The 144,179-nt window shown below is 51.9% G+C and overlaps 3 protein-coding genes across 4 annotated transcripts; 2 read left to right on the forward strand and 1 right to left on the reverse strand.

Moving 5' to 3' along the window:
• The first annotated feature begins 25,441 nt into the window (after positions 1-25,441).
• Positions 25,442-59,600, forward strand: LOC144728550 (A disintegrin and metalloproteinase with thrombospondin motifs 4-like). Its single transcript, XM_078608056.1, has 8 exons — positions 25,442-27,571; positions 32,728-32,860; positions 45,342-45,521; positions 48,870-49,192; positions 49,673-49,865; positions 50,173-50,390; positions 52,015-52,190; positions 52,505-59,600. Exons 1-8 carry the CDS (start codon positions 26,258-26,260, stop codon positions 52,932-52,934), a joined length of 2,967 nt encoding a protein of 988 aa, XP_078464182.1. The 5' UTR covers positions 25,442-26,257; the 3' UTR covers positions 52,935-59,600.
• A 5,753-nt stretch (positions 59,601-65,353) lies between these two features.
• LOC144728551 (palmitoyltransferase ZDHHC3-like) lies at positions 65,354-114,627 on the reverse strand. Of its 2 annotated transcripts, none has more exons than XM_078608058.1 (9): positions 114,267-114,627; positions 104,795-104,886; positions 102,184-102,260; positions 101,194-101,306; positions 97,763-97,824; positions 96,384-96,483; positions 86,713-86,785; positions 73,897-74,017; positions 65,354-66,270 (listed from the first exon to the last, which is right to left on the reverse strand). In XM_078608058.1, exons 1-9 carry the CDS (start codon positions 114,392-114,394, stop codon positions 66,188-66,190), a joined length of 849 nt encoding a protein of 282 aa, XP_078464184.1. In that variant the 5' UTR covers positions 114,395-114,627; the 3' UTR covers positions 65,354-66,187. The 2 variants fall into 2 exon arrangements, with proteins under 2 accessions (XP_078464184.1, XP_078464183.1); XM_078608057.1 differs by having other exon boundaries at positions 101,194-101,309.
• Positions 114,628-118,623: 3,996 nt separating this feature from the next.
• UPK1A (uroplakin 1A) lies at positions 118,624-136,309 on the forward strand. Its single transcript, XM_078608066.1, has 8 exons — positions 118,624-118,729; positions 119,731-119,804; positions 125,967-126,167; positions 128,829-128,903; positions 129,612-129,713; positions 131,768-131,953; positions 133,123-133,206; positions 133,589-136,309. The coding sequence occupies exons 2-8, from the start codon at positions 119,739-119,741 to the stop codon at positions 133,631-133,633; spliced, it is 759 nt and encodes a 252-aa protein (XP_078464192.1). The 5' UTR covers positions 118,624-118,729; positions 119,731-119,738; the 3' UTR covers positions 133,634-136,309.
• Positions 136,310-144,179: the final 7,870 nt, after the last annotated feature.

A 144,179-nucleotide genomic window follows, 5' to 3' on the forward strand; every position in this document is an offset into this window, starting at 1 on the left:
AGATGAGGAGAGAACAGATGAGACGAGGTGAGATGAGGAGAGACCAGATGAGATGCACACTGTACTCGTTAAGGCCCTGCTGTATGTAAACACCATTGATCACGAACTGAGCTCATTTACCATTCATGTTTATTAAATGTTTAATGTGCTGGCTTGTCAGGGAACAGCGACAGTGCGTGTGGCTGCATGTGTGTGTGGGGTGGTGTGGCCGCGTGTGTGTGTGAGGTGGTGTGGCGTCTGTGACCACCACAGTGGCTAAACGGGGGCTCTGGACGGGTGCGAGGGGCTGGTAACCCCTCCACATTCAATTAATTACCACTAAACCACGAATTAAATATGTAACTAATAAGCTTGTGCCAGAGGCCGCGAGGGGACAGGCGTCTATGACGTCTCCTGGCCAAACCCCAATTGGTGGAGCCAGGAGATTGAATCTTAACCCTCGGGGCTCCTCCAGAAACAACGAAAAACCACTTCGTGTGGCCACGTGGAATGTTCGAACACTCACTGCGGAGGAGATGCTGCCACTCCTCTGTCGGGAGCTGGACCGGTACCGCCTGGATCTCTGTCGCATTCAGGAGGCTCCTGCCACCATGAGGGGGGGACAGTCCTCTTCTCGGGGCAGGAGACTGTCAAAGAACAGGGTGTGGCTCTTCTGAACAAAAGAATGAAGGGGGCGTGGGAGCGTGGAGGTGAGGTGTGGGAAGCTGTAAGCCCCAGGCTACTTTGGGCTCGCCTTCCCATCAACCGGAGGCGAGGAGTGGTGGTCGTGATTACTTATGCCCCCATCGAAGACGAACATCCGTGGTGGGATGCAGGCAAAGCCGATGAGTCAGATGCCTTCTATGACCTCCTGTCACATGTTCTGGCTAAAGTGGCCACTCGGGATAGTCATCTTGATGGGTGACTTCAATGCCCGAGTTGGTCATGATGCTGGCACCTGGTCTGGAGTGATTGGAGGGCATGAGCCAGATCAGCTCAATAACAACAGTTAGGAGGCTGCTAGATTGTTGTGCAGCCCATGGGCTTGTAATTACCAACACACTCTTCCGGCATCGACGCATCCACACAACATCATGGATGCATGCCGGGTCCAAGCAAGAACATCTGCTGGACTACATAGTGACGGACCAGCGGATGCGAGCCCATGTCCTTGACACCAGGACCTTCCGTGGAGCTGATCTGCCCTCTGACCATCGACTAGTCATCTGTAAGATGCGCCTGCCATTCTTCCACTCCGGTGGTGGGTGTACACCCAGGACCCCATTCCAACCTAAAGTGGCCTGATCTCAGTTAGCTGATGAAAGTTATAAGCGAGAATTTCATCATCGCTTGCGGCTGGGGTTGGCATCATCCCCCACTCCTCCTTACATCGAGGGTAAATGGGCGAGATTTAGGACTCTTACTCATGCAGCTGCAATGGCTGCTTTGGGTACGCGGTCCAGACCTCCCCAGAGATCCTGGCTGACAGAGGAGGTGTTCAGGATAGTTGAGAAAAAGCGACAGGCCCACTATCATCGGCTACAGCATCCCACGTCAAAGAATGAGGAGGCTTACCGCAGCCTTCGCTCGGAGGTTCGGAGAGCAGTAAGGCGCTGCATGGATGGGTGGTGGTCGCAGGTTGCTGAGGAGATGGAGTCTGCCTCAGTGGCCCGCGATCACAAATCACTATTTATCTCCATCAAAAAATGTACCTGCAGCGCCACACCTATTACCATCATTAGAGGAAAAAACGGTGATCCAAACTCCGACCCTCAGGAACAGGTTTGCAGATTTGCTGAGCATTTCTGTGAGGTCCTGGGGAGGGGAAATCCCTCAGCCAGGAAAACAAAATGGCACAAAGTGGGGATGGCCATGCTGAGGCTGCGGTGCCTCAAATATTGGAAGAAGTCACCCCCTGTGAGTGGCTAGCTGAGGTGCCATCTGTTGAGGAAGTACTAAAGGTGATCCGGAGTCTGAGACCAGGAAAGGCACCGGGCAGAGATGATCTCTCAAGCGAAATGCTGAGGGAGGGTGGCGTTTGTGCACAGACCACCCTATATGACATCATAACAACAGTCTGGACAACTGGACGGGTTCCGCAGGATTGGAAGGATGCCCTGATGGTCCCCCTCTTTAAGAAGGGGGATCGGACAGACTGAAACAACTACAGGGGCATCTCACTCTTCAGTGTGCCGGGAAAGGTCCTGGCAAGGATTATTCAACATCGCCTTGCTAGGCACGCTGAGGAGAGGCTTGCGGAGCCCCAATGCGGTTTCAGGAAAGGGCGGTCCTGCACAGATGCCATATTTTTTGTCCGTCTGCTACAGCAGAGGTGTAGGGAATTTCAACAAGACCTACATCTCTGCTTTATTGACCTGGTCAAGGCCTATGATACCATCAGTAGGCCTGGGCTCTGGGTTGTTCTTCATGCTTTCGGAGTCCCTGATCCTCTGCTCACGATCATTAAGGACCTTCATGATAGTGAGCGGGCCCGGGTAAAACTACGTGGTCGTGAGTCAGAGCAATTCCCTGTACACCTTGAGGTGCGACAGGGATGTCCTTTGGCTCCCACATTATTTAACATCTATTTTGACCACGTAGTTCGTGAAGCCTTCAATAGCTGTACCGGGGGAATTTCCATTTGGTACAGATATAATGGGAGGCTGATCGATGCCCGGGTGCGATCAAGGGATGGCTCCCTATTGGTCAACCACGTTATGTATGCCGATTATTTGGTATAGCTGCTCATTCAGAGGAGGAGTTAAAGACACTGCTGCTGAGACTGGAGCGTGCCACTAAGAGGTGGGGCCTTACCATCAGCCCCACCAAAACTAAGCACCTGCCTGGGTATTTTGTACCATCGGACACTCCACCCACACAACTCCCAATCGGAGATGGGGCAGTTGTGGAGAGAGTGGAGAGTTTCCCATACCTGGGCAGTGTGCTTATGGCCGGCTCCAGTTTATCAGCAGAGGTCTCACTCCGAATCAGTCGAGCGGCAATATATTTTCGTCGGTTGCATAACGCTGTGTGGAAGCTACCAGGTCTGTCGCTCCGCACGAAGCTTCAGGTCTTCTCGGCCACAGGCATTCCCTCCCTTCTCTACACTTGCGAAACGTGGACCCCCCTAATGGAGCATCTTCGCCGGTTAGAAACATTTAGGCTGGCCTGCCTACGATCCATCCTGGGTTTAACCAGGCTGGATTGTGTGAGGAGCTCACAAATCCTTGAAATATCTGGGCAAGGACCCATCGGTGAGCTCCTCCGGCAGGCAAGGCTGTGTTGGCTGGAACATGTAGCCCGATGCCCAGCCACCGCATGTCTAAACAGCTTTTGTTCGCCCGGATCGAGGGGGCTAAACGGGCGCGGCACGGGCTAGAGAAGAGATGGAGTGATTTGGTACAGGAGGACGTGGAGCTGAGTGGACTTGCCGATGATCGGCCTCTGTGGAGGAAGCTCATGAAGGACGCTACTGGGCAGTTGGAGGCTGTCGCCCTCCAACAACAACGGAGGGCGGAGGAGCGACGCTCATAACAACGAGCGGTGCGCCGGGTGGCTAAAGCACAGCAAGTTGGCACAGTAGGGGGCACAGGTGGTGCATCAGCCAGTCATCTCGGTCATCTCAGTCAGTCGACCCGTGGCACCTGCTGGGTCTGCCCCGTGACCTCCTGCCAGCGGGCGTTCGACACTTCACGTGGCCTCAAGGTGCACTTGGCCTGGCACAAGCGTCGTGGTGACGTCACCGCCACTTAGTGGCGAATGGCGATTGTTGTTGTTGTGGCTGTGTGTGTGAGGTGGTGGTGTGGCTGTGTGTGGGGTGGTGTGACTGTGTGTGTGTGGGGTGGTGTGACTGTGTGTGTGTGGAGACCATAGGTGCTCGCTAACAGCACTTGCCCCAACAGTCTGCAATGTCTTTGCGGGAGACGGTTGTCTTTGCGTGGAGCGGCAGTGGTAGTGGTTAGCGCACTGCGCTACAAACCCCGCTCGTAACAAAAAATAGCGGCGAATATTTGAACCGGTCCTGGACCTCCCCCTCGGTCGACTCAGCCTGAAATGCGAGCCACACCGGCCTCTCCATGTGCTGTGTTGACCTTAATAGTTGCTCACTTGGCCAAACGGAGATCCAATTCTCTAATTCGTGTCGCGCTGTCTTCTGTTGCTCTCTTCAACTGTGCCCACGTCCTTCCTCGTCAGACATCGTCCAGCATCGTCCTTCTTTTCATTCATTCTCCGTCTTGTCCCAAACAATCCTCACCTCGTTTAGCTCATTCCCTATCACGACCACCATCTTGCCCAATCAACTCGTTCAACTCATTCCCTCCCACTACCACCACCTGCCCGTTCAGATCCTTCAACTCAATTACTCTCACTACTGCCACCTGCCCAATCTACAGCAAAAACAGCTTGGGTAGGCCTTAAACCAGCGGTGGATTAACCATGGCTGATGATAATGATGATAATTACAGAGAGTCTGTAACCTTCTCTCACTCGGAGCCATCTGTTCAACAACTCAGCACGTGCCCATGTGTTGTATGCTGGTGTGCACTGATCACTCGGAGCCATCTGTTCAACAACTCAGCACGTGCCCCATGTGTTGTATGCCGGTGTGCAGTGACTCCATGGTGCCATGGAATCAGCTGTTGGACTAATGCTCAGGGCACACTCGCCATCTGAACTCTCGCTCATGTACAAATGTTTATCTCTCCTCCTTCATCTTCTTTTTGCAACTCCTGGCGTCTTTTGTACGCCGTCCAACTGAAGTGAAATCTCTGCCCGCCCGTCTGCCTGTATATCTGTTGTAACATAAAAAAAAAACCCTCAACACAGTTGGCAATAACACCGTAGCCTTAAAAGACAACGTATTATAGGAGACGTTTCGGACGATGGTCCTCATTCATAGCGCACAAATGCCCATTGTTCATAGCATGGAATGAAATGTATGTATCTGTTATGTATAAGGGTCATTGCCATTCGTTATCTCCTTCTTCGTGTGGCTGATGTAAATGAAACACAACAAAACTCAGATTGTCATTGAGGTGGTTGAGCCAGAGAATGGCATTAAGACGAACGGAGGGCATCGCTGTGATGATGCCTCCGTATTTGTGGAGTGAGAAGTGAGTAAGTCAAGGTTCCGTGGTCTGTTCTGGGTGACAACGGGCGTACATTGCTGGAGAGTTTATTATTTATTTTACATGTCTTATGAAAAAGGCCCATTAACCGAAACGCCACCGGTTATATATTGCCATCTTTTGAGGCCACGGTGTTATTGACGAGTGTGTTGAGTTTTGTGTTTGTATAATTGTCCTTGTGTACCACTGCCACCAAAGCAGCAGGGAGTAGGGAAGGTGGGGAGGGAGGGGGGGTGGAGCGGCGTCTGTTTCACAGCAGGTGGCGGGGAGAGGGGGAGGGGCTCGTGGAGGGGCGTGGCCACACACAAGCCATGAAGGTATATTGATATGCATTTTATGAGCACTCACAAAATAATTGCACAATGTGTAAATAAGTTATGTTTGACCTTCATGGAAATAACGATGTTCAGTTGAGTAAACAGCAATGCATACATATATAGCAATACTCGTCACCTTACTCTTGAATTAAGCCGACATTTCTAGGAAACCGCATTCAAATCTGTAAATTACAATAACAACCCATCAGAAAGAAAGGGCCGCTACGCCCTTCTTCCTGAACTGCTGATGGATGTTTGCACAATGCACAGAGGCTGAGTGCGTTTTACACCACTGCTTTTGTGTGTGTGTGTCGATTGAGGCTTGAGGTCACTTGGTTAGCACACCCCCTGGATTGTCCTTAGTATCTATGTACGTTGAACTTCTTTAGCACCGTACGTGGGGAGAATGACGGCAAACTAAACACACGAAAAGCAATTTTAAAGAAATGCGTTTTCAATATGGACGACAAACGAGTTTTTGAATCTCGATGTGATGTCCTTCAGAGCACTCTTAACTGGCGGGTCTCAATCCGTGTGTCATGTCTTTGTTTCTGCTCCACAGTTGCCGGTGCGGTTTTGTTGTTTCCAGCAAAGGGTCCGATGCCTTCCGGTGGAAGGCGACATCGCTGGCGCTCCACCGTTCGTTTTGTGGTCAAATTCAGGAGTCCGCTGCCCACGACCACTCTGTTCGCGTCTGCATCGTTTGGGGAGGGCGGGGAAGGCAATTACCCAGTAAACGTTGGGGGAACATTGGGCGTGTGGTTGGAACCGAGAGATAAGAGGTTCGGAAAACGTCCATGGTTACTGAGTATAAACACTTTAAAGAGATCACCAACAAACACCCGATCGGCAAGCCCACCACTACCATCACCCTGCCCGGCTTCCATCTTCCACGGAAACCACGGGCCGCTCTTCACCGGTGCGTCACGCACACGTGGACAGTCAGAGACTCCGTCTCCTGTGCGCGACTGCGGCTGTGTCAGTGTGTGGCTGGGGGGATGGGTGGGTGGGTGGTTGGGTGAGTTAATGAATGAGTGGCTGGGTGAATGAGTTGGGTGAGTGAGTTAGGAGCGGTAGCGCAGCGGTTAACGCGCTGCGCTACGAACCCGGCGATCCGGGTTCGATTCCCGCTCGCCGCCAACACCCAGTGACGATTATCTGAGCCGGTCCTGGGTGTCCCCTAGGTCTACTCAGCCTCAAATGAGTGCCTGGTGCGATGTGTAAACGTCGCCACTCGGGAGACAAAGGCGGCCGGGCGTGGCACTGGCCACCCACCGCTTCGTGTGCCGTGCCGGCCTTCATAGGTGATGCTACTCGCTAACGGCGCTGGGCCCTGCACGGCGGTCTGTGAAGGCTATTGGGGGGATCTTTGTCTACGCACCTGCAATGCGCGAATTCTCGGGTTCAGCAACCGAACGGCCAAATCACTCAGAAGTGAAACTCTTCAAGAGTTGCCCTCCATTCGGCCGCGCACGTGAAGGGGACTATGCGCTCCTTTGTCTGTGTGGGGTTTTTTTTTTGCAAGAGGATTTTCAGTCTATTGCACAAATACCCGCATGTACGAGGGGCGTTCACCACTGAGAGGGGGGGGAGGGGTGGGGGATATTAGGGGTCGGCAAGGGACCGTTTTAATGTATCCGCCGGATCGAGCCTCCCAAGATGACGGGGGTAGAAGCTGAAGAATAAAAAAAACCCAAACCTCGGTCACAGCCGCCGCCGCTCCTTCCCGTTCCGTCTCTCCCCTCCGCTCCACTCTGCCCTCCAGGGAAGAAGTCTAAAGCAGCCCTGCCACGTGCATCCGTCTCGTGCGCCGGCTGGCGTTCTTAATTCTTGAAAACCAAATTAAATCCGCACGTGCGACCGCCATTTTTCTTGATGTTGTTGATGTTGTTGTTGTTGCGAAAGGTCGCGGAGACGCGGGGGCTTGGAAGATGTCCAACCCTCCCCCCGTCGTCGTCGTATCCCATGCGGTTACAAACGGCGAGCAAACTTTGCACCCGCCGCGGTGGGCGGAGGAAACTTTGTTGTTGTTCTTCTTGATTCTTTCGGTAAAGTCACGTAGAATGGAAATAATACAATAATTAAAATTAAACATAATAAAATAATATTTTCACGACGTTTCGGCCACAACGCAAGCAGCCGTCCTCAGGTGAAGAACAGGGTTGTTGGAAAGACAGCGTCCGAATGACAGCCCTGTTCTTCACCTGAGGACGGCTGCTTGTGTTGTGACCGAAACGTCGTGAGAATTTAATTGTATTATGTTTTATTTTTATTATTTTATTATTTCCCTTCTACGTGACTTTACCGAAAGAACCAAGAAGATGAATCCCTGCAGTCACGAAAGCTTTAAATCGAAATGTGTTGTTGTTGTTCTTGTGTTGTTCTGTTGAACCGGGTTGTTGTTCTGTGGCCGCGATAATTTTGCGATGACTGCGATACGCCGTGCGGTGTTGGAGGATTGCGATCGAAAGAGGTTGAGCATGCGTAATGATAACTACCGTCCACTTTGCAAAATGCCACGACGTGTTATCATTGCTGAAGGTCACGCAATAAACCTGCCACTTACCCAAAGCAATTACGCTGAATCGCCATGTCTTCGTCATTATTATCCGCGTGCGATATATTTTTCGTTCGTCGATTCTTACATCGCTGTTTATTTACTGAGAGGCGTACGTCGACGAGATGCTACGCCCTCACAACATCGCCTGTCCGACTGTCGACCAGGACCAAACGACACACACGTGCGCACGCATCCAGCGCACCACCCAGGGCGCGCCATCCTCTTGTTTCTCGTGGACGCTCCACGCGTCCGCGAGTGTCACGTAGCGATCTCTCGCGCCGCGCGTCGCCTCGCCCGGGCTCCGTTCGGCTCTTGCGAGCGAGACGACGAAGTGCAGGGTGCAGCCGCGACCTCGCGGCGTCGTTAGTCAGGCGGTGGACGTTGAGGCGGCGCTGCTACACGAGGTGCAGCAGCAGAGCGAGAAACACGACGAGCGCGTCCAACAGCAGCATCATCAGCAGCAGCATCAGCAGTATTAGCAGCATCAGCACCATCAGCAGCAGCATAGGCAGCAGCATCAGCAGCAGCATCAGCAGTATTAGCAGCATCAGCATCAGCATAGGCAGCAGCATCAGCAGTATTAGCAGCATCAGCACCATCAACAGCAGCATAGGCAGCAGCATCAGCAGCAGCATCAGCAGTATTAGCAGCATCAGCACCATCAGCATCAGCATAGGCAGCAGCATCACCAGCATCAGCAGCAGCATCAGCAGTATTAGCAGCATCATCACCATCAGCAGCATCAGCAGTATTAGCAGCATCAGCACCATCAGCAGCATCAGCAGCATCAGCAGCAGCATCAGCAGCATCGCCTTCTCGCGCGCCATTAGGAAGATGTTGTCCACATGAACGTTGTTTCGCGCACACATTCGCCTACCAATAATATATCCGGTTGAGCATCTCACTATGTGTTAAAACACATGTTTTGCTTCTTTGAATAGAGCTTGTTATTATCTCTAACACATGTATGGTAGTATTGTATAATTTGTACTGTAACCGGTGAAATATGTAGACGTAAGAATGAGGTTCGATAGCGGTGCTTTCCCTAACCCCAACCATTTCCGTCATTTCTCGGGGAAAATGACGTTTCATTTTAGACGATTAATCATCGACTCGCCGTTTTTTTCAAGAACGCAACCCCCCGCGTAAAACGAGAGGTAAGCCGTACATGAATCTCAGCTTTGATTTCCGTGAGACCAAAACTCGTTTTGTTGTTGTTGTTGCTGCTGTTGCGAGGCGTCACACGAAGCGGCCGCTCGCTTGAAGTTCACTTGACAAGTGATTTCAAACTTCAGAAGTCTTTGACGCACCGTTCCGGTGGGGGGCGGGGGGCTGCGGGGTGTCGTTTCCTCGACGTCACGCCGCCTGCCGCGAGACTTGCAACGTCTCCGAGTGTAGCGGCAAACAATTAGCACAATTGCAATTCCGAAGCCAAAAAAAGTATTTTAAAAATGTTTTTTTAATGTTCAAAAAAAATAATGAAATAAAATTAGGCGACCTGAGGATGCTGGGAAGGAGGAAGACAGCTGCATCCGTGCTCATGACGATTGGGTCGCGATGACCATGGGACAATGGGGTGGGGGTGCTGGTGCTGGTGGTGGTGGTGGGAGCAAAGACCCCACCCCTCTGCTTCCCTCTGCTCCTTCATCTGAGCCATATCGGATCCATCTGCGGCGACGCTTAATTGGCCACTTGCCTCTGCTCAAATTGCCGCGATTACGAGTCGTTGTCGCGGCCCCTTCTCTCCTCCAGCCGCCCTCCCCACAACCTCCTTCCCCGGGCTGCTGCCAGCGGTGGCTGTCTTTAGTAAAAGTGCCGCCACTGTGCAGAACATGTAAAAAATGTGGCCACGGGTTCTACAGTTAGAAATCACAGTGGGTGGTTCATCCACTTGTACCCGTGTACATCATTTCCCAATCGGCATCGTCGTCGGTATGCACGTGGGTCAGCCCTTTTGTCGATCCACTACTGGATGAAGGTCGCCCCAGGCCCATCCCTCGGCAGTCCTGCAATGCAGCACCCCAAGCACCACGCTGTACGTGCTCTGAAGAAGGTCCGTTGTCCAAAACGTCGACTATCGTATCACATGTTTATCTTTATTGGCGAATGTGAGTGTTTATGTTCTCCACGCTGTGTGGGTTGTGGCAAGTCATGTTACCATACTTCACCGTGGGAACATAGAAGTACAACTACGTCACCTGTATTTTTCTGCGGAGCTCATAACACCTGTTATGCATGGTGGATGAATTTCAAAGCCCTTTACAGTCCCGACGCTGGTTAACGTTATGAGATCTGACGAGTTCTGATGCATTGTGTGTGATTTGGCCAACGACGATGCATGTGCGGTGTATAGAAACATGCGTCTTAGTCATCGTCATTGTGATCGTCGTCGTCATCATCATCAATCACCGTTCTGATCACCATACATACTTAAATAATAATTAATTCCTTCATCCATTAATTCATCTGCGCTCCGTCTATCAATCGTGCATCATCCATCCATGAAATATCTATACATTATTTATCAATTATCCATCCAACGATCATTATCATTGGCCATGGTCTATCCACTTCTGAATGAATGCTTCCCCACGCCGTTATCATTCCGCATCATAAAGTAATTCCGCATCATCTTGTGCTTTTATTCTCAACTACCTGGACATGTCACTATGAATCTGGCAACCTGAGTTTGATTCCCAGCCATGGTTTATATCAGTGGTGAGTTGAAACCAGCACCCCCCACCCCTCTGCCATCCTCTTTCATGATAATGTAGGTCAAACATTCTCATTGACCGATTGTTGTGGGGAGGCCTTCGTCCAGCAGTGGATTGTTCGTTTAATTTGACCAGGGTGGCTGAATAATTGGCTGGTTGAACGTCTTTTGGTGGCCTTGTCGGCGGTGTGGCTGGCTTGGCTGGTGTTTAGTCCCTGGGTGGCTGGGAAGTTGTGTGGCTGATCTGCTTGGCTCGCTATGGTGGCTTGCGTGTCTGACTGGCTATGCGACCAGGTGGTTGCCTTTCTTGCTAGTAGGTGGCTTTATCGGGAGAGGCTGCTTGTAGTAACTGACTTGGGTGACTTCCTGTGTGACTACGGCCAGCTGCGTGGCCGGACAGCTGGCTGGCTGACTGACTGGCCGTGTGGTGAGCGGCTGGCTGACTCAACGGGTGGCCAGGCGGGCCGGGTGAGCGATTCGGTGTGGCGTGCGTTTTGGGTGGGCGGAGGGACCACAGGAACTGGGGCATGGGCCAGGAAATCCTCGTCTCCCCACTGATCTCTCATCCACGACCCCAATTGCCTTCCGACAACACAGCCCCTGCCAATAGCTCACGGCGTGGAGGTTCGCGCAGAGCCTCACGTGGTACAAACGCACACACTTAATTGATTATTTATGACGGCCTTGCGGGGTTTTTTTGGGCAAAGAGAGCCTTATGGGCATGACGAAGGAATGGGCCGCGGGGTTCCAAAATGCCCTTTATTCAATCGCTGACCGTTTGCCCTCTATCACTTAGCCTCTCTGGACCATTTGGGATGCATACTTAAATAAAAATTAGGCAGACTTAAAAAGAATAAGAAGGGATCCATTTCTTAGCCCTATTTGGCTGAGCACAGTGCGAAAGAAGTTATATACACATATCCATCCTGAGCGTGCCTGGCAAGGCGATGTTGACTAATCCTTGCCAGGACCTTTCCCGGCACACTCAGGAGGGAGATGCCATGGTAGTTGTTGCAATCAGTGTGATACCCCTTCTTAAACATGGGGACCACCAAGTCATTATTCCAATCCTGCGGAACCCATCCAGTGGACTGAACGGGTTGTAATGTCACATTGAGAAGCCTGCACGCAGATATGAGCCCGCCGCAGCAGTTCGCTTGAGAGAGGGCATCTCTGCTCGACGCTGGACGTGGTCTCAGGTGCTGGGTTTCCCTGCACACTTCTTCCCCAAATTTCACATCAATCATCGATTCACTGCGGGTCGCATCTTACTGCAAAATTTGGGGCACCACAGCCCCAGCAAGGTCAACCCCACAATGCCCCATAATGTTGACTGAGTTGAGAGGTTTCTCTTTCCCCAAGAACTCACGAAATTGCTTAGAAAACCTGTTCCTGGGAGTCGGAGATCAGATCACCATTCACTAAAGGATGGTAATTGGCGTGGTGGTGCAGGTTACTTTTATGTATAATTAATGAGAGATTTGTGATCGCGTATTACTGAAGCTATTACATCTCTTGAGCAACTAACGAATACCACTCATCTTTGCAACATCTCACAGCTCTCAGAATTTCCGAGCGAAGGATGCGGTAAAGCCTTCTCATTCTCGGATGTGGGTTGGTTGTAGACGGTGGGGGTGGTCCAGCCGGTGTCTCCCCACACACGAACAGATGCTTCATCCTTTGCAAAAACAAAACAAAATCCCCATATATAACCTTAAATACTGTTGGGGCAAGTGCTGTTAGCGAGCACCTATGAAGGCCGGAACGGTACACGAGGGGGTGGGTGGCCAGCACCACGCCCGACCGCCTTTGTCTCCCTAGTGGCGATGTTTACACACCGCACCGAGTACTCATTTGAGGCTGAGTCGACCTAGGGGAGGAGGCTCAGGACCGGTTCAGATAATCGTCACTGGCGTTGGCCGTGAGTGGGAATCGAACTCTGGCCGCCGGGTTCGTAGCGCAGCGTAGTGCTAACCGTTGCACTACCGCTCCCTCCCCCCCCCGCAAACACACACACACACAACACGTGTGCACATTCATAAGAGAATCTCTGCTCGAGCTGGTTAATAAGTTGGCCCGGTGATTGCCAAAACCGCTGATGGCATTGGTGGAGCGACACACACTCGGGTGGAGAAGCGCCCGTGTGCTTTTCTTGCCGAAGGAGGAGGAGGAGGGAACGTCTGGCAGTTGGAATCCGTTTTGCTCAGTGGGTAAATATCCACCGCTGCGCCATTGACGCACGCTAAGTTAATGGCGATGATGATGATGGCGATGATGACGATGATGACGATGCCTGTTCCCGGCAAGTTGCAGCGCGGAACTGGCGAGAAGCGGGGCTCAAGCAGCAGCTGTGCCAAGAGAGTGGCTACCCTAAGGACCCGGTGATTACGAGCGTTCTGGAGGACGCAAAGCGCGCTCTTCCCCAGTGGATCGCTCACACAAAGGGTCTTGGTAATTCGGCTTCTGCTGCTGCTGCTGCTGCTGTGTTGGCAGCGGTGCACAAGGACGAACAATAACAAACAACACGTAATGAACAACACACAACAATAGCAAACAACACATTCAAAACCATTGTCCGCATTTATTCTCTCCGCGTGCCCTGTCACGTCTCAAAGACGTCAATGATCATGGCCTTCTTCCATTTAGCGCCGTCCATTGCATTACTCAACAACATTGGCAAATTGATTCTCCCAGTTGCATAGAATTACTCAAATTGTTTGCCGTGGCTGCTTGTGCTTATAATTTTGCCAGTCAAAACGCGATACTCAGTGTTGTCAGTATCAGCTGGATGGTGCTTGTTTGTGGATGCTCCTTGCCCTCCACACTCCCATCCTCCCCACAATATTCTCCACGAGAAGAGAGGATTGTTTACATTAGATGTGTTTAAATGGTCATCGTAATTTTTTTTATTTCTTACAGTTACCCCCCCTCGCCCCCCCCCCCCAAAAAGGAAATTAACCACCCTACTATATATGTTAAATCTATTTAGGAGCGATCTGCGTTTTTATTGCAGTTTTTCTCGTCTTAAACCATCGCTGCCGAAATCACGCACTCCCAGAAGGCCGTGCGACGGCCGATGAGTTGTGCAATAAATAATTTTATTATTTTCGTGGAGAGACGGATGAGTGGAGATGTCCGCTCATTTATTTTGATGCGATTCATATCGCTTAACGACATGCTTGCCAAATGTGAGTTTGAGCCATTCTAGAAGGTCAATGAGAATTGACCTCAGCCACTGTGTCCCGATGGCCTGTGACATGTAGCGGAGTCGCCGGATCACCTGCGGGTTTCTTCGCTGGCCGGAACAATGATGTTTTTATTTAGCGTCGGCTTTTACACGTCCGGTAACTGATATTGGCCCAAAAAAAAAATCCCCATACCAATGCTTAACAAAGTCAGGATTAAATTATTGAATTGGGAATACACAGAGCAGCAACATCGCTCCCGACTGCGACCACAGGATCCTACTGGGAAATTGCGTCGAGACTCAGTGATAATTCCGTGGCTAAGCAAGTGCAACAATGTACATATTTATGTAGTACTTCTTTCGCACCGTACGTAGCCAGCCCGCGCTAATCGGAGGTGCAGGGGGAGAACAACAAACTAAACGCACAAAAGCAGTCTTAAAGAAATGATTTTTCTGTCGAGAAGTAGCTCCAGTGGCTTCCTAATATATCGGAAGGAAGAGCGTTCCAGACGGCCGCAGAAGCGCATCTGAAAGTGCACGATGCAGTGAAAAAAAACATAATAATTAAAATATTTTTCAAGAATTGCGTCAATGCGTCTGACACTGAGGCACTGCACACACCTGATTAGGGTATCCGTGGGGAAGCGTGGCTCGGCGTGTCGAGTGGGAGCCGTGTGATAATGATTGGCTAACAAGCCAAGCGGAACAAAGTGACCAACAGTGACTTTGGGGTCGTGGTGGTGGTGGTGTCGGCGGTGGCTGCCGGTCAAAGCCGGTTTTTACTTTGCGAGATGCCAAGTTTGAGCCCCTCACCCGTTTTGTTTGGTGTCCCGTGACCTTCACAGAAACGTTGTTCACGTATCAGCACTATGCTGTAATCTACTCATCCTTATCTATGTTTGTCTACCGTGGAGAATTACAAGATGTACACTCACGGCATCCGAGACACATACTGGCGAATAGTTGATAATTTAAATACATTGAGAATTTTTGAAGAAAAAATTTCAGATTTTCAATTTCATACATCGTAGATTTGTTTTTACATTGCCCTGCAATAAACTTCGTGGTTGGACGGATGACGCAACGCTGCGGTGGCACGGCATTGTGGGGGCACTGCGTTACGCAGGCATGGAGCTGCGGTGTCACATCGTTGCGGTGTCACAACACTGCCCTAACCGCACCGTGAGCACCACACATTGAGAGCGACTGGCATTGAAAATCAGAGACAATTCTGCAATGGCGACGAGCAATGTGGAGTTGAGGGGATGGGCCAGACTAACACGAGTCCTATCCTGCAACCCTAACTGACCAGCCGCGAACACCAGCCCTACCGATAATCATAACCCTGCTCAAATAGCCAATCAGACCTTGGTAAAAGCCATTTCAACTTACTCTAACCATAGCCAACGAGCTAACTAATCACTAGCACAGTTTCATCAACTCTAACCAACTAAACAAGCAGTCACTACGCCTAAGCCTAATCATCCAGCCTAGCCCTCTCAATAACCCTCACCACCCAGCCACCACCACTCACCTTCACCTCACCAGCTAGAGCCAGAGGCACTCTCTCTCTCACTAACCCTCACCACCCAGCCACCACCACTCACCTTCACCTCACCAGCTAGAGCCAGAGGCACTCTCTCTCTCACTAACCCTCACCACCCAGCCACCACCACTCACCTTCACCTCACCAGCTAGAGCCAGAGGCACTGTCTCTCTCACTAACCCTCACCACCCAGCCACCACCACTCACCTTCACCTCACCAGCTAGAGCCAGAGGCACTGTCTCTCTCACTAACCCTCACCACCCAGCCACCACCACTCACCTTCACCTCACCAGCTAGAGCCAGAGGCACTGTCTCTCTCACTAACCCTCACCACCCAGCCACCACCACTCACCTTCACCTCACCAGCTAGAGCCAGAGGCACTGTCTCTCTCACTAACCCTCACCACCCAGCCACCACCACTCACCTTCACCTCACCAGCTAGAGCCAGAGGCACTGTCTCTCTCACTAACCCTCACCACCCAGCCACCACCACTCACCTTCACCTCACCAGCTAGAGTCAGGGGCACTGTCTCTCTCACTAACCCTCACCACCCAGCCACCACCACTCACCTTCACCTCACCAGCTAGAGTCAGGGGCACTGTCTCTCTCACTAACCCTCACCACCCAGCCACCACCACTCACCTTCACCTCACCAGCTAGAGCCAGAGGCACTGTCTCTCTCACTAACCCTCACCACCCAGCCACTAGCACTCACCTTCACCTTCACCAGCTAGAGCCAGAGGCACTGTGTCTCTCACTAACCCTCACCACCCAGCCACCACCACTCACCTTCACCTCACCAGCTAGAGCCAGAGGCACTGTCTCTCTCACTAACCCTCACCACCCAGTCACCACCACTCACCTTCACCTTCACCAGCTAGAGTCAGGGGCACTGTCTCTCTCACTAACCCTCACCACCCAGCCACTAGCACTCACCTTCACCTCACCAGCTAGAGCCAGAGGCACTGTCTGTCTCAATAACCCTCACCACCCAGCCACTAGCACTCACCTTCACCTTCACCAGCTAGAGCCAGAGGCACTGTCTCTCTCACTAACCCTCACCACCCAGCCACTAGCACTCACCTTCACCTTCACCAGCTAGAGCCAGAGGCACTGTCTCTCTCACTAACCCTCACCACCCAGCCACTAGCACTCACCTTCACCTCACCAGCTAGAGCCAGAGGCACTGTCTGTCTCAATAACCCTCACCACCCAGCCACTAGCACTCACCTTCACCTCACCAGCTAGAGCCAGAGGCACTGTCTCTCTCACTAACCCTCACCACCCAGCCACTAGCACTCACCTTCACCTCACCAGCTAGAGCCAGAGGCACTGTCTCTCTCACTAACCCTCACCACCCAGTCACCACCACTCACCTTCACCTCACCAGCTAGAGCCAGAGGCACTGTCTCTCTCACTAACCCTCACCACCCAGCCACTAGCACTCACCTTCACCTCACCAGCTAGAGCCAGAGGCACTGTCTGTCTCAATAACCCTCACCACCCAGCCACTAGCACTCACCTTCACCTCACCAGCTAGAGCCAGAGGCACTGTCTCTCTCACTAACCCTCACCACCCAGCCACTAGCACTCACCTTCACCTCACCAGCTAGAGCCAGAGGCACTGTCTCTCTCACTAACCCTCACCACCCAGCCACCACCACTCACCTTCACCTCACCAGCTAGAGCCAGAGGCACTGTCTCTCTCACTAACCCTCACCACCCAGCCACTAGCACTCACCTTCACCTCACCAGCTAGAGCCAGAGGCACTGTCTCTCTCACTAACCCTCACCACCCAGCCACTAGCACTCACCTTCACCTTCACCAGCTAGAGCCAGAGGCACTGTCTGTCTCAATAACCCTCACCACCCAGCCACTAGCACTCACCTTCACCTCACCAGCTAGAGCCAGAGGCACTGTCTCTCTCACTAACCCTCACCACCCAGCCACTAGCATTCACCTTCACCTCACCAGCTAGAGCCAGAGGCACTATCTTTCTCAAGAACCCTGAATGACCCCTAAATCCGCCTGCGACACTTTGCCAGTTGACCCCCCCCCCCCCATCAGTTATCGGTGCTCGCTCCAACGCCCAGGCCAAGCCGTGGGAATCCGGGAGGCATTTTGGAATTCCGCCGTGCGTGGTGGAGGGGTGAAGAGACGGAGCGTGGAAGTTTGGAATGACTCCGAGAAAAACGTGGTGACGTCGTCACCTGATCGCGGTGTTCTTGTTTGGGCCGCTCCCACACCCCGTTGGTGTTTCTTTCCCCCCGAGTTTCCCCTCCCCAGAGGCGATTACACATTGTCGTTGCAAAACCGTACTTCTTCTTCCTGTGAGCGAATCGCTCATATTAAATCTAAAAAAAAACAATTGTAACCGTTCTGGGAAATGCGCACTCACTCGCTCGCTCGCTCACTCACTCGCTTCCGTTGAAAGGTGACCGCAGCTGAATGAAGTCACTTCATTTCGTCACCATGCATTCGTTAATGATTTCATTCACCTGTGCCGTGTCGTGTATGTAAGGGTTTGCCGCCTGTACGGTTTTGATCCCAGACAGCCCGGGTGGCCTGGATCGATGAGATCTGGTACCTATATTTGTGTTGAACTTCAACGGAGTAAACTGCACTGAGGAGTGTGCGCGTCGCCTTTCTCCTCCAGAATGTGCGTTCGTTGAGTTTGCGAGGACAAAGCAGCGCCGCCTTTCACCCAGGCAACCAGAGAGCACAGACTTGGACAATTCTTGCCCTATCGCTACGACGACAACAACAACGGCAACAACATCCACGTGTCTTTAAGGAACCCACACGTGAAAAATAAAAGGTGGCAGACCTGCAGGCACGTCACGTGTCAAAGCTGCCGACCCCCGAGACCGCTCCACCAGGTCCAGTGAGCCAGGGGTCATCCGAGAACTCGCACGTGGCGCGTGTATGAATGGGGATCGACGTCTTGAGAGGGACGTGACATGAACTCTGACCCCGCAGCTTGGCTTATCGGCTCTAGCGTCGCTCGCCCCGCTCGATCATTGCAAATCACGCCTCAACGGGCTTCCCGTTGTTGTATAGCCCGCTGAGTAGCGATGATCAGGTGAAGATGCGGTGAGTGGTAAGTGGCGAGGAATGGTGATGACCTGGTGAGTGGTGAGGATGCTGTGAGTGGCAAGTTGTGATGATTGGAGAGGACCTGGTGAGTGATGATGGCCTGGTGAGTGGTGAGGATGCGGTGAGTGGCAAGTGGAGATGACTGGTGAAGACTGGTGAGTGATGATGACCTGGTGAGTGGCAAGTGGTGATGATTGGAGAGGACCTGGTGAGTGATGATAATCTGGTGAGTGATGATGACCTGGTGAGTGGTGATGACTGGTGAGGACTGGCGAGTGGTGATGGCCTGGTGAGTGGTGAGGATGCGGTGAGTGGCAAGTGGTGATGATTGGAGAGGTCCTGGTGAGTGATGATGACCTGGTGAGTGAAGATGGCCTGGTGAGTGGTGAGGATGCGGTGAGTGGCAAGTGGTGATGATTGGAGAGGTCCTGGTGAGTGATGATGATCTGGTGAGTGATGATGGCCTGGTGAGTGGTGAGGATGCGGTGAGTGGCAAGTGGTGATGACTGGTGAGTGATGATGGCCTAGTGAGTGGTGGATGTGTCGAGAGGGATGTGTTGGAGCGGTGAGTGTCACCAGAACGCGCCCATGGGAAGGGCTGCCCACAAGTCGTGTCGATCGCACCGCAGCGCAAGGAAGCGCTGCGATGCCGGCCACACCGACCGATCTCAGCGGTAGTCCCAACGATTTGTGAACTTCGTCTGTCCGCGCACAGCTTTCAGCTTGGGGTTCGGGCTAGAGTTCACTCGAGCACCGTTAAGGCACAACGTAATCACTAACGTCGTTCAATCATTGTGTTCTGCACAGCGATACATGTTCAGTGGTCTGTGTTGTGTGTTATCCAGGTTCGCGCTCTAACTAGAACACCCTTATCTAACAGAGCGGGGGTCTTTGCCTAAAAACATCTGTCAGTTCGCCAGCATTGCTGCCAGGTCAGTTCGCCAGCATTGCTGCCAGCGAGGCTGATTGCCGATGAGCACACTGAATGTCGAAACCAATCCAGAGTTTGAGATTTCGTTGAACCGTGTGATCTCTGGATCGATGAGGTGCAGGGCTGGCCATCGGCTTGCTACCTGCGGCGTTCGAAGATATATTTTTAAGTTGACCGAAGAAACAAATGCAAACTATTTCAAACTCATTTTTTTATTTCACCAGCTAAGGCCCGCTGAGTCATACAGCTCTTTTTCAGAAGCGAACTGGCCACAAATGATACCTCAACGAAGTGGCTTATCACGTGAAAATGTATAGCAGCCAAATACTCGAAACGCGTGACGTTGATTCTAAACGTGGAGGGAAAATCGGAAGACCCCGATAAAAAATAATCCACGTCACCACTGTGAGAGAGACACACAACCCCCAAATACACAGGTGCCAGGGTTGGGATCGAATCCACACGCTTCTGCATACCAGGCGAGGGTAATTAACATCGTGGCATGCTGGTCTTCACAAGTGCTCGCGAACAGCACTTGCCCCAACAGTCTCTAATGGCTATACCGGGGTGGATCTTTATCTTCGTGGTTGTGATTTTGCTGGGGGAGAGGTGAGAGGGGGTGGTCAGGATGTGTGAACTCAATCTTGATTTGAAGCTTTCGTGACTGCAGGAATCCATACTCGTTGGGTTCTTTCGGTAAAGTCACGTAGGTATAAAATAAGAGAAAATAATCACGACGTTTCGGGCGTCCGTCATCACAGATCACCTGATGACGACGCGTGTGTTGCGCCCGAAACGTCGTGATTTTTTATCTTTTACACCATTGGAACCTCATTTGCCAGTAAAAATATGATAATTTATTTCCAATGGTGTAAATGCTTACCCCGAGCTCTCATACTCTGATGGTGAATTGTCTTTGAGCTGTGCGCCTTTTGGCGTCATCTGGTCCAACCCATGTGAGACTAGGCTCTAAGGAAAGCTGTCTCGGGTGTGGGACCAATCAACTTCAAGGACAGTGCATACATTATCAGAGTTGTGTTTTTTGTTTGCATTATGACTACAGGTATTGTGGTCTATGCAAACATGACTCCTCGTAAAAAAAGGTGTCAGTTTTGTGCCATATAGGCACGGTAAAAAAAAACTATTATCTTATTTTATCTTATTTTATACCTGCGTGACTTTACCGAAAGAACCAAAGAGTATGTGTGGACTCGTAGCGCCCCCCTGGTGCCGCGCCTGTTCCACGGTTCACACGCGCGGATCGTGGCGCACGATGCGTGGACCAACATCGCCACCTGCTGCACGCGCAAGGAATCGTCGGTTCACGGGCAGTGGCACAGGGCGAGACACGCGCTGTGCGTGCTGTGCGTGCTGTGCGTGCTGTGCGTGCTGTGCGTGCTGTGCGTGCTGTGCGTGCTGTGCGTGCTGTGCGTGCTGTGCGTGCTGTGCGTGCTGTGCTGTGCTGTGGTGCTGTGCGTGCTGTGCGTGCTTGTGCGTGCTGTGTGTGCTGTGCGTGCTGTGTGTGCTGTGCGTGCTGTGCGTGCTGTGGTGTGCTGTGGCGTGCTGTGCGTGCTGTGCGTGCTGTGCGTGCTGTGCGTGCTGTGCGTGCTGTGCGTGCTGTGCGTGCTGTGCGTGCTGTGCGTGCTGTGCGTGCTGTGCGTGCTGTGCGTGCTGTGCGTGCTGTTGTGCTGTGCGTGCTGTGCGTGCTGTGCGTGCGTGTGTGTGCTGTGGCGTGCTGTGCGTGCTGTGCGTGCTGTGCGTGCTGTGCGTGCTGTGCGTGCTGTGCGTGCTGTGCGTGCTGTGCGTGCTGTGCGTGCTGTGCGTGCTGTGTGTGCTGTGCGTGCTGTGCGTGCTGTGCGTGCTGTGCGTGCTGTGCGTGCTGTGCGTGCTGTGCGTGCTGTGTCGTGCTGTGCGTGGCTGTGCGTGCTGTGCGTGCTGTGTGCTGCTGTGCGGGCGTGCTGTGCGTGCTGTGTGTGCTGTGCGTGCTGTGCTGCTGTGCGTGCTGTGCGTGCTGTGCGTGCTGTGCGTGCTGTGCGTGCTGTGCGTGCCTGTGGCTGCTGTGCGTGCTGTGTGTGCTGTGCGTGCTGTGCGTGCGTGCGTGCTGTGCGTGCTGTGTGTGCTGTGCGTGCTGTGCGTGCTGTGCGTGCTGTGTGTGCTGTGCGCGCTGTGCGTGCTGTGCGTGCTGTGTGTGCTGTGCGTGCTGTGCGTGCTGTGCGTGCTGTGTGTGCTGTGTGTGCTGTGCGTGCTGTGCGTGCTGTGCGTGCTGTGTGTGCTGTGCGTGCTGTGTGTGCTGTGCGTGCTGTGCGTGCTGTGCGTGCTGTGTGTGCTGTGCGTGCTGTGTGTGCTGTGCGTGCTGTGTGTGCTGTGCGTGCTGTGCGTGCTGGTGTGCTGTGTGTGCTGTGCGTGCTGTGCGTGCTGTGCGTGCTGTGTGTGCTGTGCGTGCTGTGTGTGCTGTGCGTGCTGTGCGTGCTGTGCGTGCTGTGTGTGCTGTGCGTGCTGTGTGTGCTGTGCGTGCTGTGTGTGCTGTGCGTGCTGTGCGTGCTGTGTGTGCTGTGTGTGCTGTGTGTGCTGCTGCGTGCTGTGTGTGCTGTGCGTGCTGTGCGTGCTGTGTGTGCTGTGCGTGCTGTGTGTGCTGTGCGTGCTGTGTGTGCTGTGCGTGCTGTGTGTGCTGTGTGTGACATTGCGAGGTCGATCTTTTAGACTCATCCCACACTGCAGCGATGGTTGAGCAAGCACGGGTTGGTGGACCACGCAGTGATGGCAAATCGTAATTTTGTGGTGAGAGGATGTCAGTTGCAATACGTCGATGGGTGGGTAAGTGAATTGTTTGAGTGATGTGAAGTCCCCTGTGGTGGTGGTGTTGATGGGTTTTCTCTGATGTAAGTCCTACACACGTTCAACAAAAACAACACAAACTCAGTTCTTCAAGGGAATTGGCCAATGATCCCGACGTCGCAGGACCGTCATGAAAATGCGTCTCGACACTCATTCGGGGCCCTTTCTGGACCCACGACGGCATCGCTGCCCCTCCATCAAGGCGACGTCTCAGCGACAACACGACCAGACGTGGACATTCGCCTGCCCTCCTTCAAGCGTCCATCGCCGTGCCGTGTGGCCGTGAAAATGGCAATCAATCAATGAATGTGGGATCTAACAATGCCATCGCCTCCTTTGTACACTACGCATGATAATCATAATAACGAGCGATTTCTCGTCAACCCCCCTCATCAACATCATCATCGTCTGCGTGGGTTCTTTTCAAAATTTTGCAGCTGACACTATCTTCCTGTTCTGCTGCTGATGATGATAGTGGTGGTGGTGATGGTGCTGTTGGTGGTTGTTATCGTACTTTAAATATTTGATTAAGTAACAGTTTCCTCGACCAGCCGTGGCTTTCTCGTCACCATCAATCATTGACCGGTGTCCACATGCACAGGGGATCACTGACCGGTGTCCACATGCACAGGGGATCATTGGCCGGTGTCCACATGCACAGGGGATGAAACACGGAGTGGACTGTGCTCGCTGCATAGTTTCGAAAAAGTGCAACACACAGAGAAGCGAACGGTCAAACCACAAATGCATAATCCACGTCCTTATGAATAAGGGCCACTGCTCGAAACGTCGCCTATTTTACGTACACATATTTGTCCCCCCCGCCCCCCGAAACTTTTTTTAAGACCGCGAGTGTTAGTGACGAATGTTTTATGGTTCCGTTCAAAATGTTGATGTCGCAACTCGCTGCGTTCAGCCGTCTACGCAAAGTGACAGTCAGCGTAGCGCAAACAATTGCCCTGTCTATCGCCTGGCCGATATCTTTAAAACAACATGAACATAAAGTGTGTCTCTGTATGCAACCGCATCCCAATATGTTGCTCAGAATCAGTAGGACACGCGCTTAACTGTAGAGGAGAGAAACGTGAATGTGTTTATTTTCTAGAGGAGAAAGAGGAAGGCCCAGGTCCAGAGAGTGCGGACTTTGACAATGAGTCGACAGCACGGATAAGTGGTAAGGTGTGGGGGTGGTGGTGGTGGCAGGGAGAGAATTACACGTCAGGTTCAGCAGAGGCGACGCACACACATCCCACGCACGTGTCCAGAGCATCACAATCACGCGCGCGACTCCGATGCTGCGTTTTTCCACTGCCACGTCAGAATGCAGAGCCGAGCCGTGCCGATCATCACACCGATCGCCTCCTCTGGTTTTCATCCAGCTCTACCGGCCATGTAAATATCTTCAGAGACTTCTAGTCGCTCAGCTGCTCGTAAAGGTGAAGGGAATCTGTTTGATATCAGTGACGTCCACTGGCCGACCTGAGTGAGAGTGAGGCAAGCTTTGTTCCGGCGGATTTGTGTGCGAGTGTGCGAGTGGGTGGGTGAGTTGACGTCTGTGTGGCTCTGGATAAGGAACATTGTTGATTCGGGACAAGACGTCAGGGACTCTCTCTTATCGCTCTCATTGCCGTCACTGGAGACCCCCGGGGTCACGCAGAGAAGCGTTCCTGAGATTGCTGAACGCCTTCACCTGATCGCTGGGATCACGGCCCGTTGTGGATCGTGGCCTCCTCTCGGTATGAGCGCTACATCTACAGTATATATACTGTATATACATACTGTATATATACTCTATTTGTGGTTGTCAGTCGGTCAACTTCGCGCGTCGTCGTTCTTTCGTTCGTTCCGCGAGTGACGCAATTGGCAATGCCCGTGGCACTTCGCAGACGTGACCCTAAACCCCCTCGTCTAATCCCCCGAGTAGCCTCGAACCCTCCCGGCTGATCCCCACCCCACCGCCTCCCCCGCTCTGCCAGCTCCCTCGACTTTCAATCAATCATCCACCACCCACCCACCCATCCACCTCCTCCTCCTCCTGCTCCCACTCACCCGCTCACCAGACGGGCCCAGCACGCTGTCTCCGCGTGTCGCGCGCGTGCGTCTCGCCAACTTCAGCTGAACCCCCCCCCCCAACGTGGCTTCCTTGTGAATGTTTGCGGCGGCGGCGGTGGTGGTGGCGGTGGTGGTTGTGGTGGAAGTTGAGTTGTGAGTTGGTTTAAGGACGAGATTGGAAGAGGCTTGCCGAGTCTGTCTGGTGAAAGCGCCTCCACACTGGGTGGTCTCAGGCCCATTGTTGCTGCTGTTTCTCTTTTCAGAGGCGCAGCTAAAACTCCACGATAGTCAAGTCCACGCAATTCTACTAACACGAGAGACGTCAATGACTAAACTCACCACCGCACGGGCTCACCAACACTGGTGCTAAACTCACCGCACGGCTCACCAATAAAGGACAACTTTGCATGCGGAGCGTTCATCGTTCTACCAGCTCGCGTGTTTATTTGTGTGTGTGACATTTACGAAAACCGCTATGCGACGACTTGAGGCAAAAGGGGAAGAGCAATCATGTGGAGTGAGCGAATTACTCAGAGCCCTGGGCCCCGGTGATCACGGGGCGGGTGTTGTTGGAAGGCTGGAAGGTGTGCGTGCGTAAGCGCCGGTGTAGAGAGACAGAGCGAGGGGGGAGCGGGAGAGGGTGTCAGAGTTTCTGGACGAAGCCATGCCCCGTCTGTGTGAGCGGGAGTTCTGTAATCTATCCAGCTGTAGCCCCCCCCCCCGTCTCTACCCGCGCCCAACTCTCCCTACCCCCCACCCCTCCTCTCTGCCGCAGTGCAGTCGGTGTAAGTATAACCTACCCACCCAACGTGTATACAGCGAGGGCGGCACACGCGCACACACGCACGCGTGCTCACGAACACACTCGCCCAAACTTCGTGACAAAAATCGCCCTCCCTCCTCCAACACCGCGACCACTCCCTCCCGTGCGCTTCCAGCCACCCACCCACCCAGCCACCCCCTCCCCGGCCTATTCCCACTCACCAAAAGCCCCCCCCCACTCACCACCACCCGCTCTCCCAACCCCGACTCCCCCCCCACCGCCACCACTCTCCTACCTCCCTTCCTCCCTCCCTCGCTGCTACCACCACCACCACCCCGTCGTGCCAAGAGGCTCAGCTCATATAAGGCGAGTTGCGCGGCGCACGGGCAAGCGGAGAGCGAGCTGCTGTGGAGAGAGAGAGGAGAGAGAGAGAGAGAGAGAGGAGAGAGCGGAGACGAGTTAACTTACTCGCTCAAACTCCACTCACTCAGAGAGTGCAGAGAGAGAGAGAGTTGTAAAGGATTGAGAAAGGACAGGAACGGGAACAGTTGCACTTGCGGATAGGGATATTTGCACACCACGTTCGTGCCATCCGATGGCTTTTTAATGCAACGTGACTTTACGCCGTTGTAACTTTCACGGGCTGATAGAAGAGTCTGCGCGTAGTTTGATTTGGCGAACGCTGGTGTACTCCAGTTGTGCGCGTGTGTTATTGTCTGTGAGCAGATGTGGCGTTTGAAGAGGTGTATTTATGAGTGAAGGAGTGTATCTATAGCCTGCTCTCTGCAGTAACACACGGGGTGACCGCTTTTAGAGTGAACTTTTGAGAACTTTCTTTGTTTTTCCCACCAGCGGGTCGCGTAACCTTAAAGCACGGAACTCAGAACACGCGGCAAGAAAGATTGATCAAGCAAAGCCAATCGGCAGGCAAAGACAAGAGATTTTGTTTTGATATTTAACTTATTCATTTAATTTATTTTTTGACACGGCACAAATTCGTGCTTCATTTCGTCGCAGTAGCAGCAGTCTTAGCGCCTTCGCTCGTTTTTTTGTTGTTTTTGCAACTTTTACACGGGCAGCGACGACGAAGCGTCGTCCCTGACGCTGAAGATCCACGCATCAACGTTTGCCTTTGAATCGTAAAGATGCTCGCGACCGGCGTCTGCGTGTTGCTTCTGGTCTCTGCCACGAGCGCCACTGCCCTTCGTAGCGACGTGACGCTGCCCAGACGCGCGAGCCCAGACGGGCAGCACTTGGGTCCCGGACAGCGCCACTTCGAGCCGGTCTCGGGCTCCATGTCGACCTCGTCCTCTCCTTCCCTGCCCGCCCCTCCGCTCCTCTACGCGCTCTCCGCCTTCGGCCGCCGCTTCCAAATCTCGCTGCTGCGGCCCGAGGCGTCGTTGCTGGGACCCGCGCTCAACGCCCATCACCGCGGCGGCGGTGCTCGCTGCTTCTACTCGGGCACCGTTCGGGATGTAAGCGGCCGCGGCGAGGAGGAGGAGGAGGAAATGGATCGTCGTGGTCTCGGTGTGGATCTGGATCTAGACGGGAGCGGAGAGGCCGTTCTCAGCGTGTGCGGGGGACTGAGCGGCTCGTTCCAACACGGCGGGCGCGTGTACGCGATCAGGCCCTTGGTAGGGAACCGCCGCGACAACGGCGACGGCGAGGAGGGGCAGGAGGATGAGGGTACGGGAGTGGGGCCACACTTGATCACGCGAAGCGAGGTGGCGGGTGGTGGTGATCGGGAACACAACCGCCAGCACCGCCACCACTACGACGACGCTGCTGATGATGACGATGCTGCTGCTGAAGCCGTGGCTGATGTTAACGACCCATCTGAAGCTGACGCTGATGATGGTGATAACAAAAATAATAACAATGCTGACGATAATGCCGCCGCTAAGGAAGACGACCACCTGATCGGCGATAGAGACAGCATTGCCGGAGAACTCGGTAAGGGTAACCATGACGACGTTGATGAAGACGACGATGATGACGACGACTACAACGATGAGTCAGAAGACGGTGACATCGCGGGAGTGCGCTCCCCTTCGTCATTCTCCTCGGCGGCTGCTCCGGCGCGAGCTCCGGTGCGCACCCGTCGCTTCGTGTCGACGCTGCGCTATCTCTCGGTGCTGCTCGTGGCGGACGAGGGCATGGCGCTGGCTCACGGCGCACGCCACGTGGAGCGGTACCTCTTGGACGTGGCGGCCCGCGCCGCGCGCCTCTTCTCGCACGCCAGCCTCGACAACGCCGTGCGACTCAGCGTGGCCGGTGTCGTGGTGCTACAGCAGCAGCAGCAGCAACAGCGTCGCCACGGCTCCAGGGGAGGACCTCCGGCCGTCTCGAGCAGCGGAGGACTCACCCTGCGCAACTTCTGCGAGTGGCAGAAATCGCTGCGGAGGGCGGGAGGCGCTGGGGCGGAGCATTTCGACACGGCTGTACTCTTCACCAGAGTGGTGAGTGGTGGTGGGTGCGGGGGGTTGGCTTGTGTGTGATGTGGTGGTTGGTGGTGGTGTGATGTGGGGTGAAAGAGAGAGAGAGGGATGGAAGGCAGTGGGAGATTGCAAAGCGAGCGCGCGCGTGTGGACATTCGTACCCCGTGTTCCCACACTCGTGCGCGTGCGTGCATTCACGAGTGTGTACACGCTCGTGAAAATACAAAGACAAAGATTCCCCCCCCCTCCCCCGGTATAGCCTTAAACAGAGTGACGGGGCAAGTGCTGAAAGCGAGTATCTATTACGCACGAGGGCGCGTGGTGGCCAGCACGACGCATGGCCGCCTCTGCATCCCCAGTGGCGATGTTTACACACCGCGCCAGCTACTCATCTGAGGCTGAGGCTCGAATAATCGTCACCGGTGCTGGCCGTGAGCGGGAATCGAATTTGGTTCGCAGGTTTCAGTAGCGCAGCGCGCTGACCGCTGCACTGCCGCTCCCCACAGTAACACACACACACACAAACATACACACACACAGACATACACACAGACACTCACACGCACTCGTGTTAAAAAAGTGAGACGTGCAAAAGCTCACGTCCCCGTGGGGGAGGAACTTTCTTCAACGCCAGCCGCACGCACTTGCGAACTCACAAAGATAATGATCACCCGTATAGCCTACGATAGGATGTTGGGGCAAGTGCTGTTAGTGAGTTGTACCTTACACGCACACACGCACGCACACACGCACACACGCACGCACACGCGCACGCACACGCGCACGCACACACGCACGCACACACGCACGCAAACACGCACGCACACGCGCAGGCACACACGCACGCACACACGCACGCACACGCGCACGCACACGCGCACTCGCATATACAAGACGCACATCGCCCGTATGGCCTTTAACAGTGCCGTTAGCGAGCGCCTCTGACGGCCTGTATGTTGAACTTTCTTCGCCCCGTACGTAGCCAAACTTGCTCATCGGAGGGGGTGAGTGGCCAGCACCACGCCCGGCCGCCTTTGTCTACCTAGTGGCAATGTTTACACACCGCGCCAGTACTCATTTGAGGCTGAGTCGACCTAGGGGAAGCCCAGAACCCGTTCAGATTATCGTCACTGGCGTTGGCCGTGAGCGGGCATCGAACTCGGGTCTCCCGGTGCGTAGCGCAGCGTAGGCGCTAACCGCTACCTCTCTCTGCTCTCCTTCGGCTGCCCAGTCTCTTCTCGCGAAGATGTGTCCTGCCCAATCAATGTAGCGTGGGTCCTGGTTTGCGTTTGTTACCTGACGCATGCGCGCGCGTTTGTTACTGTGTGTGTGTGACTGTGTGTGTGTGACTGTGTGTGTGTGTGACTGTGTGTGTGTGACTGTGTGTGTGTGTGTGACTCGGTCAGTCGACCCGTGACACCTGCTGGGTCTGCCCCGTGACCCCCTGCCAGCGGGCGTTCGACACTTCACGTGGCCTCAAGGTGCACTTGGCCTGGCACAAGCGTCGTGGTGACGTCACCGCCACTTAGTGGCGAATGGCGGTTGTTGTTGTGTGACTGTGTGTGTGTGACTGTGTGTGTGTGTGCATGTGTGTGTGGGGAGCGGTAGTGTAGCGGTTAGCGCGCTGCGCTATGAACCCGGCGACCCGAGTTCGATTCCCGCTCACGGCCAACACCAGTAACGATTATATCTAAACTGGTCCTGGGCCTCCCCTATGTCGACTCAGCCTCAAATGAGTACCTGGTGTGGTGTGTAAACATCGCTACTGGGGAGACAAAGGCGGTCGGGTGTGGTGCTGGCCACCCACCCCTCGTGTGCCGTGCCGACCTTCGTAGGTGCTGCTCTCAAACAGCACTTGACCCAAAGTCCGTGACAGGCTACACGGGGGACCTTTGTATCCACCTTTGTATCCACCGTTGTCTCTTTGAGTAATCTCAGTGTCGTTTTCAAGCAGCGCGTCTCTCTCATTGCACGGATTGTATCTGATGATTATCTTCGCAGTGGGTGATGCCAAATGATTGCACGGTTTCCTCTCCACGCACATCGTTTGCTTTTCGGTTTATCCTCGGACGTTTGTTGCCAGTATCAAAGTATGAAAAAAAGTTTCAAGGACAATCCATCATATATTATCAGAGCATGTTTTGTTTGCATGCCCACCACAAGTACTCTGTGTGGTTAGCGCAGAATCGATTCCTTGGAGTTTGAAAGGGTAAAAACTTTTCTAGGTTTTTTTCCCGTAACATTTATCCTGCAAAGTAAGTAAGAGTAATTTAACCTGCTCTTCATCGCCTCTGTTTTCTAATGTTGATCTCCAATCCCTTCCAATCCATCCCTCCCATGTAGCCTGCACATACATGCTCTATAGCCTGTATATGTTCTATAGACTGTATATGCATAGTCTACAGCCTATGTGTGCTCTATAGCCTATACACGCATACTGTTGAGTTTACACATGCATACTATATGGCCTATCATGTACATGCGTACTATATAGCCAATGGATGCACGCTCCATAGCCTATAGGCGCGCACCCTCTAAGCATTCACAAGCCGGTCCATACTTCGTGACCCGCTGTGAATCCTCAAGCGCACAGCTGATCGGCGAGACGGAGTCTTCGTAGACACGTGGGACGTTGCCTGTTGGTGGGGGAGGGAGATTGAGGTCAATCGTGGGCACGGGTGGCAGTGCAGAGCGAGAAGACCCATAGACTTACATAGAGACCCATAGACTTACATAGAGACCCATAGACTTACATAGAGACCCATAGACGTCGAGACGTGTGGGCTTACGCAGAGACCCGTAGACGCACGCCGAGACTCATAGACTTATGGAGAGACCCAAAGATTTAAGTAGAAACCCATAAACCAGCACAGGGAATCATAGACTTACACAGAAACCCATGGATGTGTAGACCCATGGACACACAAATAGACCCAAACACTCCCATAGAAGCTCAAAGAGTTGCACAGCGACCCATCGTAGATTTGCAGACACCCACAATTGTAAAATGTATAAAACTGTTAAGGACGAGTGTGGCATTATTATCGTTGTTATTTTTAATTTAAAACGCCTCTTGGATCTGGGTGGCCCCGGGAACCCGCTGTTGACGATCACTCCGCGCGTGTCCCTGCACAGAGGGGCACTCAAAGCCACCCTACCCGAACTGGAGCCGCCGTGACCTTTAGCACAAGGCTGCTGCTGCTGCTGCCTCTCATCTCTAATCTGCCCGGGGCTTTCCTCATCCCACCCCATCCTCTCCCACCCACCACACCCACCTACGCGTCCCGTCCACGCATCCTTCTTTTCTTGTTGCAAACGGTCGAGGATTCATGATTTCCCAAACGCCAGTCCTCGCCATCGCCCACAACGCTCCGTCTTTCCGCGTTTACCAATGTACTCCCTCTCCCCCCACCCAACCCCCATTCAAATACGAAGTAACTCGTTCCACGCTGCACGCGTCCGATGATTGTTAAACACGTCCCACGTGACGCGCCAAGCAATTAACGCCACCTGCGCCACGCTGAACGAGTGTACACGCGCCACGCCGAGAGAGATAGCAGTCTTAATGTGAAGCGGCTCCATGAAGGCAGACAGTGTGAATAGAGCAGTGGGTTCATACCGGAGGTTGTCGATGTTCGCGTGTGCACGTAAGTGGCTTAGAGCACGCGCTCTGTGTGTGGGAGTCTCGACGGGGTAGTGAGTGCTGGGCTCATATCACGTCTAATCTCAAGCCCATGCTTAGGGTTTGGTTGTGAGTTCTGTTTACAATTTCCAACTGAGGTTGAACACGTGGGAGCATTAGCTCCGTCCGTAAGGCGGGGGCATGCTACCTAGCTGTGAACGATTATAATCCAACACGAACACAACTTGAGTTGTAGAGTCGTGTGTCGCTATACGGGTGATCGTCCTTTGTGAAAAGCGGTCACATTGATCGGAGGGGTTGCCCAAAAGTTTGAGACGACAACCGGAGAGAGAGAGCGAGAACAAACCAGTGACGGTTTGTATCATGTTGGAATGCGTCACATAATCCCTGCGGTGTGCATTTAACCAAACACATTGCGCCGCGTGATGAGCGCGCTTATTCGCGGGAGCGTTGATTGTCCGTGCTCGCCAGATTTCTCCGCACAGTCCAATCCGATCCACTGACTACATTGGAGGCTCCATAAAAGTGCCGGGCTAAGGGAGTTTGTGTTTTTTTTCTCTTTGTGTTTATACTCCGGTATGCGCGGGCAGAGGCAGCGGCGGCGTTTGGACCACGGGGGGATTAACCCCTGACCCCCAACTTTAACCTCAAGCACCGCAAAAAAAACCGCGCGCGGTATCCGAATCTTTTTTTCAGGACCCATAAAAGTTTTTTTTTTCCCCTCCCCGACGAATGCTTCCTCCGCTCTTTAACGATGTGTGCACCTCCTCCTCCACTTGGTGCCCGGATAAAATCGAAGAGGTTCCATTGTTCACGATGACTCCTGCGCGCCCCCACCACGCAAGATTAAATTGCTTCCAGAAAAGGTTCCCCCCGGCTCTACAATGGTAGTTCCATTAGCACAACAAAGACGGAGATCCCCCCCCCCCCCGGTTCGGTACGCGAGGGGGTGGGTGGCCAACGCGCACAGACACATTTGTCTCCCCAATGCTCGAGTTTACTCACTGCACCAAGTACTCATTTCATGACGAGTCTACCGTTGTTTGAGTCGAACTCTGGTCTCCGGGTTCGTAGCGCGGTGCGCTAACCACTACACTATCGCTCCCCCAAGCCCCAGACAAACGCCTTGCCCAGCCGCACACAGGCGTCTGATGAGTCGAGTTTGCGCGCAATATATTTCCCAAAAGCTACTACGCGGCTCTTGCTATCGTGCACGCTTATAATCTCGACACCGAATACTTCGAGAAAATCACCGGTAGCATTTGCCACCCTGACTGTTCTAGATTTGAAGCTTTCGTGACTCACTTGATACAGCAAATCTGGCTGTGACGGTCCCACCTGATGACGGATACTTGTGTTGCCTCCGAAACGTCGTGATTTTTATTTTATTTTTATTAATTGTAATTTCATTTTTTACCTACGTGACTTTACCGAAAGAACTAAGAGTATGAGCCCTGACTGTTACCGATGTGACCCCCCCCTCCCCACCGCTCCCATCCTACCTCGCTGCTCGCCACTCGCTTGCCCCACGCAGGATATCTGTGGCGCGTCGGACTGCAGCACGCTGGGGGTGGCCGACGTGGGCACCGTGTGCGACCCGGCCAGGAGCTGCGCCGTCATCGAGGACGACGGCGTGCAGACGGCCTTCACCCTGGCGCACGAGCTCGGTGAGGCCCCGCGAGCCACGTGCGCGCGCGCGCGCGAGCCCGAGGACACTCACTCACTCCACACTCGCTCCACACTTACTCCACGCTCGCTGACTCTACACTTACTCACTCTACACTCGCTCACTCCACACTCACTCACTCCACGCTCACTCCACACACTTTACACTCACTCACTCCACTCACTCCACGCTCACTCACTGCACACTCGCTCACTCCACACTCGCTCACTCCACACACTCCACACTCACTCACTCCACACACTCCACACTCACTCACTCCACACACTCCACACTCACTCACTCCACACACTCCACACTCACTCACTCCACACACTCCACACTCACTCACTCCACACTCGCTCACTCCACACTCACTCACTCCACACTCACTCACTCCACACACTCCACACTCACTCACTCACGCCACACTCACTCCACACTCGCTCACGCCACACTCACTCACTCACGCCACACTCACTCCACACTCGCTCACGCCACACTCACTCACTCACGCCACACTCACTCCACACTCGCTCACGCCACACTCACTCACTCACGCCACACTCACTCCACACTCGCTCACGCCACACTCACTCACTCACGCCACACTCACTCCACACTCGCTCACTCCACACACTCCACACTCACTCCACACTCGCTCACTCCACACTCGCTCACTCCACACTCACTCCACACTCGCTCGCTCGCTCCTCACTCACTCATCACCAGCACCCCGCCTGTACGCGCGCTTGCCCTGCACCCATTCCACCCTTGCACTCGTCACACGAGGCCACCCCTTGCAAAACTCGACTCGCAGCATGTTTTGTTTTGCGCGTTTTGCCACAAGTGCAGACGCGGTTGTTGCAGACGCGCGGCGACCTTTAAAAAAGGGTGGGAGTGCTGTTAGCGAGTAGCACCTATGAAGGCCGCCACGGCACACGAGGGGGTGGGTGGCCAGCACAACGCCCGGCCGCCTTTGTCTCCCTCGTGGCGATGTTGACACTCCGCACCAGAGGACTCATTTGAGGCTGAGTTAATCATTACACAAAAATACACTCACCATAAATACAATCGTGCGCATTTACTCAAATCAAACCCGACAGTTTAAACTCACCCGTTCCACCTGGACCGTGACTCACGCACCCACGCACACGCTCACATTCACACAGTCACCTCTTGACCTCTAGACAGCAGCAGAGGCCGAGACTCACGATGATGATGATGGTGGTGGTGGTAGTGGTGGTAACGATGACAACCACCATCACCACGACGGTGATGGTTATTCGAATGTTTGACTTCGGGTCATCCAGACGTTGTAAATAAACGAGAGGGGCTGCTGGCGATTCATTCGTTTGAACAAATGTACTCTTGGCTGCCCAATGCTCCTCGCACCTCGTGTGCGAATGTAGCGGTGACGTCGCTGGCGGAGAGCGCTTTGAAAGGCGCTTCATCTGTGTGCGTGCGCGCGTGTGTGTGTATGTGTGCGTGTGTGTGTGTGGTGTGTGTGTGTGTGTATGTGTGCGTGTGTGTGTGTGGTGTGTGTGTGGTGCATCTGCACGTGTGTGTTTGTGTGGTGTGTGTGTGTGTGTGTGATGCATCTACACGTGTGTGTGTGGGTGTGTGTGGTGCATCTGCACGTGCGTGCGTTTGTGTGGTGCATCTGCACGTGCGTGCGCGTGTGTGTGTGGTACATCTCGACGTGTGTGTGTGTGGTGCATCTGCACGTGTGTGTGCGTGTGTAGTGCATCTGCATGTGTGTGTGTGTGGTGCATCTGCCAGTCATCATCACAGTCAGCCCATCGAACCCGGGTCTGTCCCGCGACTTCCTGACAGCGAGCCTTAGACACTTCACGTGGTCTCTCAAAGTGCACCTAGCCTGGCACAAGAGCTGTGCAGTACGTCATCGCAACATAGCTGTGAATGGCGCCCGTTGTGACGGTGCTGGTCACACCACCCACTCGTTGCGGCCAGCTGCTCGCGAGGAGGACTTGCCGGTCCGATCTTCATGGATTTGCGGGCTGTCCCCCAGCACCTTTCAACTGCCGCTCGGTTCAATTGCCTCTGTGCCGAGCGTGCGTGGAGGTCGGGAATAGAACGTTGACGGAGAAAGCGATGTAGGTGTTACCTAGCAGCGGGGGGGGGGGGCTGGGGTAGGTTGTGATGATGGGTTGGACACGTGTGCAGGGTAGAAGGAGAATAGTCCACGGACGGAGGGGGGTAACACACACAACCAGATGGTGGTGGTGGTGATGAGACTACGAGCGATCCTTGAAAGCGCTGTTTACTTTGGTAGCAAGGAGACGATCTGGAGGCATGATGGTGATGAGCGTGTGAGATTGAGCTCTGCCTGAGGTTGGGCTGTCGATCGCGCAGCGGCTGTCGTGTTTAGCAGAAGGAAGGAAGCGATGGCGGTGGTGACATCGGCGCCTTCAGTTGTGGGTCGCCTTCTCGACCTTGACTGAATTAGCAAATCCTCACTGCGCCACTCCACTCCTCCCCCTCGCTCGTTGGCGCCTGCACCCCTCCCAACGTCACTTGCTCTCATCCAAGGCCAAACGCGCTCTCACTCTCCCAGACACACCGATGAACACACACACAGATTAACACACACACAGATTAACACACACACACAGATGAACACACACACACACATTAACACACACACAGATGAACACACACACAGTTTACCGTACGTAGCCAACCGTGCTACTCGGAGGTGTGGGGCAAGGACAACAAACCAAACACAAAAATCAACCAGACACACACACACACACGGACTTGTACTCACACACACACAATCACACACTTTATTTACGTGCATACATAGAGACTCGCACACATACAGACCCAGTCATGGGCCTCTTTACGCCAGTGTTGTTGTAAGCCGCACACGGAGGGGTAGGTGGCTGATTTTAGTCTGAGGCGACCTAGGGGAGACCCACGACCGGTTCAGAAAATCGCCACTGGTGTTGGGCGTGAGCAGAAATCGAACTCGGGACGCCGGGTTCGTAGCGCTAATCGCCACACTACCGCTCCCCACGATTACACACACACAGACCCACTTACACACCCACACAGACCCACTTACACACCCACACAGACCCACTTACACACCCACACAGACCCACTTACACACACACAGACCCACTTACACACACACAGATGCACGTACACAAACATGGGAACTTAAATCTACACAGACCCACTTATAGACACGCAGATCCACTTAAACACACACATGGACCCAATGACACACATACCCACACATGCGGAGGTCCACACACAGACCCACTTACACACCCACACAGACCCACTTACACACACACAGACCCACTTACACACACACACAGACCCACTTACACACACACAGACCCACTTACACACACACAGACCCACTTACACACACACAGACCCACTTACACACACACAGACCCACTTACACACACACAGACCCACTTACACACACACACAGACCCACTTACACACACACAGACCCACTTACACACACACAGACCCACTTACACACACACAGACCCACTTACACACACACAGACCCACTTACACACACACAGACCGACTTACACACACACAGACCCACATAAACACACACAGACCCACTTACACACACACAGACCCACTTACACACACACAGACCCACTTACACACACACAGACCCACTTACACACACACAGACCCACATAAACACACACAGACCCACTTACACACACACAGACCCACTTACACACACACACAGACCCACTTACACACACACAGACCCACTTACACACACACAGACCCACTTACACACACACACAGACCCACTTACACACACACAGACCCACTTACACACACACAGACCAACTTACACACACACAGACCCACTTACACACACAGACGTATTTACCCGAGCACCCACTTACTACACACACCCCCCACAAAGACAAACCCACACACATACCCACTTGCATCCACACAGACACACACACTGACACACACACAGACACACACACAGACACACACACACACACTGACACACACACTGACACACACACTGACACACACACTGACACACACACAGACACACACACAGACACACACACTGACACACACAGAGACATACACACAGACACACACACACAGACACACACACAGACACACACACAGACACACACACAGACACACACACACACACAGACACACACACAAACACACACACAGATACACACACACAGACACACACACAGACACACACACAGACACACACACAAACACACACACTGACACACTCTCCCTCCGCGCTGTGTGCTATGCACTCATTCCTGTTCGCGTCGCCTCCGCTATTTGTGCGACAGTGAGTTGAGCCGCGATGGTTTTTAAGCAGAGGTCCCCCGTTATTTATGTTCTTATGAACATATTAAGCATTCGCTCGATCTTGATAAAAGCGCGAATGATGGCCTTTTCACCCAACCTGACCCCGTGTCGCCCACGGGAACCCGTGCATGCGTTTACTTCCCCGCGGGAAAGTTCACGTGGGGGGTCATCGGCACCGAGTACCGACCGTGGGATGCGATGCCACTTTTATACGTCCAGCCAAAGCCTCCCCCGAGCCTCAAGGGCTCTTTCGTGCAGGAGGAGGAGGAGAATGAGGAGGGAAGGTCGCGTGCATTCGATTGTTCGACCGATGCCACGAGCCGATGGTCGTTGTTTGTCTTCACGTGGCGAGGGGGGGAAACTGCGGTGGCCGGAGGACAGCCCCCACCACGCACGAGGGAGCATCACCCCGCGCCTGGATGGCTCGCGGGCTCAGTAACTCGGTACAGCCACCGTCTGGTACTCGCCCGCAGTGCGCTGCGGCTATTGGAGTATCGAGGTTGGCTGTTTTTTTTTAGACCGAATTCGAGCAAAACGCCTCCGCTTGCTACGTTTGGCTTCCGACCCCCGACTGAGGGTGCAGTTCGGTGGCAAACAACAAGTTTGTGTCTCTGCAGTGGCCGATGCTGACCGTCGCCTGTTGCTGCTGCTGCTGCTGCTGGATCTATTTATGGCAACATTATTTATTCATGTATGACTGTTATTTACGCTCGTGCTTTATTTAAGCAGCAATGGGGGTTGGGGGGCAGAGGTCTAATCGGAGCTGTCTGAAACAGCGCGATGTTTTTATTTAGTTTGCGTCTCGGCGCAATGGGCATCTCGCGAACTTGTTACAATCCACCCCTCCCCACCTCCACACGTTTACATGATCATAATCGCATTAATTATACAAGATCTAACGGGTGTAGCTCATGTTTACCCGCTCCCCGAGCAGAAAATTTGATAAGTGTATGATGAGGGGTAATATGAATGATATCGATTAATATGTTGGTGGTAATAATGATGCCAACCAGGGGGTGATGATGTAATGAAGATGATTGACATTGACTGCGATGACGACGACTGTGATGATGATGATGATCGTGATGGTGGTGGTAGTAGTCGCAGTGACATACTGTTGGGGCAAGTGCTGTTAGCGAGCACCTATGAAGGCCGGCACGGCACACGAGGGGGTGGGTGACCAACAGCACGGCCAGCCGCCTTTGTCTCCCTCGTGGCGATGTTCACACATCGCACCAGATACTCATTCGAGGCTGAGTCGACCTAGGGGAGGCCCAGGACCTCCCCTAGGTTCGTAGCACAGCGCGCTAAGCGCTACACTACCTGCTACACTACCACTCCCCCAAGTTTGTTACAGGCTATACGGGGGATCTTTATCTTGTGGTTACAGTTGTGGTCGTGAGTTATCCTTCAGCTGTGTGGTGAGGATGTGCGTCTCTCTCTATCGTGTGTCTCTCTATCATGTGTCTCTCTACCGTGTGTGTCTCTCTATCCTGTGTCTCACTATCATGTCTCTCTACCATGTGTCTCTCTACCGTGTCTCTCTACCATGTGTCTCTCTATAATGTGTCTCTCTACCGTGTTTCTCTACCGTGTGTGTCTCTACCATGTGTCTCTCTATAATGTGTCTCTCTACCGTGTCTCTCTATCATGTGTCTCTCTATCATATGTCTCTCTACCGTGTCTCTCTCTGCCATGTGTCTCGACCATCACCTCTTATCGTGTACGGTGGACGTCAGCTGTGGCTCCTCGTAGTAGTAGTATCCTCATTAATAATCGTACTCGTAAATAGGAGGAGCGATGTAACTGCGATGAAACAATGGAAACTCCTTTCACACCGTACGTAGCCACCGTGCTGTGTGAACTTCTTTCACACCGTACGTAGCCACCGTGCTGTGTGAACTTCTTTCACACCGTACGTAGCCACCGTGCTGTGTGAACTTCTTTCACACCGTACGTAGCCACCGTGCTGTGTGAACTTCTTTCACACCGTACGTAGCCACCGTGCTGTGTGAACTTCTTTCACACCGTACGTAGCCACCGTGCTGTGTGAACTTCTTTCACACCGTACGTAGCCACCGTGCTGTGTGAACTTCTTTCACACCGTACGTAGCCACCGTGCTGTGTGAACTTCTTTCACACCGTACGTAGCCACCGTGCTAGAAGAGGGAGACCGTCTGCGCGATCTTCCCGTGATCCCCCCAATGTTTGTCGGTAGTTTCGACCGACAGCCACCAGCAGAGTGGTGCAGGGACCGTGTCGGTGTGTGTGTATGTATGTCGGTGTGTGTGTCTGTGTGTGTATGTCAGTGTGTCTGTGTGTGTCGGTGTCTGTGTGTCTGTGTGTGTGTCGGTGTCTGTGTGTGTCTGTCGGTGTCTGTGTCTGTGTGTCTGTATGTTTGTCTGTGTCTGTATGTGTGTCTGTCTGTCGGTGTCTGTATGTCTGTATGTGTGTCTGTATGTGTGTCGGTGTGTGTGTGTCGGTGAGGAGCGGTAGTGTAGTGGTTAACGTGCTGCGTTATGAACCCGACCGCTTCTGAAATGAGTTACGTTCCTCAGTCGGCCTTCACCTGCTACAATAATACTATATACGTGTGCTTTGTGCTCACGTGCGTGGATGGATGAGTGGAAATCTTCATTTATAACTAAAATGTCTTCTTTGGGAGGCAAGCTGTGAAAAAAATACGGGGCTCGAAGGAGAATGTGATGAGTGCCATTGAAAGGCTCGTTTATTAGCGAGCGTCGTGATATACAACCACTTCCTGTTTTAAAATCAACGACGATTATTATAGCAGCAATGCACATTTTTATTTCACTTTTACCGTGGAAGCCGCTACTGAGTCTCGGTACTCTTTGTCGGGAGGGTCCTGCATTGGCAAGTTCGAGTAAATGACTTCAAAAGAAACGCCAGGGGCACCCTCTGAATCCATCCTTCCATACTCACGAAAAGCCGCCTGGTGTTTTATGACCTTGCCTGGAACTTTCCAGCAACCCCAACGACTTTGGTTTTTAATCGGTCGCAGCTTCGCCGATGGGAGTCATAAAAGTAAAAAAAACGGCCCAGAATGTAGAGCGGTTTAAACGAATGCTCTCAGAGCACATTGCTTCATGCACATTATAGGCCGGTTGAGCCAAAGGTTGTTAACCATTCTGGCAATACGACGCAACTTTCCCTGTGTTTCGTGATGTAACTTTTTGTAATGTCACAACTTCCTGGCAACATATTTGAGTCTCGTTGAGGGTTGCCCAAATGGCGTAATGAATCGGTATTATCGGCGGCTGGTCTGCATGTATCTTTGTTATTATTGTGTAAGTTTGTCTGGAATTCCTCTTTAAAATGCTTAGAATTTTTCCCACTGATCAGGAGCTATTTGAAACCAATGCGATACGCGCGGTACAGTTTATGGCGGCCCCGTAAATCTTCCCTGGCGCTGCTTGTCCACTCTCGCAATTTCAAAATCGTACAACGGATACATGTACCATTGTTAGAACGCTACCACAGTTATCCCAGCGGTCTCAGTCGGTCAACCCGTGGCAACTTTGGGTATGTCCCGTGACCTCCAGCCAGCGGGCATTCGACACGTCACGTGGCCTCAAAGTGCACCTCGCCTGGCGGCTCAAGTGCCGCCGTGGTGACGTCCCCGCCACTAAGTGGTGAACGAGAGTCACGTGTCAGGGGGGGAGCGGTCGTGTCGTGCTTCCCGCACTGCGCTACGACCCCAGCGCACACCGGTTCGATTCCCGCTCATGGCCAACACCAGCAACGAATCTCTAAACCGGTTCTAGGCCTCCCCCTAGGTCGACTCGGCCGCAAATGAGTACCTGCTGTGGTGTGTAAACATAAGCGCTAAGCCGGCCTTGATGCACTTGCTCTGACAATCTTGGCGAAGTCGAGAACGGGGGGGGGGGGGGAATCTTTATCTGAGCAGGATGTCCCACGATTGTGTCATGGTGGCTGTGGCCATATCGGTCCAGAGTGCGGATCTCATCTGTGCCTGTATGGGACACTGCACATGGCAGCAGGGTTCGAGCCATGCTGCTATTATTAGTGTGGAGGCAGCAGCAGCAGCAACAACAAAACGCCTGTCAACACAAAGGCGATTTAAATGCCTTTGAGGTTGTGGGTGGTGGCTGCTGGGTTGTGGACAGGTGAAAGTGTTTATGTGTGTGTGTGTGTGACTGCATGTATATGTGTGTATGTGAAAGTATGAAGTGTGTGTGGGGGGGCGGAGCGGGAGCGCAGTTGATAGCGCACCGCGCTATGAATAATTGCAGTTAAGGGGATGAATGAATTTGCTCGGCTTGTTTGTACACCAACACTTTGCGGATGTTAGGAGGCAGTTCACGAAACGTGGAAGAACAGGGGCGCACACACACAAGTTTTCGTGGAGCATATCGGTCCCGCGGATAAACCCCATATCGATGACATGGGGTTAACAAAACTGCTTCACTTCTTGAAAACGCTCTCGAATGCAGACGGGTTATCGTGACTGCTGTGAATCCCGACAATATCCTAGCGGGGCTCGACAGCTGGAATTTGGCACGCAATTAGCACGAGTCTACGCTTGCGACTCGGGGAAAACATCCGAAAACTATAAGTTTCCAAATACGGTCGGTTCCAGTCAGAGGGCAAAAAAAAACAATAGAGGGGGCTTGGGAATCTTGAGGTTGGAGTGGCGAGGCGTTGAGACCACAGCCACATTCGTGGGTGATGGTCTGACCACGTGTCTCCTCCCCGCGCATCCATCACGCACTGCGATGCCTCGGAAACTCTGACACTTTGCTCCTTTCGACTTTCACTTGCGGCTGTTATGGAGTTTTTCCCCCCCTCTGCCATAGAAACGTAGGCTACATGTGCCGGGGGTGGTGTGTGTTGTGTGTTTGGGATGTCTGTTTGTTTTGTGTGCGCATGCCTGCGTGTGTGCGTGCGTGTGTGTGCGTGCACGCGTGGGTGTATGTGTGTGGGTACGATGTGGACTCATCCTCAGATGAGTACCTGGTGCGATGTGGAAATATCGCCACTAGGGAGACAAAGGTGGCCAGGCATAAATTCTGGCCAGCCCACCCCCTCGTGTGCCGTGCCGGCCTTTATCGGTGCTCGCGAACAGCGCCTATGAAGACCATACGGGGGATCTTTATCTTTGTGGGTACGGTGTGGAGTCAACGTCGGCACAGGGCTGGCAAATGTGGCCGGGCATGGTGCTGGCCACCCAGAACGACTGCTCAAGTCAGTGCTGTCGTGTTTAATTTGCCCTGCACAGAGTGGTTCATTGCCCCTCGATCATAATTATGTGTGGGGGTTGGGGGTTGCACGTAGATTGAACTTCATTCGCGCACCGTACGGAGCCAACTGTGCCACTCGGAGGAGGTGCGGAGGAAGGACGACACACTGTACTTCACAAAGAACCAAAGAATAATTCCTGCAGTCACGAAAGCTCCAAAATTAAGACTGTACTTCACATATATCGATTTTTTTTTTACCGAATTTGAGTGCAAAATTCAGCTTCTACGTGAATTTGGTTTCCTTGTCTTTGTCGTTGTTTTGGGTTTCCCCCCCTATTGTGGATACAATCACGAGCTACATCGAAAGCCACCACCTGCATTCACCCCCCTCCAGGTCGTTGAGCTTTCGTGGCCGGCTCAGCGTCCTGAGCAGCCCCCGAAGCCGCCTGCTGGCCACCTCCCTGCCACGACATGTGCGGTGCGTGTGTCGTGGGTGTCTCGCTCACAGAATCAGAATCCCTTAAAACGCGAAGACGCTTAAACCAGTGATTCTCAACCATTTTTTCTGGTTTTGGCTACGTTGAATTTAGTTTCAAACCCGAGCCATCCCGTTTGTCTGACCCCAACATGGTTCTGAGAAATAAATGAACGTGAAAACTGTAAGCAAATTAAGCGCAATGATACGTGACAGTCTCAGGCACATTGATAAAGCCCCTCGCGTTACCCCCCTGGGGCATCGCCACGTACCCCCAGGGGGGTCCCCGTGTATCCCCGGTTTGAGAACCACCGACTTTGTCCCATTTTATCATCATCATCAGCAGCAGCAGCCGCCTTCCTTCTGCAGTCCGGGTTTGATGATCCCACGACAGAGTAAGGAATTACACTCAAGGCTGGCCAATGTAAATAAAGAAATAAACCGTTTTGGTGAAATGTTTGGGCTAATGGGACCTTATCGGAGGACTTTGCTTAGGCACTTTGGTGTGAATGTTTTGGCGTGGCTTCAACTCTGTCTCTGTTACTGAGCAGTGTGGTGTAAATACCAAAGTCGCTTATCAAGCTGCTCCGAGCCTTCACACGATTACACCACAATATGACGGCTTTCTCAGCACGTGTTTGCATCTCCTGCTTCCTTTGTTTTTCTCCCGGGCCACAAGTCATCAACAACACAAATAATAATAAAAACCACAAATAATCATCAACAACACAAATAATCAACAACACAACACAAACCATCAACAACACAAATCATCAACAACACAAATAATCAACAACACAACACAAACCATCAACAACACAAATCATCAACAACACAAATCAACAACAACACAAAACATCAACAACACAAATCATCAACAACACAAATCATCAACAACACAAAACATCAACAACACAAATCATCAACAACACAAATCATCAACAACACAAATCACAACAACACAAATCGTCAACAACACAAATCATCAACAACACAAATAATCAACAACAACACAAAACATCAACAACACAAATCATCAACAACACAAATCATCAACAACACAAATCATCAACAACACAAATCATCAACAACACAAATCATCAACAACACAAATCATCAACAACACAAATCATCAACAACACAAATCACAACAACACAAATCATCAACAACACAAATCACAACAACACAAATCATCAACAACACAAATCATCAACAACACGCTCTGTGCACGGAGAGCTGTCACAGCGGCCTAACGGTTATCAGCGCGCCAGAGTTGCGATCCAGAGAAGCTCGCCGGTCCGATTCGATCTCCCGGCGTGGCTGTTCAAACGATAGGGAAAGTTTCTTTAAATCTCCCTCGCTGCCCCTGTCCACCCAGCAGTGTGCATTTGCGGTCCTCCACGGATTGTCGATTGGTAGGTCAGGTGTGGTGTGGTAAAGTGTGGGGGCTCCCACTTCTGCTGGCACGGTTGGCTACGTACGGTGCGAAAGAACTTCAACTTACGTGCATGGCCAATTTGAAAGAATAGCCCATCTTCCTCTAGTCTGTAAAAAGAGCTTTATAGCTCATCGGATTCCTCCAGCATTAATAAATAGATTCTCATTCTGGATGCCCTTCTTCTGCTGCCCATAAAAAAAAGTGGCGTGAGAGAAGCAAATTGCAGGACTGCTCCTTTGTCTAGAAACCAGCTCACCTCAGCCGCCAGAGCGCCGCTCGTTTCTGACCCGGCCTCTCGGCCGCTTGGGAACCTTTTCTCAACCTCACACGTGGTGCCTGGCGTGTCGGACGCACGTTGGAATGTTATTTTTTTTTTGGGGGGGGGAAACTCCGTTGGGTTTAGTTCCGCGCACTTTGCTCCGTGCACATGTCTTCGTGTCGCCATCTACCACAGCGTGTTTATATCAACAATAATACCATAACATACGCACAATAACATAACATATGCCCCCTTCCCTTAAGCATCGGTGTGCAAACCCACGGGATGTGTGGTCATCGGCGTCTCGTCACTCTCGACCACGTTGCTGTTGTTGAATGTTTAGTCAGCGTGGTATCAACGTTTAGTTACGGAGTAAAAGTGCGATTTACTTTTTCAGTTGTGAATCTTGTCACTGCTGGCATTTTCATCCCTATCATTGTCACCGTTACCATCGCCTAGGTTGACATTGTCATCCCTATCATTGTCACCGTTACCATCCCCGAGGTTGACATTGTCATCCCTATCATTGTCACCGTTACCATCGCCTAGGTTGGCATTTTCATCCCTATCATTGTCACCGTCACCATCGCCTAGGTTGGCATTGTCATCCCTATCATTGTCACCGTTCGCATCATCTCAATCACCATGATTCGAGTAGTCAATGTGAGCATTACCTCAATTGTCCCCCCCCCCCATCACCCCCCCCCCCTCCGCAGGCCACCTGCTCGGCCTCCCGCACGACGACAGCAAGCAGTGCGGCGGCAACGGCGGCGCCCCGCTGGGCTCCGTGGCCACGGCGCACATCATGGGTGAGACGCTCACGCGGGTCGAGCCCTCGCGGCCCTGGTCCACGTGCAGCGCTCGCCACCTCACCGACTTCCTGGACAACGGGCACGGTGAGCGCCGCGCCACGGACCCGGCCACGAGGGTTCGATTCCCGCTCGCGGCCCCGACAGCCAGTGACGAGTGTCTGAATCGGTTCAGGGCTTCCGCTAGGTCGACTCGGCAACAAATGAGCACCTGGCGCGGTGTGGAAACGTTGGCACTCGGGCGTGATGCTGGCCACCCCCCCCCAACCCCTCGTGTGACGTACACTCGCCGTCATAGGTGCTACTCGCTAACAGGACTTGCCCCAACAGACTGTTAAGGCTATACGGGGGATCTTTGGTTTTTTTACGCGTAAGCCGCTCACTCGCGACGACTCACTCCATGCCCCTCACCCCGGGAGCAGAGAGGCCCCGCCGACCCGCCTCGATCTGGCGCGGCCGGGTGTGACACAGGCCAGGTGTGACGCACACAGGTGTGACGCACACAGGTGTGATGAACCAGGTGTGATGCAGGCGGGTGTGATGAGGCTGTGATGAGGCTGGTTGGCTGATTTCTTCCAATCGCCGCTTGCTCTCGCTCCAAGCCTCGACTTGACACAGCTGCTGTCGTGAGGGTGGCCGCAATTCGTCTGGCAGCACAGCAAGTGGGATCATGTACACCGTATCGTGGCGCTCTGCAGTGTTTAATCTTCTCTGGGGAGTCTCTTTTTTTCCCTCCCACACGAAGCCAAACTCTCGTGAAGGGGAACCGACCAAGTATCCCCAACGTATCAGGGACCCCGCTTGGAAAATTGCTTCTCGAGACTTGGCATTGTTTCCCTGGATAAACGAATTGAATTATCGTGACATGAAGATAACCGTGGGGGGGGGGGGGTGTTGTGTGGGTGGGATCCCCCAAGACGACCACGCTGCTCCCAAACGCAACCACCGTCTGTCATCAAGAGGACAGGTTTTTCCCTCATATGTATGGATGCCAGGAATTAATTCCGTAAATATATTTTTCTTACTCCAGATCGTCTGAACATTTAGTTCCTCATGGTTTACCTCTCGCCTTGAGTGTCACGTGGGCTGCATCTGTCTCGTCCAGAGGGGGGGGGAAAAAATCCCAAAAAACTTTCCGTGACCCATTTCTCCAATGTCCGCCCCCTCACAAACGCCACCGCCACCTCTCCCTCAACCACCCCCCCCCTCGGGCCCCCTCCCCCTGTCCCACCACAACACCGCCCCTCCAACAACCGCTTACCGGTGAGTGATGTGAGTGACGTCATTTCTCATCTCCATCATCTCCACCCCCCCTCCCCCTATCGCCACCGCCCAACCGCCTGTCCCTTACAGACCTCTCGGCACTGATGTCATCTCGGGCCAAGTGAGGCGAGTGTTTGAGGATGGAAGCCAGGAGTCTTGCTGGAATGTGTTTTTTTTTAAACACATTTACATCATCATCATCATTGTTATCATCGTCATCTTCCTTGCGATTGTTGCGATTATATTCTACTTGGAGGCACCCCGGCTGTTCGACGAGGCCTGACAGATGTTGCGATGGGACGAGACATTTGAAGCGTGCTTACACTTTGCTACGCACACCGTCCTATAACTGCCGGCACATTGTATTATGCAGCTGCTGCCTCGCAATGAACAGAGAGCAGCCCCCCTCGTGTGCCGTGCCGGCCTTCATAGGTGCTGCTCGCTAATAGCACTTGCCCCAATAGTCTGTTACAGGCGATAAGTGGGAGGTGGATCTTTGTCTGTGTGTCTTAGTGGGGAGCGGTGGTGTAGCGGTTAGAGCGCTGTGCTGCGAACCAGACGGCCTGAGTTCGATTCCCGCTCACGGCCAACACCCAGTGACGATTATCTGAACCGGTCTTGGGCCTCTCCTAGGTCGACTCAGCCTCCAATGAGTACCTCGACAGGTGCGTAAAGACATCGCCACTAGCGAGAGAAAGGCGGCTGAGCGTGGTGTTGGCCTCCCACCCTCTCGTGTGCCGTTCTCGCCTTCATAGTAGCTCGCTAACAGCACTTGCCCCAACAGTCGGTTGAGGCTATACGGGGGATCTTTGTCTTGGACCTGTGTCTATGTATATTTGCTCCTATCTGGTTAAAAGAAAAAAATCATTGATGGAAAAACGAACACCGACGTCGCATTCAATTCAATCAGTGAAATCCACCTCCATCACTTGCGACTGGAAATCTGACAGAGTTTGTAGCCAACATGAAGCTGAAGCCAGGAACCAATCCTGGAGTCATCCTCCCTCTCTCTCTCTCTCGCCCTCCCTCTTGGTGGCTGGGTGGCTCAGAGGTCAGAATTCTGCACTGGCACTGTTGGGATGTTGGGATCCGAATTTTAGCCACTTGTGAATAAACCGGGTTCTCAAGTATGGCGAGTTGGTGGTCTTATCTTGGTCAGCAATGACCGTAAAATAAACACTCACATTGTTTTTTTCGGTAAAGTCATGTAGAAGGGAAATAATAAAATAATAAAAATAAAACATCATAAAATACAATTCTCACGACGTTTCGGCCACAACGCAAGCAGCCGTCCTCAGGTGAAGAACAGGGCTGTCGGAAAGACAGCATCTGAATGATGTCGGAAGACAGCATCTGAATTATGCTGTCTTTCCGACAGCCCTGTTCATCACCTGAGGATGGCTGCTTGCGTTGTGGCCGAAACGTCGTGAGAATTGTATTTTATGTTTTATTTTTATTATTTCCCTTCTACTTGACTTTACGGAAAGAACCAAGAAGATGAATCCCTGCAGTCACGAAAGCTTTAAATCGAGAGTCACATTGGTTTTTCACGATCTTGACTATATTCCTGCTCTGAGATTTAAAAAATAATCAGTCCGATCGCTATTTTTAATTCGGTCTGTAGCAGAGTCCTGCAGTGAGAGCCCAGCGCTCCCCTCGTGTGTGCATGAAAGGTCACTTGAAGGGATGGATCTCGAAGGTATCTCCTTCCACAGCCAACTCACTGCAAGAATTCCGAGAAGACGTTTCGATTCATGACATGAGGCTCTTTGGCCATACTTGACGATGCTGGTTCGTGTGAGTTGGTGGAGGGTGGGGCACAGGCCCGATTCAGATGCTGCTCGCACACACACACACATTCACGTGCGAGTTTGTTTTGCTTAACCGGCTGTGAACTCCAAGATACCAGGACGGGTCTCATGTGCAAGAGTGACCTGGGGAATTAGTCTGCCAGTATGAGGGCGATGGTTTGCCAGGTATAGTCGCAATTGAGTCAATTGTGCGGTGTATTTAAAAAATTTGGAAAATTCACGCGAACAAAATGAGTAGATTCCATGGGACAGGAACATTTGGATAGCATCGGGGGGCAGCGACAGTATCTAAAAAATCAAATATCTTCATCTTTCTCTCTCTGTGTGTCCCTCTCTCTCTTGCTCTCTCCGCAACACGCAGGCGACTGCCTCAAGGACAACCTGAAGCACAGCAAGTCGCTGCCGCTGCCAGCGCTGCCGCAGGGCACCTTGCTCTCGCACGACGCTCAGTGCCGGGCCGTGTTCGGCTCGGACTTCCGCCACTGCGCGCTGCCCGGCGAGGTCCCGTGCCTGGCGCTGTGGTGCCGCAACGTGTCGGCGGCCCTCGCCTCCGCTGCCGGCGCGGGCGCCAGCGAGTTCCTGGGCTGCCAGACGCGGCACTCGAACTGGGCCGAGGGCACGGCCTGCGGGCAGGACAGCGAGTGCTCCGATGGGCAGTGCGTCGCCTCGCTCAGCCTCGTGCAGGTCAGTTGAGCGGCAGCGCGGTGGTGGCGGGTGGTAGTAATGATTGATGGGTGGTGGTAATTGTTGGTGGATGGTGGTGGTGGTAATTACTGGATGGTGGTGGTGGAAATGACTGGGTGGTGGTGGTCATGGATGGGTGGTGGTGGTGATGAGGGTAGTGTTGATCATAATGAATGGGTGGTGGTGGTGGTGGCTGGATGGTGGTAGTTATAATAGGTGGTGAAATATGATGAATGTTGGTGGTTACAATTTGAATGGTGATGGAAGTCATGATAATTAAGATGGTGGTTGTGGTGATATTCATAATGGTGATGACAATAAGGGTGGCGATTAACATAACAACGGCATGACGAGACCTGCTTGCATCACTGGTCCATAGCCTTGCAAATATCCCTAACCAACTCCCCACGAGTACTACCTCTACCCCAGCTAGGCCCTAGTACTATCACCTGCCCTAACCCTGCCGCTGTGCCGTTGCAGGTGCCGGTGGACGGCCAGTGGGGCGAGTGGGGCGCGTGGAGCGAGTGCTCGCGCTCCTGCGGCGGCGGGGTGCAGCTCTCCTCCAGGGGCTGCGACGCGCCCCAGCCCCGGCACGGCGGCGCCTACTGCGTGGGGCAGCGCGTGCAGTACCGCTCCTGCAGCACCCTCGCCTGCGGGGACGCGCACTCCTCCGGTGAGCCGGGCTACGAGCGGGCGCGCGTGGGTCATCGAGTGCGCGTGGGAGTGTGCGAGTCGGTGTGTGCGAGTGCGAACGTGAGTGAGTGAGGTGCTGAAAACATCTTACGAATAAAAAGCCAATTTCGCAGCGGCAGGGGACACCCCCTGAAACAACCGGCTAACCGGCCACTTGCACCAGTGGACATTATACACGTCCGTCGCTCGTCCATTCGCTCTGCGCGCGATGCCACGCGCGTCACGTGCTCACGCGCGCGTGTTGTCTGTGCCCTTGCGTGTGCCCCCCCCTCCCCCGGGAACGGCAGACGGGAAGAGCTTTCGCGACGAGCAGTGCGAGGCCTTCAACGCGCCGGCGCAGAACGGCAGCGGCGGCCTCTTCCCCGTCGGCTTCCACCCCACGGGGGGCAGCAGCGGGGGCAGCACCCACTGGCGCTCCAAGTACGCCGGCGTGGCGAAGCGCGACCGCTGCAAGCTCGTGTGCCAGCTCGGAGGCAGCGACGTGTTCGCGATGCTGCGGCACAAGGTGACGTGTGTGTGTGCGCGCACGCGCGCATGTGTGTGCGTGTGTGCGTGCGTGTGTGTGCGTCCGGGTGCGTGTGTGTGTGTGTGCGCGTGTGTGCGTGTGTGCGTGTCTCCAGACGCGGTGCTGGCGACGACACACTCCTCGTGTGCCGTGCCGGCCTTCGTAGGCGATGCTCACGAACAGCACTTGAGGCTATAAGGGGGATCTTAGTCTTCGTGTATGGGCCTCCCCTAGGTAGACTCAGCCTCAAATGAGTAGTAGCAGCTGGTGCGGTGTGTAAGCATCGCCACTGGCTTGGTGCTGGCCACCCACTCCCTTTTGTGCCGTGTCGGCCTTTATAGGTTTTTCGCAAACAGCACTTGCCCCAATTCTCTGTTAAGGCTATACGGGGGAGCTTCGTCTTTTGTGTGCTTGTGTGTGTCTCGGCCAGGTGTTATGAGTCGACTGAGATGACTGGCAGAGACACACGCACGCGTGTGTGTGTGTGTGTGCGTGCGTGTGTGCGTGCGTGTGTGTGTGCGTGCGTGTGTGCGTGCGTGTGTGTGTGCGTGCGTGTGTGTGTGTGTGCGTGCGCCTGTTTTCCCTCTGCCAGTCATCTTAGCCGGTTAACCCATAACACCTGGGTCTGTCCCGCGACCTCCTGCCAGCGGGCCTTCCTTCGCTTCACGTGGCCTCGAAGTGCACCTAGCCTGGCACCAGTGCCGTGGTGATTTCACCACCACTTAGTGACGCGGCGGGTTGTCCGTCTGCACTCGTGTGCGAGGAGTTTGCGGCGCACGGGTTAACGCGCTGCACTACGAACCCAGGGACCCGAGTTCGCAGCCAGTGTGTGTGTGTGTACGCGTGTGATTTGGTTGCGGTGAACTTTGCGTAAAGCGCACCTAGCATGGCACACGTGTGCGTATCTACACGTGTGCCAGGCTAGGGGGCACGTGCTGTTAGCGAGCCACCCTCTCCCGCGCGCATACACACGCGGCGCGCACGCACGCGAATCTCGCGACCTGCGCATGCCTCTCCCGTGCCTCTCTCGTGCATTCCTCCAGCGCGCCGCCGTCCCCCAAACCCTTGAGTCACGGCCGATGATGGGCCACGCGCGTAACTTACGTGCGCGTGGCCGCTCAGTCCCCACAACACAATCTCAAAGTAAACAAAGCCGATGCATTTCCTGGCCGCAGCACAAACCTCTTCCTCCACCCCCTCGAGTTTCAGGGAGGGGGTCGGAGGGGGTTTTGGCTCGAATCGCCGTCATTCCTGGCGGCTCTCGTCATAAATAATTAAAGTAAACGGAGGCGGACTATAAAAATGTTCACATTCCCCCATGTGTGGGTGTGCGCGCGCTCGTGTGTGCGTGTGCGATGCGCGTGTACGTTACTTGCATGGGGGGGGGGGAGCGGTGGCGCAGCGGTTTGGCGCGCCGCGTTCACGGCCAACCCCCCTCGACGATTATCTGAACCGGCACTGGGCCTCCCCCTAGGTCGATTCGGCCTCAAATGAGTACCTGGCGCGGTGTGCCCAGCAGCACCGACCTGCTGATCCTTGGCGTAGCTCGTTAGTAGTTGGGAGCTCCACTCCCCCCCCAACCCAACCCCCTCTAACGATCCCGGCCCGGCCTGTGCGCGTGCAGGTGATGGACGGCACCCCGTGCTGGCCCGACAACTCCGGGGTGTGCGTCCAGGGCAAGTGCGTGCGCGCCGGCTGCGACCACGTGATCGGCTCCAGGAGCAAGGCGGACAAGTGCGGCGTGTGCGGTGGGAACGGCTCCACGTGCCGCAAGGTGTCCGGCTCCTTCAACCACGCCAGGTGAGCGGGGGGGGGGCCTAGGGAGCGTTAATGGACGGGATCGGTGAACATCCATTCGATGGCATCGATTGTTTGTCGGCGATCTTGCGAAGGATGTACCACCGGCACACTCGCGCCGGAGGATGGTCTGGTACTCGTGGCCGGTGGGATTGTTCGTTAGGGTCCGTGGCATGTCCGGTAGTCGTGGCTGGCTGGTCACAATGCTCGGCACCGGCGATGCAAGTCTGGTCGGGGGAGGAAACAACATTTAGAAACTTCAACGCAATTAATGCAACGTCTGTCTCCCCCCCCCTCCCCCCACCGCCCCCAATAAGCTACGGCTACAACACTGTGGTCACCATTCCGGCCGGCGCCACCAGCGTGGAGGTGAAGCAGCGCGGGCGGCGCGGCGGCGCGCCCAGCAGCACCTACCTGGCGGTGTGGGGGGCCGCGGGGGGCCCCTACCTGATGAACGAGCAGGACATCCCGCTGCCCGGCGGGGCGCTGCTCCTCTACAGCGGCTCGTCGGGCTCGCTGGAGAGGCTGCAGAGCTACGGCACGCTGCGCGAGCCCGTCACCGTCCAGGCGCTGTCGTTCGACCCCAGCGTGCCGATCGGCATCAAGTACTCGTTCTTCGTGCCCAAGGGGGCGGCCGCGGCGGCGGCGGCCGCGGCGGCCTCCTCCTCCTCCGGCGGGCGCAAGGCCAAGGAGGCCAAGGGCCCCGCGGGGCAGAAGGCCCCGAAGCGCGTCGGGAAGAACACATGAGCGCCGCGGGGTTCTCGCGGTCGCGCTCGGCGGGGGGCGGGGGGGGGGTGTGGGTAGGGTGGTGGTGGCGGGGAGAGGTGCGAGCGAGCGGGCGGGGGAACCGAACTCGATTACTCGAAGGAGCTCCCGGCGTGCGGAGCGTCGAAACGTCGGACGTCGTGCCAAACGACGCGCGGCGCGACCCCTGATATGCGGAGACGCGCGTGCCGCTCTGGAGCAGCGGGGAGGAGGGGGGGAAGGAGTTTGTGGCAGAGCGAAGATGGACGGACGCGGACACAAGTGCCTTCGCAGATGTTGTTGGGGCGGCGAAGGACGGGACGAGGTTTGGGGGGGGGGGGGATTCTGCAATATCCCTTCACCTACCTGCACTGGACGAGGCGGGCGCTCGCTACGGGACGCCGCCGCCGCCGCGTTGGGGGTGGACGAGGTTTGAAGACGAGGAGGGGGACGGTTCCTCGGAGTTCAGCCGACCAGGTTTTTCGCAGCCGCCGAGTGGACGGTCGCAGATCCCGGTGGACGCCACCGACGACGCGAAAGATGTACGCGTGTGTTGTTGTTGTTGTTGTTTTTACTATTTGGTGAACAACGTTTGACGGGACCTCAAAGGCTCGGCCCACGTTGGCCACGTGATCGGGTTGTACGTCAGTATTGTGTTTAAACCCGAGCAAACACAGACACACACACGCAGGCACACAAACACAAACAAACTTCAACACACACAGACATAAACACAAACACACGCTGCCGAATGCTCCCGAGCACATCCACCCACGCAAAGACAAAGACACACCCACCCACCCTCCCACGCACCCCCACAAAGACACTCGTTTGCGCACACACGCACGCACACAGACACACACACACAGACACCCACGCACGCACACACACACGCACACACTCACGCACACACACACGCAGCACACAGACACACACAGGTGATCTGATGATGGTTGGTAGCGGCTGCCTCGCGCGCGGCTCAGACCGCCGCCGGCACGGAGCGACCGACAGTTGTTGTTGTTGTGGTGGTGGTGGTGTCTTTAATGAGGTTCACGCGAGGCAGGGAGGGCTGGTGAGGAGGCGAGACGCTGCGAGATTCACTAACACGTCGACGCGACGGTCCCTGCAGTGGGAACGCGCCCAGGCTTAGATGTCGAACCTGAACGGCTCGCGAGGTGACGAGCTGGGAGGGGACCCCGGGTCCCCGCAGCGATACTAACACGTTTTGAGAAACAACGCAAACAGCTCTCGTCTTGTGTACGTTCGTGACGACGACGGCGACAACAAAAACATTAATAACAGCTGTTGTCAACACAAAATAACAGCGATATAACCGACAGTCAATTTCAAGTCCTTTACATTCTCAAAGTGGAATCTATCGGCTTGTTGTGCTGGGGCACATGGCTGGGCGCAGCTGCGAGTGCTATGAAGAAGGGCCATCGCTCGAAACGTCGCCTATTCATTTTGAGGCCACGCAGTGTTATTGGCGATTTATTTTGCTTGTCATTTGTGCTTGTGGCAGCACGGTTGATGCAGCAGCAGCAACGTCACGAAAATAATCCGTTGCATCTACAAGATGAGAACTGTTTGCGATTTTTTTTAAAAATATTTTTTTGTTGAGGTTGCGTTTTTTGTTTTAACCAAGACGAGCACGTGCACGCACTCGCGTGTCAAACACGAAACCGCGTTTACTAACAAACCCACGCCCCGCCTCGCCTCCCCTGCCCTGTCCTCCCCTGCCCCCCCCTTCCCTGCCCTACTCTACCCTCCCCTGCCCCTGCCCTGGCCTGCCCTCTGGGGGGCGGGGGGAGATCTGTGAGCGTCGCACCGGGGGCGATGACGGTCATGGCGAGCGTAGTCGCTTCTCGTCGTTGTCAAGGTCCCTGCGGCCGCTGGAGTCCATGCAGCCCCCCCCCCTTCCTGCGATACGCGCCAAGCGCTCGCGAGCCCTCCAATCGTTCCGTCTGCTGCCCCCTTGCCCGTCACAAATTGGATTTTCCCCACGAGGTGGCCGGGCGACTTTCAAAGTGAGGGGGTTCGCAGTTCCGGAGAAATCCCTCTGCGTTCGGATCCTGGGTTTTGAAATGGTCACGATTTTTTTTTTGCGAATATTTTCAACATCGCGAGTCTTAGCCCGGCCGCCAATTACTTAATCTGGCAAATTCCTGGTGTGTGTGTGTCCATTGCCTCGCAACAAACGCATCCCGAGCGGGGGTCGTGTGAGACGACGCAGAGCTGAATGTGGACCTCAAAGTGGTACCGTGTCGTCTATTCCACCACGTGTTCCTTGTGTGTGTGTGTGTACGTTGTGTGTGTGTACGTCTGTGTGTGTGTACGTTGTGTGTGTGTACGTGTGTGTGTGTGTACGTTGTGTGTGTGTACGTGTGTGTGTGTGTGTACGTGTGTGTGTGTACGTGTGTGTGTACGTGTGTGTGTGTACGTGTGTGTACGTTGTGTGTGTGTGTGTGTGTACGTGTGTGTGTGTACGTTGTGTGTGTGTGTGTGTACGTGTGTGTACGTGTGTGTGTGTACGTGTGTGTGTGTGTACGTGTGTGTGTGTACGTGTGTGTGTGTACGTGTGTGTGTGTACGTGTGTGTGTACGTGTGTGTGTGTGTACGTGTGTGTGTGTGTACGTGTGTGTGTGTGTGTACGTGTGTGTGTGTGTGTACGTGTGTGTGTGTGTACGTGTGTGTGTGTACGTGTGTGTGTGTGTACGTGTGTGTGTGTGTACGTGTGTGTGTGTACGTGTGTGTGTGTGTGTACGTGTGTGTGTGTACGTGTGTGTACGTGTGTGTGTGTGTACGTGTGTGTGTGTGTGTACGTGTGTGTGTGTGTGTACGTGTGTGTGTGTGTACGTGTGTGTGTGTGTGTACGTGTGTGTACGTGTGTGTGTGTACGTGTACGTGTGTGTGTGTACGTTGATCTTCTTTCGCGCACCGTACGTAGTCGGCCTTGCTAATCGGAGGTTGCGGGGGAAGGACAGCAAACTAAAAAGACAAAGCATCTTGTAGTCTCGTGACTGCACACGATGCTGATAGCACAATTGGCAATAAAGCAATAAGTAGAAATAAAACTACAAATATATATTTAGAGAGCTTTCGCTTGACTCTCACAGCTGCCCCCACGGGAGGCAGATCTACAGCAGCGAAAGACTTCGTAGCACAGAAGCCACCAGGTGTGTACGGCTTTTACCAAAACGCGCCAACCGCAACCAACCAAACATCACCAAACGCCGTCCCCTCTCCGGGGCGAATGGACCGCTCCTTGCCGAGGGCTTCTCGCATTCACCGACCAGCCACGGCACGTTCCATTGCGGTGGAGAGGGGGGAATGCTTTGCCGAGGGAGACGGAACTATTTATTGTGGGAGATGTATGCCCCCCCCCCTCACCGTGCCCCCCCCAACCCCATCCGCCTTCACCCGTAACAGGCAGCTAACAAACGCGCAGGACGCCTAAACACATCTTTTTTAAAAACCACACAGCCAGCAGTGTCTCTCCCATTGGGACGGTGCTCATCTCTGATGGCGACCCGGAGCCCCGTGGTGGACATTCCACATTGTGATGGCAGGGGGAAAGTCTACCCACAGGACAGCCGCTGTTAATTAACTTAATTTACCACAGAGTGCTACTCGATGATATCCCCCCCCTCCATCTCCATCCCCTCCGCCAGGGAGCCACGGTGACCGCCCGAGTCGCGTTCTCCCCAGCAAAGCGCAGTGCCGTGTTGGGGGGGGGGGTTTGGCTGTGATGAGAGCGAGCGGGCATCGCCCTTTGGCCGTGCCTTCCGTCGGAACGGCGAGCGAGGTTCGAGTTCAAATCCGAAATCGGGAGTCGCGAGCGCTCCGACGAGAGACGCGCACAGGGCTCGCGGCGGCTCAACGGGCCGAGCCACAACCGCGAGAGGGCGGTCGTTGGAAGAAGAAACAACAACAATCCATTTCCGACGGCCACCTCTCTTGCCCAAGCGATTTGCGCTGCGTGCGTTCTAGGAGGAACGCGCGCGGTTTCGCCCCCCCCTCGCTCTGCTGTCGCTTGCCCGTTCCTTAAGCTCGCCCCGGGGTCGGATCGACGGATGGGAAGAGAGAAAGGGGGGGGAGGTGTTTGTTTTTTTGACGGTTTAGTTATTTGTTGTTGTTTATCTTGTTGCTGCTGCAAAAGCACGAACGCCCGCTCTGCGGCTGGGGAAACGAACGTCGAATGGGAGAGACGGACCCCCCCCCCCCCCACGGGGCGTGCCGGGACTGTGGCCGCCAGCGAGACCACGGAAGTCCTCTCGGCATTGAGATCTCAAACAAACTCACACAAAGGTCACGTGCTAAACAAATAAACTCGCACTAAGGTCACGTGTTAAACAAACAAACTCGCACAAAGGTCACGTGTTAAACAAACAAACTCGCACAAAGGTCACGTGTTAAACAAACAAACTCACACAAAGGTCACGTGTTAAACAAATAAACTCCCACAAAGGTCACGTGTTAAACAAACTAACAAACTAGAACTCTCACGGATTCTGGACTCGAATCTCTGACCCTGACACAAATCGCCGACGAGTCGAATCCGTCGGCGGAGCGGGAGAAGGGGCGAATCGTTTTCACCTCCAGTTTGTAATGACGATTAGCACGGTTGGCTACATACGGTGCAAAAGAAGTTCAACACACATACATGAAATGAGGATTGAATGGTGGCTTTTGGAGTTCCATCTCCGCTTTTTAATGCGTTGAGTTTCTTCAGAGGGGTAGGGGGGGTTGAGCTTGGGTCTACGGAGGCACGAGATGCCTCTCCCGGTGTCAGCGAACACACAAGGTTTCCCGTGATGTCCGTGACTTCACATTGAGCCGTGCGCGTGCGTGCGTGCGTGTTTTTTAAACTTTTATCTCGAGATTTATGTTTTATTCCGTTTTTTTTTACATATTTATGAATTATTTTATTTTGTACTTTTTTATATAAACATAGTCGACTTTATCTTACGCGTAATTCATAACGAGACGACGAGCTACTCTGCGCGAGTGGTAATACATAATTTAACAATAATATATTACGTTATATATATTTTAATGAAAAGTTCTACTAAAAAAACAGTTTAATAATTTAACGAAAGGAAAAACCGACGTCTTTAGCTGTTGAGTAAAAAAAAATAACCTCTATTAACAAACGACGACAAAGTGAAACAAAACTAAATTATTGTTTTTGTTATATAACAAATTGTTGGACTACCTCACAAGTTTTAGTGTAACCTTTTTTGAGCTGTGCCTTGCATTAGCCCAGTAAACATGAAACCCTTGGGCTGACGTTGGGCTGACGGTTGGGCCAACGGTTCCAAACCACGCGGCACCAACGTTGGCTCGACGTCGTCATGTTTATCGGGAGAGGTGGGTAACGAGTGCTGCTGCTGCTGCTGCGGTAGAGGAGGAGGAGGTGTGGGTTGGTGTCTATCTGTGCCGTGTGTGTTCGCGTGCGCGCTCGGGGGGGGGGGGTCTACACGCTTGCGGCAACTTGCGACGCGACGCGGTTCCGAGTTTCCACGGCAGTCGCTGTCGAGCGAGCCGATTACCAAAAATAAAAACTCCAAAAAAGAAACTAAAAAAAATCGCACGGAATTTGAAGCTTCCAACATTTATGGCGGTGGCTTTTGTGAAGACCAGAATACCCGTTTCGATCAAATGAGAATGCGGGTTGGACTGGCGCAGGGAAACGAATCGGAGTTTTCACAATTCGACACTGGGTCACGATCGAGAGGGAAATTAAACGGCAAAAAGTCGGCGCACCATTTTCGATTCGTAAGTAAAATAATTTACCCCAAGCCTGGACAAATCTCAACGCATTCGTCAATAACACTGTGTGGCCTTAAAAAAAAATACGAACATGATTGCACGTGCTATGATGAATGGTCATTGCCTGCAATGTCACCTATTATTTGTTTTCTTTTAAGGCCACGGCGTTATTGATGAGAATGTGTTGGAGGTTTTTATTGTGTGAATTGTGTTTGTGCACCACTTCCAATGCGGCAGCATCACCAAAAATAATTTGACAAAGAACCACGGCTTTGAGTGGCCTGGTTGACTTTTAATGTCCCGGGCAAGGCTGATGACAGATTTCCCCAGGAGGGCATCTGCCTCCTCTACAAGAGGATTATTCTTGCAAAACCAGGAGAGGTGGGGCAACCCCCTCTCACTCACTAATTCACTCCCTCACCCTCACCCTCTCACCCACTAAGATCTACAGCTTATCCCAGGATAGCTACCTCGCCAAACGAGGGACGATCCTGGAAAAAAAAACCAGACCAGGTGGCAAGCCCTGAGCTTACTGTGCGACACCGGCCGTGTTAGTCGCTGCGAGTCGCTGCGTGTGGACCGGGCCCCGAAACGTCGCCCCCCCCTCCCTCTCCTCTTCTCCATCGCAGAGAGGAGGAGGAGGAGGGGGCGAGAGAGCACGCAGTAGGATGGTGCCGAGTCGGATGCCGGTCGGTTCGAGGGGGGCAATATGAGCGCCCGATTATCCTTCTGTGAAGGTCTAATATTATTATTGTTGTTGTTGTAATATAGGCAATACTATTGCTACTCTCGTTATTGTTATGTTACCCTATCTAGGAAGCCTATTTGTTTTTTTTTTTATAAAGCACTGCTTTTAAGTATGCCATACTATCATCATTATAAAGAACTGTTACACAAGCTGGTGTTGTCGTGTCTCTGCACGTGTGTGTGTCGTGTCGTGTGTGTCGTGTGTGTCACGGTCACGAACACCCAGCGCCCATTTTCTGAACCGGTCCAGGGTCCTGCTCTAAAACTGACTCGGCCTCAAACGAGCACCTGGCGCGGTGTGTAAACATCAACACGAGGGAGACAAAGGCGGCCGGGCGTGGTGTTGGCCACCCACCCCGTCGTGTGCCTTGCCAGCCTTCAGAGGTGCTCGCTAACAGCACTTGTCCCCTACAGTCAGTTAAATGCTATACGGGACATCTTTGGTGGTCGAAGATCTTTGTAGCCGGCTGGGAACAGATTTAACAGCTTTTTTTTGTGTACTCTAAATACCGTCGTGTTGCTAAATCTACGTGCGCTTAAGCCGAGTGTGTCAGCTACCTAATTGTGTATTTTTTTGCTTTCGCACCACGTGTGGGTCAGAGCGGGGTGGAATTGCCCCCCCCCCCCGCCACAGTGGACGTGAACTCCGTGAACTGATTTCAATGTCCTACACGGCTAACGTCGGCGGCGAGGGCGATATTTGAACTGCTTCTACATCTCCACTTCACGGACCACCAGCGCGTGGCGAAGTGTGGTGAAACAACCTCGCTGGCACAAAACGGCAGGGGGGGGGGGAGGAAAAGAAGAGGCCCTCATCCAGCAGTGGATTGAGCGAATGACTGTAGATTACACCGTCTGATACAAGACAGCCGGAGCGGTGATGCAGCGGTGAGCGCACCGCGCTGCGAGAACGTCTACCCGAGTTCGACTCCGGGCCAGGGCTAACATCGGCGGCGAGTGATGTCAGAACCAGATCGCTTTACCAACCCCGCCTACCGCCCCCCCAATGATTGACGAGCCACGGATTGACCATACTTCACGCAGGAATTGCTGCCAGTTTATTATTAGTATCGCGCAGGCATTCGTCAAACTCGCAACACGACATTTGAGAGTGCAGAGGATTAATTTATTGAAACAAAGCAAACGATCATTTCACCGCGGACACACGTTTCTCTCCCGATTGTAACAACCGCCGGTTTTTGTGTTTGTTTGTTTGTAAAATCGTCCGTCCCGTCACTTCAAACACCGACCGGTGACCAACATGTAACGTGCACACGAGCGCCGTGACGAGCGAGGAGGCGCAAGGAGCTATCGGGGGAGTTGACCATAATCGGAGTTGTTTCGGTGAACAAAACGCAATAAACACAACACCCACATTCCACGCACAGCAAGGGGCATTACTACTACTGCTGCTGCTGCTGGAACAAAAACAATAAATACCTTTAAAAACACACACACACACATATATGTAAAAGAGTTGAACAAGGAGGGATAGCATACGGGTGGCTGTGTCGTCGGGTCCCTGGGTTCGAATCCGGCCGGTGGCGCGGCCTCGCGGTGCCGTGTTGCTGGCGCAGAGGTTCACGGCTCAGTTAAAGCGGCGTGTGATGACCGGAATAACACTCCCGTCTGCGTCTGCTTCACGGTGGACTTCCAAGGATCCCCTGCCGTCAATCGCAATAGTCGGCCAATTGGGTGCCCGCGTCAGGGTCCTGATTTGAAACATTCTCACCGCAAATAGCGCCACTGGGATGATTACCCTATCGTGATCATAGCCGCCTACTGGCAGGCTGAAGCCCCAGGACAGCTTTGCAAATTGAGACTATACTGGTCCCTTGAGTTGCCACCTGCTTAAACAATGAAAACTTTAATTAAACTTGAATCCGCGTTTCGACCGCCTGTGGTTAAACCGCGTTCTCAAGTGTCGCAGGAGCTAATGGTCTTAGCCCAGCCACCGTTGCCTGAACACGCACACACACAAAAAACCTCCCAGCATTACATTCGGTCGTCCCCTTAACTGTTGCTCAAACTCCTCCATCTGTGAGGATCTGAACAAATTGGAACACGCCACGTGGATCGGAGGCAATTGGAAATAGCCGCAGCTGTAGTTCCGTGACGTCACCTCGTTCTCTGACACGGGGTAGTGCACTGCTCACCGAGATCCTTGCGAATGGAAACGTCTTCGTGACAAAGGTAAGGAGGTGGTGGTTTAGGGGTGGTGGTTTGGGGGTAATAACACAAAAACAAAACGATAACGGCAAACATGCATTACCACACCTCCCGGGTCCCAAATCATCCCAGCACCAAAAAAAACATTCCCCGTCAAATATAAATAGCGCGACTCAAATTCACACACGCAACGCACCTGCGATCATACAGAGATATGTCGGCTAGGGTTGGTGGACCGCGTACGGATCAGTGGAACCCCCCTCAAGTTCGCGAGGCGGGTCCGGAGAGGGCAGTGCAGCATGCGGGGTTCGGGGTGAAACCATCGGCGCAGAACATTTGTGAGCGGTGTCGTTTTGAACGTCGCCCCACGAATCGCGTGTTGCGAAGCGGCGTTTTCAAAAACAAACAGATCGGACGAACATCGGGCCAGTGCAGCGGGGACCGTCGTGGATGAGAGTCTGGGAGACGCGTCCAGTGGAGGATCTCCTCCATGGATTTGACAAAATTCACAGGGAGGTTCAAAACGATTCCAGGCATGTGTTGACAATGATGGCGAACAAGTGGAGACTGACTTGTTGAAGCTATTAACATTACATTTGTTATTATATTCTTGGTTCTTTCGGTAAAGTCACGTAGAAGGGAAATAATAAAATAATATAAAACAATAAAAAAAATCCTCACGACGTTTCGACTGCAACACAAGCAAGCATCATCAGGTGTGAAATACACAGAAAGAAATTTTGAAAAATTACATTTGTTGTGATGTTACAGTGTATTAGTATGCGTTCTTTTTCCATTAAAAACGATAGTCCCATGTAAGTGTTAAACATTTTTTAAACCACCCCTGTATTTGATGGCAGTTGTGCACAAGCACGGTTATGAACAACACTCGTGTAACACACACGCCAGTTACAACACTGTGCCCCTAAACGGTACAGTATGTAATCGGTGACGTTTCGGGTGACGTTTCGGGTAACGACCCTTCATGATTAACACGCAAGTGAAGAAGGGGAAATTGTCCGAAACGTCACCGATTAGCTTTTGTGTCCTTTTCAGGCCACGGTGGTGTTGACAACACGTGCCGGCAGTGTTGTCGACAACACGTGCCGGCAGTGGTGTTGACAACACGTGCCAGCAGTGTTGTCGACAACACGTGCCGGCAGTGGTGTTGACAACACGTGCCAGCAGTGTTGTCGACAACACGTGCCGGCAGTGGTGTTGACAACACGTGCCAGGTCGCTTATCCTCCACGGGGCTCTGTCCGCCGCATTAACCGCTCGTCAGCCCATAACCGGTCAGCCAGACACCGCGTCTGCAGGACATTGCGACGTGCGCATCGCGATTTATTGGGACGCAGCGGACGTGGACGATGATCTCCGAGCCGCACCAAGGCACCGTACACGAGACGAGGGAGGTGCCGTGAAAGAAGAAGTTCCTGTATGGAATGCTTCTCGATTGCTTGCATATTACTGCTGCCACATCTGTGGTGGGCTACCCCGTTCCTGGCTCCCTGCACTTGATGCAACGCAGAGGGAGCAGGCAGGTTGACCGATGAGCCAGCACTCACCGACTCACCCCAGTCACTCATCCTCCAGCGGACAGTCGTCTCCTTAACACTCTTCTATCGCTACTAACATGGTTACTGTTCCCATGGACTTCACTCTGAGTTTCGTCTCACTCACCTACTCACTCACCCGCCCACTCACTCACTCACCCGCTCACTCATGCGCTCACTCACCCACCCACTCACTCACCCGCCCACTCGCTCACCCGTCCACTCACTCTCCCGCCCACTCACTCACCCGCTCACTCAGTTACCCGCCCACTCACCACACCGCAGGTCACAACGCTTCTCCGTCGTCTCTTTCCACCATGGCTCTAAAAACAATCTCGCTCAATTCAAGAAACGCGTTACATTCTTACATTGTAACAACTTTGATAAGTGCCAATTGTTGCTGGCTGCCTGACTTTTTGTGCCATTCGTCCTGCGCTCAGTAAACCGTGTTCAAGACACGCACATATATATAAAGAGAAGACATGATGGTTTCTGTATTGGACGGGATGAGATGGTGTTGTGCTTCCACTGGCTTGTTGGTGGATCACCGCACAGATGTTGTGAAACTCCCTGCACGAGAGCATCGAGGATGTTGCATACCCTGGCTTGCCAGAAGGCGAGACAGCGGGTGGACTAATCGCCATCGGTTTCCATCCGTATGGGGATAGAGCGTTGCCCCCTTGCGTGCGTGGATTTTCTCCGGGAGCTCCGGTCTCCTCCCATGTGTATGGACACTCATCGTTCATTGGCTGCAAACATTTTTAAAGAAAATCCCAAAGCAGAACCCTCCAGAAAAAGCGCTGCAACGCAGCGTGGCTCTCCTGCACAAACACGTAAATTATTGTGTAACAATACAAGCACAACAGAAGATGGATTCATTAATCCGCTGCTGCACTGCCCAGTCTGGAAAACCTTGCATTCCAAGTCGACAACTCCGTGGAATTTCCATGAAATTTCCCATCCAAGCAATAATTAACTGGCTCTACCCTGCTGTCTGTTAATTTATAGAGTTATTTATTCATTTATTTTCGTCTGTTATTTCATTACCTGGGGTGAAGCGGCTTTGGCCCAGCGCTTGACGCATTTCCCTCTGATCACCGTGACCCGAATCCGATTGCCAGTCACGGCTTACCGGCGCGATTCCTAAACCATCCCTCCTTCACCAATCGGCACCGACCAGCGTGGTGAGGTATGGCCAAGCAACCCGCTTGTCTGAGAGCGTTTGGGCGGAATGAATGGACTAAAGCGGCTGCAAATCATTGCCGTTATTGTTGTAATTTCACGACCTACGAGAGAGCTGTTTGGTTTGCTTCGGGCCGCGGGTCTCTCCCTCCTCTCTCTCCCTTGCAGAGCAACAACCCGCGAGTTTTGACGGGCTGCGATGGTTGGCACCTTGGGACTCGCGATCCACAAAGTCGGTGGTTCCACTCCATCTCCCGGCACGGCACGTTTCTTTCGTCCTCCCCTGCGCCTTAAAATCCCCGTCCGCCCAGGCAGCGGCGTGCGAGCGAGCGCTTGCAGGGGCTGCGCCTTGTGCCCACCGTGCGCGAGGCGGCGGCCGTCGTCGACTCAAGAGGCCGGGACGGGTGGAGCAGTTGGATGCAATCATGACGCAGATTATTGAACTCACTCGGACAAATTAATTCCATGTTGACGGTGCCTGGCGGTCCTGCGAGCGGGCGCATGTGGTTTGGGAGGAGAGGAGAGGAGGGGGAGGGAGGGAGCAGTGGTGCGGTGCTTTAGCCACGCGGCGCGCAGGCTAGGGTTCGATTCCCGGTCGCGTGTACGCAACGTCCGCTGGAGCTCTGTCGTGCGACATGTGAACGTGCGCTTCGCCTAGGTCCGCTGACAGGTGCCTGCCGCCGGCGGAGAAGTGCAGGAAAATGAACGTGGCGAGGCGCTGGGAATAGCACCGAGAGACTCGAAAGTGGAGCGCACGGATCGGGGAAAAATGTAGGGAGAGAAGCGCAATTGGCCGTCGACATCGCGGGAGAAGCCATGCGGGGCTTGGGCGGGAGACGCCACCATCGCGACGGCGGCCGGCGGGCCGGGACCCCCACGGAGGAGATGGAGCGACGAGATCAGTCGAGTTCGCGTGCGTGCATGAGGAAACGCGGGGATGCGAGGGATGGAGGTGGCATGGGGAGGCCTTCATCCAGCTGGCTTATTTAAAATTCCCCGAATTGTCGCAAGCCGCAGTCTAAGTGACATCACTGCATTGAAGCCGACTCCCAAGTCTGATGTCTTTGTCACTGGCAAAGATTCAGACATGTGTGAACATCGCAGAAGATCTCGGTAGGATTCTGTCTAACTGGCAACTCCCTGCTAGAGAAGTAAAACCGGTGCGGAGTTTGCTGCTGAAATGAATGCGACTGAGTAGCACTCCTCGCAAGGCCAGTGGCCTTGCCACTAGGCCGGTGGGCCTGAGTGTTATTGTATTTCGACGAGGTGAAACAGACCCTAGCGTGCAACAATGATTGCCTTCATTTACCCGGGCGTGAATCACCGAGTCTCAAGGTCTCCTTGGTACCGTCTCGTTTTGTACTGGATGTCCCAACTGCTATGGTCTTCACTCCGTTGTGTCCACTGGATGTCTCGTCTCTACTGTTGTGTTTTGACGTCTGTCGTGTCGTTTGCACTGCCCGCCTCGCCCGTCCTGATCGGTAGCCCCGCAAGAATCGTTTGCATAAAATGTACGCGGCGTGCAGAATAACCGATCGGATTCCTCCAGTCTAAATTAAAAACTCTGAATCCACGTGGCATTATGTTACCGCTCGTCATGCATCCGAAATGCGTTGAAGCACGTGGGATAGGGGAGGACTCTAAAATGCACCTAGCCTGACACGAGCGCCATTGCTAGATCTGTGGCGGTGACATCACCGCCACTTAGTGGTGACTGACGGTAGTTGCGAACGTTGTTGTCGTTGTTGCTGCTGCTGTTGTTGTTGTTGTCGTTGTGTGCGTGCGTGGTGGGAGGCGCCTGAGGGCAGGGGGCTCGCTAGCAAGAGTCTGCTCAGACGTCGTGGTCGGGCACGTGGCTGTACCCGGTCTCTGATGGGGGAGAGTCGCAGGGACAGAGCCACAGCGCGATGTAACCTGCAAGACACACGCACACACACAGTCAGTGTGGCACACACACAGACAAAGATCCCCCTTACAGCCTCAACAGACTGTTGGGGACAAGTGTTGTTAGCGAGCACCTATGAGGGCCAGCATGGTACGCAAGGGTGGCCAACACCACGCCCGGCCTCCTTTGTCTCCCCAGTGCTGATGTTTTAGACATCGCACCAGGTGCACATTTGAGGCCGAGTCGACCTAGGGGAGGCCCAGTACCGGTCCAGATAATCGTCACAGTGTAGTGTTGGCTGTGAACGTGACTCGAACTCGGGTCACCGGGTTCATAGCGCAAAGCGCCAATCAATACGCCACTGTTTACATGCACACGCAGTTTTTACACACAGACATACACGTGGTTAGCTTCATAGGCATTCAGCAAAGATACGCAGACACACACACACGGACCCACAATCAGTTTAAAACACAAAGACACAGACTCAAGTCAGTTAGACAAATACAGATACACATACACAGCAATACACGGTCAATCTAGAACACCTGCAAAGACAGACACACACACAAAATATTCACAAGTGCACATACACTCACAAAAAAACAAAGACAAAGGTCCCCCATATAGCCTTAACAGACTTGCTGTTAGCGAGCACCTAGAAAGGCTAGCACGGCACACAAGGGGCTGGGTGGCCAACACCACGCCCGGCCGCATTTGTCTCCCTCGTGGTGATGTTTAGACACCACATCAGATACTCATTTGAGGCCGAGTCGACCTAGGGGAGGCCCAAGACCGGTTCAGAAAATCGTCACCGGTGGTAGCCGTGAGCGGGAATCGAACCCAGGTCGCTTGGTTCGAAGCGCAGTGCGCGAACCACTGCACAACACCGGCATGCACACACACGTCAGGTTACACTCCGGATAATTATTTTTTCCATTCTCCAACCTCCCTCCCATCTCTCCTCCCCTCACCTCCCTTCCTCCCGCCCGCGCGCGCGCGCCCGCCCACCTACTCACTCTCCTCTTCCCCAGGGGGGCTCCATCGCCCCCTACAACCCACGCTTCTCGGAGCCACGGACGGAGATTTCGTTTTCCCACGACACCTGGCGGTCCCCCGAGCAGGACTAAGCGCGATCGTAATTGCGCGGTTAATTAGCAAAGCTAATTACAGACTCGTTAAAGACCGTTGCAATCGAAACCGAAATTCGATCTGAAGTTGTATTTGTGACCGGATTTTTTTTAACCCCCCCCCCTTCCAACCCCGGCCAGGATCCAGGATTGATGCAGGGACAACGCTTGACACCAACTTCCTCCGGACTCCGCGTGAACCCCACAGCACCGGGTGCCGGCCTTTAGCCTCTCGATCCGCGCGCGTTCATCCAGCAGTGGAGCACAGTGCGTTTCGATCCGCCTTGTTGTTACGCCTGCCACCTCTACGAAACATCGGTGACGGATTTGTGAGCAGAGGAAGAATTGTCAGACAAGATGGGAATCATTGATTAGATTTAAAGTTCAAATTTGTTTCTTTTCATTCTTATTCTTCTCGCTTGAATATTTGTTCTTTCGAACTGTGCACTGTTCGCTATAAGTAATTGCTGTTGTACTAGCGAAAAGTCAATACATATCTAAGTGTGTGTTCTCCGGTCCTTGCCTAATCCCGGCCCAGCTAGCTCGGGAAAACGCAAGAAACAATATTCCACGTGTAAACACTCATTATTAATTAACTGAAAACATTTGAATATGTATGCATTATACTCAACTATTCACGAATATGTTGAGTTTTTTTTTGTTCTTTGTGCTTGTGGTGCATCAATGCCAATGCAAATAACGTGTTTAATATCTAGGGGACTGCAGAACTTGGGCAATTATTTCCGCTGGATCACCACTGCCTGGCTGCTGCCTTCAAGCCTTGCCTGTGGTGAGATGCAACTTGCATGAATGACGTTACTCTAAAATGAAACCAAACATTATCATAATACCGGAGAACAGCATGACTGCATGCAAATGCATTGCCTTGAGTGGTGTACCATCACGCACCTCCAATGAGAATGGTTGGCTACGTACGGTGCGGAAGAAGTTCAAAATAAATCCATGGCTGACGACAACAGAGACTTGCCATATCTGATGTTCCCGGGAAGACTTCCCGACAACAGAGACTTGCCATATCTGATGTTCCCGGGAAGACTTCCGAGCAAAGCTTCCTTAAAAAAAAAGAGGACGATCCTGGCAGGAGGCTTGCCGAGTTGTTGTATCTGTCGTGCTGTCGGGACACGACAACTGAACACGCCAATGCTGGAACCTGATTCACGACTGATGACTTTTTAGTCAGATCCCCGTGTGAGCAAAATGCCCCCGACGCGTGTCGCACCCCCCCCCCCACCTGCCGACGCAGCCAGACAGATAAACTTGTCGCTTGAACAAACGCTCCAATTTTGTCATTGATACAAAGCGTCCGCTGTATTGTACCGACGATCCACACAGCGGTAACTAATTTGGTGTACGGCCCTACCACCGTGTTGGTCGTCAGGGTGGAGGGAGGGGGAGGGAGGGGGAGGGAGGGGTGTACGACACACACCGTCGGTTGACTCGTGCTATCTGACCCAAACATCCATTATGGATGACGATCATGATGATCATTCTGGCAGTGAAAGCCCCCCCTCTGCGCTAAATGACGTCTGTATATCTCACGGCGCAGCGGGTGGTAGCATAGTGTCTCATGCACTGTGCGCCAAACCCGGTGGCTACATTCTATTCCCGCTTACGGCCAACCTCAGTGGCCCTGGGCCTCCTCTGGGTCGACTCAACCGCAAAGAACTGCCTGGTGCGGTGTGTAAACACTGGCACTGGGGAGACAAAGGCGGCCGGGCGTGGTGCTGGCACCACGGCCTTCGAAGGTACCACTCGCGAACAGCACTTGCCCCAACAGTCTGTTGAAGGCTATACGGGGGATCTTTGCCGTGCTGATGGGACTACCATGGCAGGGTCGGGGAAACCTTTTCTGGAAGTCATTTAATCTCATCTCAAGGGAGGAGTGGTGGAGAAATAATGAATAAATTGTGCAAGTTCAGAGCGCGTACACCACACCGATCCCCACGTCGGCTACACAGTCTGTTGAGAGAAGTCCAAGCTCCTATTAAAACCACGCGCACATTGACTCACACTCCCATGACTAAAAGTGCACACGTACTCACACACACACACTGCCTCTCGTGTTCACCAAGACCCTCTATAAAGATTGTGCCGATTAACAGGCACCTATTAAAGCCACCCAAGCGCGCACCCACACGCAAGTATGTGCACACACACTCTCATCATCACAACAAAGGTAAAGATCACCTGTGTAGCCTGTATATCCTTAAACAGACTCTTGGGGCAAGTGCTGTTAGCGAGCACCTATGATGGCTGGCATGGCACAAGAGGGGGGTAGGTGGCCAGCACTGCACCCGGCCACCTTTGTCTCCCTAGTGGTGACGTTTACACACGGCACCAGGTACTCATTTGAGGCTGAGTCTACCTAGGGGAGGCCCAGGAAACATTCAGACAATCGGCACTGGCGTTGGCCGTGAGCGGGAATCGGACTTGGGCCGTCGGATTCGTAGCGCAGAATGCCAACCACTACACACACACACCACAGACACACACACACGCGCACACACACGCGCACAGACACACACGCACCACAGACACACACACAGAACCTCCCCCACCGAAGGCAACATCACCGATCACTCCTGGGCAGCTCCCGTTTCGCCATATCGCCCTCATCTCTTATCTCCTCCCAACATCAGAGCCACCCCGCTCGCGTCCCCGCGACACGAACAGTCTGTGCCGTGTCCTTCGTCGCCTGCGATGAAGGCACGCCGAGTGGTCAGGCTGAGAATAAAATAATAAACCCTCTCCCTCCCCTCTCTCTCTCTCTGTCCCTCTCCCGCGCGCGCGACGGAGATTCTCCCTCCGTCCGAACAGATGACGACCACGCGACTGACGTCAATTCTAATGATGTTCTGGAGAGGCGAGCGAACCGAACTTTGCCACAATTACAGCCGCGTCCGTGCGTGACTTTCTTCAACGATGCCGTGTCCGTGACCATCCAGAGGACTTTGTCCACTTCTGATGTCTCTCGGCTTCACCGTGGCACGCCGCAGGGAGGCTCGTTGCTGGGTCCACTTCTTCTAGTGTAGATACAACTGAGCTGCAACTGTAAATACTAATAATCGTGTGGGTGGTGGTTTAGCAGGATGCTTGAAGCGATGTAGAACTCTGGACTGACCCCCACACCCCGTGAGTGAAACCAGTCAGCCTCCACAGCTGTCATTGTCTGGGAGCCGAAAGGTGCGGTCCTTGGATTGTTCTCGTTCGAAGCATTCATAAATATCGATCCATCGATAAACCTCTTGTTGTAAGCCACACACCACCTCTTTCTCTCGTCCGATCAATTTCCTCCACGGCTATTGCTATGATTCTTCTTCTTGTTTACCCAGCAAAGCCTCCCTGAGTCTCACGACTTTTTTTTAGGAGCGTCGTGTGAAGCGCTCGCAAGTAGCGGCTGAAGTTGCCGCTGCTGCTGCTGCTGCTGCGTGTGATCCCAGTTGACTGGTTGGGAGCGGTGGTGTAGCGGTTAGCGCTACGCTGCGCTACGAACCCGGCGACCCGAGTTCAATTCTCCGCTCGCGGCCAACACCGGTGACGATTATCTGAACCGGTCCTGGGCCTCCCCTAGATCGACGCAGCCTCAAAGGAGTACCTGGTGCGGTGCGTAAACATCGCCACTATGGAGACAAAGACGGCCGGGCGTGGTGTTGACCACCCACCCCTTCGTGTGCCGTGCCGGCCTTCATAGCTGCTCCCTAACAGCACTTGCCCCAACAGTCTGTTCAAGGTAGACGGGGGATCTAAGTCTTTGTATGATCCCAATTGAGTAATTTGCAGGTCGATTTTCAGATTGGGACGTTTGGCCACCACCAATTGCATTGTGGGTGTGTTTAGCAATGGGAGTAAACGGGAGAAGCCCTGGCATGCATCACCGTGCGACACGCGGGAGACGCACGCGCACAATCGTCTGTGTGAGCGTCGCCGTTGCACGGAACGGGTTTGCATGACCCCTGCAGCCACCAGGGAAGGGTCACCCCCCCGTGTCCAGGTTTGACCCGGTACTCTCAAGGAATTGGCATCTGCGTGTCGCGTGGCAGGAATCGATGTGGTTCCGGTATTGCGTTTTAACCTTCATCACAGGATAACTGCACATTCTAGATTTGAAGCTTTCGTGAGTGCAAGGATTCATACTCTTAGTTTTTTAAGAACTTGCATCTTGGAATCGCTGCCTCACTTAATACAGCAAATCTGGCTGTGACGGTCCCACCTGATGACGGAGACTTGTGTTGCCTCCGAAACGTCGTGATTTTATTATTTTATTCTTTATTAATTTTAATTTCATCATTTTTTTTACCTACGTGACTTTACCGAAAAAACTAGGAGTATGATAACTGCACAGTTTTTTTTACATATAAAATGGACCTATGTGGCCGGCTGAAAAACATGTCCGGCTTTGGCCTATGGTCAAGGTGCCCACTGCCCTGCAATGTCCGTATGACGGACCGTGGTGAAGACGTTCACGCCGCGCGGGTACGGTGCGCTGATCACCGTCACGTGGCCGCTGCGGCAGCGTCCCTGCGTCGATCCACTGCTGGATTAAGGCCTCCCCCTCCCCCCGCCCCCCCGCCAACACCCCCCTGTCTCGCCGTGTCCGTCAGAAGGATTGTCGGACCAAAGTTCACCGAGTTTGTTCAATGGCGGCTTCAGTTACCGCTCGCCTACTGAAGTTAGCAGTGGCCGGGAATCGAACTCGGGTCGCCGGGTTACCGCTAAGCGACCGCTCCCCCCCCCCCCCTATTTAAATTTACAGTCTTCTTATATTTACTTGGGGTTTTTCTTTTTGGTAATGAGGTAATTACGTACAGTGCCATAGTTCTGTTTGTGCAATTACGCGTAATTACAGCCGTGTGCCGCACAGCGAATGGGCGGATGAGTGAAAACACATGCAAATAAATAAATAAGCATGCTAGATTTTGGCAAAGGGGGGGGGGGGGGTTAGATGGGGTGGCGGGAGGTAGTGGGGAGGGGGGGGTGTCATCAGAGAGACCGTGAGTGGGCGAGTTAGACACACGCACGCACGCCGAGTGTGCGTGTGTGCGTTAGCGAGTGTGCGTGTGTGCGTTAGCGAGTGTGCGTGTGTGCGCTAGCGAGTGTGCGTTAGCGAGTGTGCGTATGTGCGTTAGCGAGTGTGCGTGTGTGCGTTAGCGAGTGTGCATGTGTGCGTTAGGGAGTGTGCGTTAGCGAGTGTGCGTGTGAGCTTTAGCGAGTGTGCGTGTGTGCATTAGCAAGTGTGCGTGTGTGCATTAGCGTGTGTGCATTAACAAGTGTGCGTGTGTGCGTTAGCGAGTGTGCGTGTGTGCGTTAGCGAGTGTGCGTGTGTGCGTTAGCGAGTGTGCGTGTGTGCATTAGCGAGTGTGCGTGTGTGCATTAGCGAGTATGCGTGTGTGCGTTAGCGAGTGTGCGTGTGTGTGTTAGCAAGTGTGCGTTAGCGAGTGTGCGTGTGTGCGTTAGCGAGTGTGCGTTAGCGAGTGTGCGTGTGTGCATTAGCGAGTGTGCGTGTGTGTATTAGCGAGTGTGCGTGCATCACAGCTCCGTACGCGGAGCGCGGGTGCAGCGGTTGGCGCTACGCTGCGCTGCAAACCCGGCGACCCAAGTTCGATTCCCACCCACGGAACAGCACCGGTGACGATTATCCGAACCGGTCTTGTGCCTCTCCCTTGATCGACGCGGCCTCAAATGAGTACCCGGTGCGATGCGTAAACATCGCCACCGGGGAGACAAAGGCGGCCGGGCGTGGTGCTGGCCACCCGCTCCACGCGTGTGCCGTGCCGGCCTTCGTTGGTGCTTGCTTACGGCACTTGACCCTACGGTCTGCTAAGGCTGCACGGGGGATCTTTGTCTTTGTTGTGCACCACACTGCGTGCGTCTGCGTACGCCCGTGCGGAGGCGACGTCGCACCGCGTCCGTGCGACGGCGCCCGGCGCCACCACGCACGAGTGAATGCGCGCGAGCGTGCGGGTGGCGTGCGTGAGTGAGTGCGTGCGAGCGTGAGCTAGGGTTGCCAACTGTGTCCTGGTTTTCCCAGGATCATCCTCACGTCAATATCGCTGTCCTAGGTGGGTGGGTTCATGTGCGGGCGACTGAGTGAAGGGGTCGGTTAGGGGTGGGTGGGAAGTTGGGGAGGTGATTGAGGGGGTGAGGGGATGAGGAGGATTGCCGGCTGCTGCTGTCCTGGGACATCTGCGAGTCTTCCCGGGACATTCAAAGTTTCTGGTTTTCATCAGTTACGTAACAACAATAACAACAAAGCACCACTCAAAACAACGCATTTTCATGCAGCTCTCCAGCTGTTACTGCGAGGAACCCTTCTTCCCATGTTATTGTCTTGGGTTTTTTTTATACCACAGACGTTGAGCGTGTGTGTGTGTCCACGTACATACACGTGCGTGCGCGTGTACACGTACATACACGTGCCTGCGCGTGTACACGTGCACACACGTATGTGCGTGCGTACACGTTGCGTACACGTTGCGCGCGCGTGTGCGCACGTGGGAGTCTCACCGCGTCCGAACACCTCCCGTAGCACGGCCATGCCGCTCCTCCTGCGTGGCCGCCTGGCGTCGCGCGACGCCTGCTTCATCAGCTGCTCCACCGCCGTCTCGTCGGCCAGCACGGACGTCAGCTGTCGCGCCACGCGCACACACATGGTTACACACGGGCACATACGCACACACGCACGGGCACACACGCGCGCACACGCACGCACGTCAGGCGAGTGAGACACACGCGTGCGCACAAGGGACACGTGACGTCCAATGTTACTCTAAGACAATCGCCGCCACCTATAAAGCCGCCTTCTGAGTTTCCCTGTGTTGGGTTGCCACGTCCCGGGAGAAGAATCTCTCACAACACCGGAACGATTAAAGAACTGCAAGCAAACGCACCGCCTCCCTGAGTGGTGTCTTGTTACTCATTGTTATTGTTGTTATCGTGCAGTGCACAAACTGGGACCACGATCCTTGAACAACCAGGACAGGTGGCAACCTTCCTCCTTGAACCTTTCTGAGATCCCCTCAGTTCTGAGGCGAACTCCCCCCCCCTCACCCCTTGTGCACCCCCCTCCAGCCCCCTCCGTGCGTCTGTTTGCTTCTTAGGGGTCAGGGACAGCAAGCACAACCTTTTTATAAGAAGATAATGGGTGAGGGGGGGCAATAGGATGGAGCAGGCGATGGTGGTGGGGGAGCGGTTCACATTCCTGTCCCACAATGCACTGCGGAAGCACTCTTCTCCAGGCCAGCGACAGCACCGCCAGCGTACACGATGGGGGGGGGGCGTCTCACCGATACCCCTGTGAGTGGGGGGCGTGATAGGGGGCAGAGGGCAGGGAGAAAAAATGGGGGATTCGAACCCCCGTGTCAGATTCAGTTTGTTTTCTGACCTGCCCCCTCGGCTACGGTGTCTCTCAAGTGAGTTGCACTCTTGTTTCGATGAATGTTTACGAAGTGTCCGGCGGTGTGGCTCAGCGGTCGGTCGAGCGAGCGGCTCGCAAAGCGGACATTTGCGAATTCGACTCCCGGTTGGTTGGGGTTGACTCGGCCCATCATGCCATCCTTTGTCGATAAAATAAGTACTACTCTGTGGGGAATCCATCAATGGTTATGCTTGTTGGGAGACTCGCCCCACCGCTATAAGAACGTGGAGTTCCCACCACTGGCTCTGCACAGCTGTAAACAGAAAATGAGCACCATTGCCTTAATGGTCATTTGAGCAGGAAATGACTTTCGAATTTAAATCACTTTTACGATATCAGTAAAACGTATTTGTCAGCAGAGCAATGGTACAAACTTTTTTCAAAAAAGATCATTTGTAACAATCAACCGATAAGAGCGCCTACGCAATCGTCATCTCGTGCGATAGCCCTCGTGAAACTCGGTGCTTGTAAACGAGTGTTTTTGCCATGGGGCATTTCATCATCGCCATCGTCGCCACCGTCAATCGTCGCCGCCACCATCGACCTCTGCTTTCATGACGTACGCCGCTTCGCAAGCCTGGCCACAACGCCCAACCGCAGAAGGGAACATTTCCCCACCCTCCCCCTCCCCGTATACAATTACTCGCGTAAAAATGTCATCTCGGAAATGAATTAAAGTTATCTTCATCCGATCTCACAAAACAAAAAGAGAAAGAAAAAAACTCTGCCGCACGGCCCTTATGCAAGGACACGTGGCTTTCTCAGAGGGCCCTCACCGACTCTTGACAAATGAGCTGCACCCACGTCTCGCATCGCGGGAGAATATTTCAATGCCCCCCCCCCGTCCCACTCCCTCTTCCCTCCCTCCCTCAATCCCTCACTCCCTCTTACCTCCTGTCCATCAACTCCCAGACGACTCCCAGACACACACACACAGACAGTCCGGGCTGCCTTTATCCCTGCTAAGCTGTTGGCGAGATCGCTTGCAATTGTTTTCGTTTCCTGCAACTTCCCATTGCTGGGCAAAGGTCGCCGTGCCCCCCCCCCTGCCACCACCCCACCCCCCCCCCATTTTTTTACATCCCTTCCCTTCGTTGCTCTGGTCCAGTGGTGACCTCCGAACTCTGTGATTTCGTCTCACTGCGAACAGCATTTACCACGCGGGAAAGATGGCCGGTGCTGTTCGCAAGCAACTCTTCCGCTGGTAAAACAGTGTGAGCTATGAAGGCCGGCATGTCACACGAGGGGGTGGGTGGCCAGCACCACGCCTCCCTTCTGGTGATGTATACACATTACACCAGGTACTCATGTGATGCTGACTTGACCTAGGAGAGGCCCGGGACAAGTTCAAATAATCGCCACTGTTATTGGTCGTGAGCGGGAATCGAACTCGGTTTTCCGGATATCGTAGCGCAGCGCGCCAACCGCTTCACCGCTCCCCACACATGCGCGCACATGCGCGCACTCGTACACACGCAGACATACACATGGACAAGAAAGCAGAAACACAAACGCGCACACACATAAGGACACAAGCTCGCAAATACGTGTGCACGTTGAGACACACACAGGAAGCACGTACGTACACGTAAACCACACACGCACATACACGCGTGCACAGATGCACGCACGCACACACATCCTCTTCCCTCCTCCTGTCTCCCGCAGTAATTACAGGTGCTGACATTTCCCTGCTGTGCTCAACGCAAGAGGGAGGGTTCACGGAGGAGCTGAGAGGGGAGACGAGACGCTGAGTGAGACGTGGAGACAGCGAGAGAGTCTGAGAGGGACACAGGGAGAGACGGAGCGCGAGAGACGCAGAGAGATAGAGAGACGCAGTGACTGGGACACAGAGAAAGATACGCAGAGAGAGAGAGAGACAAAGAAAGAGAATGATAGAGAGAGGCAGAGATAAAGAGTGACCCACACACAGAGATAGAGGCACAGAGAGAGAGAAAAGAGAGATCATTTGGAAAATATTATATTTTCCTCATGTCATTCCAATGCTGCTGGCCAATGGAAGATAGGTATTTGTGTTTGTGTGTGAATATGAATGCGTGTTTTACGCGTGTGTTCGCTTGCGAAATGTGGACCCCTTTAAAGGAACATCTGCACAAGTCTGAAAGATACAGGCTGGGTTGCACTACAATCCATCCTGGGTTTAACCAGACTGGATTGTGTGAGGATTTCACAAATCCTTGAAAAATCTGGACAAAGTCCCATCATTGAGCTCCTCCGGCAGGTAAGGCTGACATTGGCTGGGTAGCCCGCATGCCCAGCCACCTTCTCCAAATGACATTACGATTGTTGAAATTTGACGTTTTGATGTTCGGAATATATTTCGAATTTGGAGTGCTCACAGCGAGCAGTGCACCACACTGTGTCCACGAGCGTCCCTGGAAGGCTTCAAATTGCGAATCGTTGTCCAAAAATTGGTAACGCTGTGAATTGCTATCCCCAACACAACTGGTGGGCTGGAGCGATAATAAGCTGGTACGTTTGTTCACGCGACAACTTTATTAATTGCCCGTGTCGGGTGGTGGAGTGTGTACGACACACATTCTACCGATGCGATCGGACCCAAGAAAAAAAATCAATTACGAATTGACGACTACATTTAATCACAGCTGGCTTAAACCAAACCCAGGTTCGAACCCAGGCCCTCAGCGGTGCTGGGCTCGGTGATTCTGGCATGGCCATTGTAAACCCCCCCTGGACCACCCTGTGCCACCTTCTTGTGAAGGTGACTGCGAGCCACGTGAACCTGCCCGGGCGGTCACAGAGAGAGATGCGCCGCCACCTGCTGGCAACTGACAGGAGTTCCTGAGCACCAAGTGGCTCTCGGATACACGACACGTTGAAATTGTTGACATTCTACTATTTTAGTACTGAGCTATGTGTAGCTATTTTTCAGAAGTGACTTGGCCACAGGTGATAGCCCAATAAAGTGGCTTTTCACGTGGAAATTTATCGCAGCCAAATAAACGCATTTCAATTCTAGATGCGGATGGAAAAACCGGAGGATCCGGAGAAAAATCCACGCGAACAAATACACAGCAGGTGTCAGGGTCGGGATCGAACCCACGACCTCCTGCACACCAGGTGAGCGAGATGACGCCTCGCCATCACATCAGCCATTGTCTATCCGCTGCTAGATGAACACCTCCGGCCACGCGGTCGCCATCGGCCACGGGTCCGCCGATGGTGCGATCCATCTGACCCCTAGCACCACCAATCGATCTCACGCCTCCAGGCGTTCCTGCCTGGAGGCGACGGTCGAAGGATGACGATTCGCGATACCCGCGGCGCGTGTTTACGAGATTCTCCCTCCCTGACGGAGCGTTAGCGGCAAGTCTGGAGATTATGAAATGAGGGAAGGGGGAGCGGGAGGGGGGGTGTACATTCTGGGGCTGTCTCTCTGGACCCGTCCAGGAAATACTTGGAGCCCTCTGCCTGCCTCACATTCCAGATTTGTGGAGAATTTTGGATGTAGTTTTTTTGGAGGGGGGGGGGCTTGCGGGGGTGGTGGTGGTGGGGGTAAGGAATTATTGGGGTGGTGCAGAGAGGCTAGGAGTGGGGGGGGGGTTACATATTTCGATGATGACAATAATCGTAAAAGGGAACGGATTCGAGTCTAGAATAGGCATGCGCCGATTCGCACACCCCCCCCTCCCCCTCTGCGCCAATTTCGTGAATTTGCAGTTCACGGTCAGAATATGGTGAAGCCATTTACATTCCCTCCCTCCCTCCCTGTCCCATTCGTCAGGCTGATGCTCTTTGTTGTTCTGTCCGTCTCGTTTGTTGCGTCTAATCAGTCCCGTCTGTCTGCTTGTTCGGCCTGTACGAATTTGCACCATCCCACTCATACTATCTCATTCATAATGTCCGTCCCACGTGTACTTTCTCATGAGGTACCAGCCGTCCTGCCTCCGCTGTCTCTTTTGTTTTGCTCCGTCTTGTTTTGTACTCTCCGATTCGTTATGTCTCGCCTGTGCTGCCTCATCCGTGCTGTGTGTCTCGTTCGTACTGCTGAGTGTGTGCCGTCTCTTCCGCACTCTTTCTCTCCTCGCTACTGCTCGTCTCGTGCGTGTCGCCTCCTTTGTTTCGTCTGTCTCGATCGGTACTGTCTGCGCTCTCAGTAATCTCTGTACTCACATCTTGTGTGTACTCTCGTCTTGTGTGTATCTGTCTGCCTAGGTTTTTTTTGCTGGATATCTGTGAAAAAGAGCTTCATAGCTCATCGGATTCCTCCAGTAGAAATAAATGTTATGATTCTTATTCCGTTTGGCCCGTAACATTAGAACGTCATAGGCACAAGAAGTCGGGTAAGACGGCAAATTAACTACGGAAACAATGTGATGAAATTGGAAGCAGCAAGGGGGGAGTAGCTGATGGAAAGCTATTGATTACATATCACGGACAGAGCTAAATAGACAGAAGGCCGTGATCGCCGGTGTCTTTGAGAGAGAACAAGGCACACCGAAAGGAAATGGCTTAGAGAGGTCCATAACATTCACGGGAATGACCAAGAATCAAATTCTTAGGTTTTTTTGGTAAAGTCACGTAGGTAAAAAATTAAAATTAATAAAAGTAAATAAAAATCACGACGTTTCGGAGGCAACACAAGCCTCCGTCTTCAGGTTGAACCGTCACAGCACGATAGCTGCATCAAGTGAGAGAAATTCCAAGAAAACAGTTCTTGTATATATACTGATTGAGGGTGGGAGGAGCCAAGGTAGGCCCTGAATATTATTATTGAGGTTACCTACGTGACTTTACCGAAAAAACCTAAGAATATGAATCCTTGCAGTCACGAAAGCTTCAAATCTAGAACCAAGAATCAATTCTCAGGCACGCAACCCAAAGAGTGTTCCGCGAGCATCGAATTAATCGGCGAATCGCGACAACTCCTCCGGACTGGAATCCCTCCTCAGTCTCACCACCGACCCGCAAAAGGCAACTTCATTACACCCTTTCCCACCGCGGCTGAAGGCGTTGACACATTATAACTGTGTCCGTCTGGGAGGTGGGGCCCCACACGGTGCACGGCTCGTGAAGACGGTCTGTCATGAATTACGTTTAAGTAAAAGTTGCGTTGCTGTTAGGAGGGATAAACCCTCAACATAAAAAAAAAATCGGGCGGCATTGTAAACACGGAGAGAAAATTTGCAAATACAAACACGTACAAATATTGTGCTGGGTGTGGTTAGTCTGTTAGGGAGGATATGTGACGGTCAGATATGCAACTTTTATAGGACAGGATGGAAGGATCTTACATGACTTTACCGAAAGAACCAAAGAGTAAGGATGGAAGGAGTTGGAGGCAAGTAGCTGACACTGGGAAGAACGAGTGAGAAACGAGAGAAATCAAAAAGTTAAAATCCATTTCAGAAACGGGTCAAGCGACGCGTTTGCTTCTTCAAGGCGACGCCACGGCTACGCTGAGACGGCGGTCCAGGAAGTGGGTTGAGAGTCACCGAACGATGTCTGAATCTCACGTGGTACAGCGCGGGACAAACACACACACACGAGGCCGCGAGACGTACGTCGGCACAATAAGAGCCACTCGTGTTATTTTTATCTGATTATGTCATCGTTTAAGGAACACGTGCGTGATGGCTCGCTCTCTCTCTCTCCGGATGAGACGGACACCACGAGGAGAGGTGAGATTGATGTAGGGGGGAGGAGGGCATGCCCGGGGGGGATGGTGTTTGGCTGGGGTAGGGGGGTTATATAAAAATTCAGGGGAACATAACGCAACAGATGCAAGCGCTCTCGATTGTCCGTGACCTTTGCTAACGAAGTATTGCAACAATTCATCTCCCCAACCGGCCCCAGCCAGCAAGCCAATATCAATCACCACGAATTTGCACCGCAATTCCATTCAATGATCCACGCATGTATTCCCTTTTCACCTCGTTTGTCTCCGCCTCGTCTGTATTCGTCACGATCGTCGTCAGCCACGATCCCTCCACAGCCTGTGGATGAAGAGGGCCCTCCAAGACGCCACCAACTCTGCCGTGCAGCAATCCGTCGAGCTCCCGCACGTCAGCTGATTTCATCGCTATTTTTTATTCACCATGCTTTTTTTCACCGCCATGGCGGTCAGCAAAACGCGTGTGTTTTTTTGTAAGCGGTTGACAGCGATCCGCGCGTCCACAGATCGGAGAACTTGTTTTTTAACGCGAGTTTTGGTTTTCTAATGTGTATTTTGAGCTCCGATCTGTATCCTTGTTTCGTGAAGTTGAAGATAGTAGCGGCGCTCCTGATCCTGCGCCTTACCTAGACTGACAAGGGGCCCCTTGCCCCAGCGGCCATGGGAACAGTGCCGGGCATGGATCCGTGCTGGCCCAAATCGTCCATGCGGTGACTTCATCCCGCGGGCGAGATCATGCGTCTCCCCGCACGCCCTGTCCCCTTTTAGGGGCGCAGGTGCGAGTCCAGCGGCGGAAAAAATAAAACCTCAACTTTTCATTGAGCGGCAATCTCCCGCGCTCTTCTAGGTAACGTTGTGTGTATGTGCGTTGAACTTCTTTCGTACCGTACGTAGCCAACCGTGGTAATCGGAGGAGCGCGGGAAGGAAACACAAACAACGTTAACTCTCACCCTGACGCTACCCAATAGCCCATGAGCCCTCACCATATATTTCACTTGTCGGAAACCAGCTGAGCCGGCCGTAGCTTGCAATTTATTTACGTGGCCAATAACGGTGAATTGTGTGATTATCATTTAAAATGAGTGGAGTTATCGAATAATTCACGCTTTTTGGCCGCATAAAGACACCCGGTACTGATAAAGTCTTGGTACCTGAAGTGGTACCGATTTCTGCTCTGGCCCATGTCCTACTCGGCCCTAAACTTCTACCCTGAGCCTAACCCTGAGCCCAACTCTGACCCTGACATCTGTAACCCTCATCCTATCACTAACCCTCACAAACTCGCCAACCAGCCACCGGTACTGCGGCTTGCAACTGTGATTTGACAATTGTGAAATTTCCAAGTAGGAATTTATCCTCTGTTTGATCGCTGTAATTTCCCCCCCCCTCCCCCCCCCCTCCCCCCCCGTATTATTGTGCGGCGCCGATCGAGTTCACACACAGCCGTTTAATTTATCCACCGCCGCGATTCTCCCAGCCAAGGGCTGGGGTCGGTGCGTGCGTCCATGCGTCCCTCCGTGTGCGCGAAACAATATGGCAAACATTAACATCGACTGTTTGATCAACAAACACAATAATTGGCATCATATTTATAAATGCCCTTGTTTTTAAAGTCGCCAGATGGCTTTTCTTCTTCTTCTGACGTGCAAGCCGCCGCCGCTGTTGTGAGATAATTTTCATCGGGGGTTTTGACTCCAGCTTCTCCCCCGTGTCCGTGTCACCAGTCGCGCTCCTCACAAACAACACTTCCCATTCTTTACGCTTTCCAGCAGAGCTTGAAAGCATTAAAGCGTCAGCTTTGTCCATCCGTCCATGGTAATGTTAACAATGTCGACTTGTGACAAGCCGCAGAGTAAGAACGGCTCAAGATGCGCGAGGAGGCACCGCTGACAAAACGGGATGGCAGCAGCCACGCGGCGAGCCGGTGCCAAGAATTGCCCAAGCTCTGCAGTCCCCTACATATATTTTAAGGTGTTTCAGCCATGTGGGAGGAAACCGGGGCCACGCGAGTCCACATGTTGTGCCGCCTTCTCCGGACCCGAGCCAGGCCCATGGCACCTCGTCGACGCCCACGGGAAAGGAGTTTCAGGGCCCATCTGCGTATGATCCACCAACTCTTGCCACTGCCTCCACAGTGCTGGATTACGGGCGTGCGCCACCGCCACATGGCTAACTAGAGACTCACCCTGTTCAAATCTGGCTGCATTGATCAGAGGGTTGCCCAAATCCTTTGGGGAAACAAAACCGGTCCAAAAAGGACTCCAGTAATACGCCGGTTTATGTCAGAGGATGCGTTCCTGAAAGGTGCGACGACAAATATTGAAGCGACGTCAATCGAAGCGATTTACAGGGTAGGCGGTGGAGGTGAAGGCTGAGAGGCGGCGGATACGAGAAAGGACGGATGATGTCAGCGACGTAAGTGTGGGATGAGGCGACGCCAATCGGGTAGTAGTAACAATCAAGTGATGAGATATATTTACGAAACGACGTGAAAATGGGAGACGTAAATGGGGGTATTGCCGCGTTTGAAAATATGCCAACGCAGGCTATCACTACTGTTAACCAAATACTCCCAGAAGGCCGACTGATGTTGGAGGGCGTCGCACTCATTGTTGCTGCACCGCGTGCATTTTGGACGACGTGCGGCAAACCTTGCAGAGGCAATTGCCAAGCCGTTCCGTTCATCGCAGCGGTCAGCTCACATCATCGGCTCCCGCCGAAAGTGACGGCTGCACGTTTCAAACTACATTTAGCTCTAAATAACTAAAGGAAGAAACAAAAATTTCGCGCACGCATGGATTGGACGAAGCTCGCTCTCACCACACGCAGCTCTGCCCCCGGACGCGTTCCAGTGACCATAACGGCGGCGCCCGCGTGAGGCGCACGCAAGAGGCGGCTGCGCCCGTAGGGCCTCGTACCAAGTACGACGCCGCGACGGTTACACGTCACCGAGCCGGACAACGGGGGGTGACCTCAGGGCGCACGGCGTGTGAATGTCGCGGGGTGACATCGCACGTAATCATCGGCCTGCCTGACTCCTCGGCCAGAGTGCTGGGGTGGTGTTTGTTTGGGCAGCAATCCGCTGACTGTTTTTTTTATTCTCCGAGACTCGTTGAAACACAAACGATGCCGAATGGCCTGGTCAAATAGCGATGCCCTTGATTATCTAAAACAATTAAAAGCCTCACTGAGTCTCAAGACTTATTTTCAGGAGGGTCCTGCAATGCGGTGGTTGGCCAGTTCCCTTCTGGAGTGCTCGACATGAAACTAAAACTAAAGTGAACTTTTTTATTTTATTTTATCACGGAAGGCCCACTGAGCTATACGGCTCTTTTTCAGAAACGACCTGGCCACAAGTAATAGCTCAATTAATCGGCTTTTCATGTGGACATTGATAGCAGCCAAATACTCGAAGGGCACGGAACAAGCAGACTCCAACGATACAGGTGTCAGGGTCGGGACCGAACCCGTGACCTCCTCTATACCAGGCGAAGTAGTAAACATCTCACCACCGTGACATGAGGAAGGAAACCAGCTCGTGCCACTGCTGGTGGAAGTGGCCTCCACTAGAGGGAGCTCTGTCGAGGATAATTGACCTCCTCTGAATGCTGGCCACCACACGCGGGCTGCCGATCAGTGGCGATGAACCCGTTCACACCGCCGGGTGGACAGAGGCGGTTTGGGGCGGGGGGATCTAAGAAACACGCCCCATTGCTTCAACTGCCGCGCCTGGAGATCAAATTCAACCGGTGGACTCTGGATCGTGAACACTCATTCATTGGCTGAAACCTTCTTCACGTATAGAGGACGCCAAAGCTTGGGTAATTGCCGGTGCCGGCCCACCGCTTAACTGCCTCTTCCGCGCTACAAGTGGAAAGTATTATTATTATTGCTCCTACTGCAAGGTCAGTGTGCTAACCATTACACCATGGCAGCGTAAAAACTGTAAATATTTTTCGGACCCATTTCTCGAGGCCCATTCTGCTTAAAGTATGGCGCAAAAACATGAGGACACAGGGTGTGTGTGTGGGGGGGGGATAGCGTTTGGGAGTTCTCTTATAGCTCCATGGCCATGACTCAGAATCCCAAGCACACACACGGCATCTGCTGGAAATTGGGACCCGGTCCCATCCATCCGTCATGTTGTGGAATTTGGTGGACTTGCTAAAAATGAGATAATACTTACCAAAGATTAGATCCGTACGGCCTGCGAGGATTTATGCACAGATGGAAAAGTGTGAGGGTGCTGCTGCTGCTTCTGCTGGTAGTGCCAGTCATCTCAGTCAGTCAACCCATGGCAACTGGGTCTATCCCGTGACCTGCCAGCCAGCGTTCGACACTTCACGTGGCCTTATAGTGCACGTATCCTGGCACAAGCGCCGTGGTGACGTCACAGCCACTTAATGGCGAATGGCGGTTGTTGTTGTTGCTGCTGCTGCTGGTGGTGGATGTATGTGGAGGAGATGGTAAAACAATGGACGGCTGACTTTCAACCGAGGGAGACAATTCGGATTCTTACTCGGTTCTGCTCTATTACTGATATATATCTGTGTCTATCCGTGCGTGCGTGTGTGGATTGGTTGGCACATTTGACTACCACGCTGCACTGCGAACCCCGCTGACCTATGTCCAATTCCCAGCCACGGCTGCTAACGTCAGCGGCGAGAGCTTTCCGAAATAGTCCTGGGATTTACCTTTACCGACTTGGTGTGGTGTGTAAAAAAAAACATTTCAGCTCTGGGGAGGAGGCAAATGTGGTCGGGCGTGGTGGCGGCCACATCGCCCCGGTCGCAACATGTGCTCGCTAACGGCCCTCGGCACCAGCAGTCTGTTGGGGGCTTTCCGAGGGGGATCTTTGTTTTTGTGGCTGCGCGTGTGTGTGCGCGTGTATGTCTGTCTGTCTGCGTGTGTGTGTGCGCGTGGATGTCTGTCTGTCTGCGTGTGTGCGCGGCAGTGTAGCAGTTAACGCGCTGCGCTACGAACCCGGCGACCCAGATTCGATTCCCGCTCATGGCCAACACCAGTGACGACTATCTGAAACAGTCTTGGGCCTCCTCCCCTAGGTCGACTCAGCCTCAAATGAGTACCTGGTGCGGTGTGTAAACATCGCCACTGGGGAAACAAAGGCGGTCCGGCGTGGTGTTGGCCACCCACCCCCTCGTGTACCGTAGCGGCCTTCATAGGTGCTCGCTAACAACACTTGCCCCAACAGTTTATTAAGGCTACACGGGGGAGCTTTATCTTTGTCTGTCTGTGTAGAGGTGGCTCGGTGCCAGGCTGGGACCCCCCTCTTCAATCCCAGCAGCCGCGATGTCTAATTCCTGCCTGTGTACGTCACCGCCCTTCGGCATCTGCGGCCGGCATGGGCCTCCCCCTAGATAAACTCGGCCCGAAACGCACGCACACGCACTCCTTGTTTATGTTTTTTCCCACATCTCGGTCGCTGAGCGAAGGCACGGAGCGGCGAGCGGGCAGCAACAAACGGCGCTGTTTTGAGGTTGTAATCGATAACGGGTTTCTTGAATTGACCGAGGTGACAAGAGCCTCGAGGGAAAGAGAGACGATGGCAGAAATATTAACAGAAAGATGAACATCTTCTTGGTTTTGTCGGTAAAGTCACGTAGAAGGGAAATAATAAAATAATAAAAATAAAACATAATCAAATAATTCTCACGACGTTTCGGCCACAACGCAAGCAGCCGTCCTCAGGTGAAGAACAGGTCTGTTGGAAAGACAGCGTCTGACTGCAGTCACGAAAGCTTTAAATCGAAATTTAAAAGATGAACATATCCGACCTGCAGTGTGGTGAGCGATGAAGCGAGAGCGAGAGAGGGAGAGTTGGTGAATCAGTAAGCGGGCGAGGGAGCGGTTGGCGAGTGAGCGAGCGAGCGAGTGGGTGGGCGAGTTGCCGTCACCTGCAGGATGGTGGTGGATCAGACGGAACCAGTCAAGTGTCTGGCAGACACGAGTCCCGCCCCCAACATGGGCGCAGGAATACGACAATTCAAGTTGACGGGAACAGCGACCACGGTAATTCGCTGTCAATGAGTTATGAAGAACAACGATGTTACCATACTCTTAGGTGACTTTACCGAAAAAACCTAAGAGTATGAATCCTTGCAGTCTTCAAATCTAGAACGATGTTACCACCGACCACCAGAGCCGAACGCGGCCCGCGGAGGCAGTTTAGCCGCAGCCATGCAGGTGATGATCGTGCCCGGCGGGTGTGGGAGTGCGTGCGTAACTCACCTGGTCGTAGAGGATGACGATCACAAAGATGCCAAACAGGAGAGACTCCACGAGTAAGACGATGGTGTGCGCCCTGCACACCACAGACAAAGACAAAGATCCACCCGTGTAGCCTTAACAGACCGCCAGGGCAAGCGCTGTTAGCGAGCGCCTGTGAAGGCCGGCGCGGCACACGAGGCGGTGGGTGGCCAGCACCACGCCTTGCCGCCTTTGTCTCTCCAGCGGCGATGTTTACACACCGCACCAGGTACTCATTTGAGGCTGAGGAGACCTAGGGGAGGCCCGGGACCGGTTCGGATAATCGTCACCGGCGTTGGCCGTGAGCGGGAATCGAACTCGGGTGCCCAGGTTTGTAGCGCAGCGTAGCGCTAACCGCCGCACCACCGCTCTCCAACCACAAAACGCACCGATTCCGATCCGGTACCACGATTTATCACTCAGGTGGAGCCCCCATGGGGCAGCATGGCCAGCCAGCCGGCCCAGCTCACCGGGTCGGCCCCTTGTCTATGGCGACGGCTGAAGAGTCACCTCGGGGCACCCGACGACGAAACGCAGTGTACCCACGACGCCCGCTGTTCGGAAACGGAGTCTTTATTCACGCCGGAGGAAATCCGATGAGCTGTAAAGCTCTTTGTCACAGATGTCCATATTGCTGGGCACCACCCTGCCCCTGGCGTCACCCACAGCTAGAATTAACCTAACCTCGATGGGGGGGGGGGGGGGTGGGATACGAAGAGGATGAATTCATATTCTTTGGGTCTTTCGGTAAAGTCACGTAGAACAAAAACATTTACAAAAAAACAACGACCTTTCGAGCGCAACACAAGCAATCGAAACGTCGTCGTTTGTGTTTTGTTAAACATTTACAAAAAACTACGACCTTTCGAGCACAACACAAGCAATCGAAACGTCGTCGTTTGTGTTTTGTTCTACGTGACTTTACCGAAAGACCCAAAGAAGATGAATGCCTGCAGTCACGAAAGCTTTAAGTCAGGATGAATTCATATTTAAACAGCAATCGTTCATAAAAATGGAAAAAGCGCGAGTGACCTGAAGCCTCATTCGGGTCCGTTCACTACCGCCCAGTCACTTGAGCAACATGAGCCACAATAACCAAACTGGGGGGGGGGGGGTGGAAGGCACGCCACCACGCATTGCCAGAAGCATCGTGAAATTATTGGGGTCGTGTTTTTTTTGGCGCAGATCAAAGGTCAGAAGTCGTACTGGCTCATCGTTAATAGTGTCGGTCTCTGGTTGCTTCCACTCAGAATGGGCTCTCGCTCAGCTCTGCGTGTGGAAAGTTACCCCAGTAATTTTGTGACTAACGGACAAATTGCGTTTCTTCTAAGAATAAGCACAGGAAGGTGCATTACTGGGCAATGTGCATATGCCCAATTAGCACGGTTGTCTACATGAAGTTCAACATACGTACATGCAACAGACACAACTGGGCCGCTTGAGACAGCCATCCTCCAACAGAATGTCTGCGTGGAGGCACGATGCTCACGAGAACTGAGCAGAGCCACACATGCAGTCCTGTTGAGCTGGTGGCCAAAGGCGGCCAGGCGTGATGTTGGCCACCCACCCCCTCGTGTGCCGTGCCGGCCTTTATAGGTGCTCGCTAACAGCACTTGCCCCTACAGTCTGTTAAGGCTATATGGGGGATCTTTGTCTTGTTATAAAAATGATTTTTGTTACCAAAGCCACGTTGAGATAACATTATGGGTCTGTAGTAACGACTGGAGGGAGGGAAAAAAAATGGAATTACAGTAAACTCAGTGCCCAACCGACTGTGCTTCCTTATCACATCACAAATGACACCACAATTGGTTGCCAATGACAGCCACCCTCATGTGCAATTGAATTACGATGGGGGTTTTTTTGAAAGGTAAAGATATCGTCCCTGGGAAGACTCCATAACCCTAGCCCATAAGAGACGCCATTGGCTCATGATTGTATCGCTCGTCTGCCCTCCGTTGATTTTGTCGTCAACTGCCCAGCGGCGCCGTTCGTGAGCCTCCCCCGCAGCTTACGCTCTTGACACTCCTGGTACCAGTCATTGGCAAGTCCAATCAGTTCCACATCCTCTCGTACCACATCACCCCGCAGCTCCTCTAGCCTTTACCGTGCCCGTTTAGCACACTCGCATCTTGCCAAACAGAAGCTTCATGGGCATGCTGTGGCTGGGCACGCGGGCTACATGACCCAGCCAAGGCAGCCCCCTCGCATGCTGAGGGAGCTCACTGATGGGACTGTGTCCAGATCTTTCAAGGATCTGTGAGCTCATCGCATAATCGGGTCTGGTTAAATCCAGGATGATGGATCATAGGCAGGCCCGCCTGAATGGTTCAAGGTGGCGCAGATGGTCCATTAAAGCGGCTAGCCTGACACTTTTACGTGCACGCACAGTGTTGGGGAAGCTGATTTGAAAGGGTAGCAAGCTAAAGCTACAGGATAGTTGTAGAAAGGTAGCAATCTATACCCATAAGATGTATTGAAAAGAAGCAGCTGCTGCACTTAAAGCTACTTCAAAAAAGTTTTTTTTTTTAAGCGAGCTTACTATCCACGTTAAAACTGTATCCCATTTAAAACGTTATGCATGGTATAACATCACTGAATAACAATGTTAAGTGTTATTCACGTCATAACATCGCTGAATTGGGCGTAGAATATGCTATACACTTCATAACATCACTGTATGACATTTGAAATGCACTATAAACTATGTAACACTACTAGATAACAATTAAAATGTACAAAGACAAATATCCCGCATGCAGCCTTATCAAATTTTTGGGGCAAGTGCTGCGAGCAATCACCTATGAACACCTGGCCGCCTTCATCTCCAGAGTGGCGATGTTTACACACCGCACCAGGTTCTCATTTATGCGCACCGAGTCATCCTAGGAGTGGAGTGGCCTATAACTGAATCAGATATTCATCACCGATGCTGGCCATCTGGGTGGCTGGGTTCGTAACGCAGGCCACTTACACAATTGCACTAATAGCCACGAAATATACATTTAAAATGCGCAACATACTAAACATATATATACCACTATGTAACAATTTAAATGTATTCATCAGTACATAACACCCCTATGCAGCTCTTACAATGTATTTGACGTTATATGACACTTTTGCACGGCATTTCAAATGTAAATGAAACATTGCTCAACCTCGTGATATCGTGATGATCTAAACCGCGACGTTGCTATCGAGATGCAGCCGTGCCGTTGCCACGGCGATGCAGCCACACGATCACTCGGCACATAACAAATGGCCGTGTGCGGCGGTAGAACGGTCATTTCTCAACGAAAAAGATTCCACCTTTGACGTTTCCCATGAAAACCTGATGAACGTCGTTGGCAATAACTTCCTCGTAGTACCTGCGCTAGATGTGTGCACATAAGCGTCGTGGTTAATTGATGGGATCACAAATCACCGTTTGCAGAGGTCGTCTGTGGCAGCAACAAAAAACTACCCAACCAAAGTTCGTCAAAATTGGCAGGAGGCCTCATCTCCCCCGGGACAACAAACCTACCATATGTCACCACGGTGCGTCATTTCTCCATCACGCTACGAAGGAGGCAGACACCCCTTTTGCTTGCAGTGCCGATCGACGTGCCCGTAACGATAGCAATAATATGTTGGCGAGCGCTTAGCGCACTGTCCTACACAAACTCGGTGACCCGAGTCTATTTCTTCGCCCCGGCTAAAATCGGTGGCGATTCCCGCTCATGGCCGGCACCAGTGGTGATTATCTGTACTGGTCACGGGCTTCCCCTTGATCGACTCGGCCTTAAATGAGTACCTGGTGCGCTGTGTAAACATCGCCACTAGGAAGACAAAGACGGCCGGGCGTGGTGCTGGCAACCTACTCCTTTGTGTGCCGTGCCACCTCTCATAGGTACTCGCGAATAGCACTTGCCCCACCGGGCCTGTTAAAGGCTTTACGGGGATCTTTGTGTGCGTGTGTGTATCTGTGTGTACGTATACGTGTGCATGTATGTGTATACATGTGCTGGTGAGCGTATGTGGGCGTTTGCTAAGAGTAATGTGGAAAGCGCGGCTGTTTGTTTGGAGCCGGTCCAAAAGCCTGCCATTTGTTTTGTGTTAATGCGAGTTGTGGTTTTGGCCTCCATTGTACATAACTTGCTTCCCATTATTAAGAGCAAGTGTGCGTCTTGGCCCCGCTCGATCAGCCACTAGTAGAGGGTGGGCTGTCTGACAAGCCACGCCAAGTCTCACGGCATCGCACAGCCCCATTTACACACACACATGAACACAAATATCCCCCGTATAGGCTACACAGTTTGTTGGGGCAAGTGCTCTTGACACTGCACCATGTAGTAGTGTACGGCTAAGCCGGCCTAGGGGAGGCCAAGGACCAGATCAGATATTCACCGCAAGCGGCAACTGAACGTGGATTCCCAGGATTGTAACGCGGTGCACTAACCACGACACCGAGCACTTCCCACTCGCACACATACGTACAAAAAGATAAAAAATCCCCCGTATGGCCTTAAGAGACTGTTGGGGCAAGTGCTGTTCGTATGCACCTACACATACGTACACGGCTATACAGACACACGTGCACACAGAGTAGTCTAGGCAATGTGAGTGTCGGAGCCAAGGGGCCCCAAGGGCTGAAAAATGGGATCTTATGACGAAGAGGGAACTCTGTCCCCTTTTTTGCGAATGAGAATAAGGATTTGCATGGTCCGGGCGAAGGCTTAAATGCCCTCCTGCAAACTCGCCAAGTGAGCCCCCCCCTCCCCCCCCCCCCCAGTGGCAGCTGTCCCTGTGTGGCACAAAGTGTATGCAGCACCAGCTGGCAAGTGGGAATTGGGTCTGCCAGTATGGGGGAAATGCTGCCATGTGGTTATTTTCCTTGTTAAATACTGTTGCGGTGTCATTGATCAAATTTGGACCACGACGTCCAAATCAACCTTTTGAATAACTTCACGGACCTTTAACGTCATCCACTGTGAGGCCGATGGTTGTGCACCCACGGTCAATGCACCTGCGGTGTTAACCAGGGTGGCAGCTGGGATTGAACTGCAAACCATCAAGCAACAAATGCGCTAGTGCCTGGCCAAGTCACAGGACGTTTTATTTCCCCCGCGTTTTATCCACGATGGCGCTATCGCCGTCACGTCACCAGACCAACAGCACATTCGGAAACTCTCCCAAAGCAGTGCGTGACCCTTTGTGTTAGAGAACAGCCCAGGGGAGCGGATATTACAGAGCTGCCTCTCGGATCCCTTCAAGTTACCTCTTACCCACACGCGAAGGGGTGTGTGTACAAGTGTGTGTGTGTGCGTACGTACACCACCGCCTGTGAGCTACAGTAGGCGCGTGTGCGTGTTTGCTAGAACGCAGCGAGTTGGCACAGCGGGGAGTACAGGTGGTGCATCTGCCAGTCATCTCAGTCAGTCAACCCATGGCACCTGGGTCTGTTCTGTGACCTCCGGCCAGCAAGACTTTGACACTTCACGTGGCCTCAAATGTGCACCTGGCCTGGCACAGGCGCTGTGGTGACGTCACCGCCACTTAGTGGCGAATGGCTGTTGTTGTTGTTGTGCGGTTGTGCAGGTGTGGTCGTGTATAGTAGTGACCGTTTATAGGCGTTTGCTAACACGAACGGATGCACGCACACACACACACACGTACACACAAGATCTCTAACTCAATTCGAAACAGCGGGCTCCTCTCTCTCCGTCGCGTGGAAAAACAATGTTTAGCAATCGCCAGGCGCGTGCAAGCGCGTAGCAACGAAATTCGTGCTTAAAATGCGGTTACTGTGCATCGGTGTGCTGAAAAAGGCGCAGCAGCGCGGCGCCTCACGAGGAACGGAACTCGGGAAACCTCCGACTCGTCACCGAGACATCTTGTGGTGCGGGATTCAAAGGCTGTTTTTGTGCCCTTTCGCAGAACTGTTATTCTTTGAATCTTGACTTAAAGCTTTCGTGACTGCAGGAATTCATATTATTGGGTCTTTCGGTAAAGTCACTGAGATAGGTTCAGAGATGGGTTATTTTCTTTGTGACTTTACCGAAAGACCCAAGAAAATGTTATTCTTTGGTTAATTCAAAATTCGCGGCGTCGTGCGACAACACACGCATCTCACTGCAGCCATATGCAGCCCCCCTCTGCCACTCCGTCGCTGGGTGAATGGCCTCTCCCGTGCCACGTCGACCCTGGGGGCTGTCTGACCGTGCTTCACCACTGACGTCAGCCCTGGCCAGGAGTCGAACTCGGGCAGCCGGGTTCCTAGCTAGGTGGCCTGACTGCTGCGTCACCGCTCCACCCGTCTTGTATTAGATCGTGAATACTCATTCCACTGCTGGATGAGGGCCTCTTCTTTTCCTCCCCCTGCCGTTTTGGGCCAGCGAGGTTGTTTCTCCACACTTCACCACGCGCTGCTGGTCAGCGCGCGTTCGTGAAGTGGAGATCTGGAAGCAGTTCAAATATCGCCCTCGCCACCGCCGCCGTTAGCCGTGGCAGGACATTTAAATCAGGTCGCGGAGTTCACGTCCACTGTGGGGCCATTCCACGTCGGTCGGACCCACACGTGGTGCGAAAGCAAAATACTAAATTACTAAATTGTACTGCAGAGTTCATCTGCGAAGAAAGATTCTTGAGACATCTGTTCCAAGGACAGCACGTACAGCATCAAAGCATATTTGTTTGCATTTTTTTACCACAGGTATGTGTTGTTCATGCCGACTCGATGCTTGTTAATAGGTTGTCTATTTGGTGCTTGAACATCTTAACACCTCGTGTATTTTATGCCAGAAAGGGTGAAGCCTTATTTCATAATCATTCAATATCTCGATACTGCCAGAGAAGCTCCCACAGATCGCCAACAACAACAAGTGCGCCGTTGTTCGCGATCTCGAAGCGCTTGAGCTCTTGTTGTTGTGCAGCTACAAAGACAAGATTTGTAAACAAGGCTTGGCACCGCACAAACCGGACGATGACGGTGGCTCACAGGTATGATCGTGAGCGGGCTGACAGCCGAGGGAGCCAAGGACGTCTTTTCCCGATGACGTTCAAGGCGTTGGTTTCTATCGTCTCTGCGCCTCTTCCACGGCCACTTCCGGTTTCACGGCCTCAATTTGTGCAAAGGGAATGGCCAATCGGAAAGCAGTTGGGCGAGACAACCAGGAAATAAAGCAAATGGGAAAGAGGAGGAGGAATGGCAAAAAGGAAAAGGATTGGGAAAGGGAGAAGTACGGGAAATGTGTGCATGTATGTTGAACTTCTTTCACGCCGTACGCAGCCAACCATGATCGACAGGAATTGGGTGTGGGTTGCCACACGGTCATGTGACTTACGGAGGCTTGAGCTGATTCAGATCTATAGATATTTATTTAAAAGGAGGATTCCAAGGAGGATCGGAACCCATAACAAAGGTTTTTGGGTTAGATCGCGTAAGCATAAATGTGTCGTAACCCTCCACCACCCGACACAGCCAGTAAGGTTTGTCACGTAAACAACACTTCAGCCCAATGGTGTGTTGGAGAGTAAATCCACAACATTTACAAATTGAGTAGAATGACGTTACGCTGGTAATTACATCAACCAGCATCATCGGGCGATTTGCCAGAATATTCTGGATGTGTCGGGTGGTAGAGGGTTACGACACATTTATACTTATGCGATCTAACCCAAAAACCTTTTTTATGAATAATACTAATCGCGAAACCTTTCGTGTTAAAACGATGAGAACCCAAAACAGGGAAATAAAAAACATAAACAGCTAAATAAATACCGCGTGGGGTTTCCAACGATTCAAGCTGGAGGTTGAGAAATATTGGCCGCGGGCTAAAACTTGAGATAAGAGTTGATTCCCTTTTGGTTTGCGTATTTTGCTAATGCCAAGCGTCGATCGGTTGCGTTGCTTGGAGTGGCCCAGCGGTTGGGTGGACAACAGACGGCACAAAGCGTGCGTCACGGTGGATGGAACGAGCGACCAGGTTGTTTGGCCCGAGACGTCTCCCGCACCTTCCCAACAAAAACACACGGAGCAGAGTCGCGGCCAAAAAAAAAAAAGCGGCGGAATGGGACGTGCGTGAGCGCGTGCGTCACAAAAACCAGATCTACAATTTGCCGCCACACTCCGTGGAAAGGCTCCAAGGGTGAGGAGAGAGCTACCGCCGCCCACATTGAAGTTGAGAGAGAGAGAGAGAAAAAATGGATTGCAAAATATTTGAGAGATAAAAAAAAGATATAATTGATAAATGGGACGCAGCACACGCATCCTTTGCGCGGAATGTGTGGCGATGGCAACATTGGTGCAGAAAATCGAATCAAGCTTTGTTTGCATTCACATTCCACGCATTCTGTACTAATGCATTGAGGAGGGGGACGAGGGGGGGGGGGTGCGGCGCACGTACGCACGTAGACACGCGCGTTCTTGTGCCACGAGCGAGGCCGCTTCAAATGCGCGGAGATGAATTTGTGGTAACGGTGCGTTTCCAAAATCCACTTGGGCGACTCGGAACAGCCGTGACCAAACTGGATTGTGCCACGTAGAGTAGATGGCCTCAACTGTGCCACCTACGCCTGTGCCAAGAACACCCCCATTGCACCCATCGTGTTCAATTTGATTGATTTCCACCGAATTTTAAATATTCCAGCTTTGAAAATTCCCCCCCCCCCCGTATGCGCCCAAAGAAACGTCCGATTGACGTTTGATAAACACCATTCACAGAGCATATAATAGGTGTTCCCTTACCAGCAAACATGACGCTACTCAAGTGATTTCAGAAGTGGACCAATGAAGTCATGTTTCCAGCGTCAATCTTTGACACGATGTTCTGTAACACTACTCGCTGTGAGAGTTCGGAACGTATATTTCTTCAGCTCGTGAAAAACACGATGTTACTGGCGCAACAGAAAGTGAATTCGAAATAGAAATAAACACAAATTATTTCGGACGATGTTCTTCGATGTTCTTTTAACTTAAAACGTTGGCCATAGTTTCTGTATTTTCATTAATTTACAACATGCACTGTATCATCGCCATGTTAAATTTGGTTCCGCACTCGATTTGACAAAATTTCAGCCCTTGAGGATGTTATGGGGCGTCAGGTGGCAAGATGTGAATTACCTCGCCTGGTATACAGGAGGTCGTACATTCGATCCCGGCCCTGATGCCTGCTGTATATTTGGAGTTTCCATGCTCTCCCCATGGTCGCGTGGATGTTTCTCCAGGTCATCCGTTTTTCCCTCCACATTTACAATCCACGTGCGTTTAGAGTATTTGTCTGCAATAGATGTCCACACGATAAGCCACCACGTTGAGCTAGCATTTGTGGCCAGGTTGCTTCTGAAAAAGAACTATGTAGCTCAGTGGTCCTTGCCGAGACAAAATAAGCAAGTTAAGTAAAAGTTTTGATTGAGTAAGTAACGGTGTGACAGCCGTTTCTGTCTGCGGCAGGGCGGGTGGGAAAGTGCCGCCCCCTATTGTGAGAAGCAAAGGTCAAAGGTCACAGAGAAGGTCGAAGAGATGGTCAGTACGGGTTGGCTAAAGGGAGGGGCTCGGACCGGTGTAGCTGTGGCAAGGAATTGAACTCGGGTTGCCAGGTTGATAGCGTAGAGCGATAACCACTGCGCTACGACTCGAGCCCATATGAAGTCGTGACAGTGACTATGCTTACACTGAGGCTTGGCTTTCCGCTTCCTCCTCAGGTTTCTTCTCTTTGCCGCTCGTCACCAACTTGGCGAGGACCAGGAGGAGTGCATAGATGCTGCCGATGCCTGGGGCACAGACACAACGCGCGTAATCAACACGCGAGCCACACGTAGAGCGCATACGACACACACAACATACACGGCGCGCGACCAGCACATGGCCAACTACAACAACAACCGCCATTCCCCACTAAGTGGCGGTGACGTCACCACAGTACTTGTGCCAGGCCAGGTGCATTTTAAGCCCACATGAAGTGTCCAAGGCTCGCTGGCAGATCACGGGACAGACCCAGGTGCCATGGGATGACTGAGATCACTGGCAGATCATATAATAAACATACGATCAACACGCATGACACACACACGCAACAAACAAAGAACACACCACAAACACGATGCACACCATCGCACGCAAACGGGCGTCTGTCCCGGAAGAAGATCGCAGACGAGATGCACGCTCGTGCGAGCACGTGCCAAGGATCAGCACCGTCAGGACGAGCGGCCGCCGTAACGTAACCGCAATCCGCAGGGCGAGCGATCGAACACAACCCCCAGGTGGGCACCTTCCCAAGAATCTCGCCGCCCTCACTACCGCACTGGCACACGAGCATGGAAACCCCCCCGTGGCCCCCACTGCCTCTTCCCCACTGCCCCCCCCCCCCTCACTGACCCCCCCCCCCCCGCCATCGGCATAAACGTAAACAAACGAGCCCCAGAGCAGTGGACACCATCCAGCTGTGGCTATCCCAGAGGTGGCCGCGTGGCCCAGGGAGTGGAGCCGGCGTCGCCGAGACGATCCTGGCGTTTGTGGTTAAAGCGCTGCGTCGGGGTCTCTCAAATCAGTGCGTTCATCATGGCCATTTCAAGTGCACTGTGCCAGCACTCTGCCAGCGCTGCTGAGTTCATGTGTTCGTGGTTAAAGCCCTGGGTCTGGCTGTCCCTCTCTCAGGGGCTGACGCACTGTCCGAGCACCGAGCAGTTGTGATTGTAATGCCGGAGGCGACGGCCTACTCGTTTCGGATGACGTCACGGGATCTTCAACATCCACTCCGAAGCAGACGGTGCGTGTTGTCGATGGCCGATTAGCCGCAAATGAGCCCACTAGATTGAGGATCGCACAAGGCAGCAACACAACATCACCGCCCCGACTGCTAAATCTTGGCAGGACCCTCCCGAAAAAGAGTCTCGAGACTCAGCGAGGCTTTCCTCGTTAAAAAAGTGTAATAATAATAATAATGGCCGCTGGAGCGGAGAGTGTGCAGAGTCCGATGTTGGTATCGTGATCGCAAGAACCGATTTTATTCGTGGGATGGACACATCGTTACGCGGCTCGACGGACACCCACCGGTGTAGAGGAGGAACTGGATGAAGTACTTCTGATTCAGCTCCCCCACGCAGTTGTTTATCCTGAAAAACGCGACACAACGAGGCATCGTCAGTGTGGGATCTCCGCAAAGTGTTGGCTAAACTCGAAGCAGCGGCCCGGGATGACGGCAGCAGTGAGGATGCAAGAGGTCGTAAGTCACACGTACACAAACACTGACACGTAAACAGAGACACTATCGTAATTACGGACGACACACGCTTACCGAGGGCACGCAAATGTAAACGGAGAAAAGACATCCGCACACAAAAGGCAAAGGTCCCCCATATAGCCCCTAACAGACTGTTGGGACACGTGCTGTTCACGAGCACCTGTGAAGGCCGGCACGGCACACGGGGGGGGGGGGGGGTGGCCAGCACCACGCCCAGCTGCCTTGTCTCCCCAGTGGCGATGTTTTTACCCACCGCACCAGGTACTAATTTGAGGTTGAGTCGACCTCGGGGTGGCCCAGGACAAATAATCGTCACTGGTGTTGGCCGTGAGCGGGAATCTAACTCGGGTGGCTCCGTTCGTAGCACAATGCGCGAACCGCTACACTCCCGCTCCCCGTGCACACACGCACACACAGACCCGTGCACACATAACAGGGACATGTAAATAAACAGACACACGCATGCATGTGCATACCCATGTGCACGTGCAATTGCACTCGTAAAACACACTCACACAGGTGCACAGACGGTGAGCGAGCACCTATTAACACACACTAGCCCTTTTATATTTTACTCAGGTTATCACCCACTGCGGAAGCATAGTGTTTATAATAACAATGTCCTTTATTTGTCTACCCATTCCTCGGGGAGTCTCTAGACTCGCAAAAATTTGACGGCTGCGACATCAAATCCCAGATGGAGGTCAACTCAGCCCACCATCCCACCTCCTCCCGTGGTAAATGCACGCAAATTCAAAGGTGGCCCCGATGTCAGAAGCTTTGGTGTCCCGTGTGAAGCCCTCCCCCCCCCCCCCCATTAAGCTGCACAGTTGTCCAATTCAAGGGTGACTCGGAGCCATTTCCACAAATGATCGAAATATTCGCACCCCTGTCCACCGCAATCCCAAAACGGTTCTGCTTCAGCGAATGGAGCGACGGCCGAACGGAGATTCCCAACGAGAAGGAGACGCCGTGGGATGCTCGTGCTTCCACAGACCTTGGGATTGTGCTGCAGAAAGACGCTTTTTGTTGTTGTTGTTGTTGTTGTTTTTAAACCGAATTGCGTACGTAGCATTGGAGGGGCTCTGGGGGTTATGAGGTCATCGAGCCGGACCGCCGCTGAGGTCCTGAGATTTGAATCCAGGCGTCGGCTGCCCGCGATCAAATCGGGTCCTCGAGGGTAGTGGGCCGATGGTCTCAACTCGGCCACCAATGACTGCTCAGAAAAAAAATATCCCCGTCGTATTGAACTTAGCGTTTTGCTCCGTTTGGCTAAATATCCAACTCAGAGGTCAAACAAATTTTTCTCATTTTATTGCCCTGTGACGAAGACCTCCACAGCAGGGAAATGTGAGACGATACAGCACCACCTAGTGTGGATAAGGGGATTTTCAAGGGATCCTCAGCAGTAGTCCTTTGACCTATGTATGTCCACAACAAAGAGTATTCTTGGGTTATATCGCGTAAATATGTGTCGTCAAACCCACCACCACCCGACAAAGCCAATTGGTAATGTTCATCACGTTTCGTTTACGTGGCAAGGAAGAGCGCTCCAGACGGCCGCAGAAGTGCATCTGAAAGCGCGCGATGCGGTAACCGTCTTTGTTCGATGACCAGCCAAAAGCCGCCACTGCGAGGGTGACCGGAGTTCGCTTGGTGGTTTACGCTCCTTGACGAGAGAATCCTGTCTCTCAGTGTCAATTTCTCCCTCGGTGTAAATTCCGAGCGTGCGTTTATAACCATGAACGCCAGGGATCGCCAGATGTATGGTAGATCATCATCAATGAAAATGCCTCCGAAATTGAGCTGGACAGCATTTCATTTGAGGTGCTGCCACTGCCGCTGCTGTTGCTGCTAGCGCTGACATTCGCAGTCTGTTTACAAACCGCGCCCTCGGTGTCCTGCGCCATGCGGGAGCCAGGTGGACCGCACTTTATATTTGGGCGAATCTAAAAGAACAAAAAATAAACAGAAAAGGAACAAAAACACACACACGTCCACGGGCACCGGTCTCCCGGGTTACTCTTCAGACACACACCTCCTTCATGTGTTTATATATATGCACACATTCTATATATCTGTCTTAGTGTCAAGCTCATGTCCATATTCAAGAGAGAACTTGAAGTTGGAAGGGACGATAATAGAGAGGAACTTAAATAAACAAGCCAACGACTCACCTGCTTCACATATCTGTCCGTCCGCATTAAAGGAACGTAATTGTTTATTTTTTACGCACAACCCAGCAGCCACACGGCCTTCTGGGAGGGCATGATTTTTCAGCAGCATCAGTTCAACGCAAGCACAACTGTGGACCGGTTTCGACATTCTGCGGGTGGCTGTGGGTATGTCGCGTCGAGTCAATTGTAATTCTTCGCCTAAACACCTGCCGCCTTCCTGGCACAAATCTGCACACCCAAGGCGCTGTGGTCGCGTCAGAATAATGCCACCAAACAGGAATCCGGCAAAAGCGATGCAGCCGCTAGCGCAGGGGTTGGACTGCTCTTGACGTAATGTGTGTATGTAAGTACTCGCGTGCATTGCGCCTCTTGAAATATTGAGTTTTGTATCGAATTCGAAAAAAAAGGACCCTTCTTGTTATTTTGGTTGTTGACCCCCTGCTCCAGTGGAAGGAAACAGAGGTAGAGGACAAGGGGGAGGTGGGGCGGGGGAGGGGGGTAGGAGGTAGGGATGGAGGAGGCACGAGAGTGGACAGGAATGACAGCAGATGAGATATGATGATGATAATGGTGACCGCTAACAGAGGAGGACTGCTGCTGCTGTTGTCCCAAGAGCGTGAACTCAGCGATCTCCGTAAAAGGGCTGGGCAGGAAAGGGGGAAGTATGTCTGCCTGCCTGTGTGACTGAGCGAGTGGAGCTGCCAATGTTATGATTCGTAAAAGGTTGTTTTTCGGTTAGGCCGCGACGTAACGATCGATCAGCCCAAACCGTTGTCGTTAAAACCCTCCACCACCCTACGTGGCAGAACAAACTACTCATCACGTGTCTGAACAAAGCCAAATTTGACAATTTGATAACGGTGTTTCGTTTGAAACTACGTCAAACAACATCAGGAACAGATCCAGGAAGTTGAGAGTAACAGAGTATGGAGAGGGCTTCATCCAGCAGTTGACTGGCAATTTCTCATTACAACCATTACAAGAGCCAACAACCTACTTGCTCTACTCCCCCATCCCTGTCCTGCTCCCCCCCCCCCGCGAATTCCCCCCAAACGCGGCGGTACCAGGGGCAGTGATGGTCCATGCGTCGAATGCAGCGTTGGCACATGCGGCAGTGGTGGGCCCGGGGAGGCCGGTACGCCTCGCACCGATTGCACACGGTCCACGACTCGCTGGCCTGCTCGCCGCACCACACACACACAAGACACAGATCCCACGTATAACCTTAACAGACTATTGGGAAAAGTGCCGTTAGGGAGCACCTGTGAAGGCCGGTACAGCACACGAAGGGGTGGGTGGCCAGCACCACGTACGCTCGGTCGCCTTGTCTTCCCCGTGGCGATGTTTACTCCACACCGCACCAGGGACTCGACAACAACATCGCATCAAATTTATTTTGTTGCTGCACGTCAATTGGCTGATTATTAAAATAAAAAAATTTGGGTTTTTCACGTCACAAACATTGCTCTCTGAAACAGGGGGGGTAGAAAAGTGATGCCCCCCTACCGTGTGACCTCTGGAGCCTCACCTCTGAACCAAAGGTCACTTGGAGGGATCTCATGGCAAGCTCCAGGATGTCTGCTTGCGTGCGGTCACTCTGTACCGTACGGGGCGATCCGCTGCTATACGTGAGATCCGAATGGATTCTCTGTCTCGTGGCCCGATTCCGATATTGCACGTGGGATAAACTTGGCGGCAAAGACCGTAGTGTCAGTAACACTGCGGGCTTAAAAGGAACAGAAATGTATAAAAGCTGATGAGTCTAGCAATGACATAACACATAAATGCTGCATGTGCAATCAATTTATTACGTGCTATGAAGACAGGCCATTAAGTGCAATGAAGTTGGGCGATCGCCTGAAACATCGCCTATTACGTATATCTATCTCCTTCTAAGGCCACCGTATTATTGACCAATGCATCGAGTGTCCAGAGGGTAAGACGGACGAGGCCGCCCGTCTAGTCCGTGGGGGAGCGCGAGAGTGGCGGGCGGGCGGGCGGGCGAGGCTGGCGGTGGGTGGGCGATGGCTTGACGGAGGGGCGAGGGCACGCACCTGCTCCGCGCCGTTACGCGTGGCGCTCGAACGGATGTCCGAGAAGTCGATGGCTGTCGCGGGCAGAGGGACCACACCTGCAGCAAACCGGAGCGGGACACGCGAGGCGAGCGTCGCGCGACGATTAAGTCGATTGATCAATGAGAGGTTATTCTTCATGACTCCCATTTTGTTGGGGGTTGGTTACTCGGGGCCCCCTGTAAAAACTGCGGCTGGCCCCTGCATAATCCTTCCTCGAGTTGGTGGGAAACCTACGAAAAGTTCAGCCAACCCTGTAAAATGCCGACATTGAGCCCTGTAAACAAGGACGCGCACGACCCGTAACGCCGGACGACGTGTTTATTGTTGGAATGGCGCCATGTGTCGTAAATGCGGATTAAAAAAACTGTAAAAAATCAATAAAAAATAAGGCAGGAAACCCCCAACAAAGCGATTCTCAGCGTGACGCACGGCTGATGAATGATGCCAATTCAGCCACCAAGCCCCGCCCCCATTACCTCCCGTCCAGCGGCACAGGAGGTGAGAAATTATTTCTAACAACTATTTGGGTGTTGTCCGATTGGTCGAGCAACCGAACTTATAAATTAGAAGAGCAATCAATGACTGAATCAGATCGGCTAGTTCTACATAAGACACATGTTAGAACCAGCACAAACCTCTACACACACAGAGACGGAGATCTTCGTACACTCAAACATTTCGACTGAAAAGGGCAAGTGCTGTTAGCGAGCAGCTAAGGTCAGCACGGCACACGAGGGGGCCATGTTCAAAATCACGCCCGGCCACCTTCATCTCCCCAGTGGTGGCATTTACACACTGCGCCAGGTACCTAAATAAGGCTGAGCTGACCTATGGGAGGTCCAGGACAAGTTCAGAAACCAATGGTCACTGATGTTATCCAATGACATCAAGAAGCCTAGTGGCATTGTTTTAACAGGCCACATACTGCTGGAATTTCAGCTGCATAGATTGATGGACTAAACATTTTCTTTTAATGTTTGGAGTTTATATTTATTCATAATAAAGGTATTTACCCTTGCATTTGTATTGTTTAGTACTCAATATAGTCGTTTAATTTGAGTCGGGTGAAGCGGTGGCAGGGTGTTCAGGACACTTGTCCATGCACACAGTGAGCCGAGTTCGATTCGCGACCACGGCTAACATCAGCGCCTTCGGCAGCCCGCGCTGGCCAGCTTGGTGAGCTGCGGTCGAACAACCTCGGCCGCCACTGCACGGGCAGAACTTCATCCAACAGTGGAGTGACGAAGGGGCTGCGGATGATTCATTTTCATGGTATCTTTGCGGCGCGCGGCCGCAAATCTTTCGGCAGAAGCTGATTACCGTAAGCTCACCGCCGGGGGGGGCCAACATAATGAGCTGGAAATAGACTCTGGCAGATTATGACGCTGCAAGCCTGCCACGCTATTAATCCTCAACGACAGTCTGCCATTGAGTCTATAATGGGACCTTTTATTGCAAACGAGCTGCCGCCCCCCCCAAACCGGTCCATTAAAAGGGAGATGCAGCTCAGAAGCACAAGCAGCCATTGTCTTGTCGTGATACACACACGCGGGCTGTGTCCCGACCGACCCCCTCCGTGCTGTCCCTCGCGGAGTCTGAAGCTTCCGCGGTTATATTTACAAGCCGCCAACGCTCTCGCGGTTTGCGCCGGACAGTTTTAATGAACCCGTTCAAATGTCCCCACCCTCGAGAAGGAGCGTCTGCCTCATTAGCAAGGGTGTCCAAGGGTGTCGATTGAGGCGAACGTAGCAGACGCGTGACTTGGCGCGTAACTAAAGATTTTAAACCCGTAACTTAATCGTTGTTTCATTTGCACGGTGGACGTCACATCCAGTCGAACACACAAATAAACGGATAAATAATTAAATACTTGCGCACTGCCGGTTCACGTAGCATGTACCCTAGCGGGGTTGTGCAAGAGTGTTTGAGCTAAAGATTTAAATGAGGAGACACGGGCTGCGGGGAGTGCAGCTCTGCGATGTGTTCGTGTCGGTTACCGCGCGTTGATTGGCACGAGGTCCCACACCGAACGTGACGCCAGGACAGTGGTGGTGCACATCTATCACGCGGCCCTTTGGAGGCAGCGACGGTTGGTGGATCGCACGCGAGTGCTGTGCAACTCCATTCCCAGTGAGCCCCGAGGTTTCTGGCCTTAATCTAAGTTGTCTTGTGGTTGTTGTTATTTGACTTGCATCCCACTGGGATATTTGCACAGGGTTGGTGTACGGTGATTTTTTCTGCAATATTTAGCTGTCTTTTCTTGGATTTTCTGTTTGCACATAGTCACTTTAAGATGTTTTCTTGTTCATGTTTTTGTTTTTGTTTGTTGCGCTTGCACCCAATTCAAGAGCCGAATGGCTCACAGGGCCATACCTAATAAATTAACTTTGAACTGTACCCTGGCCTTCCGGAAGAAGGCGGCCGAGCGAGTGTCGTCTCCAGCTGTTCCATCTGTATGGGAATGAGCTGCCTGTATTGCCCAACCCTGGCACCGCAGGCCCCCCATACAACCGAGAGTGCTCGCCCCCCCCCCCACCCCCCGGTGCAGTTGCACCGCCTACACACCCGACGTTCCACGCCACTGCCTCACCTGGGTCGGCGAGCATGGCGCGCGTGTGGGCAGCGAGGAGGAAGAGGATATCGAGCGTGTAGAGGGACGCGTGGAGGTAACGCCACCAGCCACTGATGCACGGGGAGGGAGGGCAATAGGAAGGGGTGAGAGACACAGCGGGGGTCAACATTAAGCGTCGCAGCCCACACAGGAGGTTCACAGTTCAACCGCCGGTTACAGGCTTCAGCAATTCATACACTGCATCGTTCATGAACCCTGTGGGGTCGTGGTGAGAGCATTCCACTCGCACTTTCGTACTCGGACCTGTACGCCTTGTGGAGCCATGTTCAATCACGACCCCAACCCCGACCTCTATCACACCCCAAGCCCTCCACAACCACTCCCACCTGATCTCCTGCCACCATAACTACACCACCACCATTCATAACACCACTCATCGTCTTTGTTTACTTACAAATTGGTTGTGTCGGGTGGTGGCGGCTTTAACGACACATTTATATTTACGTGATCTAACCCGATAAAAAAAAACTTTATTTATAACCGTTGTAAAGCACCTTGCAGTAAGACCCTGCTATTTACATCTACACAAGAAGATAAGATTTACCGCAAGGGGAGAGTGAACCTGGGTGTGGAGGGGGGAGCAAGGGACATTTGGTGGCGCAGGGTCCCCCCCCCCCCAGCCCCCGTCCCGGCATCTCTGCGCGGTGGCGGTGCGCTCCCGAGGCCGGCGTCAGCGCGCACAACTCGCGTGACGAGCGGAGCCCCGACCTCGCGACGGGGGCCGAGGGAGCGGCCGGGCGACTCGCCCCCCGCATTACGCAACGCGAGACAGGGCCCACTGCCAGCCGCGGCATCGAGACGCGCTTCCTGAGAATAAGTTCAAGGAGGGACGCTCGGGGGGGGGGGCGGGGGGGGCACGGCCAGGATGTCGGCCGACAGACGAGGGCTTTGTGCCTTTGCGCGTTACGGGACGGGGCCGCAGACGCGGCGTGTTTGGAGACAAAGCGCGCGCTATTTTGCACGCGGGCGGGCGCACAAACGTGTCGGTGTGCACGTGCGTTATGTCACTTGTTCACGAGACGTGCCCTGCTGCGCTCTCTTGCCATCGCACACGCGCGCAACATTGCGGCTCGCTCACAACGCGCCCCGTTGTTGCGGTGCGAAGTGCGGCGATTGCTGCCCCTGGCCGGCCGTTCTCAGCGGATTTGTATTTCTGGTTTAAACGCTGGCTCCGTTCCCCCCACGATCTCTGTGTGTGTCCGCGCGCGTGAAGTTTAAAAGACCAAGCCGCTTGGAGACGGCGCCGCTATGTGGCTCGCAAGGAGCGGCGACGCGGGAATGTGAACGGCGTTCTGCCTCGGTCCATTCCTAAGAGAAGGTGATCTAATTTTGGATGAGCTGACACGTGGGTGTTGGCCATTGCACCGGAGATGTTCGCGTAACCAGGGAGGAGATGATCATTTCGTGTTTAGGATATCGGCAGACGACGATACATCTCACAAGCTCAGAAATTCAACTTTATCGGACAACAGTAATATCGGGAGAATCATACGGCCACAAATCTTGGGGGCCGTCCATAAATGACGTCACGCGATTTTGGACGATTTTTCACCCCCCCCCCCCTCGTCACACGGCGTCACAAAAAGTCAGACCCCCCCTCAAATATGACGTCACAAAGCTCTGCCCCCCCCCCCCCAAAACTATATTTCCATTTTGAAAATAAAACATACTTCAAATCGCTTTAAACTATTGTCATTGTAGTGCGTATTTAATGTGGCGCTGCACTCTGATGTTGTAGGAGTGTTTTTATAACAATTATTTAAAGTTGCGCATTTTTACGTGACGTCACATTTCTCAAACCCCCCCCCCCTCTCGTCACACATCGTCACAAATGTCTGACCCCCCCCTAGGTGCGTGACGTAATTCATGGACGGCCCCTTGGACGCTAACAAGTGACGCCGTGCAGAGAACCCAGGATGAGGATGTTGAGACGCGGCGCTTCTGAAGACGGCGTAGCACTACCCATCGTGCTCAGGAGGCAACTCGTGAGGAGTAGATTCTATTTTTGGTATTGTGGTGAATGCCGACCGAGCCTTCTTCAGTAGCTGCCGGGTTCACATGAAGCAATCACTTTGCAACATAATGGATGGACCATGTGTTCAAGTGAGGTCCAGGGCTGCGGTTAGGGGTAATGTTTCAGATAAGGAAATGCTTAGAGGGGTAGATTATTTAGCTTTAGAGCCACCAAGGTAAAAAAATTTAAACTCGCATCACAAACTCTAAATTGCCAAGATCAACCTAATTTATGAACACGATAATTATATTCATCATCATCCAGTGTCTCTCCACCGCTGGATGAAAGTCTCCCCGCCCACTTTCAGTCGCCACCCCCCTTACCAAGTCTCAGAGCGTGTTCACAAAACCCACTTGCTACACTGCCACCTCCTGGCCAATTTCACGAGCGGCCTTCTACGTGACCCACCAACCCGCACTTCCACGGCGCTGGATCACCGGCACGCACCATCACCCTCTGCTCCACGTCATCCTCTCCGTCATCACCCACGATTCCATCACCACCATCCCTTCCCTACCGCCCGCTCGCCCCGATCTCGTGTCTCCGCATCAGTCATTATTAATGAGCGGCGCTGGGGAGAGAGCGTCTCTCATTCTGTAACTCTACGAAGCGAGGTTGAAATTAAACCAGCGTATCGAAGCGGAATAGAAGTTGTTACCGTGGCGCTAACGGAGCTTAGTAACCTCAAACCTGTTCACCGGCTATGAATTACACACTCAGCCCACACAGATGTCACCATGCCTCGGACATGCCAGTCTGCATCCTGCAGGGCAGCCTTGCACGTTCTCGTTTATGGGACTTTGCTTTTTGTTAAAATCATATCACGATTATCGTTGCTCACTTGTGTGTTTTTTTATATTTCCTCTCCTGGTCAAATATTTCTGGAATAACAATAATTAACATTGACAATAGTTATTAAACTTGTGTAGACCTTCCTATTAACATTAAATCAGGGCTTTGTAGAATTTATACGCACTAATTGATGGCGTGCGACGAAATGTCCAAATTTTTTGACAGCGTTAGCATTTTAAACATTACATATTGTAAATTTACAATGATTAGAATACTTATGGCAGGCTTATGTTGAGTGAACTGCAGTTGATTAACTCTTTAAGCAATCCTTATTCCTACTTGAAGTACATCAAAGGACAACACACACGTCTATGAACGTGTGAAATACAATTGCAAAGTTACGGGAAAATTATATTGCGATAATCATTATATCGTGAGATATAATATCACATTATATTTTAGGGTTTCCACCTGTCCAGATTTGACCTGCATAGTCCGGAAAGAGGTATCTGTGTTCAGGTGGCAGGAATTGTGTTGAACTGCATTACAGTGAACTGCAAGGTCTGGCAGATCCAGTGCTCACTGAGAAATGTGTCCGGGTTTGGGTCGACTGTGGAAAAGGTAGCAGGCATCTCGTGCCGAATTGTGCAAGATTATATTGCGGCAACCTACCTGGACCCACGATCTCATTCATCACGACTGGGACATGGAGATTGAGAGAAGATTGGAGGCAAGGGCAATGGACGAGTATAGGAGAGTGAACACTCAAACACGCCACACCTTCATGAAATTTTGATCACCCACTGTACACGCACCGGGCACGAGACTGATGCTGTTCAAGATTTCAATGTCACATTTTTTTCAGGGCAAGGAGGACCGAATATGTCTCTTAACAAATTGACCTCTTCACAAAATCGAATGTGTGGTAGGTTTTAGCACCGATAGTAGCTGCTTAGGTCGCCCACCGTCGTCATCAGGGTTCACGTGAACTAATTACATGCAACGTATACGAATCGAATGTAATGGATTCTCACGCAAGGGATTCCATGCGGGTATCGCGAACGTCAAGAACCCATTAAAAAAAAACGTGTCGGTGTGCACGTGCGTTATGTCACTTGTTCACGAGACGTGCCCTGCGCTCTCTTGCCATACTCTACTCTCGCAGAGTAGGGCAGCCCCTTCGTGTTTAGAGAAGAGCCCGCAGAAGGGAATATCCCAAAACTACGTCCGAGATCCCCAAGTGCACCCGGTGTAATCACTGGTGGCTGCCTGAATTCAGACCCCGGTTCTCAGCTGTACCGGCTCGGCGTTCTGACCTCTGAGCCGCCCGGCCACATTTTGTAAATGTCGAGTTTTTGTTGCTGTCGTGAGAAGTGCATGTGTGTGTGCGTGTGAGCATCTGCTGTGTGCGTGCGTGAATGTGCAATTGCTGTGGATTTACGTTCAGGATAAACGCAGGGGCTTTAGGCGATGTAGTCCGGAGCCTCCCCCCCCCCCCCCCAAATATTGAATACTGCAGCCTACAACAATACAACTTCAACCCTGATGATGCTTTGCAAGGCGAAATGAGTTCACAAGATACCACGAACGTCTCGTGAAAGACCGGACGCAGGAGATCACTGGCTTTGATCTTCTGTGAAGTTTATGGCCACGACCATAAAACCGCATCCGCACACAAACCATGGCAGCAGCAGCAGCATCAGCAGCAGCAGATGTGGACGCTTGATGATGTTGCACGAATGGAAAAGTCAACTCTCTGGCAGTGTGCGGCGGCTGTGGTCACCCTGAACAGAACCACGGAACGTATAACAGACTCAATGGCCGGATTCACGAATACAGGATGAGGAGGCATCACCACAGCGGCACACCACTCCGCTACTTGGGACGCAATCATCTGGCTCAACCACTTCAATGTAGTTGTTGCTCTTCAACAACATCAGCCATATGAAGAAGAAAACTATGGTGATGTGATATAGTCTAATCATATACGCTTAACCCTATAGGTCATTTGGCAATTAAAGCCAGTGCATCACTGTGTGGAAATTAAAAAGTTTGGTTCATCTTATCTCTGCTTGAGCTTAACATTTCATTTTTCACAAGTAAACACTGGAACTGAAATAACCAAAGTGAATAGCGATGGCATCGGACATGGGTGGTGGGCAATCAAGTTTAGGCATTTAAACCACAAAGAGGGCCCTCCAACAATGTAACAGTCCCCGAGGCCCCCACCAAACATGAACTGTCGCTGCTCATATTCTTAGGTTTAGTCGGTAAAGTCACGTAGGTAAAAAAATTAAATAAATAAAAGTAAAATAAAAAATAAAATAAAAATCACGACGTTTCGGAGGCAACACAAGCTTCCGTCTTCAGGTGGAACCGTCACAGCACGACAGCTGTATCAAGTGAGAGATATTCCAAGAAAACAGCCCTTGTATATATACTGGTTGAGGGTGGGAGGAGCCAAGGCAGGCACCTGGATATTATTATTGTGAGGTTCGGTGCGGCTGAAGCACGCTGCTAGGAATGAGCCCTTGTTGTGTAGACTGGTTGAACTGGGAGGTTCCAAGAGTTGTTACGGTGCGGCTGATGTAAAGGTGCGGTTGCTGTAAATGGGACTGAGCCTTTGTTATGTAGAGGTGGTGCGGCTGAAACCGCTGCTAGGAATGAGCCTGTCGCTGCTCATGTTCACACCGAGTCACTGGCGTCGCGTGAGTATTCCTGCGAGATGTATTCTGCCTGTCTGCATCTGCTGGAAGTTCAGCACAGTATTTTGCTTGCAAATATGGCCGGGATCATTGCAACGGTCACTTTAATCATCAGCATCAACATCCTCCCAGCAGCATCAGCAGAAGCGGCAGCATCAGAAAAAAACAGAAACAGCAAGATGCCTGTCAACCCCTGATCAGTGCCCTACCTTTTTACAGACCAACTCAGACCTTATTGGTCACCCCGGGACCCTTATAAATCCCAACGTTCATCCTACAAAGTCCCATCATCACAAGGGAGACACACAAATAATATTTTGTTTATGCCCATGTTGAAACGACTCTACACCGTATGGACCTGAAGACTCAATTTCCCTGTACGAGAACGGGGTAAACCCGTATGGGTTGACAGCTATGCAGCAACAGCCGTAGGCAGTTGAATCAACACTACTTGGTCGCCCTGCACTACAGCTCATGGCAGAACTCACAACCTCCTCCCTCCTCTCGACACAAAGAACCGAGACCTTTCCAGAGACACCTCAATGCTCCGGACACCTTGATCGCAGTGCCGGATTCTCCTAGTAGCAAAAGTAGCTACACATGCTACAGGCCCCGCACTAGCTTCATCCGGCACTGCCCTATCGACTGTCCTTTAAGCGACACCGAGAGAAAAAAGTCTCCGCACCTTAAAAACCTACAGTCACATTCCATGCCTGTGACATTGCGCGCGATACAAATGGCATAGTCGTTGTAAATCAGACACCGCGGTAGTAGCAGCAGTAGTACGATCATCGTCGTCACCCCAAATGGCAAGCGGTAGCAAGCGGCAGTCGCATCGGCGACTTCAGCAACATAATTATTAGTCTGATCATTATCACCGCCACCACAAGCAGCATCGTCAGCACCCAGTCGGCAGTCCAACGTTGGCAGTCCAACGTTGGACTTCCAACGTTGGAATGCCAACGTTGTAATGCCAACGTTGGAATGCCAACGTTGGACTTCCAACGTTGGACTGCCGACGTTGGAATGCCAACGTTGGACTGCCAACGTTGGACTGCCAACGTTGGACTGCCAACGTTGTAATGCCAATGTTGGAATGCCAACGTTGGACTTCCAACGTTGGACTGCCAACGTTGGACTGCCAACGTTGGACTGCCAATGTTGGACTTCCAACGTTGGACTGCCAACGTTGGACTTCCAACGTTGGACTTCCAACGTTGGACTGCCAACGTTGGACTTCCAACGTTGGAATGCCAACGGTCCGAACCACGTTTGAATGTTGGCATGCCAACTGGGCTCCATCAGCATGGTCAGCAGCAGTAAAAGTTGCAAACTGCATTCTCTAACAATAATTATTACCAATGGGCCATTGGACAGGACGCGTTGGAGATGAGACGGCAACTACCTGACAGCGCCCACTAGGGGCGATACAGCTACGGTGGTGGTGATTGTTTGTGTACTGTTCGAACGCGTCTCAACCGGATTTCGCGTTAAACGCAAAGTCAATTATTTACCCCTTCAACAAAGGCACACATCTACACACATGCTACGACAACCGCCGTTCGCCTGTGCCAGGCTAGGTGCACGTTGAGGCCACGTGAAGTGTCGAATGCTCGCTGGCAGGTCACAAGAATAGACCCGTGTGTCAGCATGGTTAACCTGAGATGATTGGAAGCCGCACCAACTGTGCTGCCCACTGTGCCAACTTGATGCGTTTTATCGCCCGGCGCTCCGCTCGTTGTTGTGAGCGTCGCTCCTTCTGCTGTTGCTGGAGGGCGACTGCCTTCAACTGCCCAGCAGCAGCGTCCTTCACGAGCCTCCTCCTCCACAGAGTTTCACATCTTGACACCGCTGGTACCAGTCATTGGCAAGTCCACTCAGCTCCACATCCTCATGTTGTACCGCATCAGCTTCATCTCTTCTCTAGCCCATGCCGCGCCCGTTTAGCCCCCTCTATGCGAACAAACAGAAGCTGCTTGGGCATGCGGTGGCTGGGCGAGCGGTGGCTGGGCGAGCGGTGGCCGGGCATGCGGTGGCCGGGCATGCGGTGGCCGGGCATGCGGTGGCCGGGCAAGCGGTGGCCGGGCACGCGGTGGCTGGGCATGCGGGCTACACGATCCAGCCAACGCAGCCTCGCCTGCCGGAGGAGTCCACCGATGGAACTGTGTCCAGACCGTTTTAGGGATCTGTGAGTGGCTCACACATTCCGGGCTGGTTAAACCCAGGCTGGATCGTGGACAGACATAGCCTGAATGTTTGAAACCGGCGCAGAAGGGCAAGCCAAGACGGAGGCGCAAGGAACGCGTACACACAAACACGCAGAGACAGCTAGAGTAGGCGATGCCCCAACTTTGGCACGTCTACTAGTGTATTAACAGCTATAGAGGGTTGACGTGGGGATTGGCTTGCCGGTCCTGCTTGTAGCCAATAAGGGTTGAGATAGGGACCATGGCCCATGCGTCATCACGACAGGTCATCAGGAGTGATTGGCCTAGCCATTCGGGGCCCCAGCCAATGGGGAGCCGGATGAGGGGCGTGGTCCCGGGATTGACAGGGAACCATCGAGAATGGTCGAAGCTGTCCATGTACGATTGGCTGGGGGAACCACGTGACGAAGGTATTAAGAGCGAGTGGAGGGGAACGATCGAGAGGAGACTGAAACTGACAAGAGCAGGGTCACGTGCGGACGGGGGCTGGGGTTGCCACGTGCGCGGTGGGGACTTAGTGCGTGGTCTGTCCTCTCTCCGTTGTCTGCCAGCAACGGAGAGTGAGTGAGCAAAGTGTATTGTGGAGTGGAAATAAAAGGACCGATTCCGAAGCCGTCTCTGGAAGGATTATTACACTAGGAAGACGGTTCACGGTAAACATGCAACTAAAGTTGTCCCAGAGTTCGCATGCTTACTGCGCCTGTTGCATCGCACATCCGTGACATAGGCGATGGATTTCGGAGGGTTCCGTCCAGCGGTGGATTGACCGTGGCACATTGAAGATGACGAAGTTCCCACGGCACACGCGTACTGGCTCAGCAGGGTGTAGAATACGGGGTAGGTCGTGTTGGGGGTGGGTGTCAGCCAAGGCCGTAATTATAATATATATTGGGGGGGACACACATCCCCCCCAATATTCAAATATGCTCAAAATGCACCCCCCCCCCAATATATTGCTATCAAAAATATGTACAAATAATCATTGCTAGGCTATGTAAAGAAAAACAACAATTTGCTAAACCTTGGCCACAATATCTGGACTTGTCTTCATATAACAATGCATAGATGTGTTTATATTATTATGGTTATGGTTGTACTTTATTAATCCCTAATCTCTGCCATTACATACAATGAAACAAGAAGAGGTAAAAAAGAAAACACAGAGCAATGTAAATACAACACACTATTAGACATTATTGTAAACAAATAAAAAGTCCATCCCATGTGTTAGTGAATTTTTAAATATTTTAGGCAGGAAATGAGTTTTAAAATTTAGATTTTTTTTTCTGGGGGGTGACCCCCAGACCCCCTGGAAGATTTGCCCCCCCCCCAATGTTGACTCCATGGCTACGGCCTTGGTGTCAGCCAGTCGTGTGGTTCGCCACCTTTGTCAACTCTCTTGTTACGACAACTCCAGCTGGCAAGCGCAAGTTTACATCACGACACACCAGGCAGGCAGCCTCCCATCCAAGTACGGAGAGCCAGCCTCAACGCCTGCTTAGCTTCCCCGAGATACACGGCCAATATCCGGGCGCGTTCCAACTCAATTGATCTCATTGTTAATTTAGTTACGTGATGAACACAACCAAGTATTTTCCGGAGCTGAGCCCTCGACCGGTGAGCTCCGGGCCAAATGCCACACAGTGACCACGGACACACTCCTGGGGGGGGGTGGGGTGGGGGGGTCAGTCGACCTGTCACCCGTCACCTACCTGCCAGAGTAGCCAGGCAGTATCACCGCTGCGAGACACACGTACTCCGCATATCCCACGCACGCGTATGTGAGCAGCACGCAGAAGATCCCGCACGGGTCTGGGCAGCGCGACAGAGTGACGGCCATGCCGGGTTCAGCGCCGAGGGCACCATCACGATCTGTCGCCCGGCCTCATGATGGGACGGGCTCACGACGCCGGTGACCGCTGGTGGTCGTGGTAGATGCCGTGGTGCTGGTGGTTGATGGTGGTGCGGAGTGGGGAGACACGGATTAACGCGTCACGGCAGACAACCTCTTCCTCGATATCCTCCTCCCACCGCTACCGGCATCATCAGCAGCAGCAGGATATCGCTACATCCACAGCGCTGACGCCACCGCGGCGCCCAACCGCGCTGCGAAATACAAAGCGGCCCTCCGCTGCCACTGTTGACGGGTGGCCAACGTCCGGTTGGATTTCGTAGCTCGCTTAAGGCCCCCCCGGCACATCCCGATGAAGACCGCCAGGTGGCGCGCTCGTCCTTTGCTCGACACGAGGGACATTGACCTCCCCCCCTCCCCCGGTCAGGCGGGGCACTAATTGATGTAATAATAATAATCCATCGCTCTCACCGCGTCTGTTCTGTCCGTTTGCTTGCTCCCTTTCGCGTTCGTGTGACATGTGGATAAGCCGTGCCCTGGCGATGGTGAGGTCATCGTCCAGCAGCGGAGAGACCGTGGCTCACGGTGATTGTGACGTCGTCATTCAGCTGTGTGGGCAAAGTCTGTATCCAGCAGCGGATAGACCACAGACCATGATGATGATGATGGCGGTGACGTAGACTATGGCTACTGATGAAGTCTTCATCCAGTTGTGGATAGACGATGGCTGATGACGATGACGAGGTTTTTCCACATCTGGCGTAGTGGGTAGATCACGGCTGGTAACGATGATGAGAAGGGTATTCATCCAGCAGAGGTGGGACAAAGTCATTGTTATGCAAGTCCAAGTCGAGTCGCAAGTCATCAAATTCATGACTCGAGTCTGACTCGAGTCCAAGTCACATGACTCGAGTCCACATCTCATAGGTGGGACAAAGTCATTGTTATGCAAGTCCAAGTCGAGTCGCAAGTCATCAAATTCATGACTCGAGTCTGACTCGAGTCCAAGTCACATGACTCGAGTCCACATCTCATAGGTGGGACAAAGTCATTGTTATGCAAGTCCAAGTCGAGTCGCAAGTCATCAAATTCATGACTCGAGTCTGACTCGAGTCCATGTCACATGACTCGAGTCCACATCTCATAGGTGGGACAAAGTCATTGTTATGCAAGTCCAAGTCGAGTCGCAAGTCATCAAATTCATGACTCGAGTCTGACTCGAGTCCAAGTCACATGACTCGAGTCCACATCTCATAGGTGGGACAAAGTCATTGTTATGCAAGTCCAAGTCGAGTCGCAAGTCATCAAATTCATGACTCGAGTCTGACTCGAGTCCAAGTCACATGACTCGAGTCCACATCTCATAGGTGGGACAAAGTCATTGTTATGCAAGTCCAAGTCGAGTCGCAAGTCATCAAATTCATGACTCGAGTCTGACTCGAGTCCAAGTCACATGACTCGAGTCCACATCTCATAGGTGGGACAAAGTCATTGTTATGCAAGTCCAAGTCGAGTCGCAAGTCATCAAATTCATGACTCGAGTCTGACTCGAGTCCAAGTCACATGACTCGAGTCCACATCTCATAGGTGGGACAAAGTCATTGTTATGCAAGTCCAAGTCGAGTCGCAAGTCATCAAATTCATGACTCGAGTCTGACTCGAGTCCAAGTCACATGACTCGAGTCCACATCTCATAGGTGGGACAAAGTCATTGTTATGCAAGTCCAAGTCGAGTCGCAAGTCATCAAATTCATGACTCGAGTCTGACTCGAGTCCAAGTCACATGACTCGAGTCCACATCTCATAGGTGGGACAAAGTCATTGTTATGCAAGTCCAAGTCGAGTCGCAAGTCATCAAATTCATGACTCGAGTCTGACTCGAGTCCAAGTCACATGACTCGAGTCCACATCTCATAGGTGGGACAAAGTCATTGTTATGCAAGTCCAAGTCGAGTCGTAAGTCATCAAATTCATGACTCGAGTCTGACTCGAGTCCAAGTCACATAACTCGAGTCCACATCTCATAGGTGGGACAAAGTCATTGTTATGCAAGTCCAAGTCGAGTCGCAAGTCATCAAATTCATGACTCGAGTCTGACTCGAGTCCAAGTCACATGACTCGAGTCCACATCTCATAGGTGGGACAAAGTCATTGTTATGCAAGTCCAAGTCGAGTCGCAAGTCATCAAATTCATGACTCGAGTCTGACTCGAGTCCAAGTCACATGACTCGAGTCCACATCTCATAGGTGGGACAAAGTCATTGTTATGCAAGTCCAAGTCGAGTCGCAAGTCATCAAATTCATGACTCGAGTCTGACTCGAGTCCAAGTCACATGACTCGAGTCCACACCTCTGTCATCCAGCAGTTGATAGACCACGGCCCGCGTAGAAGGTGGTACGGGTTTCATCCAGCAGAGAATGGACCATGGTTAACGATCGTGATAGGCAGGGAATTCGTCGCGCCGGGCTCTCACAGAGACGGGGTTTTCACGAACGCGCATTCCTCAAAATCTCTGAATTCTTTCACCATGAGCATACCACACAACTTTAGCTCCCGGGTGACAAACTCCGTCCCTACCACTCTATAGGGTTGCACATATAGAACTCATATTGTCCGCGGTGATATGGGGGACACGTGTCGCGGATCCTATTATCAGCGGGAGTTATTTGCGATTTTTTTCTCCTCTTACACGCAAGGTTAAAAACAAACATCACGGATGATAGGAAGAGTTAGAGCATAGTTTAAGAGAAGTTATCCTGGAGTGTATTAGCTAGCAACAAAATACATTCACAGCATTCAGGAACTATACATATTAATTTCCGGACCCAATTTGTACCGCCGTTTACGAAAATAACCTCACACATCTACCAAGACGTCGAACCAACGTCAAAGTGAAGGCATTCATTCAGCAGTGAATTGACGAAGGTTTGTCTGTAGAAACCCCACGAGGTTTCATCATTTCCTTATGGGGTGTGGTGTCGCATTCGGTACTTGGCATGAGATTATGGTTCAGAAACATGGTCGCGGTCAAGAAAACATGGAACGACAGATGAAAATTTCGATTTAAAGCTTTCGTGACTGCAGGGATTCATCTTCTTGGCCTCACTTGATGCAGCAAATCTGGCTGTGACGGTCCCACCTGATGACGGAGTCTTGTGTTGCCTCCGAAACGTCGTGATTTTATTGTTTTATTTTTTATTAATTTTAATTGCATTTTTTACCTACGTGACTTTACCGAAAGAACTACGAGTATGAATCCTTGCAGTCACGAAAGCTTCAAATCTAGAATTCATTTTCTTGTTTTTTTCGGTAAAGTCACGTAGAAGGGAAATAATAAAATAATAAATATATAACATAATATTTTATGTATTTTTTGTATTTTATTATGTTTAATTTTTATTATTTTATTATTTCCCTTCTACGTGACTTTACCGAAAGAACCAAGAAGACAAATGAAAAGTTGCAACAACAACAAAAAACAACAGCAAAGCACGGCGAAAAGACGCACTCTTGAGAATTCGTCGAGATGCAGGAAGATGAACACAGACGGATTTGAGAACACACGAAGCTCGCAGACGTCGTTCAAAGTGTGAATAAAGCGAGTGGCGCTTCGGCTGGGCACGCTATGGTTAGAAGTCGTGAGATGTGGACTGGCAAGAATAATGACGGAGTGGAAGACATACGATTGAAACGCTTCCGAGTTGTGTCGAGATGTGTGTAACAAAATATTTGTTTTTACACGTCGAGACGGACATGGGAAGGAGTTGTTTTGCCGGCTTATTCATTTTGTTATTATCCACCGCTGGATGTTGTACACCTCGCCATCTCTCACTGATCGCAGAGTCAATGAGAGATGTCGACGGGCTTTTGGGAAGTGGATTGATCATCTTCTTGGTTCTTTCGGTAAAGTCACGTAGAAATAAATAAATAAATACATTTATAAAATAATTAAAATATGTTTTAGTTTTATTATTTTATTAATAAAAAATGTTTTATTTTTATCATTGTATTAATTTCTCTCTACGTGACTTTACCGAAAGAACCAAGAAGATGAATCCCTGCAGTCACGAAAGCTTTAAATGGAAATGGATTGATCATGGCTGGCGATGACGATGATGATGGTGGAGGTTTTTCGGTGGTGGAGAGGAGCTGACGATCCCACACTTGTCGCTAACGTCTCACCGTCCCCACCTGTTTTCTCACCTGCGTGACGTCACGCGAGTATATAAAGGGGCCCGCGCCTGCGCTTCGCCCACCAGGTGTGGCATTTTTTTTTCTCGCTGTGCAGCCAACTTCTCTCCAACCTTCATCCCGTCACCAAGGTGGCTGCCGCTGCCGCTGCTGCTGCTGCTCCTCTCTCTAACCGCGTTGTTACGACTAAAATGTGTTTCCATAAAACTCGATTCATAACCTAAGGCGTGTAATGTCAGAGGCAATGGTGAATATCGCGAGCGGTCACGAAGCTTGGGACGATGTGATTTACTGCAATGTCAATTCGATGCGTTCGCAACTTTCTAACGCGTTTTGACGATAGATCATTTGGGTGCATTGTGAATACTTTGACGCCTGTTCGACGATTATTGCATTGCGTGTGCCCGTTGCGAGATGTGCACGCGTGTATTTGTGGTGCGTGGTGGCGTTCATTGTCGTGAATGCGTGCCTGTGTGTACATTTGTTGGCGTGTTTGTAAGTGTAATGTAAAAAGGGAGAGGCGGTGTAGCAATGAGCGCGCGCTGCGCTACGAACCTGGTGACCCGGGTTCGATTCTCGCTCACGGCCAACACCAGTGACGATTATCTGTACCGGTTCTGGGCCTCTCCTAGGTCGACTCGGCCTTAAATACATCGTCACTAGGGGAGACAAAGGCGGCCGGGGGTGGTGTTGGCCACCCACCCTCTCGTGTGCCGTGCCGGCCTTCATCGGTGCTCGCTAACATCACTTGCCCCAACAGTTTGTTAAGGCTATACGGGGGATCTTTGTCTTGTCAATGTAATTGTGTTCCTTTGCATGAGAATTCGTGTACGAGTGCGCGTTGTTTTTCATTACGCAAACCCTCTGGGTTCAATTCCCACGCCACCTATAACATCGGTGGCGAGTGATATCCGAACCGCTCGGATCCTCCTTCCCCGCGAGGTTTTCATCTCTCCGCTTCAAGTGAAATCTCCCCGTGCCTGGCTGCCCGTCCGCAAACATCGGCGGGCGTGGTCCCGTGGGCCCACGGCTGCAGCAACGTTCGCGCGCCGTGGCCAGCCTCTTGATAGGCGCTCGCAAACGGTGCCAAGCTTGTGAGACTATAACAACGCTGCCGCCTATTCCTTCCCAGGGGGAATCATGGCGAAGGAGTCGAACGCAGGCGGCATTCAGTGGCTGGTGATCATCGGCAACGTGATTATTTTGGTAAGGAGGACAACGGTTTTTTTTTTGTTACAAGTGGGCCTCATGTGGCTCAAGGGGTACAGGTTCTCATAATGGCCCTGTCGGAGGTACTCTGATGAGATGTTGGGTTATTAAAATTCCAGGTTTCTGCCTGCGTTGATTTTAGTTTTGTTCTGTTAACCCGGATTGTCGAGTCGAGCGAGTTGATGAACTACGGCCTGGATACCACTGATTGCACAAGAAAAAAAAACAAATACAGAGCCTGGGGCGGTGGGGGGTGTGTGCCTTTGTTGAGGATAAAGAGTTCGTTTTAAGGGGCTTGATATGGAAGTCGTCCTATGGGGCTGGGCCACCTTCCTTGGGTCATCGGGACTCGCCGTGGTGGCCCACTGATGGCGAGCTGCAACAGTTCCCATATGGGACGCTACGTCTCGTGACGCCTACGGCAAAGCATGTTTTTGTTGCGTTATCGGTCGAAACAAGTGAAGGCAGTAAATTATAAACTCACTATCTGCCTGCTCCATCAGGCAATGGGGGTGGTGTGGAGCTCATTGCTGAGCTAGAAGTGGAACGTCCACATTGCCGTGGTAGGCGTTATGTATATCCTCCATAGAACATCCACTGCTAAAGTTCCCACAATTTGATCGTTATTTTTCACGACCGCAAGAGTGATGGTGATGAGGGTGGCAGTGATGGTGAATAGTGATGGAAGGTGTGGTGATAGCGAGGGTGGGCGGTGATGGCGAGTGTGGCTATAGCGATGATGATCGTGGGTGATGGTGATAGGAATGGTCAATTTAGCGTAAACCCGCGCCTGACTGGGGATTGAACTTGTACCCCTGTGGATTGTCAGTCGAGTACTCTGGCCAGTGACACCTGTGACTGATTAAGCGGCCAAATAATTCCAGCACGCCTGAAGTCACCGCTCCAGTAGTCAAAATCGATTATTGAAACTATCGTATGTATGGCCAATTACATTTCGAGCGCCTATTTTAACGTAAAGATGTTATAAATGACTGTTTTAGATGGTGAAATGGGATATTCTCGAGATGCAGTGTTCCACCACCGCTAATAACAGGTGCTATAGGCTGCTGCAGTGCTACTTTGGGGGCAACAGAGGGCAGCGAAGACGCATCATATACACGTGTACATTCGATCAACGAAGTTTCGGTATAAGGAAGTTTGGATTCACCATCATTACTTTAAACAGCAAAAAAACAAACAAATGCACTGAAATCGCGACGTAATAAAATGTTGATCTGATGTACTCCGGATTCTGGAGCGTTGCTCATCGTAATGTTTATTTCATTTGTTTAACATTGAGTTTTTTAAATATAATGTCGTTGTATACAATATTAATGTTAAGTTATAAATTGTTTATAGCATTACATGGTAAGTTACAAAGGCTGGGAAACGTATCTTCAAAGTACGAATGTTTTTCAATATACGAACAAAGCTTCATGAGCGCATCTACTTGGCACATGGAGGTGTTGCTGTACTGCTGTGCTCCCCCGTCTTTACCAGAGGATGATCAAATGACCCCAACGCCCACGCTGCGTTTAAAGAACCCCTCTAGCAGTGAATTGATTGAAAGGGCTATACAAGTATGTGCAAATAATAATAATCAGAAATATGCAAATGATCAGGGTAAAACCCATCCGTCTTACTATAAATAAAAAGCGACCTTTGCTGAATACAGCATCGTGGATGAGTAATGTGCTGCTGTGGTTAGCAAGTGTTAGGATAGTGTCCAGACTGCAATCTTAAGGTTATGTTAAAAATTTTACAATTGCCAATTTAGAGATGGCCTTAATTTCTAACCAAGTAAGAGCCCAGTTGCGATTCAATTCCTCTCTAGAGATAGAGCTGGGGTTTTATGGTTGATGCCTGGTGCATATTTGCCAACGCAACCAATTTATAATATAAGTAAAAGTTTAACCGCGCATTAACCAGGTTCAATCCAAAGCTGAAGCCCCCACCCACCCATTCTTAATCCATCCCTGTCAAGCATGTGATGTAATATTTATCCATATATACATTTTTTTTAAAGTCTTTTATTTTGCTGTACGATTAGATTTTGGTAAACTGTTTGCAAACAGGCAGCCTTAGATGGGTAAGAATTTCAAACTATTTGGACACGGTTCATCCTATGGCTCTCGGATGTCAGTTTACCAAGCCGATATTTTAGTACCAAATTAGATAAGCTGACTGCCTCCATACACATGTATGTCTCTACACATAATATACTTTTTTTTTTACATGCCATCCATCGGCCCCACGGCCTTCTGGGGGTACATATCTTCAGCAGCCAGTGGTTCAATCCAAGCAAAAACTCTGTGCCCAGACCGACTTCGACTTTCGGTGTGTTCATTTAGAAACACGCCTTCAGAGTATTTGGCTGCTATAAATGTCCACGTGATCAGCCACTTGGTTGAGCAATCATTTGTGGCCAGTTGGCTTCTGAAAAATAGCTATACAGAGTAGCTCCATGGGTGTTACCTGATAAATAAAAAATGGTTTAATTACAAAAAAACCCAGCGTCATCAGCAGTCAGGCTTGCGTAACCCAACACCGGTCGATGAACTGCCTGATGTTTATAAACGAGGGGGCCCGCTTCCCCACGTGAGACGTCGCGCAAGATGATGATTATTGTCGTCCTTGTGGTAGAAGACTAGACGAGCAGGTAATGTGTCCCCCCTGTCCATAGTATATATCTCTCGTGTACACTATTCGCGGCGTGATGTTTAACACGGCGTCGATTCGATGGCCATTCGGGGACGGCGGCAGGGGTGGGTTTGGCTTTGGGGTACGGGCGCGTCTCCGGCACGAACTTTTTGAATATAAATGCGGCTCTTGTTCCGACGTTTTTTTGCGTAGAAACGTGTCAAACTGGTCCCGCGACATTCCCTCCCTTCACGCGCACCCTGCAGCACTGCGGCATTTTACCCTCACCCACCCACCATCACCCCCACCCCACCCACCCCAACCCACATTTGATCCCCCCCCACCCCCGTTCCAAATGACCCCCAGGCATTCTTTGATTCTCCCCTCTCGCTTGTCGCGTGTTAAAATCTCTTGAGAAATGCGGTGCCATTTGATTGTGGGGTGGGGTTCTCACTCTGGTGGTGACGTGACATTCCGTGATTTGTGGAGCTCACGTATACAGGGTTTTTTTGTGTTAAAGCTCTCTGAAGATGTTGGCCAACGCGCTCAAAAACCACCCGTGCTCTGTCCAGAGTTGGGTTTGTTGTTGTTGTTGTGGGGGGGCGGGGGTTCTGTTTGTACCAGCATGTGGATTTTCACAAACCACATTTAGAAAATACAGACATGACAAATTGATTGACGCAATTGCTCACTCGCAATGTACATTTTCAAAGAGCCTTACTTCACAATACTATTAAGTTTTAGATAATTAAATAGTGGGGGGGGGGGGGGGGGTTGGTCACAAGACAATCTGGACCAACCTGTAGGTTATCACGCAAGCATGGAAGCCTCCCCGAGTATCTCAGATTGTTTTAGGCAAGTCGTTAGACATTGCGATGTTTGCCCAACTCCCTTTTGCTTAACGAATAATATTCTTCGTGTTCTTATGCTGTCAGTCGGCTTCCATGATGATGGGGCCCACATGTAGTCCCCTCCACGTGATGTGTGTGGCGAGATGTTAACTCCCTCGCCTGGTATACAGGGGGTCGTGGGTTCGATCCCAACCCTTGACGCCTGCTGTATATTTGTTGTTTGCATGTCTTTCTCCCCGTGGATTCTTCTCCGGGTCCTCCGGTTTTGCCCCGCGCATTTAGAATCCACATGCGTTTACAGTATTTGGCTGCAATAAATTGCCACAAGTGGGCCACTTAATTGAGTGAGCTAGCATCTGTGATAGCCACGTCGCTTCTGAAAAAGAGCTATATTGCTCGGTGGGCTTTACCTGGTAAAATACAATATTATTTAGTTATTAGTTTATATAGTTTACCATTAGAATTTTTTAAAGCAGACAAACCCCCTGCATCGGATAGTTTGCAGTGTATGTTCTGTACAGATTGTGTGCTGCTGTCCCTGCGTAAATGCCCTCCTTGTGCCAAATTCTGTTAAAGATAAATAATAACGTAATTTACCCCGAGGAAAGCCGTACCGAGTTTCATTTTTGCAGGAGAATCGCTGCTGAAGTCACCGTGTTTGGCCAGTTTTTTTATTTTCTAGAGTTGCATAATGTGGGAGAGAACCAGAGGTCGTCGCGGAGAAACCCCACCATGTACCCAAGCAGACGAGACTCAACGCTCCAGACACATGGGTCCTGACAAACCCCACTTGCTGCACTGCCGTCAGTGACGACTGCACAGTGCCAGAGGGTCGGGGAGCTTTTTACAAATCTCAAGCAATGGATCACAGAAGTGTGAAGTGGTAGGCACGTCCAGATATTCATCCTTCAAAGGTCAAAAAGCAATTTCCGTCTCTGAAGAGCAGTGCCAGCAATGCTCATTTCCCCATTTCACAGCGCTGAGTCGGTGGTGGAGCTTTCAAACCCCCTATTTCACGGCCGAGCCACGCCCCATAAGAGATAGGTCTTGATATTACAGAGGTACTAATTTTAATCGCCCTCGAGGGACTGTGGGCTGGATCGACAACGCCCGAACCGGAATTTTGAACTCTCTCAACCTTGCAATAGTTGTGACTTGTTACGACGACTGCAATATAATACAATGTATGGAAACGTATCATCATCATTACAAGCCATTATTCATCCACTGCTGGATGAATGCCTCTGATAAAAGTTGGCTTTCTAAAAAGGACACCAAACCATCGTCATCCCCACACAGAAGTCACGTGATTTACAGGAAGCTTGAGCTCACTCGGGATAAATAGTATTTGATTGGGCCCGATAACAATTCGGTTGTAAAAAATATATATTCCTGATTTAACAGTCATTTTTTTACACTTTTGTGATGCATTGCCGGGTTCAGTTCTCATTTCAATCGACTCCGAATCGGCATTGCGCGTCCACATTTATTTAAGTGCAAAACCACACAAGTCACAAAAGGGTGGGGGCCCCTCTTCATGACGTCAACAGCGAACCGAGACGGGTGCGGTGCGCTTTGAGACACCGGTTTCATCGCGAGCAGCTCACGGCTGCATGCGAACCCTGCTGGGTGCTCCGGCATGGCCATTATGAACCGTGCCCTAGATCACAGTACATCTTTTTAACAAAATTACGTGGTTGTCTTCGTTTTTCCTCGCTGTAAACGCATTGGGGAGGAATTGGAGAGCAAAGTTAGTCGTCCGACCGGTCTGTCCTTAAATACCAAACGCTGCAACTCTGCGGCTCTTAAATAATGTTCTATGAACACTCTGACCATGACACAGTGCTATTACTATATTTAGCATGTGATTCAAGACTCGCGGTAATTGTATTGTCCGTTTTGTAAAGTCTCAGACTTGTCGCAGGAAAATGTTGAGTTTATGACGTGCGCCGCCAAAGGCTTTGATGTTTGGAAAAAGAGGAAACATCGCTGTCAATTATTCAACAAATCTGTTTTCATTGTTAGGGTTGGGCATGGGTTTTGTTTGGGCCAGGACTATTTCTCACTCGATGTTTTCCGGTTCGCTTGTCGACTGGAATAAGCATGCGAAGAGTAACCATATCCATCGCAAGAGACATGGTGTGCATGGTGCGGAAATTATTTCCAGTTTGCCGACCTGCACCGTCCCTGGCTTGAAATTACGCCCTCTGTAAGCTGTATTGAAGATGAATAAATGTGTTAATTTAGTGACACGACTCTGGTAGCAATTGGAGGGAAGAAAAACAACATCAATTTTAAAAATACAAAATATAGTTGACCCGCTCTCAAGCGCAGTCGGCGAGGTTGCTGGTCTCGGCGCGGTCGCAATGAGGAACGAGTCGGACAGGGCGAGGAGGTGTCACGGTCTCTCGCCGTGTAGCCGCGTGGGAAGGTGCTCGCGAGTGCGTGGGCGGTGGCTATGCAAGAGTGGGTGTGGCTGCCATCTTCCCCGTGTGTCCCCAGTTGAGCCTCTTCGAGAAACTGGGAGGCTCAACTGGACATCTCTGAAAAAGAGCTTTATAGCTCGTCAGATTCAACCAGTATAAATAAACATTCTGGTTCTGATTCTGTTTGCCTCGCTCTTATTTCCCTCCATGTTGGCTCTCCCCCACCGCCTCCACCGCCCCAGCTGTGTGGCATCACGCTGACCGCCGTGACCATCTGGGTGGTGACCGATGGCTATAAGGTGTACCCCATCCTCGGCATGGCGCACAACGACGACGTCTTCGCCGGCGCGTGGATCGCCATCTTCACGGGCATGGCGTTCTTCCTGCTGGGCTTCGTGGGGATCATCGCCGCGCTGCGCATGACACGGAAGCTCCTGCTTGGGGTACGGCTCGCTCACGCGTTGGGGCCCCATCGCTCGCTCCCGAGAAGGATTTTCTCCGGTCGGCAAAGAGAACTGTGCACTGGGAGAGAGCCGACGTTGATTATTATGCAGGGTGGCCCCAAACTGAAGGGTGCATTAGGGTATTATTTAATTTATTTAAACGCTGAGATTAAAACATTTTAATTTTAAATCACGACGTTTCGGGCGCAACACAAGACATGTCGTTTCCCCAATGTAACAATCACCACAGGTGCAACTTAGTTTGTAAGACTCCATGTCAGGAATGACATCCTTCACAGATGGGATTAGATCACGGATTTTGTGTATTGTACTGAATCGGACCTAGATCTTGTGTTTGTTTAAGATTTTGGAAATATTTTTGGTAACGCCTGCTATGTATGGTAACGTGATGGTTTTGATCGGCGTCTCAGGGGGTTGTTTCTCCATGGTTGGAGAAACAGCTTGGCGGATAATGTGGTCTGAATATCCATTAATCTTAAGGGCCTGGTGTACGTGTTCCAGTTCACTGGCTAGGTGGTGTTAGTCAGAAATGCAGTGGGCCCTATGGTGTAGTGTTTTTATGAGGGAATTCTTCTGTGCCGGATGGTGGTGGGAATCAGGTTTCGGATAGGAATCTGTGTGGGTGGCTTTCCTGTAGACAGTGTCCCAAAGAGCCATCAGGTCTCTTCTCAAACAAACATCCAGGAATGGTAGCTTACCATCCTTCTCCACTTCGATGGTGAATTTGATGGATGGGTGTATAGAATTAATGTGGGTGAGAAATTGGTTCAGTGCTGGCAGGCCATGTGGCCAAATGACGAAAGTGTCATCCACATATCTCTTCCACAAGGAAGGACGTAGGGTGGATGTCTGGTGGCATCCGTTTCAAATTTGTCCATGAAAACATTCGCTATCACTGGTGGTAAGGGGGGAACCCATGGGGGTACCTTCATTTTGTTTGTAGAAAGTACCATTCCAGGTGAAGTAAGTGTTGGTAAGGAACATCAGAGTTCAGTCCATGTTGGACTAAATCTTCAATTATTGCTAAGGTGTCAGGCACAGGAGCCTTGGTGAACAGAGAAAGAACATCAAAGCTGACGAGAAAATAATCTGGGAGACAGTGAAATGCCCTTGATTAGAGAGACCAAGTGAGCTGAGTTATGCACTGCTGAGGTCATCTTGCCAGTGAATGGAAGCAAGGTATCAGACAGAAAACGGCCAGCTTGTAGGTAGGTGTAGTGCCTTCTTTATGGATCTTAGGAATACCATAGAATCTGGGTGGTCTGGCAGCAGAAGGTTTTCGTGAGAGCCGTTTGACTGGTTTGATTAGAGAAGTCGAACTGGTAATGATATCGTTGGTTTTGTAGTCGGGCTGTTAGTAGGATGTTTGTTGATTTTGGTGTAGCTGCCATCATTAAGAAGGTCCTGGATTTTGTTGTTGTATGTGGCTTTATCCATGATGACAGTAGCATTGCCCTTGTCGGCTGAGAGGATGGCTATGTCATCCCTCTTTTTCAATTTTGTGAGTTCAAAGCGCTCATTTTTGCTGATGTTACTACCTTAAAAATGTTGAGAAATCCGCATCTCCAGTTTCTTCAGCTTCCTACCCCCCAGCACCGGCATGTTGTCGTGCTCGTATCGGAGCTTGCAGAACCCCACTCCCCCTACCCCACACCCCCACCCTCTCTCTCTCTCTCCTCCCTGGCTCCTCCCCCCTCTCTTACCTATATGGCCTCTTGTTACAGCAGCCCTTTTGCCCACTTCAACAATTGTTTCTTGCTGTGGTTGTCCCACCTGATGACGGACGCTTGTGTTGCACTCGAAACGTCGTGATCTAATTTGTTAAATTTTCTCCCTACGTGACTTTACCGAAAGAACCAAAGAGTATGGATCCCTGCAGTCACGAAAACTTCAAATCTAGATACAAATGTTGTTTGTTAAAGTTAATACTTTATCGATTGTCGTAATTCACATCTATTTTTAAATCCTTTATATTAAGTTCGCTTGCTTGCTTGCTTGCGCGCTTACGACCGTGCAAATCTTTCGGTCGTTTTTTAACCCACTTCCCGTGATCCAATCAAGCTGACATTTTGCACACAGACTCGTTGTGCGTGACAATTTATTTTCGTGAAAATGTTTTTCCAAAATTTTCCACTTTTTAGGAAAAAAACAAATATTTAATTTAAAATACCAATGTGATAAAAATGAAACTCTTACTCAAGAAAAACAGAAATTAATAATAAAATAAAACCGATGCCACGCATATAAAGGATTTATAGTGAAAAACTTAGTTTTTACGGGTTAATTTTTTCTCCTTCCTGTGGGGTCACCTCAAATCTGTCGGTTAGAAAACTCGAGCAAGAGCCACGGGATGAATTGAGACCTAAAACCACGCACTAAATTCATTTCAAAAGATAATTCGTGCACGCATTAATGAGTGGAAGTTAGTTTGAACATTTGTTAAAACATTTTAAATAACCCCATCTGCCCTGATTTTTGGGCCACCCTGCCAGCCCAACGACTTTTTCCTCGCCTAGGCAATAGCCGCTCACCTGCCTACGCAAGGACCTGCACTCACCTGGTGTGTCCGTCTCACCTGGGTGTGCGTCTGTGTGTCACTCATTTGGGTGTGCGTCTGTGTCCCCCCCCGTGCCTCTGCAGTACATCGTGTGCATGCTGGTCGTCTTCGCGTTCGAGTCGGCGTCCTGCATTACCTCGTTCACGCAACGAGACTACGTGAGTGTCCTCTGCGTGCCTGTGTGCGTGTGTGTGGAGGAGTGGCAATGTAGTGGTTGGCGCACTGTGCAGCGCACCCGGCGATCCGGGTTCAATTCCCACTTGTGGCCAACATCGGTGATGGATCTATATTTCCACACCCTTCCTGGGCCTCTCCCCTTTAGGTCGGCTTCACCTCGAATGAATGCCTGGTGCTGCAGTGTGTTTAAACATTCAGCACTGGGGAGACAAAGGCAGTCTGGTGTGGTGCGGGCCACTAGAGAGGGCGGGGCTGGTATCATCCCCTTGTGTAGGCATTTCATAGTGAAGTTGATGATGCCAGCAGCAAGGGTGGGGTTATTCACAAATGGGAACCAAAAGCTTTTGTTTCTTATGTACGTAGAACTTATTTCGCACCGTACATCGCCAACCATGCCGAGATGCTCCAGCTACGTTGTTAGACCCCACGAGTGTGTGATTTTAGCGGAGCGGGGGGTGGTGGAGTTTTACTTGTTTTTTACAATAGTTTTTCCCGAACTGAGCTATGAAATGTTTGGAGCGATGCATTCACACGTGTTACCCGCCTTCTAAATAGCGCAGCGACGTGCGGGGAATGGGGGGGCGGTGGAGGCGTCGTACCCTCTCATCCGCGCGAGCCACCATCCTTTTAATTCCATGTTGCTTGCTCCCCTCCCTACCTCGTCCTCCCACGCTGCCCCTACCCCACAGCTGGTGGGCGACAAAAACTTCCTGCTGAAGCAAATGCTGACGGAGTACCCGAGCGACACCTACCCAGCCTACACGGAAACGTGGAACATGTTCATGCGAGAGGTGAGCCACGGCCATGCTGTACGCGTGGTCACAGTGCTGTGGTGAAGAGGTGGGGGGGAGGTGGAGAGATACATCCACCGGATCGCTTCGCCGGGCTCTTCCGTCGGGTCGATCGGTGATGGCGTTGCGGCCTCGTCCGGAGTCTCCTTGATGGCCAGATCATTTAAAAATACAAAAATAATTATCTAGAGGACGGTAAAGTCACATTTCGTGATAGTCTCTCTGCTGTATGAGCGGCGCAAATATCAAATATACTCGACTACAACTATAATTATTATTGGTGACTTGATGGATCCCGGATAGGCAAATGAGACCACGATTCCCCTGGTCAGGTCGGCGAAAAGATGTCTGCCCCGATTTTGACAACGTGTCAACGATTCTAAAGATTTGGGACTTCCCGATTGTCGATCGCGACACTGCAGCGGTTTTGCGCATAAGGGCGGGATACTTTCAAAGAGTTGCGAGGTGTCGCGGCGAACCATAAATATGTAGTGAGTGACTTCCGAGACGCGTCGAGTAGAAGGCTGCTTCTTTATTAAGAGCACACGGGGCGATACACTTCGTAACGCAGCTACACATAAGGTATCCTACCACGCAGCCCATCTCCGTCATGCGCTACGCTGGCTGGTTGACGAGCCTAGCGGCGGCGACGGAGCTGATCTTGCAGAAGAACAGCCACGTGGTCGAAGACGAAGAGTTGACGATGAGCAGCATCGCAGCCAGGACGCAGGTCCCACACTAACAGCCCCGAACCGCTGGTTCAGTCCCTCCAATATCTGCCGGCCGTGGCCAAGCTCCACCTCTAGCCACGCCCCCTTTCCAGAACCTTCGGGCAGGTTCCCGGAGCTTCTCGACTGACTCCGCCCTTCACCTTTACCCCAGATACGCTCCCCTTATGATAAGGCATTATGTCATGCAGCCATAACCGTAATTACCCCTACAGGCCGGCAGGTGTAACTCTGTCATTACACATATACATGGTGCTTCAAAAAAATGTTAACACTATGGAGAATTTGCAACAATACCGCTAGAAATGTGCTGCCTCCGGGCTCTGGAGACCACCTGGAGAAGATTTCAGGCACGCGTTGACAACGATGGCGAACTAGTGGAGTACTCTTTGACTTTTTCCATTCAAAACGATAGTCCCATATAAGTGTAACATTTTTTTTCAAGCACCCTGTTGTATATGGGTGCTGCGGTGGCGAGATGTTAACTATCTCGCCTGGTATACAGGGTGCCGTGGGTTCCATCCCAACCCTGACGCCTGTATATATGGAGTTTGGACGTTCTCCCCGTGGTCGCGTGCATTTTTCTCCAGGTCCTCAGATTTTTGTCCCTCCACACTTAGAATCGGCGTGCGTTCAGAGTATTTGGCCGCTCTAAACGTCCACGTGATGAGCCGCTCCATGATGAGTTATCGTTTGTGGGTGTTACCTGCTAAAAAAGAGCTACGTAGCCGGGTGGGTGTTACCTGCTAAATAAAAATAGTTTAAGTTCAGTTGAATTTGTTTTAAGCTCAAGCATTGTGCTTTCACGCCTGCGCTGTGTACGAAAGGTCGCGCCGATCTGCAAACCCACTGTGGTAACGCCTCCCAAATCTCTGCAAGTCACTCGATATCCACATACTGTCATAGCACGAGGGGAAGGGCGAATGATATAACTCGTCTCTCTGTCCCATGACTTAATGTCGTTTTTTCTTATTATTTTAGTACTTTGCTTGTTTGCTCCGGAAAGCCACCGGGTCTCAAGAAGTTTTTTTTTTTCAGATGGTGTCCTGCCAAGTTTTGTTTTTGGAGTGGGGGGAGAAGGGGGGGGTGATGGGGCAGTAGCCAAATTGCTGCTGTGTAATTCCAATTGAGTCATTTGCGGCATAGTCTTTCAACATAGCGTTGTTTGGCCAATGCCGGGTTGCATTGTGTGTGCGTGTGTTGTTTTTGTTTCGTTCGTTTAGCTGTCCAATCCATACAACTGTATATCCATCGAGTTATCTGTCCGTCCACTCATCCTTTTTTCCATCTGTGCGGCACCCCTGAACGTCCGTGCTTCGAACACAGCAAAAGTGTTGCGGCTCCAACGGTCCCACGGACTGGCTCACGTACACCTCCAAGTTTTCCGAAGCTCACAACAACGACGACGTCAACTTCCCGTGGCCCATGCACTGCTGCGTGCTGAGCAAGGACGGTCCGCCGCTGAACATCACCTACTGCCGCCTCGGCATGGACGGATACGTGAACACCGCGGTGAGGATGCAGACGCGGTGGCCATCGCGTCGCTCGCGCCGCGACGAGTGATAAAAATTTTTTTATTTTTACCCGGTAAGGGGCCCCCCACTGGCTTGTTGTCGTGTGGACATTCATAGTGGGGGGAGGGGGGGGGACTGGAGCGCCCGGAGAAAAATACACGCGACCACAGGGAGAGAGAGACATGCAAGCTCCAAATATACAGCGAGGTGTCAGGGTCGGGATCGTGACCCCACGACCTCCTGTATACCAGGCGAGGTAGTTAACATCTCCGAGCCGCTGTGGCGCTTTGTCACGGTCGTGTCGCTCGGAGTGCTCTTCGTGGTCGGTGCAGTCCGTGCAGGGAATGTGCAGTGCTGATGGAGTTTAGCTGCCTACCCTCTTAAACCTATTTACCCGAATTATCTTTCATATGTATGTGGAACAACAGTGGACTTTTTTAGGTTGGATCGCGTACATTTTTACGCCTTGAAAAACCCGCCACCACCCGACAGCCAATTGGTGAGGTCCGTCATGTAAACAAAACATGCAAATTAGTTTCTTGTTCGGCGCACATCGGTGAGCTGGAGGGTAAACCCACAACAACAGAAATCCCTTGTGGATAATATTGGTCACGAACGCCTACCTGTTAAACTGATATGTTGAGCGTCTTCCACACCGTACGTAGCCAAGCGTGCTCATCGGAGGTGCGGGGAGAGGCCAACACCACTAAACAACAGAAGGCAGTTTTAAAGCAATTAGTTTTCAATCAAAGCTGGTTTCTTTCAGCCCGTACGGCGAGACCTCCCCTGAAGTTGTGAGCGGTTCGCCAGCTGCAGAGCGCGCGTGATGGCTTGGTGCGATCAGTGAACCGGTGTGATGGCGTTTGTCGGTCCACCGTGCCCTGCGCCAGTGACAACCTTGGTGCTCTCTCGCTGCGATGCAATTTGGGGTCGTACCGCGCGAGTGCGGTGTATGGCACTCCACGTTGCCGGGCAACTTCTGCGACCAGCTGTCGAGCCGCAACCCGCAAACATTTCCAAAAAAACCTCTGGGATAGTCTGAAGCTCTCTCGCTGGTAAATGAGGTTTGGTGGGGGGGGTGGTTGGGGGGTGGTTGGGCTAGCGACCACCCCACGAAGTCGCTCGCTGTGCACCCGAGGTAATAACGGTGGCGACTGCATCCCACAGGGCTGCTTCGATTACTTTAGCGCGGCCGTGAATCGCTACACGTGGGGCGTCGCCTGGTTCGGATTCGCCATCCTCTGCTTCACGGTACGTACTGGATGCTGCGTCGCTCAAACGCCGTCGTCGTGATTGTTGTCATCACCACCACCACCACCATCATTGGCATTATCACCAAATGCATCGTATCATAATTGTTTTTCACCATTGTTATCCATCAACGGTATAACAGTCGTCAGCTGCAGCAGTAGCAGCATTAAGAATGCTCAATAATTGAATTGGCCAGACGACAACAAAAAATTGTCCTTGTTCGTGATTTGTATTTGTTATTATATTGCTGTAATGATTTGCCGTTAACGTGGCTTGTGTGTGTGTGTCTCACGTGGTGTGCGTGTGTGCGTGCCTGTACGTGTGGTACCGTGATGTGTGTGTCATCGTGGCTTGCGCGCGCGGTGCCATGCCGTGTCTGCAGTTCTTCGTTCTCGTTGGAGCCATGTACCTGTACACGGTCGCATAAAGGACACCAGCTCAACCGCCACGGAGGAGAACCTCCTGCACCACCGGCTCAACAACCCTCTTGCAACTGACAGCCTTCCCACGTTCCCGGCACACTCATCGTGACCTGACCCATTCGCCCGAGCCACTCACCCTGACCCACCCTGTGGATATCGCAGTAATTCGTTTTGAAAGCGCCGTCGTTCCAGATCGTGTCTGTTGGTTGTGTGTCTCCGCTGTTGTTTTAATGGCGAGCGGCATAACATCCACCTGGTGAACGTGCAACGTTGGACCAACGTTCCATGTTTACTGGGCGGTGGTATGGTGAGAACACTTGTACTGATACGTCGGCGGCGTTTTTAATAAAGGATATGTACAGCTACGGGAGGTAGTGTTTTTGCGGTTGTGCCGTTATAGCTCTCCGATGCGTCTTTTAGGTTGTTCGACACGATGTCCGACAATTCGGTCCCGTGAAGAAGCACGTGGGCTCGAAACGTCGGACACCGTGCCCAATGATGCACGGCGCGACCTTGAGCATGCATCGGAGAGCTCTTTGTTTGTCCAGCTGTTTGAGCCCGTTCCCAGAACGTGCCCAACACAACGCATTATAACCCCCACGTAGACACGGTCGCCTTTTGTATACTCATTACAACTATTCGTCACACCAAATTATTTTCTTTAACTCCAATCTACGGGAGCTTCGTCATCCCGAATCTAAAGTTTCCACGAGTCACAATCGGCTTCAGTCGGCGCAAGAAACCCATCGAGAGAGCGAGGACTGGCGGGGTGAGGAAGCGGTTTCTCATGCGGCTGAATTTCCAATTCCTTCCATCGACCGGCACTCCGATGATGTCGCTGCACTGCGAAGCGCTGCAGTTGTTGCCGATGTGTTGTAGCCCATCGTGTGATGGCACGCCACCCGAATGTCAATTCGCAAGCCACTCGCGAAGGATGTAAAACACCTTTGTAACGGTCGCGTTATGGACATCGGTTTGCAAGAAACGTGTGCCCAGTTATCACTGTCGGAGCTCGGGGGAGGTGGCGGTGTGGGTCTCTAGCCAGCAACGGTTCCAACCACATGCCTACGTCGGATGCCCCCGGCGTTTCATGTTTGCGGCGCGCACGACCATCGACCGTTTTTGTTCGTTCTTGTGTCCACCGCAGTTCGTTTAAATCGTGCCAAAGAACGGTCGTCTGTAGTTTTTCGTTTTCGTGATCATCGAGAAGAAGACCACCGAACCTCGTGGGGCTAGGGGGTGGGGCTGGGTCTGGGTCTGCCTTGTTTTTAAACCCAATGATTATTTTTTTTGAGGGATTAAGTAATTGACTCCGATTTTGCCATCGTGAAACCGTGCCGCCCAAATCTGAGCACTGCGGCGCCGCAGCTCCCGTGATGTCTCTCTCTCCCTGTCTCTCTCTCCCTCCCTGTCTCTCTGTCTCTCTGTCTGTCTCTGTGTCTCTCTCTCTGTCTCTCACACGCGTGTACATACCTCCTCGACGTGGACGCGACCCAACGTTCAGACGGACGGCTGTTACCTTGTCGCTATACGCGCTCTGCGTGTACCCGGAGCCACGGGTGTCTGACCTGACGTGTCTTTTTTTTTTTTAAAAGCTTCGTTAAAGAGAGGGGGAGATTAAAAATAAAAAGGCTTCGAAGTCTCCTTTTGCAATCGCCGTCCGCAGCGCCCTGGCGATGTGGCGTCCGCTGCGCTGCGAAACGCCGGGACCGTTTGTGGCGCTCGCAATGTTTTGGTGCCACCTGAAAGTCGATTTTGTTTTGGTCCTTTCCGCTCTCGAAGCTTCAGAGTCTCGCGTGCGTGGGGGTTGACGATCCGGATCATGCGGCGCTGCGGCGAGACACGAGCCAGTTCGGGTTCTTTGGGTGGCATTCTTTTTTTTTAGTTTTTCTTGAAGTGGTTTGCAACCGCAATTACACCGTGTTTTGTGTAGCGTATATTATATGGTGATGATATTTGTAGAGTAGTCCCCTTTTTCTTGTCTGTGTGTAATCTTCATACCTACAATTTAGTCTTAACAAAGTAAGTACCGTTGTAATCGTAAAATATTCAGGTAAATCGAAGTAGACTGATTTATGATTTGGGGGTGTGTCGGAGGCGTAATAATGACATTGCGGATAAATTCTGTTGTGTTTTCACCTCCTGGCGTTGTGGTGCGTGTTTTGTCGTCCGGCGAGATGAAACATATTTTAAACTTGACCGAACAAACCATGGGGGCGAACACGTCCACGCGAATCGGTCCACGCGGCGTCAATCGAACTTGGAAAATTGGACCCGTGCAGGTTGAGTGGTCGGTCATAGTTTGTCTCCCAGAGCTGAAGGCCCTGCCAGCATCGTGGTTGTCGCGAGGTCTCCGAAGGTGGCCGATTGCCCGGTACAGCGTGCAGCGTGTTGGGCCCCACGGCGTGTTGGCCCATTGGGTCAACCGTCCCAACTAACGTTGGCAACGTTGAACTGGGTGGGGGTGGGGTGGCCTCATCGATTTCGACACCTTCCCTGAAACTGGCAGGGGGAGTCGTGAAGGTCGTCGTGCATTTCGACACCTCGCGTGCGCACTTGTCAGTCCGGGATTTTGGGTCGTTTTTTTTTAAACAGTCGTGCGATTTCTATATTTGTAAGCATTATGTACACTGATTATAATAATACGTATATATATATCTCAATAAATGTTCTATTTTGAACTGGGCTGTTGACGGCAGTTGCGTTTTAATTGGAACCTTTCGCCGAGGTTGTGGGAGGCTAGGGGTGGCTGTTTACCGAGGCTGTTCGAACGAGGACCGATTTATTTTTTTTCTAAACCCTAAACGATTGTCACCAGCGTTTGGCCGCATTTACCAGGAGCGCACCTCTTTAGGCTCTGTGCGGCAATGACCTCAAGTAGAGTTGTGAACCTGCACCGGACTTCACACACGGAACCCATCGCCGCCCGAGGCTATGGGTCCCCTCTCGTATCCACGAATTGGGGGGTTTTTTGACCTGGGAACACAAGGCCGATTCTCATGTTTGCACGCTCGAGTCATCTACTGGTTGTATAAGGGCCTCTTTATAATCGGTCAACATGCAGGTTGTTTTACGTGCCATTGGAGAACTCCAAGGTGCGTGTGTGTGATTAATGTGTGGCTCTGCCAAAAGTAATCCAGAGCCTCATTTGGCCCTCTGGCACAAAAAAAGCAGTTCCGAAGAAATTCGTTTTCTAGGTAGATTTAAAAGTGCATAGCTCCAGTGGCTTTCTGATATCGGAAGCTAGAGCGTTCCAGACGGCCGCAGAAGCGCATCTGAAAGCGTGCGTTGCAGTGAACCGTCATTGTTCGCTGGCCAGTGAAAAGCCGCGTGATGGTTTATGATCCTTGATCCGCAAGGTATTGGGGTTTATTTGTGGCAAGAACTTTGTTTAACGAGTGCGGCCTCAATGTATTCATTCAGAAACCGTAAAGCCAACGCAGCTCGGCGAGCACTCGACAGACCTGATCGGATCTTGCATTACCGGTCATGACACGCCAGAGAATTGTATACGCGCTGCAACTTGGTAATGTTTTGACCACAAGATGGTCCACAGAAAACTGCGTAACGAAGCCATCTGTGTGAACCTGTGAGTTCTATCCCCTCGTGTGGAGTGGACCAGTTCCTGAAACTTTTCTAATTTATATTTTCTCTTCTAAAGACGCCGTGTTATCGACGAATGTCCAGTTAAAGTGTTAAACAAACGACCCTTTAAGTCGGCTCTAGGTTGTCATCAAACACACCCACGGTGCACATTCAATTTAATCGAGACAGACGTCTTTGTGAAGCCCAAGCAATCTGAAAGAGCGTTATAGCTCATCAGATTCCTCCAGCATAACACATCTTATGATTCTGATTTTGACATCTTTAGGAAGGGAGGCGGTAGCTTCTGCGTAGCTCAGAGGTCAGTGTGAAGAGCTGGCACCAGAGACCCTGGGTCTCAGACCCTGACACCACTGAGACCCTGAGCTGGCACCACTGAGACACAGGGTTCCGTATGCCACGTTTCTGCCAACTGCGAGTAAAGAATGTTCTCATTTGTGGTGACTCCATTATCTCAGCCCAGTCACTGCACACAACAACAACAACAATAAAATAGCAAATCACGGATGAGGGTCGACTAGGCCCACTTCCCCCAACGTGCTCGTAAAAACGAGTCGCACTTTGTGGGAAGGCGATACAGCAATGCCTCGTTTAACGCGGTAGTAGATGCGTTCCTGAAAAGTGCCGCGTTAAGTGAAAAAAAAATTAGGAATGCGGAATTCCCACCAACGCCTCTAAAAAAGGTGAGTGCCACCCCCACACACACATTTCCTTTCCATTAAATACAACGCAGACTGTGTTCTTGAGTTGTTTTTACGTGTGTGTTGATGCGGGCCTTGAGGAATGTGAGCAACAATGTGAAATCTCCTGTTAGTTTGTCAACTTTCATTGTATACACCGAGACCAACATTCGTTTTAAAAACCAGCCCAATCCTGTTCATAGCCCTCGCAGCCCTTGTCCGAGCCGAGTCGGAAGAGCGACGTCACTCTGCGGGTGGTATTCCACTCCCTATTTGTCAAATCGAGCCAGAAACTAAACACAAGAAGATGTCCGAATCTACCTCCGGGCCAAGCAGGGCCACATTGGGCGTGGTCTCACGACTGACGCCATTAATTGTGTGTGACGTCAGTTTGCGAACGCTGTTGAAGACGCAGCACCAACGCGTCATCGACACGTGCGTCTCGACTCGGGACATTTGACCCCAGTGGCACGGCTCGGCTTGAGCAGTGGAAAAAAACAACAACCTGGCAGCGCCAAGCCAGCTCGGCAAGGTCCTGTCGCGGCTCGGTTGCACAGTGGAAAAGGGCTAGCCGAGATACAAAGTCCGATGCAGGGGTTTGTCTGCTTTGAAACAAATTCTGCTGGAAAACTACATAAACTAATACTAAATTGTGTTTTTTTTTATTTTACCAGGTAAAGCCCACTGAGCTATATAGCTTTTTGTCAGACGTGACCTGTCCGATATTGCTGCATCTCAAAGAATAAACCAAGCTCGAGCCTGGTGAGCACTTGGATGAGAGACTGCCTGGGAAAATCGAGGTTTTTTTGCAGGCTCGGGGTGAGAAATGTCTCGCGGACGGCGGTAGAGGAAGGGATTCTTGAATCTAGCTGTGCGGAGGTTTGAGTAATCCCCCCCTCCCCCTGTATTTGTGAGTTTCTTCCAAGTTCCTCTCCGCATGGCGACACGCTCATTTGTGGAAGAGGCCAAATATCCGCAAATGGAGGAGGAGGAGGAGGAGCCTTGAGACTCGATTAGGTGTTTTTTTTCTCCCGGAGAAATAAAGTCCATTCTAATCGAGGGCGTTATCTCCCTACGCGTTGTTGACTGCGCTTGAAATATCTATTGTTAGAACTCTGACTGGCCAAATCAAGAATGTGGATGGGCCACATTTTCGACAATTTCCCTACACCATGATGACTCACTCGCACACGAGGCACAGTGACACCACAGACAGCAAGCAGCCCACGCTGTGTGTTTGTGTGTGTGCTTCGTGTGTGCTCGGCTATGCACGTATTGCGACAAAAAAAAATTACAAACAGCGGGGTATCTTACAAAAACAGTCACGTTATCTCTGCTCAAAGAGCACATGGGGGGGAATGTTGTCTCAATTGTCCACTCTTGAGTCGGTAGCGGAAATTCTAATTCCACATTCCCATGCCGGAGACCAGTCCGCGTCTCCACAAGGCGGGCCACCGACATGTATGCTGAACTTCTTTCGCACCGTACGTAGCCAACCGCGCTAATCGTACGTGTGGGGGAAACACAATAAACTAAACACAAAAGCAGTTCTAAAGAAATGAGTTTCCAGTCTAGATTTTAAAAGTCAGAGAGCCTTGCACCACGCTCATGGAGTGTGGGGAACGCCGTGTCGCCTGGATTAGGGGCCGTCCATAAATGACGTCACGCACCTAGGAGGGGGGGGGGGTCAGACATTTGTGACGATGTGTGACGAGGGGGGGGGGGGAGAAATGTGACGTCACATCAAAATGCGCAACTTTAAATAAATATAGACAACACGTTCTACTTAATTAAATTGACTTTTAATAAATATTTTCTCCGACAACATCAGAGTGCAGCGCCACATTAAATACGCACTACAATGACAATAGTTTAAAGCGATTTGAAGCATGTTTTATTTGGGGGGGGGGGGGGCAGAACTTTGTGACGTCATATTTGAGGGGGGGAGGTCTGACTTTTTGTGACGCCGTGTGACGAGGGGGGGGTTAAAAAATAGTACAAAACCGCGTGACGTCATTTATGGACGGCATATGAATAGTCGCGTCAGTCACACGTAAACACATTTACTTTCCCCACGATCGCTTTGGACTCGACTTGCAGCCATCATGTTGGTACAACGTCCGTCATCATCATCACCATGCCGAGCAGTACTCCTCTTACCGACAGGTCCAGTCGACTTCCGAATTGGAGCCTGCAGATTTCAGATTGCGAGCCACGAGTTGTCCCATTACTGTGCTGGTTTCACACGATCTCAGGATAACCCCGTGACGTGGGTACATTGGTGGGCGCAGCTTACAGAGATCGCCCCATGCGAGTGTTCTGGCAAGTCACTTCTGAAGAATGATTTGGGTTTATTTTTGTCGCATCGAGTTTAGCAATCTCCAAGTGACGCGTCTGCGTACAAAATGTCAGCTCGTTCGACTTCGCAGATCTCAATATATATGAAGCGGCAAAGCTTTGAAAGAATATAAACGGACAACAGGGCAGGTTAAATAAAAGTGTCTAAAGACAGCGGGCGACAAGCCCACCGAGGAACGCGCGTAGCCGCTAGCCTTGATGATATAGGCCGTGCGCAAAGTTCGTCGTGTGAACGTCCCCCCGTCATTCAGACACTGTCGGAAAGACAGTGTCTGAATTACCTATTCTTCACCTGAGGACGGCTGCTTGCTTTGTGGCCGAAACGTCGTGAGAATTGTATTTTATTATGTTTCATTTTTATTATTTTATTATTTCCCTTCTACGTGACTTTACCGAAAGAACCAAGAAGATGAATCCCTGCAGTCACGAAAGCTTTTGCTCGTCTCGTGTTCACAAATCGCTCGTTCTTCGCATCGCTGGCATTTGTTCGAATTCCTGGGAGTGCGGGTAAGGGCGGTAGCGCAGCAGAGGCATGTGATTGCGACAGCAGCGATATAAACACCAACAGCAAAGTGACGTAGCACCCAGGTTGGGTTTTATTTTTTACATGGAGAGATGCATATGGGAACGAGGCTCATTGTAGGCTTTGTTATTTTGTTGCATTCGGGTCTTTGGGGTCGATGGATGGCTCAGAATTGTAATGCCATGTCAGAGAATCGAGGGGCGCCAATGCTGAGGGTCTGGGTTTTAAATGTCCGGGCTTCAGCCGACCGTCAATAAGTCTGGGTTCTCAAGTGTAGCGATGTGATGGTCTCAACCTGGTCACTCATTGATTGGACAAATTGCAGCTCTGAGGTTTTAATAACACGTCACAAACAACGTCCACTCACCAGTGTGGTGAAGTATAGTCAAACAGTCCCAACCATCGACATAGCATCGGGAGACCTTCATGCGGAAGCGGGTTGGCACGGTTGCAAGTTGTTAGATACGGATAACTGATGTAGTGGTTATCTTCATCTTGCATTTTGGCACTGCGTACATTCACATTGATGGCATTGTTGGTTCACGTCGCTCATTGAACAGGTAATTATGAACACACGCAATTCACACGTATTGGCCACACAGACACACATCGGTGTTAACTTGGGGTGCAGTGCACGTGATGCAAATAAAATCAGGGCCGTCAGCCGGCAGCAGTGGCGGTGGAAGGTGACGGTGATGATGATGAAGATGCGCAATTATTCAGGAGAGGCGGGCTTGCCTGTACGCGTGTCTGGCTCTTAGGCCGGCAACACAGGAGCATCGCAAGTAAGTTGGAGTGTTGAACGTGTCGGCCGATATTCACGGTGGTTGGGTGGCTCTGAGCCTCGGGTTTGAATCCAAGCAGCAGTAGCCGACCGTGAGTTGAAGCTGGTCGGAGCACAACAACAAAAACGTCGTTTTCTCCGGCTACTCTGCTTCGTTCACACATGAAGCGAGACACTCCTTGATCTAATCGTTATGAACTCAACGCGTTTGTTAATAACGCCGTGGCCTTTAAAGGAGGCAAATATAATTGGCGACGTATTGGGCAATGGGCCTTCTTCATAGGGCATCAAATGGTTATTAAGAAGAACCATTGCCCAACATGTCCTATTACGTACTCTGTTTACTTTTAAGGCCACGGTGTCACAGTAACACCCAGGTTTACGTCGGGGATGCGTTCCTGAAAGGTGCGACGACGAATATCGAAACGACGTTAAATCTAAGCGATTCACAGGGTAGGTGGAGGCGAAGGCTGAGAGGCGACGGCTAACGAGACAGGTCGGACGACGATGTCCTGTAGTGATATTAATAAGGTGACGACGCATTTGCGATACGACGTAAAAAGGGGAGACGGATAAGCGGGGTATGACTGTTATTGACAAGTGCTGAGGAGTCGTTGTTCACTCTGCTTGTGCACCACTGTCAACGCAGCAGCAACACAGCATCACTGAAATAATGTGCTCTATCATTTAATGTTAGCAGGGTCCTCTTGAAAAAAAAATCTTGAAACTCAGTGAGGCTTTCCTGGATAAGTGAATGACATTCGTACGAACATTATGATATATATATGTGTAAGTATTATTAAAGTCCAGTCCCCCTCTTTGGCACGTAATGCTTGGCAGGACAAAGGCGGCCAGACCGCATTCTTTGCGCGCTAATATAACGCGAGTGGCTTTGACCATTTGTGCATTGGTCACCGAGCAGAAATCCACCCGGCAACGTCGGCTCCTACAATCACAAAGCGAGCACAGAATCTGCTGTTTTTGACTCCCTCCCCTCCTCTTCCCCCTCGATTTCAATTCACAAGACGAAGCGTCAATTTGAAACTTGTAAGAGCAGCGCTTTCACCCCATGTTCGACAATGGCCACGTGGAAGAAGATATCAAAGAACTACTTTCTAGATTCCTTTTAAGTGACTTTTTAAGAAAACAAATTCAAATATTAGCACAATTTAACAACTAAACTAGACTCCCTTCGCACAAACTCCCCCTTTACAAAGTGTGTTCGAAGTGACTTTAAGTAAATATTTGTTTAGTGCTGTACCCAACACAGGTACTTCATAGAAACTAAACATCTTCTCACTACCTGCATTCCTGCTGGTGGTGGTTGTGGTCATGATGGTGGTGGTAGTGATGATGATGATGGTGGTAGTAGTGATGGTTTTAGTGATGATGATAGCGGTAGTGACAGTGGTGGCGGTAGTGATGGTGTTTTATTCACGATGGTTTCACTGATGATGATGATCTTCATGATGATAGGAGTGTTGTTATTCATGATATTCGATGATGATGATGATGCTACTCTGTAGGTGTTTTCAGTTGCGCTGTTTCGCTCTCATGTGTGTTTGGGCAGAAAACATGCGGTACAACCCAAACACATATCACAGAGCTTGTATGATGGTGTCTTTTGTTAATTATGGAAAATTATTATTTCTATTGATAATGTTGGTAGTGGTGTTATTAATGATGGTTAAGTCATATTGACGTTACGGATGATGTATTCATGGTGGTGATGTTATTGATGACGACGAACCCTCTGCTTTTACTGCTGTTATTAAAATCGAACACCTTCTGTAAGAAGTTCGTCACAACTCCCATCATGCCTTGCATTAATGCATTCCATGTGACTCATGCCATTCCATGCACCATGCTCGTAGCCTTGCCTACACCACCAGCTCTGCAGAGCTGAATGTGTGGAACACTGGACCATCGTTGGTCCAACGGTTCTAACCACATGGCAACATTGGTCCAATGTTGCATATTAACTGGAATATTATCGTCTGAGGCCACCAACTGAAGAGTTGTTATTCTTGGTTCTTTCGGTAAAGTCACGTAGAAGGGAAATAATAATCATTTAAAACAATACAAATTCTCACGACGTTCCGACTACGTGACTTTACCGAAAGAACCAAGAAAATGAATCCCTGCAGTCACGAAAGCTTTAAATCAAAATTGAAGAGTTGTTGTTGTGGCTACGGCTGCTGCTGCTGCCGATGATTGTGATGACGGCAGTCGTCGTGCCGTCGTTGGTGACGATTGCGTAACGACGAGTTTGTGAATCAATTGTTCACAAGCGTCAATTAACAAACACACACACACACATCCGCTCTCATCGCACACGCTCAGCCCCTGCTCGCATGATTACCACACCGGCAGGCAAAGCACGCAGGCAAACGAGTTTTGTCGTTTCTTACCCCAAGCCGACACCGTCTCCATTCCTGCCATCCGCGGTCACTCAGACACGGTGTAAACATCATCATCATCATCATCGATAATCATCGTCATCGATAAACATCGATCGTGGCGGGGCAGCCGCCATAGTGACGTTACGGTCAGCAGCACACTCGGACTGGCAAATGTCGCCCGTTTCTAGGATGTGGCAACTT

Source organism: Lampetra planeri, chromosome 29, assembly GCF_965212315.1.
Source record: "Lampetra planeri chromosome 29, kcLamPlan1.2.h2, whole genome shotgun sequence".
Classification (NCBI taxonomy): Eukaryota; Metazoa; Chordata; class Hyperoartia; order Petromyzontiformes; family Petromyzontidae; genus Lampetra; species Lampetra planeri.

Excerpts from the sequence above, each read along its gene's own strand:
- LOC144728551 (XM_078608057.1), bottom strand. The coding sequence starts at position 114,394 with ATGGCCGTCACTCTGTCGCGCTGCCCAGACCCGTGCGGGATCTTCTGC. Across the intron at positions 101,310-102,183 it reads CGCGTAACGGCGCGGAGCAG|CAGGCCAGCGAGTCGTGGAC; the intron begins GTGCGTGCCCTC and ends TGGTGCGGCGAG. Across the intron at positions 97,825-101,193 it reads ATGGACCATCACTGCCCCTG|GATAAACAACTGCGTGGGGG; the intron begins GTACCGCCGCGT and ends CGCGTTTTTCAG.
- LOC144728550 (XM_078608056.1), top strand. The coding sequence starts at position 26,258 with ATGCTCGCGACCGGCGTCTGCGTGTTGCTTCTGGTCTCTGCCACGAGC. Across the intron at positions 49,193-49,672 it reads CCTCGCTCAGCCTCGTGCAG|GTGCCGGTGGACGGCCAGTG; the intron begins GTCAGTTGAGCG and ends GTGCCGTTGCAG. Across the intron at positions 49,866-50,172 it reads CGGGGACGCGCACTCCTCCG|ACGGGAAGAGCTTTCGCGAC; the intron begins GTGAGCCGGGCT and ends CGGGAACGGCAG.
- UPK1A (XM_078608066.1), top strand. The coding sequence starts at position 119,739 with ATGGCGAAGGAGTCGAACGCAGGCGGCATTCAGTGGCTGGTGATCATC. Across the intron at positions 128,904-129,611 it reads CGTTCACGCAACGAGACTAC|CTGGTGGGCGACAAAAACTT; the intron begins GTGAGTGTCCTC and ends CCTACCCCACAG. Across the intron at positions 133,207-133,588 it reads TCGCCATCCTCTGCTTCACG|TTCTTCGTTCTCGTTGGAGC; the intron begins GTACGTACTGGA and ends CCGTGTCTGCAG.